Genomic DNA, 144,179 nt, shown 5'->3' on the forward strand with positions numbered 1-144,179 from the left:
GAGACAGGGAAGCATTCTCAAATAGGGCAGGATCCCGGAATCCGGGTAGTGTCGACAAGACTTACTTTGATATCTTTTTTAAACTATGAGGTGTTAAGACTGAGCAATCCGAAGAGGGTAATAACCATGACGAAAATTCTGATGAAGGAAAGTAGTGCCTCTTGATATAGTTTTCGAGATTACTCTAAGAGTGGCTAGCCTTAACATAACAAAATAGCACATTTGATCTAAGGGTGAATCAAAATGTAGTCGAGTCCCTTGAATAATCTACACCTTTGATATAGTCCTTGGGAGTCTATTCCTCATTCATATTTATTTTCTTTCAAGGTCAAAAAGTTGTCTGGCACTTAAAGGAAGGGGTGTATACCTTCCAAAATGAAAGATCCTGGTTTAGGTATCCTGTTCAGACAGGTTGAATATGTCAAGTTTCAAGCAGTGGGTGGTGGAAAGAACGAACCTCAAATAGTGGTCAATGAAAGGAGAAGCCTTTGAACTTAGCCATTATCCCATCTTTATTCTAAAGAAAGAACCTATGTAAATCCAAATTTCCCTTACCTACCCTAGTTTTGCTATCCTTAAGACTCTTGTCATGGAAGTACAATACACTAGGGGCATCTTTTATGACTTACGTCATAAAAGATCTCAAGCACACAAAGGCAATCAGTGCCAATGTTTATAACAAGTTGAAGTAAGAGAGATGCAGAGAGATGCGAGCACGTCTTGAGCCAAATCTCTGAACTCTTCAAGTGAGCCCTCTTTCTAAAAGAGTCAATTTCCAAAGAAAATTAATTTTCCCAGCAGTGTTTAGAATTTGCTCCCGCAACCTTCAAACCTCAGCATAATGCTTTTCACCTGTTAAGGAAGGGTCAATATCCAAATCCCTGCAAGTCACTTGAATCCGATCCTCAGCAAGGAACTCATGCTCCCATTTTTCTCGGCAAGAGACATTTAATCCCAGAAAAATCAATTCTCCAATCAATAAGTCCTCTGTGTAAGTCTTATACATTCTTGGCTCTTCGTGGTCTACCATTCAAGTATACCAAAGACCCTCGCTTCCCAGGTGGCTCTTCGTGATCTGCCTTTCAAGTTGTATCATGGACCCACTATCTATACTCATTCTATTCATCTCCATTGCTTGTCATTATCCTTATTCATTCTTGGCTCTTCATGGTCTACCAGTCAGGTACACCATGGACCCTTGCTTTATGAGTGGCTCTTTATGATATATCCTTTAATGTATATCATGGACCCACTATCGATGATCATTCCATTCATTTTCATTACTTATCTTTGTTCCTGTTGGGCTCTTCGTCACTTATTGCTGCGGACCCCAGATTTAATGCTTGGCTCTTCATGGTTTATTGTCGTGAACCCTCGATTCCTTTTCAGTTGGGCTGTTCGTGGCTAATTACCATGGACCTCAGATTTATTGCTAGGCTCTTCATGGTTTATTATCATGGACCCTCGATTTCTGTCTTCTTGGCTCTTTGTGGCATAATGCCACGGACCTTTGATTCCCTGTGTGGCCCTTCATGGTTATTACTATGGACCCTCGATTTCCAGTTTCTTTTCAACAAAAACAAAATCCAATCCTCATTGAAATTTGGAATTCAGTTTTGCAGTTTTCAAAATATAAGCAGAGTTTTTGGTTTACTTGTTTAAAGGGGCTAATGCCCGCAAGATTTCATCAAATTTCTTTGAGTTGTACCTTTGGTAAAAGTCATGTTTTCCTAATCATTTCTAGATATCCTATGTTTTAACTCTTTTTCCTCCTCTCTGACCTCTAGGAGATTATGTTAGGAGCGATCCGACTGTCGCTTCCAGAATAAAAACTCGATATATCATCATCCTATCCGGTATTGAACGTTTGAGTCTTCTCAAACATTCTTTACCCGTTTTTGTAATTCGGTATTGATAATTTGAGTCTTCTTAAATATTCTCTACCCGTCTTGTAATCCCGTACTGAAAATCTGAGTCTTCTCAAACATTCTCTACGCGTCTCGTGCTTCGGTAATGAAAATTTGATTCTTCTCAAATATTCTCTACCCGTCTTGTAATCCGGTATCAAAAATTTGAGTCTTCTCAAATATTCTTTACCCGTTTTGAAATCCGGTATCGAAAGTTTGAGTTTTCTCAAATATTCTTTACCCGTTTTGAATGATCTAGTTGTTGATTCCAGGATAAAAACTCGATATATCATCATCACATTCGGTATTGATAGTTTGAGTCTTCTCAAATATTCTCTACCCATCTTGTAGTCCAGTATTGATAGTTTGAGTCTTCTCAAACATTCTCTACCCGTCTTGTATTCCGGTATTGATAGTTTGAGTCTTCTCAAACATTCTCTACCCGTCTTGTATTCCGGTATTGATAGTTTGAGTCTTCTCAAACATTCTCTACCCGTCTTGTATTCCGGTACTGATAGTTTGAGTCTTCTCAAACATTCTCTACCCGTCTTGTATTCCGGTACTGATAGTTTGAGTCTTCTCAAACATTCTCTACCCGTCTTGTATTCCGGTACTGAAAATCTGAATCTTCTCAAATATTCTCTACCCGTCTTGTAATCCGGTACTGAAAATCTGAGTCTTCTCAAACATCCTCTACCCGTCTTGTATTCCGGTATTGATAGTTTGAGTCTTCTCAAACATTCTCTACCCGTCTTGTATTCCGGTATTGATAGTTTGAGTCTTCTCAAACATTTTCTACCCGTCTTGTATTCTGGTATTGATAGTTTGAGTCTTCTCAAATATTCTCTACCTGTCTTGTATTCCGGTATTGATAATTTGAGTCTTCTCAAATATTCTCTACCCGTCTTGGAATTCGGTACTGAAAATCTTAGTCTTCTCAGACATTCTCTACCCGTCTTGTGCTCCGGTATTGAAAATTTGAGTCTTCTCAAATATTCTCTACCCGTCTTGTAATCCAGTATCAAAAATTTGAGTCTTCTCAAATAGTCTTAACCCGTTTTAGCACCCGATAATTAACCGAGTGGTTCTTGGTTTAATTTATCAATCAAAATCTTCAATCTTCAATGCAAGCACCGAGTTAAGAGTCGGTGAGAGGTTATCTCCCCTTTGCTTTCAGTCTTTGAGTCTCGTAGTGGTACTTGTTGTTTTACCTTTGTGAATATCATTTTAGAATCAAAACCCAAAAAATTGTTTTGTTTTGACAATCGGGTTGGCCAAAATGTGTTGTCTGTTCAGCTTTGGCATTCATGCGTTACACACGCTCTGCCAAAGAGGGGCATCTGTAGACACCCCATTTTGATCAGACCCTAAAACTCTTAAAATCAAATAAAGTCCCGAAACCAAACAAGGTTCCGAAACCTGTCCTTGAAATTTCAAAAAAAAAAAATCATGTCCCGAGTGCCAAAAGAACCTAAAAACCCGAAAAATGCTAATTTTGCAAATCATTGTTGAAGCCTTCATGGAACCCGAGTGATCCTGGACCCCGTTGATATTCTCCGCTCGGTCGCCCTAGTTCCCTCCATTTGTGTGAAAATAGAAATATTACAAAATAGCCCGGTGGGTGCCAATATCATTTCCCTAGAGATCAAATGAAAGAGAAGGTCATATGCACCTTCCCTTTTCTTACTTAGCCCCCCTATAGTATAGTAAATACACCAAAGAGGAATGTCCAAGAAGAAAAAGGGGTAATCATGCCATTTCCTTCCTTTACTTTTCATTCTTTTTCTCTCTCTGGACCACTCCATCTTGCTTGGACTACTCTTGCGGGTGCAAATAAAAGGTCAAGACACATTAGGGGTGGTTGTCCAAGAAGGAGATGGGGAGACAAATATAACATTTAACCTTGGGTATGTTTTTCCTGGCTGCCCCCTCCTTGTGCAAAGAATCAGTTATATATACACTCGAATGGGCTGTCCAAGGGAGGTTTGGAGGGAGGCCGAATATAGCATTTCCCTTACATAAGAAGGGATCGGCTAGGGTTTTTGGGAGAGAGGGTTTTCTTCATTTGGTGGTCCCACCAGAGAGAGAGATGGAGGGCTAAGATCAACTTAGAAGAAAGACCTAAGTATAAAGCCTCCACCGAATTAGGGTTTGAGGGGGATTTCATTTTTCTAAAAGAGGGGGGGAGGAGGCAGAGAAGAGAGAACAGAGAGGAGGAGGTTGGGGGGCTGCAACTCGACCACCACCAACCCCATCTCCGGCCGGAGCTCCGATCGGCCTCCATCTCCACATCACCATCAACCCCATCCCCTCTCCTCCGACCACCATCCCCATCTCCATCTAACCAGCCATCATCCATGGCCTTCATCACCTCCCCCATTTCCCACCGAACCCCTTTTCAAGCTACCCTCACTATCTTCCTCTACCCCCTACCACCAAACCCATTCCACCAAACCCATGCCAATTTTCCCAAAACCCACTCCACCATAGACATCAAAATCCCATTTCCACCTTTGCTACACCTCTACAACCATCTCTAACCCATTTCCCTAACCCAAACCCATTACCTCCTGCCCAATTTCATCTTCTCCGGCCATCCCGCCGGAATCCGGCAACCCTTTCCCCTGCAAGTCAAACCTCCATCAGCCCTCACTACCACCATTACCTTTTTTATTTCCTCTTCAACCCAAACCCATTTCAGCCATAGCTTTCTCTCAAACTCCATCTCTACCACCTCTCCCATCTTCGGCCACTCCATCAACCATCACCAAACCCACTCCATTTTCTATATTTCACCATCTACATCACCAGTTTAACCCAAATCCAACACCAATTTCTCCACTATCACCTCCTAAACCTTACCTACCTCCATCCCAAAACCATTTTAAGCCTCCGTGGGCTCCAAAGTCACCTCCGATCTCCTATTCGTGGACGAGAATTGTAACAGATAGCTCGGGAGGAGCAATTCCAATCAGATTTGTCGCCCATATTCTCAGGTAATTCTCCTTTCTTTTGTCTAATTCAAATATGATTTGGTTCTTTGGGGCTGAGATAATGCATATCTATGGATCTTGTTCATGAAGAATTGGGAAATGGGGTTTCATCTTTGAATTTGGACCATGTTTAATTCGGCTCTTTGATTCAATTTCTGGTTGATTTTAGCTTTCATGTCGGGGACTAGAGAGTAAGGCATAGATATGGTTCAATTCCATACTTATGTATTACCTTGATTTTCTTTTTGGGTTCTAAGCTGAGTAGCAGGAGAGATATGGAGATAACCTCTTGTGACTGTGTTAATGTCATTCTCTAAGCAATTACTGTAGAGGAAGGTGGATGTAAACATTGATTCTCTTGTTTCTGTAGGTGGTTGTGTCTCCACAGTTAAGGAAAATTATAAGTCATCTTGTCATGTTGTGCAGGTTTCATAAAACCTGTATTCTGTTCTAAAGCGAATTTCTGTTTTGCACATTCGTGGCTTAGTAAATTAAATGTAAATGATTTTGAATAGGTAGTTCCATAAAAGAGATTCCATTTCGCTTCATTCTCTGAAATAGGACTTGACTCTAGAAATTGATATGCTTCGTTTCCCCGTTCAACTAGTTCAACTAGTGGCTATTCATTATGGAGTTTGCAAATTTTTACCGGCCTTTAAGTTAATAGGATTCAATCTGTCAAATGATGCTTATTGAATATGTTGAATTCATTCATTTAGAAATTCATTTATTGCCTGTCTCAAATGAATTCCATTGTGATTTTCACAGTATTGCCAAGTGAGCTTTGAGCACATCAAATGACTTTCATTGAAAACGTTGAGTCTATACTTTTGAGTGCTTGATTACGTCTGCCCATTCAATGCTCTGTGAGTCGATTCTCATATAGTTTCTGAGTGGTTGTGAACCTGTCAAATCATTTCGATTGGGATCTTAGGTTTGCAAAATTAAAAATGATATTTAATAGGTTGCCAATTCAATGTTGCGGTTATCTACATTATTTAGGGCTTGCTTCACTTTGTTTCGGGCTTGCAAGTTAGAACAAATTTGGAGTCCATTTTGCTCTACTTCGATCTATGAGCAGGAGAGATAAGAAAGGAATAATATGTTGTGGGATTTCGGGTTACAAGTCAATAACATGACTTAATCCGCTAAGGTGATAATAGCAAGTGCAAATTACTAAGCTAGAGGCCCCTTTTCCTTTCCTAAGTGAAGCGAGGTGTGAGATCTCTTTTCAAGCCCCCCATGCAATGTCTGCATTAAGGTCAAATTGACCACCTTGATTCTTTCTCGAGACTAACAAGAGTTTTCTCATACTTCTCCTTTTCTTTTCTTTGTCTCTCCCCCCGAGTTCTTTGTCGTTATTAAAATTTTGTTTCGGAGCCCTGGAGCTTCCTCTTGTTGTCAGGATAGTCATTGGAGTTCAGGGTAGTCATTAGCATTTGATCTTACCATCGTTTTTCGAGAACTTCCTCTCAGGCTCGGGCTAAGACGGAATGTTTCTTGAGCCATCCCCTTGCCCTTCCTATCATTTTTCCCATCTTAGGGTTTTCATAGGGTTTGAACGTTTCCTTTCTTTTCAGGATTCTTCTTTGCACGTTCCTCGGGATCCTTTTTGAGTTTCGGGATGCCATTGATTTTGGGAACACTTCCCTCAAGTTTAGACGTCAATGGAACATTTCTTGAGCCAATCTCTTCCCTTCCTGCCTTAGAGTTTTCGTAGGTTAAGGGATTCCCTCCTCTTAGAGTGTTTAACTAGTTAGGACCCTTTCCTTAGTGACTGATTGTTTAGTAATTCTTATTATAGGTTTGTTTATCTGTCCATTTTGTTTAGAAGTCTACCTTTAGGGTTAGAAGCTTTTTCATCTCTCGTCTATTCAGGTTTTTCCTTACAGGTTAGATATCGTCTCCTTTGGAGATTGATTGGGGCTCGTTAGTTTTGTTTTCGTCTCTTCGAGACTGCTCTTTACCTTGGAACTTTAGTTCCCTCATTTTGATTTCTTTCCCCTTAGGCTTTAGGGATCCCATTTTCCTCTGTAATACTCTACCGCGATATGGTGGGTATAGAGGCTCTTCTATTGGATTCCTTTATCTGAAAGGGTGTTAACACACTTTAGACGCCTAAAATGTAAAAAACACTTCAAAACATTAGAAATTGAAAACATCAAAAATATTTGAAAGATCAGAAAAATCCAAAATCATCTAAAGTGTTGAGTGTTTCTTTTAGAAGCGTAGTTAGGAAAGTTTATTTTCGAACTACGTTGGCTTGATCTTCTTTCACGAGGTACGTAGTGCAACTTGAGATTTTTATCCCAAGTCCAGCCAAACTTTTGTAAATAGTATTTTAAATCTTTTTTTAAATAAACAACTTTAAAATCTTGTTTTCAAAAAGCTCTTCCTCTAGAGTTAGGAGTTTTAGAGTTAGGAGTTTGTCCTTGATTTGTTGTATGCTTGTTGTGTGTTTGTTTTAGAGTTAGGAGCCTGTCCTAGCTAGGAGTGCCTCCGTCCGGTCAGTTGGCGATTCACATCGCCGACTGATGACTAGGTCTAGGATGCATTAGTGATCCCATTATTTTCTTAGGACACACAGCCTAGTTACACATAGGTTGTAGGAACCACCTGCATTACCGTAGGGCTAACCTGCATTTAGTTAGGGCATATAGAGTGTCCTAAACTTCACAATCCACTGGAATTTAAATAATCGCACAAGAAGCTTTAATAACTAGTCCGGTCTTTTAGGTCGTGTCTAGGATAGAGGTTTAGATGTCTTAGGCATCATAGCATAGAATAGGCGCGAAGAACTATGTTGCCTTGATTCTCGTGGAGGCGGGGATACGTAGGCTTCTTTGGATGAACATCAGATCATCTAAAGACTCGGGCTTAAGCATTAGAGTCTTAGGGTCTGTTGGTAGCACTTTAGGGCTTGTGTTTGCATATTAATGATGATTTTCGCATAGAATCATGATAACGTGTGTTCATTTCCTTGCTTACTTATGTGCTTAGCTATAACATTTACCTGCTTATGTGTTTTACCTACTTACTTAGTTGTAGCTCTTACCTGCTTAGCTGTAGTTCTCACATGTTTAGCGGAAGTTCTCACATGCTTAGCTGTAATTCTATATCTTTATTAGGTTACTAATTATTATCATTTACTATCATCTGCTGACGTTTGCTCATTGCGCAGGTTTACCTTCTTAGCTGTAGCGCTTTACTGCTTATTCTATCTGTCATTTATTGCTTTCTAGATGAGATGTGTTAGGATTTTATTTTATATTAGGCGCTATGTATTCGTCCTAATATAGACAAGCGCTATGTGTTCGCCATAGGTTTTCATTACTGTGTTTTCTATCTGTCATTTACTGCTTTCTAGATGGGATGTGTTAGAATTTTATATTAGGCGCTATGTATTCGCTCCAATGTAGATAGGCGCTATGTGTTCGCCATAGATTTTCATTACTGCATTTTCTATCTGTCATTTACTGCTTTCTAGATGGGATGTGTTAGGATTTTATATTCGGCGCTATGTATTCGCCCCAATGTAGATAGGCGTTATGTGTTCTCCGTAGGTTTTTATTTCATTATTCTTTTATTTGCATGGCATTTTGTTTATTCCTTATTTCATTCACTATTTCTTAATTCATTTCATGATTAATCGCTAATTTTAGATTTCCTTTCATGTACAGACTAATACCTTTAGCTGTAGCATGCATGTGTTTGCCTATTAGAATTTAGACACCTATTTAGGCAAGACACTCATAACCTAGCAATGCTTAGGTGGCACACTTCTTTTATTTATTTTGTATGCGCTTAATATCCCCAGGTCATGCATGTTTAAGTGGACATTTTCCTCGGGGATATTCGTTCCTATTTCACATGATTTTCACCCAAAACTCTTCAAAGTTAATAAATAAATGGCATAAGAAACCAAGTGTTCACACTCGGGCAAATTGGAGGTGCTCTTCGGACCTTCTCCATTCGTCAGCAGGCACGGACCTTTTGTATCTCTGGTTATCCATTGCAAGCAGAGCATTTGTTTTGGTTCCATGGCCTATCCATGGATGGCGACTTTGAGTTATTTCGGGTGCGTCTTGGTTTCGAGCCCTTGCTCCGGATCAAGAGGTATCTCTTTCTTTTTTATATCGCCACTCGTGCTATGCTATGAGGGTGGCACCGTTTCGAGATTTCCTTGGTAGAGCTCTCCTTCACGTTGTGGAGATCTCAGAGGATTGCAGGGGGATCTCGCATCCCTTGGCACCGGTCCTCTCATATCAGGGTCCACAGGTAGTGATATATATATTATGATCAGACGATCCTAAGAATCCATTTGGAATGGTTGAAATTCCGTATTGGCCTCTTTTCAACTTTAATTTGCTCACATGATAAAAGGTGTTAAGAAGTTGCAGAATTATCCATACAATGAAGACAAAGGAACCAATAAAGGAGCAAACATGTATCATTTAGCACTGTTCAGTTTAGATTTAGAGAATCAGTTTTCGCCCATCTAATGGACGGGTTGGATCATCCTATGGTATGGGCCATACCGTACATTTTAATAAAGTGAGGAGTGAGATCATCAAAATACGGTGAGGGCAGTATCAAAATATGTGATTCCATGCCATTATCAAAATATGCGATAAAAGGTGTTAAGAAGTTGCAGAATTATCCATACAATGAAGACAAAGGAACCAATAAAGGAGCAAACATGTATCATTTAGCACTGTTCAGTTTAGATTTAGAGAATCAGTTTCGCCCTATTCTAAAACACATTTCTTTAGTAAATGCGTTAATCTCTCTCTCTTTTTCTTCTATAGCACTGTTCAGTTTAGATTTATGCGTTAATCTAGCACTGTTCAGTTTAGATTACTGGACAAGTTGATCATTCCCGTGCTTAGCAAAAAAAAAAATGTAAGTTAAAAATCATTCAAAAAAGCATGTTTTCAATTTTTTTTAATATTTCTCAGCACCAAACGATCCTCTTTATGTTATCATTTAAATTTTAAATGGATAGCACGTGCATCGCACTTGCATTGTTACTAGTACAAGTTAAAAGTGCAAAGAACTGACTTTCTAAAAGAATTCTTGTTCGGACTGTAGCCTAAGCTTTAGGTACAATGAAGTTTGAAAAAAAATGAATACATCCCAAGGCTGGCTTGAGTAGGTGGTCATCCATGGGACGATGGTGGCACAATGAGATGTGCTTTCTCAAGCCCTATTGAGATTGCATACTGTAATAATGTCAAAGTGGAAATTGAGGGAAGCCCCGGCCTGGTACGACGTGGGCCCTATCTTACACGGCCCATTTACTACAGTAGTTGGTCGTGACAGACTGACAAGCAAGACCCAATGATCTTAGTCTATCTGGCCCGCGGCCCACGATGTGCTGGCACGGCACGACCCACGATTTCTTATATTTTTAGTTTGGAAAAATACAGTTACACTCCCTCAACTTTTTGACACATTCAACGATAATCCTGTAGTTTCAAACTCCTCAACGACACCCCTTACCTTTTCAATGTGTATAAGGTAGACTTCCTCAATTGACAGTCCGTCCACAAATTGAAGGGTTAGGATGATCTTATAGAGCTGATATTTTGGGCACACCCTATCAATGCCAGAGCCCATCAAATGAATGTTTTGGATCATCCAAACAATGTGAGTCCACTGTGCTTTGGTCGGCGGACTAGAGAAGGTTCTGTAGTCGACCGACTAGAGACAATATCATAATTAACATTGATAGTGTTTCAAAAGAGGGGGTCTACCTTGTACACATTGAAAAGTCAGGGGATGTCGTTGATGAGTTTGAAACTACAAGGTTATCATTGAATGAGTCGGAAAGTTGAGGGCTTATAACTGTATTTTTCCCTTTTAGTTTTTTACCGAAAATACCCTCAACAACTAGAAAACAGTTAGTTTATGGATATTTTTGTAAGTTAAATATTTTTTTACCCATATATCCCCTTCGACATCTAGAAAATGGCTAGTTTTGAGGGTATTTTCGTAAGTTGAACAATTTTTACCCAAATATCCTCAATATCTAAAGAACGACTATTTTGGGGTTTTCTACCCGAAAACTCTTCTTTCTTCTTCCTTTAAGCATGTTAAACATCTTAATAATTTATCTCGCTTTTGTCAAAAAAGAACTGTTGTTGTCCAAATCTTCCCTTCTTTAACTGTTTTAGCACAAAAATTACTTGTAAGGAGAGCAATATAAGGAAATTGAATTTTATTTCATTAAAATGTTCTTTACTGGATAATAAAGTGTGCTTTTTATTTTTAAAATCATTTTCGGTCCTATAAATACCCATTGCTCCATCTCTCAACACACAAGTCACTTTCCCTCTCTAATTCTCTCTATATACACTCTCTACATTCTACAATCTCTCACTTTCTTTACAACTATAAGGTTACTCTCTACAATCTCTTATTCTCTACAAGTTTAATCACCGATTAGCGATTAAGAAGAGGCTTCCAACTTGCTCAAAATTTTCAACTCACACAATTGCGTGAATTCATCATTGAGAGTAAGGCATTAAGTTGAGGTACATTGCACAAAGTTATTTAATACTAGTTCTTATTATTTAATTATTGTTGGGGTTCCACGCAAAAGCGATAGTCCCACATCCGGCATGTGAAATGGATGTGGATGGGTTATAAGGGAATGGGCACCCTCGCTCTAATAGCTAGCTTTTAGAGGCTAGTTCTACCCAGTTAAATTCCCTACAAATGGTATCAGAGCTAGGGCGTGGTAACTTCAGGGAAAATCTCGGTAACCCCGGTGTGTGTCCGAGGACGATGGAATTCCCTCGGAGAAGATCTCGTGGTTCCCACGTTACCGCCACGTGGAAGGGCGATATGGTCCACGTTGCTTCCGCGTGGGAGGGAAGATTGTTGGGGTTCCACACAAAAGCAATATTCCCACATCGGACATGTGAAATGGATGTGGATGGGTTATAAGGGAATGGGCACCCTCCTTCTAACTTAGGGGCGAGTTCTACCCAGTTACATTCCCTACAATTATGTAGGCTATTATTTTTCTAATTGAGATTAAGTTGAAGTACATTGCATGAAATTATTATTAAGAAGAGGTTTCCAACTTGCTCAATTATTTAGGCTATAATTTTTTTAAATTATTATCGGGGTATGCGGAAGACCAATATGTTTCTAGACCTCCATACTTCATTGGCACAAATTATGCCTATTGCCAAACCCACATGACCATCTATCTTCAATCGATGGATTATTCAATGTGGGAACTAATGGAATATCAGACCCATTAGGAATCTTCCTTCGTCATGAGGGTTGGTTTCTAAAATCTATTGCCTAAGAGACTTATAAAGGGTTATATTTCTTCTTGTAAAACTCAAGAATATAACATCACGTGAATGAGGGTTTTAGTCTCTTCCCTTTTTAAAAGAAAATATAGGGTTATTCTGTGTTTATGAATTTTGTTTGTGATTTTGGTGGTTAACTATGAGATTTGGTCATTATAGTTGTAAGGATTTTGGGTCCGAAACTGACTATTGGACTCAAATTTGCATTTAATTTCGAGTCCAATATTCGGTTTTGGACTCAAAATTAAAATTGATTTTCAAAATCCAAAACGAACCAGGCCTTAATAGAACCAAAAAATATCTATATGAAAAGGTGATTTTTTCTAAAAATAGGAAAATCTGAAATTCATTAAATTAAATCTGAATCTTTTCTTCTTTCATACATCTCATGCTGGTTGTGATGGATCTGAGATGTAGATAAATATTGATCCAAGAGAGCCTATACTAAACCACACAAAGTCCTTGTCTTAGACCAACTAGGAGTCAACACAAAAAGTGCTTTCATCATATAAAAAGGACATCTTGATACTGAGGGGCTGTACTAAAATTATGTCAAAGCCCCTCAAAAAAAAACTTAGAAAGTTTAGCAAGAAGAGCCGATCATCACAATCTAATTAACTAGTACCTGCCCAAGTTGATTTCTAGTATTGTTAGGTCTGGTAGGAACAAAATAAGGTGCCTACATCGTCAAGCTGTGGAGCTCGCATTAACCTATGGGACCATAGCTATTCTAATCAGTGTTTAAAAACTCGTTGACACGACAAGGATTTTTCTTGGCCGGTGTTTTGCCTTACGGAGTTAATAAAACTCATTTTGACTATCCCGAGTTATGACCGCATCAACCGTGTCAACCGCATTCTTGGCCACATCCACACTGAGTCGACAAGGATTTTTCTTGACCGTGTTCCGCGTCACATCCGTGTTTTTAAACGCCGATTCTAATTGAAAACTGCTGACAATAATAAAAACCAAGAAACTTGAAAATGAAAATAGGATATGGAGATCCTTCATTAAAGCCCAAAGGAAATGTCTTTTATGACTAGCATGTTTTCGTTAAGGAGATGACCACGTATGGCATGGACCCACTGTCATATGTACCGCAATGAGGTCCATGGATGGTCTTGGCCATCATAAATCAGGCATATTACCCTTATCCCAAATTCCCAACCTCATGTTGAAAATAATTCAAACGTGTTATCAATTCCTAGTTTTTCTTTAAATTCACTTTGGTGACTCAAGGAGAATTCAATTTAGAGCATTGCAGCATGGTGGATCAAATCACCAACATGTTTACAAAAGCACTTCCAAAAGAGAAGTTTTTCTAAGTTACATGACGTCCTTGACATGTTTACAAAAGCACTTCCGAGTTCAAAAGCAGAAGTTTTGGAAGTTACATGGGCCGGAGTGCTGAAAATAATTCAAATGTGTTAACCTTTATTAATTCCTAGTTTTTCTCTAATTTTATTTTAGGAGATTAGGTTAGCTTTTATCTTGGAAAGTTATTATTATGTTCCTATTTAGGGATTTCTCCTATCTCTCTTTGTCGTTAAACATTCTCTTTTATGTAAATAGGATATGTAAAACCTACCATTTTGCTCTTATTATTATTGCTTTCTAAATAAAGAGAATTTATTTCCTTCCTTCTTTTTCTTAAAAACCATCATTTCTTTTGTATTTTTTCTTAAGCCATTGTTTTAGCAATGTCCCAATTTTGCGAATGACCCATCAATTCAACGGTCCCAATTGCCAAGTACATATGCCATCTGTGTCTTGGATCATGCTTTGCTTTGGAATTTTAGAAAGCTTTATACAAGAGAGTGTACGTGCAGGGTTATTTTTGGAACAGGCTTATTTTTTGGAATAAGCAAGCAATAGCCGTTTCTAACTAAAGAAGGATGTTACCATTTCAATCAATGACATTCCATCTATGGGTCCCTTCTTTTGTTTATTAACACCCAAGAGCTTGTGCTGGGTATATTAATTTTTTCCAAAGAGTTGGGCTGAAAAGTGGGGAGAGAAAGCTCTTGCATTGCTTTGAAAAGGGTCGTCTCTTTCTACTTCAGCCTTTCCATTAAATATGTCATGGGCTTCCAAGCTGCAGGTCTCTCTTTCTCTCCAAGCTGCAGGTCTCTCTCTCTCTCTCTCTCAAACAGAACTAAACATATATTTGTCATAAACCATTCATCTTTACTCTTCAAGCAGGGATGTAGGTTGAGTCAAAGATTTGTTTTTGGTTTGTTTGAATTTTTTTTTATTTGGCTTAAGAGAGTAATAGAAACGATAGAGTTTTCTTTTGTACCCTAACAAGACATGTCTATTTAGGGGTAAATGATATGACTATGGCTAATTTTGAGGGATATTATAATAAATTGAAGGTCCCACAATTAGAAGTTGCATAGGATTGGTTCAAGTTATGGTCCACTCACTGAGTTTTCCAATGTTTAATTTGGTAAAGGGATTATGATATGACTATGGCTAATTTACTATCGAGTTGAGTCCACTCACTGAGTTTTGGTATTATGGTTATGGCATTACAGCTGGGAAGCAAGAAATTTTGGCCGAGACTTGTTATCCGAGCAACATTCAGATACATCAAGACCGAATGGGGTTGGGGCCAGGTCATGTCCCCATTTTCTTCGTTCAAATTATCAATCATGCACCTAAATCACTCACTATTTATGGTGTTCATATCAGCTGCCGGGCATTTGCTTCAGTGAAAATGATTGATCCAAAAATTTTCAGGCGACTCGGTCCGGGCGATTGTTTGTTGAAGAACGGGGATCCATTAAAATCTAATGAGGTTATTTCATTCTATTATGCAAATAGTAAACCTTATAACCTTGTTACTTCCCATGTTCGTTGTAAGCCTGGGAAGCTCACTTGATATCTCTTGCATGAGATTATTTTGTTTGGTATCGAAATTATGGTTTCCTGGTTCAATTTATGTAGAATTTTATCCGGCAATAAAGGACTTTTCAGCTATTATATATAATTTTTATAGAATAAAAGTTCCTCATTAATATATATATATATATATATATATATATATATATATATATATATATATATATCGTTCTTGTACCTAATGGAAATCTATCCAGATCCTACTAGCTGTTTGGATGTTACGAATTTTTTTTGGAATTTTTTATATGAGAAATCCCTTTACCAAATTAAACATTGGAAAACTCATTTTCCATGCAAGTTTTTTTTTGCAAAAATCAAACTTTTTCAAGAAAAGCTGTAAACTTACTAGACCCTTGAATTTATTTTCTATGGAATATTTTTTCATAGAAAATATTGTTATGTTTAGATGCTTTCCTTATTTATGTTATTGATATCTTATATTAGCTTTCCTTATTTCCTGTTTTCTATTCTGCTGATTTCTATTTTCATATTTTGCTTTCCCTAATTTCTATATAATGTAGATGACGTATGGCTTTTGAGGAAGGAATAATCAAATTAAGTGCAGTTTGCATCTTGGAGGTCGAGTTTCCTCGAATTAATTCATTGGAGGCCTGAGTTTCCTCGAATTAACTCCTTATTTTCCCTTTCCCCGTCATCTTCTTCCCTAATTTCTCTTCTGATAGAACGGTGTTCTATCAACTTGGTATCAGAGCACTTCCTGGTGGATGCCTCTGACGTGCCTTCAAAAGAACGAGCTCGGTATCAAAGATTTGAAGGCTTATTCCATGGTTGCCGAGAACAAGAGTGGTTCTTCATCAGACGAACAAGCCTTGGAAGCGAAGTTGAAAGCTGAAATCATAAAAGAACTCAATGCGGTTTATCAGGCACGATTCAACAACATTGAGACACAGTTACAAAAGATCACGGATCTTCTTCTCCAAATCCGTCCATCACCTGAGCCAACCATTACTCATGACAATTCGGGTGCAGGGCTTAGATCTGTCAACATACCGGATCGACGGGACGAGGATCGTGTTCGTCAGGAAGGTGGCTTCGGCGTTGAACGAGAGCAATATTGTCCCCATATGAAGATAGACTTCCCACGATGGGATGGTAGTGATCCAGAGCGATGAGTGACACGAGCGGAACGTTTTTTCCGATTCTATCAAACTCCCATCTACCAACGGGTTACCATCACCTCCATTAATTTAGAAGGTGATGCCATCCAATGGTTCAAGTGGTTTGAGGGGATCTATCTCGGATTGCCAAACTGGAGAAAGTTTGTAGATGGATTGTTAGTACGTTTTGGCCCCTCCCAGTATGAGAACGTTCACGGCGAGTTAGCAGAGATACGACAAAGTACGACAGTCTTAGAGTATCAAAGCCGTTTCGAACGACTCGTCAATCGTGCACAAGATTGGTTGGAACCTCAATTAGTGGGAACATTTATTGAAGGACTTCGCACGAAAATTCGGCTGGAAGTCAAGATGTATCGTCCTCGCACGATGACGGCAGCTATCTCTTATGCACGATTGCAGGAGGAAAGACTACATGAAGATAGTCGACGTTCGTGTGATGGCTTTACTAGCCGACCCCTTGATCTTCTTCGATAAGGTCCCATAAAATTCACGAGTCGTAATATGCATGTGAAGCGATTGACGGAAGAAGAACTCAAGGACTGAATGACTAAGGGGCTATGTTGGCACTGTGATGAGAAAATGGCATAAGGGTCATCGTTGAGAACAAAAACGGTTGTTGATGATCGAGCCAGCTAGTTATTCCGACGACGACGATGAGGATAATCAACCTTGAGGACAAGGTTGAAATTAAGGGCAGGAGAATGTTAGGAATAGATTTTCCTATTTAGATGCTTTCCTCATTTATGTTATTGCTATCTTATATTAGCTTTCCTTATTTCATGTTTTTTATTCTGTTGATTTCTATTTTCATATTTTGCTTTCCCAAATTTCTATATAATGTAGATGCCATATGGCTTTTGAGGAATGAATAATCAAATTAAGTGCAGTTTGCATCTTGGAGGTCGAATTTCCTCGAATTAACTCATTGGAGGCCTGAGTTTCCTCGAATTAACTCATTATTTTCTCTTTCCCCATCATCTTCTTCTCTAATTTCTCTTATGATGGAACGGTGTTCTATCAGAAACAATCTCTTTTGGATTAGAAGAATTTTTTAGGGAAAGTTTTGAAAGGAAAAATATTATCAAAATTTTCTAATTTATTTACATACTAAAAAAGATAGCTTGAACAGACCCTATTAATTTTTTTTACTTAGGGGGAAAAAGGAAGTTGTAAAAGACGTTTTCCAATGTTTTAATGACAATCTTTGGAAGCGATTATGTGTCACTCCAATGAATCTCATTAATTTGTTGAAAAAGAAGGAGAAATTTGAGAGACAGGCTTCCTTATTTTTGGAAGAATCCCGGAATATAGTGACTGCCGAACATGCCAAGGGTTATTTTTGCAATAAGCAAGAAATGTGGATTTCTAAATGAAGGATTTAGTTACTATTTCTATCAATAGCCTTCCTTATATGGGTCTCTTCCCTTATTTATTAAGACACACGAACTTGTGCTTGTTATTTTGTTTTTCGAAAGATTTGGGCTGAAAACTGTAGGAAGAAAGGCTCGGCTCCTTTTCTATCTCACCCTTAATCCATCACATATGTCTTCGGCCAGGCTTTTTGTCCTTTTCGCTGTTGTTCTCATGGGTTTCGAAGCTGCTGGTAAATCCCTCTCTCTCTCTCTTAGAATTTACTTATACATATGATATAAAATGGGAAATGATAGTATGATACCAAGCACAACCATTCTTTAATAATTGCACAAACGCAGCTTGTCTTTTTAATTGGTTTGTCAGAGCTTTTTGGGAACTGTAATAACCCTTGACGACTTCTTCAACATTGAATGACAACTTGGGTTAGTGCAATTATAAAAACATAGTTATTGAATGACAAGATGGGTTAGTGCAATTATAAAAACATAGTTTTGATCAAGGTTTTAAATTTCGACCGAAATCCGAAATTTCGGGTTTCGGTGGAGACCCTTGACGCTCCTCCGAAACCGAAATTTAAAACCTAGGTTGTGATTTCGTTTCCCTATAGAATTCTAGCTATATACAGAGATTTTATATGTTGTAAGCCCATGTAGTCTAAGATTTTTTCAAAATGTTGTACGGCTTAGGCCATATGATGATCCAAACCGTCAATTTGATAGCCCACAATGTAAATAGGGTGTGCCCCGCAAATCATTTCCAAAGGATGATCCCATCCCTCCGATCTATAAAGGTTTCCATAATATGTAGTTCCAATATAGATCCGAGGGCCACCCCTTGTAGCGTAAAATGAGTAGTCATAAATACACTAGAGGAGGGTGGCCGACGTAAGAAGAGGGAGAATATATCACTTCCCTTAAATATTAGTGGTGCATCTCATGCTGATTTTTGGGAATTCAGGTTGAGCTTTTACCTTAAAATTGGGTCATGTTCAAGTTGATTCCAATTCATTTTTTAGCAAAAGCTCAACCCCACCCGACAATAGTTGCACCTCTAAAAAATTTGTTTGAGTTATTTAACCGATAAATAAGAAGTCGATGGGATTGAGCCTCTAGCTCAATTAATCGAGGCTTTGTTCTTCAATCTGTAGGTTCGGAGTTTCAATTCCAGCTTACCTACCAATAAATAAATAAGTCAGAACTCGAGAATTTGAATATTGTAGTGTGTTTTCACTTTTCATATCGGGACGTGTTGTCGGCGAGTCAACTAGTTTTACCGTCGAGTTGAGTTGAGTAGACTCGCTAAGTTTTTGGTATTATAGTTCTAATTAACCAGATTAGTTAGCATGGCATTACAGCTGGGAACCAAGGAAGCTTGGCCGCAACTTGTCATCCGAGCAATATTCAGATACATCAAGACCAAGTAGGGCTCGCGTACAATCATGTCCCCATGTTCTTGGTTCAAATTCTTAATCATCCACCTAAACCGGTCACCATTTATGATGTTCATATCAACTGCGGGGAATTTGCTTCAATGACATTGATCGATCCAAATATTTTCAGGCGACTCCAACCGGGCGATTGTTTGTTGAAGAACGGGGAACCATTAAATCCTAACGAGGTTATTTCCTTCTATTATACAAATAGTAGACCTTATGAACTTGTTACTTCCCACGTTCGTTGTAAATAAGCATTCTTGTATATGATGAAAATCTATCCGGCAATAAAAGAACCTACTGGCTGTTTGGATGTAAGGATTTTTTTTTTTTTTCTGGAATTTTTTAATTTTATGAAAAATAAATTTTCCAATGTTTGGTAAACGCATTTTCCATGGGAGTATTTTCCAAAATAAATAGAAAAGTTGTAAACCATCTTAGACCCTGCAATTTTATTTTCCATGGAATATTATTTTCATAGAAAATATTATTTTCTATAATTTTTACTTAGAGAGACATTCAATATATGATGATCCATCGGAAATGTTTTTCTTGCAATATGCAAAAAAGACCTTAGATTATTTGAAATGGAATATTTAATCTTATTTATAAATGGGATCATAAGGTCTCCTTGGAATCCATTGACCACAACATTTCTAAAACTGTCATAGCCACAAGAAAACACCACATATTATGCATCATTAAAAAAGGAGAGTGATAAATCGACCCCCAAATATCTAAATCGACCCCCTTTGTCTCTGTCTTTCTCCTATCTCTCACTCTAGCCCAGAGGAGAGAGAAAAAGACATAGGGGGTCGATTTAAGATATTTGGGGGTCGATTTATCAGTACCCTTAAAAGAAGGGATTATCTAGGGCATTTTACGGAAAGCCATTTCACAGTAAGAACAGCCATCTAGATGAATTAAATGAATAAGACAATCTGCTAAAATGTGAGCATGTGTGATGTTCTCTCATGCAAATGTCGGCGGAGAAATGGCTTCCCGGGACCTAGCAAACCCCCTTTAGAAAATGTGCTTGTGTGACTAAGTTTTTATGAGGCCCAATACTTCAAATTGATAAGTTTTGGAGATTTGATTAATCTCAGTTGTCCTTCATTAACAATGATAGGTGCTTATATAAAACACTTACAGATAATCATGGTAAGATAAAGATAATAAGAAGATAATCCTAATCTAAACCAGTTTCCTTCTCTGTTCTAAGTTCTAACTACCTTTCTTCGCATCTAATACTTGTGATCCAATGTTCAGATCTGATAGATTTGATCTACTCTAACATGCCCCATCAAACGTATGTGGATTCGAAATCAACATGCGTTTGATACTACAATAAAACTCCTCAATTAAAATTCCCAATCTGATCAATGATACTAAATATTGATAAATTGCATGCTGAGGATGTCGCCTGATATAAGTTGTCGGTATTGCTAAAGAACGATGATTTATGCTTGTTGTCGGATGATTGAAGCTGATTGCCAAATATTATGCTGCTTGAGATATGAGCCTCAGTACGCTTAATATATGAAACTCTAGCCTCAATGGGCGAGTTTTCATGGACCAATTTTAGACATGAATCTTCAAGGATTGATCGGTATTAAATACTTATCTTTAAGGAGATGGATCACAATGAATCAAGTCTCAATGGGCAAACCATCACGGTTTTAGTTATCGATCCTTGTGGAATATAGAATTAGATGTCATGGGTCATCTTTTGATGTCAATCCTTATGGAATTTGAAGCTACTCTCCCAAGCATGCACCTCTAGGAATCGAGATTTCTCAACTGAGTAGAACTCATTTTCAGGTATGCTCCTCAAAGAGGTACTGCAATTGAAATAGTAGACAAAAATAAAATAAAAAATATGATTTGGAAGGAAGATAGACATAGAAAGCAGATGAAAAGTTGGTAGGAGAGCAACAATTGGAGATTGGTGGCAGCGACAAATATCAATGACATTGGAACGACGCTTGATGAAACTAGTGAGAACCAAAGTTTGATGTTGTTGTCTTTTACGAGTGTAATTATCAAATTCTGAGGGTGGGATTTTGCTTTTGGACAAAAGATGGGGGTGTATGGATCAAAGGAGTGGAGTGCCAAATGCATGAATATAAAATTAAAAAAATGAGAATAGATGGGAGGTGCCACTATCAATATTGGGGACAGGATATTTCTTTCAAGAGTTAAGGTGGATGTAACATTGTACTATTGGTTCTAAATAGTGGATATTTTGTGTTGCCTTATCCCTAGAGTAGCCCATTGTGGTGAACCAAGTATATTCTTGTCTTCTTGGGGTTGCTTGTGATTCCTTTTGTTGGTGGTTGTGGTTTGTTGGCAAATATTTTCTCCACCTTGTTGTGCAAGATATTGGGTATTTCTGTGTATTCGCCGGTGGTAGATTGGCAGGTGTTATTGGCGGTGGGCTTTTTGCCACAAAAATTGGATCATAGCTCAGGGTGTGGTAACCCCGGTTTCCCTCCGAGGGTGGAAATGCCCATCGGGGAAGATCTCAGAAACCCCGATGTAGTATCTTGTGGTTCCAGCTTTGCCACCGTGTGGAGGGGCGAGATTCTCCGTGTTACTTCCGCATGGAGGGGGAGATTGCCGGGGTTACCACACCCTGAGCTCTAATACCATTTGTAGGGAATTTAACCAGGTAGAACTCACCCCCTAAAAGCTAGATGTTAGAGGGATGATGCTCATTCCCCTATAACCCATCTCCATCCATTTCACTTATCGATGTGGGACTATTTGCTTTTACGTGAAAAATGGATTTACAAATCCAAATTAAAGAGAATTTGTGACTCAAGAAGAAATCAAGCTAGAGCATTTCAACATGGTGGATCAAATCGCCCACATGTTTAAAAAAAGCAATTCAAAAGGAGGAGTTTTTCAAGTTACATGGCGTCCTCGACATATTTACAAAGCACTTTGAATTAAAGGGAAGTACTGAAAATAATTCAAAAGTATTAAATTTTTATTACTTTCTAGTTTTCTCCTAGCTAGGAATTTTCCTTGGTTGTAAAAAAACGTTTTGCTCCTGTGCTTTATAAATAAAGTTCCTTCTTCCTCTATTTTGTTAAAAACACTTATTTCTTTTGTAAGTTTCCTTGGTTGTTGAATCATAAAGATGTCTTTAAGCCATTGATTTAGCAATGGCACAATCTTACGAGAGAGATCTCCGATTGGCATATTTGACATGGACCCATTGGGTGGCCTTGTGATGACCAATCAATTCGACGGTGCCAATTGCCGAGCACATATGCCATCTATGTCTTGGAAGCTATTTTTGTTCATTACAGATGAGATCATCGACTTACCATTTTATCTCAGTCCCAACAGGAAAAAGATACTTAAAATTATAGAGAGAAGAAGAGGAAGAAATAGAATTACGAAGAGATACTTAAAATTATAGAGAGAAGAAGAGGAAGAAATAGAATTACGAAGTCCCTAATATGTTAGCCTTCGCTTTGATTTGGAATTTTATAGAGAGAGGGAGTATCCATGCAGGGTTATTTTTGGAATAAGCAAGAATAGGAGTCTCTAAATGAAGAATTGAAGTATTTAGTTACTGTTTCTAATTTCTATCAATTGCCTTCCTTCTATAGGCCCCTTTATTTGTTAAGACACAAAAGCTTGTAGGTTTTAGTTACTATTTCTAATTTCTATCAATAGCCTTCGTTCTATATATAGGTCCCTTTATTTATTAAGACACAAGAGCTTGTGGTGGTTATTTTGTTTTCCAAAGAATTGGGCTGAGAAGTGGAGGAAAAAAGCTCTTGCATCTTTTGCAAAGGCTGAAAGGCTCGTCTCCTTTTCTAGCTCACCCTTGATCCATCAAATATGTCTTCGGCCTGGCTTTTCGTCCTTTTCTGTGCTCTTCTCATGGGCTTCCAAGCTGCTGGTAACTCTCTCTTACGTATACATATGATATAACCATTATTAAATAATTGCACAAATACAGCTTCTCTTTTCCTTTTTAATTGGTTTGTAAGAGTTTTTTGGGAACTGTAATAACCCTAGACGACTCTTTAAACGTTAAATGACAAGATAGGTTAGTGCAATTATAAAAAAAACATAATTGTGTTAATATTATTTCCCTATAAAAACGTAGTAACTCCGGATTTTGACTTTTTTTTTTTTTTGAGAAAACTTTATTTCCACCCTATTTTTAGTAACAACCCATCTTTTGTTTAATTAGAACCTTTTTTGTTGGTCAAAGTACAACTAGATCCAATGGAAAATTCTTGGGTTGCAACTCGGGTTGGGCGGGTCGGGTTTTCCAGAACCCTGCCCTACCCAAGAAATTGTCTCGGGTTGGGCCTAATTTTTCATGGGAAAACCTGAGTTTCATAAACTCGACCCCACCCAGATAGTTTTTCGGGTCAGGTCAGGTCGGGTTTTTATTGTTTAGAGTGGCTAATTTCGAAGTTTGTAGAAAACAACCAATCGTCATGCCAAAAATATCTAAATCTATGTCATCATGTGCTTAAATCAAAGACAGAAACTATTTTTACACATCACAAAGATGATCACCTCAAGAAACAATTCTATTAATATTTTTTTAAATAATTTGTCGTGTGATTAGAAAGATATTTAAGAAAGCTACAATACTCCTATAAGAGTCGGGTAGGGTTTCGGGTTTTTTTTCTTTCTGTAAACCCAACCCATGTTATTTTCGGGTCGATGCGGGTAGGGTAAAACCATACCCAAGTTGCAACCCTAGAGAATTCTAAATAAAGAGGGAGGAAAATGGAAAGTACAAAAATAAAGACTGGAAGACCAATGTTTTTGTTCCATTTTGAATTTGTCAAAAACCCAATTTTTTACATGGGACGCCCCCTTTTCTTCATTGTGCCAGTTGTATTTATGACTATACTTTTACACTACTAGGAGGTGGCCCAAGGAAGAAAGGGGGAGAATATATCACTTCCCTTCTTATGTTGTAATTAATAGAAAAATAAAATGTTTGAGTTATTTAACCACTAAATAAGAGGTCGATGGGATTGAACCTCCCCGCAATTGCCAATTTTTCTAGGCTTTGTTCTTCAACCAGGAGGTCGAAATTGCCTTCCGAAAAATAAATAAATAAGAGGTCAATAGTTAAACTTGTTTTACTGACTCACTGAGTTGACCCACTGAGTTGACTCGGTAAGTGTTCGTATTATGGTTCTAACCAAATTAGTTGGCATTGTATTGCAGCTGGGAAGAGTTTGAACTCAACTTGTCATCCCAGCAACATTGAGATACAACAAGGCAAAATAGGGACGGCCAAATTAGTTGGCATTGTATTGCAGCTGGGAAGAGTTTGAACTCAACTTGCCATCCGAGCAACATTGAGATACAACAAGGCAAAATAGGGACGGGGCACGATCACATCTCCATTTTCTCTGTTCAAGTTCTGAATTATGGATCTAAACCAGTGACCATTTATGATGTTCATATCGACTGCGGGGAATTTGCTTCAGTGACACTGATCAATCCAAAAAATTTCAGGCGACTCCGACCCGTCGATTGTTTGTTAAAGAACGGGGAACCATTAAAACCTGAAGAGGTTATTTCCTTCCGTTTATGCAAGTAGTAGACCTTATAACCTTGTTATTTCCCACTTTGCTTGTAAGCAAGCATGGGAAGCTCACTTGAATTTATGGGGGATATTATGAGATCTGATTTGCTTTGATTAGGTAGGTACTTAAGTATTAGTGGTAGATTAGGTAACTCTGTTAGATTAGGATTTGCCATTTCATTTCTTATCTAAATCTCTTATGTGCTCTACATAAGCACTTTATGTGATTGATGGAAATCATCCAAGAATTCAAGATTAGTGGAATTTTATTACTTTACATCTTTGGTCTCGAAATTGTGGTTTCCTTCAGAATTTTATCCAGCAAAGGGTTATTGTGTAAGAAATTTATAGAATGGTAGTTCCTCAATATAGCATTCTTGCATATGATGGAAATCTATCCAGAAATAAAAAGAACCTCCTGACCGTTTGGATGTAAGGATTTTTTATTTATTTTTTATAAATGATATCGTATTAAAAAGGTAGTGATAGATTGGCACCCCGTGTAGGATAATTCACACCCCTTAGTTTCGGTTTTAAAAGCTTAGAATAAGTACCTTCAACCTTAATAACCAATGGCTGCTTCGTCGTTTCACCACCTGCCACTGATTGTCTTTCTGTATTCAAGCCATGCCTGATTAAGGCCGGACACAAACTAGAAGGATCGTGAGGAGCTGAACATTACATGAAGCTTTTTCCAAGTTCCAGGACACTGTCGAGGGACACCCAATTGCAAGTGTCAAAACAAACACAATGCTCCTCACGCAAATGAAGCGGCGTATCAATTTTGCCATGATGTTTGCAGTACTTTTCTACATCCCTAATAGATGCTAGCTCATTCTACACCACTCAATCAAATTTTCATTGCTCATCCGATATTTTCACTCATTGTCAAGCAATCAAGTGCAGGTGACTAAACATTTGTTGTAGCTTGCACATACATATTTACAACAATTGATGAGTTTCATTTCCTAAATCAATTTCCTAGTATTCCGTAACAACAATCTTGAGACAAGTATACTGATTTTTATAAAGAGATATTTTGGATTATCCAATCATGTCTTCGACTCATGCCGGAAGACCTGAAAAGTTTGATGGATCGGATTTTATGAGATGGCAACAGAAACTCAGGTTTTTACTTACAACTCTAAACTTGAATGCTATCTGTATTTGTTAATAATGTAGAGGAAAATGAACATGCTAGATCTCGTGTTTCTAATAAATGGAAAAAGGATGAATACATATGTAGGGGAACACATTGTAAATGCTTTAAATAATAAATTGTATGATGAATCTGCAAAAGAACTTTGGGAAACCCAAGGGAAGAAATACCTAGTATAGGCTGCAGAATCTAAGAAACATGTCATAAGTAAATATTTCAGAGAGATCCGTAACGGATTAATTGAACGAAATTCAATTGATCGTGGTTGTCGTTATATGAGAACTCAAGGAATTTTATAGTGGTGATGAATTTCTCTTGCATTATATGTTTTGCGAAATGACTATGACTATCAAAGTTGTTTGCTTATGTTAAATTGCATACTTGATCCATCTGTTATAGGACGCTTCTCCACTCCATGAGCATTAGCTCATTCCTTAAATGTCATTTTTTCAGATTACGGGGAATAGATATAGATACGCGGAATGGGAAATGGGATGATGAGTGAGGATTTACTTAGTTTGGACATTATTAGATTTATTTATCTTATTCCAAGCATTGATAGAGACAAAAAAAAAAATTGTTAACGAATTTATTTATTGAGGACATGATACTTGTAAGGGAGCCCTTGCATAAGGAGGCGGAGAAGGAGAAGAATAAGGGCTCTTGATTGGATCCACATCATTTTTGGTAACCTTTCAAAAACAGATGAGAAAGTAAATTGGGTTGCACTTTAATGACGTGGATCCAATCAATAGCCCTTTTCTGTCTCTTTATGCAAGGGCGCCCTTGTATCTATCATTCCTCTTATTTATCATTGGTTGAACCTAGGGATGTAAATGGATATTCGGAAATTCGATTACCGTCCGCATCCGAATCCGTTTAAAGCGAATATTATTCGAATCCGTTTCAAGCGGATATTATCCGAATCTGTTTATGAGATATCCGGCTCTTAGCGGATGCGAATTTGGTAAATGGTATATCTGATCCGTTTAACATCTGAATCCGAGAAGTAAATCCTTTTTATTTATTATTAATAATATCATTAATATTTATTTTTAGTAATGACACACTATCTTTTGTTTCTATAAGAAAAGTAAATATTCTTTTTAGAAAAAATAAAATAAAAACAAAAATAGCCCAAACTCATTCCATCAAAATAACCCAAACCCATTCCATCATCCGGAATTTATTTATTGAGGACATGATACTTGCAAGGGAGGCGGAGAAGGAGAAGGGCTCTTGATTGGATCCACATCATTTTTGGTAACCTTTCAAAAAACAGATGAGAAAGTAAATTGGGTTGCACTTTAATGACGTGGATCCAATCAAGAGCCCTTTTATGTCTCTTTATGCAAGGGCGCCATTGTATCTATCATTCCTCTTATTTATCATTGGTTGAACCTTAAGAGAGAGTTCTTAATTTGGAATTTAGTGAAGGACTTACTCTTAATTAAATGGATCATGGATTTTAGTTGCTCCAAAAAGATTTTGAGTGGTTAAAGATAAATGAATATAAATTCCTCGACTTTCCCTTTTTTGTCCATGATCTAAAGCTCCATCCTCCATGTAAGAGAGGCATGGCTCTCGTCTTACCACCCCCTTATTCTTTCAAAGGAATGGCTTCAAGGGTTTTTAACTCAAGGCCTCGTACTCGCTATTTAAATCCCAAATCCCCGTATCCTGTTTGTAAAGCCTCATGGCAAGAGGTCTGCTTTTCTATCTGCTTCTTCTTCCTTACTTGAAGGGTTTTGTTCTCTCTCTCTCTCTCTCTCTCTCTCTCTCGATTTTGATTTCAATCTCGGACTCTTGTTGTAGCTTGCTGGGGTTCTAATATTCTCTGCGATTCCTTTCACTGCCGTGAAAGCCATTGCCAACAGTTCCATTGGAGAGGCCCTACAGAAGAGGTTACAGAGCACCAAGAAGGTTGCCATGGAGGATTCATCCAAGTTCAAGGCGTTGGCAGAAAGTGCTAGAGAAGAGAGGCAAGTTGAGGGTTTTTCAGTGTTGATTGTTTGATTTGAATTTTTTTTTTTCTTTTATATTTCTTGGGTCTTCTTTGTTTCTTGAATGGGGATTGGTTTAGGGATTCTGGGTTTTGGAAAATGTGGGAATTTACATTGCCTTTTGTTTACACACCCCATAATTCAAATTTTGAAATCAATTATTGCCTTTATGATCAGGCACCCATTTAGGCGTTTGGCATAATTCATTAGATTAAAAATATATTAGGATTTGTATACAGGAAACACAAGAACGCAAGAAGAGAAGAGGGTGTCTCCCTCAACTTTTATTTAAAATTAGATTAAAAACTCAATAATCATAACAAAGCCAGGCAGCCCTCCCACCGCCCGCCCCGCCCCCCCACAAAAAAAAAAAAAAAAAATTCCTAATTCGTGCATTCATTTATAATAGCAGCACTTAGATGCAAAAAGAACCATAATCCAACAATAACTTGTCTTGGAAAAGCAATATATTCAAAATAAAAAATGCCAGAGATAACTTTCATAGCTATTGTTTCGAACATCCTTCAATTGATTTCCAGATCAGTCAATTTACTATTAAACACCACGATTGATGGATTGGAGTTTCAATCGGTGGATTGCGTCTTCAACAAGGTAAAACATGTGTTTCTTCTTAAACCATTGATGGGTTTATTCTTAGCATGATTCAGAACCTCTATGTAATCATGTCCCACCTGATCTGCATCATTCTCTCTAGGTTGAGAGGAGAACTCGTCCTCAAGTTCAACTCTTATTCTTTCGTTGAATCTCCATGATATGGAGCTAGGTGCTTGACGTTGAACACATCAAGAGTAAGATTATGGCTTGGAAGGTTCAATTGGTTGGCATTGATGTTGATCTTTTCAAGTATTTCATAAGGATCAATCTTCCACGGACTGAGTTCACTACATTAAGCACTCAGGGAACAATCTTTATTGAGGATGACCCAAGCAAAATCTCCCACATCAAACACTACTTTCTGGCAATGTTTGTCCACATGATTTTTCACGTGAGAATCAATCTTATGAGGTTTAGCATCAACATTTTTGTATTACAATATACACGCTTCATGTTTGGTACCAGAGCAAGATCAAGGCAGATTTAGAATTAAATTCGAATGCCACCTCAGATGGATTGAATTTCCATAATCTGTCTGTAGACCTAATGAATGCAAATTTGGCTTTGAATAAAGCATTATTCTCGAATTCTTAGGATTGCTCCCAAGAAGGCTACAAAGAAAATGACCAAGGCTTCAATTCACAACATCCTTTTTCCCATCGATATGTGGATGACAAGTGCTACCAAATGAGAGTCTGGTGCAAAAAAGTTTTCAAAGACTTTGCCAAAAGTTGAAGTAATGGAACTTGACACATCGTTTAGGTGAACAATCTCATGGAAGTATAAAGAAGTGATATGTGATGCATCCATTGTCTTCTGAGAAGCTATAAGATGCCTCATCTTTGAAAATCGATCAACTACTAAAAATGCCGAATCTACCTCTTTGTGTTCTTGTATGACTCAAGACAAATTCTATACTCTTATCTGTCCATCGAGCTTCTGGCATAAATAACGACGTATAACTGGGATTATTTGTGATTCTCTCCGAGGTTGAGCACGCATGGCATCATTCAACAAATCAAAACACTTCCTTGTGAATAGATGGCCCAAATGATTCTGTGGCTATAAGTTGTATAGTCTTATCTCTCCCAAAGTGTCCTTCCCCATGCAGCTCTTGGATGAATTTGACCTGTAGAGTATTTTAACACAATTGATTTTCTTTAAATAGGAAACCATCTTGAATGAAGAAACCATTCCACTTTCCTTCATATGTTCTTAAAGTACAGATCATAAATATATAAATCACGACACATCTCAAACCCAAGTGCCTTGGTGTGTAAGATTTAGCAAAGATGGTCTCCATCGTAAAGCATTGGCTATGCGATTTTGAATGCTCAATTTGTGCTTCAATATGAAAATGAACTCTTGTAAATAAGCAGCCTACTTTGCATGTCTTGAGCTATGCTTTGCAGGCTATTACTAATATTCAAGGATTCATGATTGAAATATTAGACAAAGTCTCTTTCAATCAAATAGTGGCTCCAATGTCATAGAGTTTGCACCACGGAGCTAAACTTGTCATATGTGGAATAGTGTAATTTGGCACCGCTAAACTTCTCACTTTAATAAGCAATGAGCGACCTTTTTGATAGACTAATGCACCCAAACCAACATTAGAAGCATCAATGAGCGACCTTTGAATCATTTGGATCATGAACGTGCCACTACTTCAAAGGTCGTGAATTAGGGATCTTTTAGTGTTCTCCAGTTTTGACAAGATAAAAGGTTATGTTAAACTAAAGTATAAAAGATAAATAACGCCTCTCTCCAACAGCTTAAGCTTCTGGAGAAGTTGATAAGTTAACATGGTATCAGAGCCAAAGGTCTCGAGTTCAAACCTCCCGAGTAGCAAAAATCCACATGCGATGGTCGGCCCAAAGTGGGACCACATGTGCCACGTGTTTGCCAAGTGGGCCACACGTGCAGGGGAGTGTTAAAGTATAAAAGATAAATAACGCCTCTCTCCAACAGCTTAAGCTTCTGGAGAAGTTGGTAACTTAACAGGTTAGTCCCCTTCTGTTTAGGGCATGTTTGTCAACTGGTTTTTTGAGCTGTGTCTCGGCATTCTCAATTATCAGATGCATGATGAGCCTTAAAATCAGTAGGGTTGATTGATCATGATAATCCAAATACCAGACATTCTTTTTGTCTTTGCTTTTAGATGTGTCTCTACACAATCCTTCCTATGGTTTGCCTTGCTTTTGGTCCTACTTTGTTATAATACTTTTATTTATTCATTTCTTTGCCCAAATAAATAAATTACAAGCAAAGTTAAAGCATGAACACTTCCCCTCTCCTGCTTCCCTGCAACCGCACACCCACAATAAAAAACTACATCTCCAAGGAGAGGAGCGGCCAAGACAGTAAAGAATAAAAATTTTGTATTCGACCCCATATTTGCTAATATTGGTGATATTGTTTGCTTCCCTACACATGAGGCTTTCATGTGATTGGCTTTCAATTACCCTATTTCATAAATTTTTATCAAAATAAGAAAAAAGATTGGTGTATTGCCAAGTCAATTTCATTCCTGATAGTTATAACCAACGAACTATTTGAGAAAGCACCATAACTGTTCTGAATGCTAAACTCTGCTTTCTGCCACACCTACATGTACGAAACTGAAAGAGCAGAATGTGCATCTCTATAGTCTTAAAAATTAAATGACCATTTGGATATTATCTGAGTAACTTATTTTTTTTGTTACATTTGATGACATAACACTTAACTATTATTCAGTTTTTGGTATGGAAAGGAGCGCCCTCTCTGGCTTGGTCCTATCCCTTACGAGTATCCTGCGTACCTCACTGGAGAATTTCCTGGTGATTACGGCTTTGATGTCGCAGGCCTGAGCAAGGATCCTGTAGCCTTCCAGAAATATTTCAAGTACGTAAACTATGCTATTTTTTGTTCATCTTTAATTACCCACTAACACGTTGAACATATTACATCCTTCTCATCACCATCGAAAAGGCAGTTGGAACTGAACCTTATAACTGATATGGAGATAGGAACCAATTTGACCATCTCTACTGATCAGATCAACCTGAAATAATTATGCTTGTATGAAATTCATTGACAAAACAATTTCAAGATGCCCATAGACTTGCCAAACCCAACATTGAAGTTTTCAATATTCCAAGACGAAAATTCTAAGTTCTGTTACCTCCCTGCAGCTTTGAAATACTTCATGCTCGTTGGGCTATGCTTGCATCACTTGGTGTTCTTATTCCAGAATTGTTAGACCACTTTGGCATTGTGCACTTTGTCGAACCTGTGTGGTGGCGAGTTGGCTATGCAAAGCTTAAGGCAAGTATCTATGCGGCATGATAATTTATAAACCTGGGAAAATTTTCAATTAAACTTTAATATATTACTCAATAGTGGTTTCATTTACACCTATTTGTGTGATCTAATGATGCTTTAAGGACAGTGCATTCCAACTTGAAATCCTTCACTCATTATTTTCTTCCAAAAGTAAAATCACTTGGCATATTTCATCTGTTGGGGGGAGGCTATGGAAAGTAGTGGGTGGGTGGGAGACAAGTGTGAGTTCTAACTTGAAACCCTTTTTCCTCAAAGATTCCGTGGTGTGCCTTAGCCCTTTTTGATTTTTTTTCAATTCTCTTCTCTAATTTCTCCAATCCAGAGGGATTTGACTGACATCCTTAAAGTTTGTTGGTTGTCAATGTATAACCTTGAATAACTGGTTGGTTTCAGGTGTACTGTTTCTGATGAAGCATCTTCTATTGTCATTATTAAACGAAAATGACCCACTGATATAGTTTGTCAATTTCCAATGCTTGAAATGACGTCTTAGTCATGCTTTTCTTAATTACTATTTTCCAGCGTATCCACAACCTTCACGGCCCATCTATAGATTAATTTATGACATCATATTTGTAAATTTAACCAATATAAATGTTTATATTAGTTGCATAGGCTCTTATAGATGTCTAGCTACAAAATTTAACATATAATATAACGGAATATGTAATTATAATTGCATATCTCTTTCCCTCCCTCACCTTAAATGTTACCGTGCTGGTAGCACCCAATATCGAGTGCTAGGATATAATGTAAGCCGTGGTATGTTGAATGTTCTGTTATGGTGGAGAGCTTTCTAAAGAACCACCGAAGTTGGAGCCACAAAGACTCAGGTTTCAATCTCATTGTGTGAAAATTGCATGGACATGTTCAAAGTGTAACATTCCCAAAAAAAAAAAACATGTTCAAAGTGCACATGAAGTGTTTTGCCCCTTCTCTGTAAGGCGGTAGGTTCAGTTAATGCCTAAGGTAGAGCACATTGCTGATAATATTCCTTTGAAGGGTTAGTGATGGAAAACTAGGCCCAACTGCATTGCAAACTGCACTTTTCAGCATTTTGTTAGGTTAGGACTTTAATTTCACTCATGCACCAACTTCCATTTATTGTCTGCCATTGTGACAATCCAATGCATGGGTTCTGATTTCAGTGATTCAGAATAGATAATGTTCTGGATGGTTAATAGGTAATTGTTAAAAGTTCAAACTCATTGCTCGTGAAACTGTACATTGCTTGGAGATGCTTATACAATCACACAAGGCGACATGAATTGCCATAGAAAAGGGTTTCCCCCAGAGTCAGTACAAAAAACAGAACTAGGAAAGAGGAATCAGGAAGCCCATTCAATGATCATAGGGGAACTTCGTCCCCTAATACAAGATGCCTTTTAAACATCCACTCTCCGCCAACTCACCTACTATCTCATTAGTTGAGCTTGGTTTAATGATTGAACTAGGGGTTGATGGATCTCCACAGAACAAGAACTTCCAAGATGTAAACCGCTAGCCTCGATGAACCCAGTGATGAGGACATGTGAAATGCTGAGTTTTGTTCTAGATTTTATTGTTACGGCTTCTTCGTAAGATTTTTTAGCAGTTGCAACCCAAGTTCCATTTCAATATAGTTCTGACTATCCTTACTGTTTACTTTCATGAATTTATCAACTTTAGCTATCAATATTCACTGATATTGTTATATAAAATTAGTGTCATATTTGGTCACTTCTAATGAAGAATTGACTAAGATCTGCTGCTTGGTTAAACAATTGCAAGTGAAGAGTATTATTACTGACTGAGCAATTTTCTTTTCTAATCAGGGTGATACTCTCGACTACCTCGGCATTCCTGGGTTTCACATCGCCGGAAGCCAAGGAGTTATCGTCATAGCAATTTGCCAAGTTCTTCTAATGGTAAGAGTTCTATTTCACAGCTAGCCTCTCGTAAACCTTTTTTTTTCATAGTTTCCTTGAAGAGAATTCCTAATGTTCAACTTAAACTATCAAGCTTATACAACTTTCTTTAACACCCAAAAAAAAAAAAAAAAACCAAAACTTTTTTCCCAGGATTCGGCTCTTGTAAACTCAAATTATCAGTAGTATCATTCTAAGAAATCGTGAATCTGTTTCAATGAAGCCCTGTGAACTATGAACTGTTGGACAAATTATATGTTGTCCAATAGGGTCTGATATATGGCTTGATTGAATCCAGAAATTAGAAATGTAAATAAATCAGTACTTAGCTTTTGTAGAAAACGTTTATGTAAAACAGATCGAGAAGAAGAAGGCTGAGTCGTGCCACTGGTCACTCTCCTTAAAAATCGTATCCGCCCCCTACCGGTGCAACCGGGATCTGCGAACCGACGCTCCAAGATAAAACAGCCGAAATTGGCCCCAGTCCACGTGCACTCGCTGACTGGTCCACCCAGAATCACCAATAGAACTGTGCTCAGAAAGAACGGAACGAAGGAGGAAGAAGAAGAGAAAGCTTTGAGTGCAAAAGCGTCTGTGTATTTTTCTGTGTTAAAAAACAATCTGTCTCGTCCCCTTTTATAGACCTGAAAGTGTCTGTTGGGGAGAGCCACCATTAATACACACCATTAAAGGCCATTAAAGACAAAAACGTTTCTCTCTTAATTACCATTAAAAGACAAACGTTTCTCTTTTAATCACCATTAAAAGACAAAAACGTTTCTCTCTTAATCACCATTAAAAGACAAACGTTTCTCTTTTAATCACCATTAAAAGACAAAAACGTTTCTCTCTTAATTACCATTAAAAGACAAGAACGTTTCTCTTTTAATCACCATTAAAAGACAAAAACGTTATCTCTTAATTACCATTAAAAGACAAAAACGGTTTTGGTTTTGAAAACACACCACAAGCACACTCACCAAGGTCTTGGATTCAAGTCCCCACATATGCAAAAGTCTTTTGCTTTAAAACAAGAGAGGGAAACGTAATTTGAATCTTCCCTCTAAATATTATTAAAAATGCTAACAATCCTCCACAAGATTCAAAATACAGTTGAAAATTGAAAACGGAAGTATCTGAGCATATTAGAAAATAGAGTGGATTCATACCGGTGTCTTTTGGACTTCAACCGATATTTAGGATAAACAGATTACGTTACCGAGTACGGGTAGAGTTAGACTCTTCAACCTTTCCTCGTGGGTGTAACTGACTAACCTGTTATCCACACTCTACATTCGATTCCTTGGTGATTCATTCACAGTTTTGGAACATTTTGGCCTTGTTCCCCTCTTGGTTCTCATGAATGTTCTAGAGAATTACTCGTTAAATTCTCATAGGAAGCGGCCTTACCTCCACATTCACTTAGGTCAGTCATCAAGTATGCACTGCAAGTAACATACCACCCAATACAGGTTATGATCTGATTAAGAGTCTATAACTCATCATCTCTCATTTGCAGTGAACACTATCTTTCATCATTTTGCATCTAGGAGTAGGGGGTGATAGTGTTAACAAACCATCCGGTGACTTGTTAGTACCCATTGAACCAAATTCCAGGGATCTCCTTTCACATTGGTTGGGTGTCCATAATGATTCATGCCACGAGCTTTAACCCCATTCCTTGCGATGTCTCATAAACCACCTTGTTTATCTGTGGTTTTGTCAGAGGATCTGCCAGATTCCTCTCCGACCTTACAAAGTCGAGTGCTATTGTTCCCTCACTCAAGTATTGCTTTACCAAATTATGCCTCAGGCGTATATGCCTTCTTTTGCCATCATAGGTCTTACTTTTGGCCTTGGCTAAAGCAGCTTGACTATCACAGTGTAAAGACACTGAGGGAACCAGCCTTGGCCATAAAGGCACATCTGCCATAAAATTCCTGAGCCATTCGGTTTCAGCTCCTGCTAGGGCTAAGGCTATAAATTCCGCTTCCATAGTGGAACTTGTACTACAAGTTTGTTTAACCGATTTTCAAGAAATCGCACCACCACCAAGGGTGAATACATATCCACTGGTAGACACTGAATCTCTTGAATCAGAGATCCAATTCGCATCACTATAGCCTTCTAAGACAGCAGGATACCCTTTAAAATGCAGTCCAAAGTTTATTGTACCCTTTAGGTACCTTAACAACCTAGTCAAAGCCTGCCAGTGTTCATGTCCTGTTCTATGAGTGTGTTGACTAAGTTTTCCAACTGCTAGAGCAATGTCAGGTCTAGTACAGTTCATCAAATATGACACTGAACCTATAATCCTTGAGTATTCCTTTTGGGATACCATCTCTCCTTTGTTTTTCTTTAGGTGTACCTGACAATGTAAAGGTGTCTTTGCAGGTAAACTATCATATTGTCCAAATTTCCAACATCCTCTAAATCATATTTAGTTACCAATGCATTCCAAAGATCAGCAGCATGTTCAAATGAATAGTATACGTTATAAAGGTCATTTGACAAACCATTCAAGAGATGGTTCTTGCAGATATAATCAGCATTATTCCAGTTTTCAAAATCATCAGAATTTTCAGATGGTTTTGATTGTGTAAGAACAAAAGCAGCACCAATTTGTTGTAGAGCAAACAAGATCTGTTGTTTCCATCTTTTATAGTTCAATCCAGTAAGGCGTTCGATCTTGGAAAAATCTGGAATGGTGTTGAGAATTATGTTCACAACAGAGGTGCGAACAACCGTTGGATTGGAATTCTCAACAGAGATGGTATCAACAGAAGTTGGGTTCGGATTATCAGAAGCCATATGATCAGATTTGAAAAATACGATTCTTAAGATTGTTGGACAAATTATATGTTGTCCAGTAGGGTCTGATATATGGCTTGATTGAATCCAGAAATTAGAAATGTAAATAAATCAGTACTTAGCTTTTGTAGAAAACGTTTCTGTAAAACAGATCGAGAAAAAGAAGGCTGAGTCGTGCCACTGGTCACTCTCCTTAAGAATCGTATCCGCCCCCTACCGGTGCAACCGGGATCTGCGAACCGACGCTCCAAGATAAAACAGCCGAAATTGGCCCCAGTCCACGTGCACTCGCTGACTGGTCCACCCAGAATCACCAATAGAACTGTGCTCAGAAAGAACGGAACGAAGGAGGAAGAAGAACAGAAAGCTTTGAGTGCAAAAACGTCTGTGTATTTTTCTGTGTTAAAAAACAATCTGTCTCGTCCCCTTTTATAGACCTGAAAGTGTCTGTTGGGGAGAGCCACCATTAATACACACCATTAAAGGCCATTAAAGACAAAAACGTTTCTCTCTTAATCACCATTAAAAGACAAACGTTTCTCTCTTAATCACCATTAAAAGACAAAAACGTTTCTCTTTTAATCACCATTAAAAGACAAAAATGTTTCTCTCTTAATTACCATTAAAAGACAAGAACGTTTCTCTTTTAATCACCATTAAAAAATAAAAACGTTTCTCTCTTAATTACCATTAAAAGACAAAAACGTTTCTCTCTTAATTACCATTAAAAGACAAAAACGGTTTTGGTTTTAAAAACACACCACAAGCACACTCACCAAGGTCTTGGGTTCAAGTCCCCACATATGCAAAAGTCTTTTACTTTAAAACAAGAGAGGGAAACGTAATTTGAATCTTCCCTCTAAATATTATTAAAAATGCTAACATGAACTTTGTAAAACCTTTCCTCAACGTGGAATTTTAAGATACATAATTTTGTTTACAAAAAACAGGACAGAAAATCTAAGTTTCTTCAAATTTTTATGCCTGTAAAAGCCTTATTTCTGCATAGGTAAACTTCCTACACTCTCTACTTCATACATGTTACTTTAAGATACATATTCAAATTCATGAATCTGCCCAAAAATCAAAATTCTGCTAAATGATTGGTGTGCAAAATCCTTTAAGCAGCCAACATTAATATCCAGATGTCTTGAACCACCCAAATTTCTTCCATTAAAAACCTTCTAAAAGGCCCCTCTCATGGGATATGTGTAATAGGTTGGACCAGAGTATGCCAGATATTGTGGTATAGAAGCATTGGAGCCTCTTGGAATTTACCTACCAGGCGACATAAATTACCCCGGCGGTGTGCTTTTCGACCCATTGGGCCTCTCCAAAGACGCAGCGGCCTTCGAAGATCTCAAGGTAAAAGAGATTAAAAATGGCCGACTGGCTATGGTCGCTTGGTTAGGCTTCTACATTCAAGCAGCTATAACAGGTAAAGGTCCCATTCAAAACCTTGTTGAACACATTTCAGATCCTTTCCACAACAATCTACTGCACCATTTGAAATCAATGTAAAAATTCTGTACCCTTGCTGCACATCTTCACAAAAAGCCACAATGTTGTACGCCTAGTATTTTACTATGGTATGTGTTATTTTTAAGGAAGAAGTTAGAGCATGTTATTTAGCTACTGATAAAGGTATTACCATGTTTTAACAAGGGTATTTTGATTTTGATGATCGCACTACTCACTTAATTAAAAAAAGTAAGAAGAAGAAATTAAGGCACTCGGGAAAGGACTTTGTTTTAGACTCTCATTGATCTTTCGATCTCCTTCTATAAACAACATCGGATCTCTTCATCGTGCCAATTTAGAAACAAAAACCCTAACCCTAACCCTAATCCTAAATTCAAAATTAAAATTAATGGAAAGGAAAGAGCACTCAGAATGAGTAGGAGATGTTTCTTCCATTCATTTAATTATATCGGGTCTATTTCTTTTCATCATCATCATGCTCTCTCTCTCTCTCTCTCTCGCTCTCCATAAAAGAAAATTCAATAAAAAAAAAAAAAAAAAAAAACAAGAAGAAAATGAGAGATAATAAAGGAAAAAAGGAAAACAAAACCATCAGAAAGATCGGATCTGTATCAACCTCGACACTAGAAGGTGTCTCAGATGACCGTCGTGAGAATATAAAATCCACTTTCATCATACGGTTCCTTCTTCTACCTTTCTAATATTTGCACATAATAAAAGTAAAACCAGAAATGAGAGAGAGAAGATCAATGTGTGCGAGAGAGAATTTATAAGGGATGCTGAGGAATTTTTAGGGTTTGCTTTTGACATTTATGCCCCTTAATCACAAACAATGAACTACTCACGTTCCATCCTCTATTAACTCAATGATAATAAGAGGCTTTGCTCTGTTCACAGGAGGTTCAATCCCACCAATCAAAAACAACAAGTGATTATTAAGATTATTTTAAAAAATACTGGGGCCCACATTTCTTAGATGATCCAAACCATTCATTTGTTGTGCCCTAGCTGCGCCTCCAAGACTCCAAAAACATGATTCTAGCCGTTGAATCTTAAGAGGTTTTCGAATTAGCCGATTGATGGATCGTAAGGATAGGATCATTCTATAGAGTTGGACCCGAACATTTGAATGGTTTGGATCATGGAAAAAGTAGGACCATTTGTTTTAGATCTCGTGTAGCCAAAAAATAATGTCATTAACTCAGTTCTAACGTCTAATAATGTGTATTTTTACTGCACAATATCTGGTGGAGATCAAAAGCAAGGCCTCTCAAATGAACGGCTTGGATCAATCAAAGGGGAGAACCAGCGTCTACCTGTAGGGGTGAAACTCTGGGTCGATTTTTTGGAATTTGGGTTGAGCTTTTACCTTAAAATCGGGTCGGGTTGGGCTTGATTCCAGTTCATTTTTTTGGCAAAATCTCAACCCGACCCAAGTTCCACCCACACTTAGCGGGTGCACCACATTATATTAAATGAGGTTCTGCCCCATCGATGTCATTTGACGAATTTTTATTTGCTGTCTGACTGAAAGTTCGGTATGTTTCAAAAAGTACAGTGGGGCCCACTTCATAGGATGATCCAAACCACTCAATTATTGGACCACAATGTAAGTAGGCTGTACCACGTAGATGATCTTCATAGGATGATCCTAACCCTCGGATCTATAGAGCTTTCTATAATGTCAATCCCTCTACAGATCGGAGGGTTAGGATCATCCTATGGAATGATCAACATGGTATGGCAAAATTTCGTTGTAGCCCAACAAATGAGCAGAAGTGGGGCCACTATACTTTTTGAAACCAATAAAAAAGAATGAAAAAACACCTTGACTTCAGGCGCACACAGCATGTAAAATTTCCATTTTGACAATCATCACAGGATCAGCATCTTCCTATGGAATGATTTACATGGTACGGGCAACTTTCGTTGTGACCCAACAAATGAACGGTTTAGATCATCCTATGGAGTGGGCCCCCCGCTGTACTTAAAAAAACAAATCCCTCGAATTCAGGCGCACACAGCATGTAAAATTTCCCTTTTGACAATCATCCATACTCAATAACAAGAAGAAAAAAAATACATATTGCTGGATGGAAAAATCCATCCCATGGCAAGCTTGAGGAATGATAGATGCAAGGGCGCCCTTGCATCTATCATTCCTCTTCTTAATATTGACACATCAGACTAAATATGGGGAGTTAGAAAGCACCGAGACACGGTGTCTCTTTCGAGCAGCTCTCAATTCGATGGTAGGATTGTGCAATTGGCGTATTTTTGGGCAATTGGATATCCAAAATAGGGCCTACACAATATGTAGGGTCTCTATCAACCAAAACAATGGGGCCCACTATGTAATAATGAAGCCATGCCTCACCATATCACAATGAGGTCGCACCCTATTGAGTATTGAAAAGTTCAACCACTGCCATTGGACCTTGAGGTAAATGGCGAATGTGATGTTTCTATGCTGCACAACATTTAGTACTCTCATTTGCAAGAGTTTCAAAGATGCACAATGAATGTCCAAAGCTACAGAAAAAAGGATGGGTGAGGCAACTAAACCAAGTAATGCAAGTAAAACCCAAAGAAGTTCAAAGGTCACAAGAGATTCAGATAAATATAAAACCGAAAATTGGCTAGAATTAACATTGATGCGAGTATTTAACAAAGAAAGAGAAACTTACGATATGACTGGGGGAGAAGTGAGAGTAGGCTGGGCTGGCCCAACATAAAGGCAATATGTACATGTAATCTAGATTGATGGGGTTTTTTTTTTCATTTCAGATTACCTCATCGAGATTAGGTTCAGAATGGCAGACGCCATCCTGGAGGCCTGCACAACATATCAACATTTCATATTAATAACGAATCAAACTGCAAAGAGAGATGAACAATGGTCGCAGATGAGCGAAAGGATTAATGGGTATCAATGTCAATCCTTCTTTTTTTCGAAAATTGACATTTAGTATTCACAAAGTGTTACAGAGCAAGGGACAAGATGTGCCTAACCCGTCCCAGAACGGGATTTACATTGTAGGAAGCAGAAACAAGTAAGAATTTAGACTTTTGCTTTTACAGGGGACATGTGGATGACCATCGTTTCCATTATGGCACCCTCTTTCGCCCAAACGATCTGCCAGCTCATTAGCGGACCTCCTATGTTCTATTATACAATGAGGATTTAAGTTTTTGTGCTTTTGATGATTCCTAAAGGGGATAAAGTGGGGAAATATACTGAATTATGATATATTAAAATATCACAAAAAAATATATCAGAGCATGAAAAACTTACTACAGATTAAAAATAGGCCCCTGGCATAGTTGCTGTTGGCTCTGTAAGCACTCTGCTCCATTTTATGATTTTGGGTCTTGTAATGGCTTTGATTGGATCTCTGAAATTTCATGTGTGGTTTTGACTTTGATGCAAGCCTATACATTGCCTCAGAATGGTGCAAGCTTAGATGCCATCTGCTAGAGCATGGTACAGCCCCATCCTTTAGTGAAAATATACAAGGTATGAATCGCTACCACTACCACTCTGTTAACTCTGTTAAAAGCGACTGACAAGCTCTGTGGCGCTGTTCATGCTGGAGATGTTCAGACATTAGGGAACATTTTAATCACTTTAAGAACTAAACTTCGACCTCTCGACATCAATGATTTCCTTTCTGGCTGAAGAATTTCCCCTTTCTTTCATGGCTTCCTTTTCCAATTTTTTCTTTTCAGCCTCAGCTTGTTTTGAATTTTCCTCACGTGATTTCTTGAACATACTGACGAAGATTACCAAAATCGAAGTCACTGCAAAAGAATAACAAAGCAATAATGAAACAGAACTGCCAAGGACATCAACCATGGATGACATAACGTATCGTAAAATTGCATCAAAATCACTTTACAGTTCAGTGACATTTATAAAATTGGGAACTGAAAAAGCAATTCAAAGCATACATCTATAGAAGTTAGAAACTGAAAATGTTACATGAATTAGCAATTTTGCGCTTGAGCCCGTATATCAGTTGGAAGGTGTTTTGTGTCACAGCCGCGAGGTGTCAGGTTCAACTAACTAATTTTTCAAAGAAGAAAGAAAGCCTTAACCATGTGTGGTAACAAGGTAAGCCCGAAGGCGGTTCCCGTCCCTGTCAGGAGAGGTGTCGGGTTCAACTATCAGCCAGCATTTCTTGTTTATGCCAATACCAAACCTCACCAGTATGAACAACCAGGCAAGAGATTAGGGCTGGCTACCATGGATATTACTTAAATTCCTTTAATACCATATGAGATGCTTCCTAACTAGTATTAATCTCTGAAAGAGTATGCTTTACTCACTGTGGAGAAGCTTTGAGCCTTCAGCTGAATATTGCTTTAGAATCTTTAGAATTTATTGGGGACGAATTGCTTAACATAAAGTTTTTCGGTAACATGTGAACTGTCGTATTATTCTAGAGTAAGAGCCGCATGTTTCAAACTCAATTGACAAGATCATTAAAAAATTAAAAGGGTATGTGGGCAAAAGTTTTTTTCACGACATATAAATAAATTATATTGAAAACATCCCAAATAAAGTAGACATATCACATGGCACCAGAAATCAGAAGGAAGAAATCAAAGCATTAGCAAAGACAAAACATGAATCAATGCAGTAAAAGAAAATGATATCAGCGGCTCCCATATCTATAACATTTAAAAGAAATACACCAAAATAATGTGAAAAAACATTTAGGACCTTGCTCAAAGGGACAGCGAGCTGGATCCTCCCCAAAATATTGAGCCAGAGAATCTGCATTTCTCCCCTATAACACAATACATTCAAATTAGAAGTCAATAATAGAGCACCAAACCATAGCTTTCAACAAAAAAGACAATAGAGAAACTCACCACTTCAGAGTACAGGGATATGAGTGATCTCACTTCGGCCTCAGCAGTATCAAGGAAGCTTTTTAAAGTCTGAAAAGAAAAGTTTTCAAATATTCAAGGGCATGAAAACCATAAGATAGAGGGATGCATATGCAATAGGAGAATATTTTAGTCTACGAGCACAGAAGAAAAACAATAGCATAGCTTGAACGTAACCTACTAAATGTTCGATCGAAATAGTGATCTTCTAAGCACTGAATGTATCCACAAAGTGACAAAAGGTTTAAGTTAGAACTATGAAGAATAAACTACAGCCCCTAATTTACCTAACAAACACCATCTATTGCTAAAATGAAACCCGGTGAAGGGATTTCCGGTTCGTTTTCATCAAGTACGGAGATCGAATTAAAAATGAAGACGTCCGTAAAAAGGTGGGGGTGGCACCAATTGAGGAGAAGATGAGAGAGCACCGCTTAAGATGGTTTGGGCATATCCAACATAGGCCTTTGGATGCTCCAGTGAGAAGAAGTGACTCGTGCCAACTTGATGGAGTAAAAAGAGGTAGGGGCAGACCAAAAACAACTTGGGTAGAAACAGTGAGGAAAGACTTGGGGGCTAGGAATATAAGAAAGAACGTGACTTGGATAGGATAGAATGGAAGAAAATAAGAAAATGATCCATGTAGACAAACCCAACTAGTGTCAGGATTAGACTTAGTCAATTTGAGCCGGGTAGATACTTTTACCTTCTTCATGAAAATTTTCTAAAGGATTCATTAGCCAACCCCAACTAGTTTGGGACAAAGGCTTAGTTGAGTTGAGTTTCATCAAGTGAGGAGATGGGCTAATGGAAAGGTGGATTCGCCTTGCCTGCTCGGGAGTTACTAGACTGCGCATGGAGATCATTGATGAGCTCCCTCCCTATTCTTTTTTTTTCTTTTTTCTTTTTTCTTTTTTCCTTTTTCTCTTTTGTTTATCCTTTGTATCATCCCGACCACCTCAGTAGAGGTTTCTTTACTTTGATTTTAATAAAATTCTCACCATTTCCACACACCCCCCCTCCCCACAAAAAACAAATGAAACCTAATGAATAACCATATATATTTTTAATGGTAAATAACCATAGAATTTATAGCAAAGAAAATGATTTGAGGATGCCAATGGAGGACACCAGTGCTGGAACAGCCTCTGCCTGTGTGCCGTGCAATGCATATGGCCTGAACTAGAAGTAATATCTCTCAATAAAAATACACAGTACCGACAGAAAAAACTATATCGGCATGGACACATCAATAAAAATTCATTTCACTTATAGATACATAAGTAATAAACTAAATGTGTTATTTCTCCTAATGAAATGTCATGGAACCTCATCACCAAAAATATGTTAATATCATTATATAAAGTAACTATGAAAAATGCATAATACAAACGGGGGCTACGTCATATGCCATTATGCCATCTGTTAAACATAAAGGTAGAAATTGTTTCTCACCTTTCGGAAGCCCAGGGAGATAGCACCATCACTTTCTGAGGCAGTGAGCTCCTGCTCAACTTTTTCGAGACCCTTACTGACCGCTTGCATTTCTTCGGCTAGTGACTTCAGTTGGATCTACAAATTTTGGTTAAATGAATGGGCCAGTTATTGGAAATATCAAATAAGCAAGAATCAGAAGAATCCAACCATGTTATACCCTAAACAAGAATGCAAATGGGCCAGGCCAACATGCTGTGTGAGCCCAGCTTATTCTAGGGTTCTGATTTTCAGGCCTAGCATAGTCCCTTTTTATTTTATGACAGGGTATCCCCAACCCAATTTTTAGGGAGGGTAAGCCCGGGGGGATTTGAACTCCATGTCAATGGGGAGCATACCCATGACTTTAAGCCAAAGAGCCACACCCGTAGGGGTTAGCATAGTCCTATTACCAACAACTAGGAAAGAAATCAAAATCAGCAAGATATACCTTAGAGGCTGCTTCTAAATGAACCAGGTCCTTGTCAAAGTCAAGCAACTCGGGCATCTTCTCTACTAGGAGCTAATAATGACCAGAAAAGAAAAGAATGCATGGGCATCATGTAAGCACTCAAAATAAAAAATCAATAAAGATACATGCCTAAGAAAAAAAGGATGTGCATGCAAACAAACTAAAATATTTAAATAAAATGAATATAGAATTGCATACTAAAGAAAACCCAAATCAATACAAAGGATCACAAAATAACCGAGATGCCCTTGCAAGCCAGCTTAAAACACACATATATAAAAAGAATTTACAAGTCTGTATCACGATGACGAGCTCATATTGCCGATACTAGTGAATCAGATGATACAGATTATCATTGTCTAAAAATACAGTGATGCACAATGTTTTGACCATGTTTCTATTTATTTATTTTTAGTGTTTTTCAGCATTGGCATTATACTTCAATCATAAACTATCATTTGATAATTTGAAAGTTATTTATTAGATTTTTACCATGCCGACGAGCAAATTGGTTGCATGTCTGTTAAGTTTTTTCTGTTATTACTTGAACTACAAGTGTACAAGCAGTTGTTTTAACTGAATAAATATTCAAATAAACACTAATATAACCAATGTACTAAAATTCACAATCAAATTGCAAAATGTAATAGGGTTCAAATCATATTGAATCGTAAATTGAATGGCGAATCATAAAATCAACAAGATTTAGGCAAGTGATATATTCGCCCCCTTTTTAACTTAGGACAGGCCCCTCTAGTGCATTTATGACCATGGATTTAAATTTCGATTTCAGGTTCGGTTTCGGCCTAGACTGGAATCTGGTAAAAAAAGAATTAAATAATCATTTCGGTAATTTCAGCCAAAATTTCGTAAAAAATTTCGGATTTCGCAAGAAATTTAAAACTATGCTCATGGCTACACTTTTACACTAGAGGCCTAGAGGGGCTGACGGGTCTTTCATCCCCCTAACTGAAAACACTGAATCCTAAAATGATTTGTGAACAATAAGGCAACCTCACTAAGCATCCTTTCAGTTATAATTAACCTTGCATAAAGTAAAAATTTGATATGGCATTCCCAATTCCGTACAAAGTAATCACCATGTGAAAGTTGCTTCAACATTCTACCTTGCATAAATAATGCATTAAAGTCATTTTATTGTTTCGCGCACGAGTATCTGACAATTTAAGAAGGCTGTCCAGCTTAAATCCTATAGCTGATCCTGCAAGGTACATGAGAAACAGGTTATAATCCACTCTTAGCTTCTCAACATCATGGAAAAAATATCAACTTCCATGGACACTAAATTTGTACCTCGTGCTGTTCCCTGATTCAATGCATTTCCAAGAGTAAGAATAGTCTGCATTATCTGGCGCAGTTTTACAGAATCTTTTACCTAGAATAAAATACCAACGCATCATTCAAAAAATGAAACATTGATGCATTAAAAGTAGTTGACATAGGCAGATGCATCTTCATTAGCTTCAAGGTTTGAAATTCAGTTTCGGCTTCGGCATCAGCCGAAAATGAAATTTCGGTGGCAATTTCAGTGAAAATCTTATAACTTCGACCGAAATTTTTAAATTTCAGTTTCAGGTTTAAATTTCGGTCCCGGCCGAAATCAGAAATTTCGGACCGAAATTTAAAACGATCATTAGCTTAATGATGCCTGCTTTGAAGAGTACCTCCCTAGATGCTTCATTAATTGTATTTAAGTTGTATCGCAACTCCTCCACCTGCACAAATTTTGAGATTACATGGATAAAATGCTATGAAGAATAACAGATTCTGCCATGAAGTATGGATCACAGGCCGTCCACCTGCAGAACAGTACCTGAGTGGAAAAGGTAATTCTAAATGAGAACACTCGCAACTTTGATTCTATTCGAGGGACCTTCATCAGCTCCAGAAAAAACTGCCAGGTTTATCAACAAAAAGTTGGCATTAGCTGTTTAAATTTGTTGTAACATTTTTGAGACATCAGAACAAACCTGTTCACACCTCCCTAGCAGTTCCTTGTTCCCTGTATAATTCTGGAACACGTGGTAAATTCCAGTAAGCAAATAATGTCGAAAATTAAAAATGGTAGACAAGTTAATAAAAAATGATGCATGAAGAAAATGACTGAAGAATCGTATAAATACTTTCAGAACTACACCAAGAAGAAGATAGTTCCAAATGCATTGTAAAATAAGGCTTCCATGACTCCAACTGAAAGCAATAAATTAGAAAATCCCACGGAATAATAGTTAGGATGGCAAAACAGTGGGGTCAACAAATACTTGAACAGACCACACAATGTGCCAACACGAACAAAATGACTTTTGATAGCTGATACCAAATTATTAAACTAATAAGCAGTAGTATTTTCCAATTTACAAACAAATCAAGAACAGGCAAAACATACCCTTAAAATAGTAGGAAGAGAAAATATTATTTTATTTTCCTGATTCCATGTATATTTGTGCCAACTGCTATCAACAAGGTTATGGCTTTCATTGCCTGAGAAATCCAGGGCGCTACTAATTTGACTAAAAATACATACTCCTATTTACTTAGTTTTTGCTTGACCATTGGTCTAAAAAAAGGCAAAAAAAAAAAAACAATAGGAACAGCCAGCTAAAAAGGAAAGCAAGCAAAATGTATCACAGTTTGAAGGGGTCAAATGATATGACACCAGTGAGACACTAAACTAAGGAAGATTGCCCATAGGCAATAGTTAACTAGCAGATTTGCCTCTCCGATAATCACCACACGTGTGTATGACAAATCCAATACAAAGTTCCAATTCACCATAGAACATGGTTCTAAATTTCCACCAAAACCGACACGAAACAACCAAAATGTTTCCTTTTCCATCCCAACCGAAACTAAAATGATCGAAATTCATAAATCAAAATCGTAAGTGTAACAGTAGCATACAATATGAATATGTATTACATAATTATATTTATATATTTATATGAATTGCATCCGAAATGTGGTCCATGTATTACGTATAAATATTTATATGAATTACATGTGAAATTTGGTATGTACTAAATTATCAAACATGTGCGACAGTGCATGTCCCTAGGTGTTCAATGTTTTTAAACCATTATGGATGGTTGTCATGCTTATGTGATGGTTTCTAAGTGTGTCTTTATGCTTATTCTAGCATTTCTTGAAGTTTCATCTTTTAATTCTATCATCTACATTTTTTTTGTTTCCATACCTTCCCGTGGTTTTAAAGGATTTCCACAAAAATTTCTACCCAAAACTGAAATATTTCCGTAACCGAAGCGCTCTTCCTAAATTAAGAAAATCACCTTCAATAAATCATCACAAAGTGCATTGGGAAAAGAAAGTGATGAACCAATTCTCAATGTCACAATGCCAATGCCTCACTTGAAAACCCTAATATTACATGAGAAGTAGAGATTTCAATCAACCCCATATCTGAAAAAAAGTAAAGAATACACTTGCCCTAAGTTCCCAGGACTCCAACCCCAGAGTTGATTTATAGAGCCGGTAGAGGGATTTATATCTCCAAGAAAAGAGGTACCAAAATAGTCAAATTTAGCTCCAAGATAAAAATATATATATTAGAGAAGCATTCTTCTCTAAGGCTTAATGGAGGAGGTGGTGAAAGTAAACTACTAGTAATCCATCAAGAGAAGATAACTCACTAAAAATTGAACACTCACTCAAATAATCAAACAGACCTTCACAAACAGTGCAAGAAAGAGATAAAATGATAATAGATTTGAACACATGAAAGGAAAATTTATAATTATCCATGAACCCTCTGAAATGTACAACAAGATTTCATATTTAAAGTCCCAAAATACCTAAAATCCTAGTTTAGTCCTAACAATTGGTATAGTTCATAGAATACTTTCAGCCCTTAGATCATCCTAAAAAAAGACCTAGAGTCTACTTTAGAGCAGCCCAAAGTAAAAATAAGACATGAATTACATGTTGATTTCCTGAAAACACTAATCACATTTTCTCGACATAGGGCTAACCAAAAATTAAATAAAAATATCTCATAATATACATATAACTTATTATAACTATATTGGCCACTTTTTGTGACAAAAGGAGGTTTATAGGGCCTACAGGCCTACTAATGGATGTTAGCATGATGTTTCGAACACTTTCTAGACATTTCCGAAACTATTTGTGAAATGATTTATGCCACACCCATTGACCCATAAACAAATAAGCTGTCAATGCCATTGCATTAGGAGGACACCTTCAACAAAGTCAAGAAAATGTCCCCTTGTGGGCCTATCTAGCACATGCAAGATGCCCCTTAAAATCCTATTGTTTTTCCTATGTTTCCAACACAACATTTCTCTTGGACGGTATTCTCCAAAAAACCACCATATAATGAAGTTTTGAAATGAACAATCATTATGAAAAAAGTCAGCCACAACTAGGAAGAAAATGCTTTGAATTCCTCCATAAACCTTGAAGAACTAAGAGAAACTCTGCAAATTTACAAGTATCATCCAAACAGTTCAGCTAAAAGGAGATGGGTAAGGACCAAAGCAGAGGAACACCAATTTTTCACCCTGATGGGGTGAAAGCAAGCTTAGATTTTGCAGCATGAATGGTACCACTAAGAGTAAAGTCCAAAGACATTGTCACGGGCGCCTATGTAAACCAAGTTAGTCACCAATTCTTCAGTTTCAGGAACTCAACACAGCAATAATGTGAAAAAATAATAATAAATCGTGTCTGAGAAAGCAGCAAGAAAAACATGTTAACACTTAGACTCCAAGGCACCGTGTAGGTCAAAAACGTTAAAATTGGAACTTTAGGCAAAATTAAATGCTAGTTTATACCTTTAGCATCTCCATATCTTCTTTTGTAGGACAGAATTTGACAAGATTTTCAACTTGATCAATGTCTAGAACTGAGGTATCCAAGGCCAAAACTGCACTCTAGGAACCAATAACAATAAAATAAATCATGAACTGATCCTGTACAAAACAGCTTGGCAAACTCCAAACCAAAACTAAAGGAGGATCAATAATAGATGGAATTGCTAAACAACAAGAAATAGAGAACATAGGCCAGATAGCAGCCCCAACATATCAAATCTAAACATAAAGAAGTTGTTGATAAAAAATTGATGATAACCACTCCTTTGAAAATGATAAAGTAAAAAATGTATGTTCAGTACTTTCATCTTTTCCCTAGCTAATCCCAGTTGAATCTATCGATCCTTCAATTAAGATAAATCAGTAGTCTAATTAAGTAATTTGATGCAATAGGATATTGAACATCTAAAGTTTAATTCTAATCCTTGTCCAACCAGCTGGTTCCAATGGATTCGCAAGCTAGCTTGGCCGGCTAATAGCCCTAGGTAGACCCGGGAAAGGAGCGGTCCCAACTACCTTAAAACATACCATGATTGAGTCGCAAAAAAGGAAGGGCAGTAGGGCACACCAACAAGAGTGGAAGATTAATGATTTCAATTTCTAATTGAGAGTCAATCACTGCTCAAAAACACACTGAATCATAGTTTCAGAACTCCCCTACGTCATCGTGGACTCCCCTGAGTCGACTCCCTTTTACCTTGGCCACGTAGTTGTCCGAATCCATGTTTTGCCCTATAAAGTCAACCAAAACTCCTTTGACTCTCCCAAGTAATGACTGCATCAACCGAGTACTCAGCCGCGACAATCGAGTACTGGACCGCATCATGCCGAGTCAACAAAGATTTGCTTCAGCCGCGCTTTGACACGCATCCGCGTTTTGAAACACTGCCCTGAATCAATAATCAACTCGCCTAAGTCGATGAAGGTGGTGAAAAACCTAGAGAACTTTAATCTCTCAAAGCATGATCAAACACAATTTGCAACCAACAACAAGATGAGATGCAAGAAATACAAACACAAAACAACAACACAAGATTTACATGGTTTGGCAGTGTGCCTACGTTCACAGGAGAAGAGAGTTTCACTATTTCGATTAGGGTTACAAACTCTTTCTTCCTCTCAACCAAGAAACTCAACTCAACTCAACTAAGCCTTTTTTCCCAAACTAGTCGGGGTCGGCTAATGAATCCTCTCGACCAAGAAACACACAAGAAAAAATCCTTTCTATAACCCTAATGTGTGGCCAATATAATAATGTCACGGTGATGTAGGACCATGAAGGGAAATTTGAAGAAAGGGGAGAGAAATAGACGAAAGGGGATAGAATTAGAAGAATATGGGAAGAAGAGACGAAAATAACCTGAAGAATTTAGGGAGAAGTAGAAGAAAAAGAGAAGAATAGACGAGTTTATAGAGAGAAGAGAAGAAATCAGAAGAGGGAAGAAGAAAACCACAATTAGAGGGAGAAGAATCTTTATTCAATATCAATCCAAGTTACAAAATAAATTGTAAAGAGGCCTATATATAGGCAAATAAACAACCTAAAAGATAGAAACGTACTAAAATAAGAATTCCTAAAAATAACATGGAAAATAAAATCCTACAAACTAATAACATGGAAATAAAAATACTAGAAACTAAATAATGGGGAAATAAATCCTAATATCTGCATCATTCTCTCCCGGTTGAAAAAGAACTCGCCCTCGAGTTCTAGTCCACCTGGGTCAAAGATGTAAACAGTCTGCTCAAGTAATAGAACATGTAATCCGACGGAAGCAATCATCATGTCTAACGCTCGAAACAATCGAAAGAACCATCTGCAAGGTCGGCGGAAGAAGAGGAAATAAAGGGCCCATGTAGACTCATGCGAACAGAATCTGCGCTGGAGAAGTAAACTAGTTGGGAAGATCGCAACATACTCCTCCTGGATCGGTGGGATCGGCAGTACCAATCCATAACTAGCCTCAACAAGGTCATCATCTACGGGTATCACATCGGGCGCAATGGAATCAACAACAAAATCATCTGCTAGAATCGTATCCGATATAGTGATATCAGACAGGCAATCCTCCAGATCAATCTGCATAACAAGTACCTCTGTGTCAGCACAAATCTCGACAATCTGCTCAACTGGCTCAAAGATAGTGCAATATTCCGTAATATATTCTCGATCATCTGTCCCAAGTAATGACTCGTCAAGCAAGGCACTCGCCTCTGACTCATGGTGGTGCTCGGTTGACTCTGTCAATGGATCAACCTCATGCGGCTCTGCCAAAATATCTGTCTCAACTGTAGAAGTGGCAAAACCTCTCTAGATGCTCGGCAATCGGTGCAGCGGAAATCTCAGAAGCATCATGTCCAACGATGTCGATATCAGCAATCAACTGAGTCCCTAACTCTGGATCGTCAATCTCAGAGCCTGAAACTGAATCTGATGGAATCAAAGGCTCAACGTCGATGATCTCATCAATATTAGCATTATACTCCATAAGAATAGCAGCAACGTTAGGTGGGATGGATGAAGTAGTGAAGCGGCTCTACAAATATGACTCGCGCATGCGACGCTCGAAATATCGATTTTCAACTGCAATTTCAACGTCTCGTGCACGACGTGCTGCGGCTTGTTGTTCACAGCGAGCTGCTTCTTCTCGTAGAGCGGCATTTTCACGCATCAATCTTTGGTCATAAGCTGCTTGCTCATGTTTCAATCTCTGTTGATTTTGATAGTGGTATGTAAACTCATAACGAACATCCTCCCATTGACGAAATGGAGGCTTACAAAATTCACGACGCTCGTTAACGAAGAAATTCCATCTCGACTTGGCTTCGCGGCAAACTGTATCCGTAACTTTGTGAATTGTGATTTGATGATCATAACCACAGTACCTATGGTATGCATTAAGTATCTGGATCCAATCTAGACACGCATTCTCAACATCTCCTTAGGGATAGGTGCAGTCATCATAACCATAGAAATATGGAACCTGTGGTGCAGAAGAATATCGAAGATCATATCTATCAAAATATGGAGCAGCTAGAGGAGCCATAGGGATCGGCGTCAAAAACTGAAATCGACCGTTTGATTTGTGTGTCATGTCGAAAGGAACACAACGTCTATCGCGGATCTGAAATCGGATGAGTGAAAGCTAATGATCGGAAGTAGGGGTGCGATCAACGGCTGAGATGGCTCCTGAAACTATGCTGAAGACTACTGTCTGCTGCTGAAAATAGGCGAGATACGCTGTAAAAGTTGTCACGGACAACTTTTATGTTGAAGTCGAGGGCCAATTTCAAGCGGAAATGGCTCGAATGAAGAGAGAGAAAAGTAGAAAGAGAAAGTATGGAAGAGGGGAGAGAAAAAGAGTTTTTTCTGATGTTTTTTTTTTTTTGTGGGTGCCGAAAGGTAAAAGGAGTGGGGATAAATTAAAGCTAAATAATGTAAAAAAAGGGGCGCCTAAGGGGAAAAGATTAGGGTTAATTAGTCTTTCCTAATGGCAGGAGGGTGTCCAAGGGATTAAAGGGGTGGATATAAAGTAAGTGAACTTATTGTATTTTTATTTTTTTTCCACTCAATGACACGAACAGTACTTTGGTGGCATGAAAATAGGCAACATGCACTTAGCTTCCACAGGAAGGAATTGACTTCCTGTCTTTGATATGACACCGTACTATGCAAGTTACCTACTTTGAAATGACAAGTTATTGTGGGCTACAGATAAGGCAAGTCATTGTGGGCAACAAGGTGTCAAACAAAAGTAAGTGTGGGTGCCACCTGTCACTTGCCTCGTTTTTTTTTTGGTCTTTTTTTTTTTTTTGTTAACAACTTTATAAAAAGAAAGAGGGTCACGTGACTTACTTGAGATAACCCAGCCGTACTACTCAGCTTTTTGTATTTTTTTTTTGTTACCTACAACTGTAGGTTTACCATACAACTTAGCAGGTAACTTTCCTAGTTACCAAATCACTAGTAACTATGGTAAACGTGAAGTGCAAGTAACCCAACTTGCCTCTCTCAGTTGCCTAACCGCAGAAAACTCCAGGAAGGTTGAAGGTTGCCTTCTTCCTCACGAACACTGGCCGGAATAAAAGAATATGTGGCCGGTTACTTCAGGACGCTCGGCACTTCTAGCGGCTGCAACTCCTGTGTGAAGATAATGCATGCATTGAATTGATTTGAGGTTGAAGATGGAGTCAACCAGGTTTCCAACAACCGAGTTAACACGGGAATAATGGAAAAATCTGATTTGAGAGGACGGATTTCGGCTGAATTTTCTTGGGGTTTAGAGGATGAAACAAGGTGAAATAAAGGGCCATGGGACTCTTTGCTATTGGAATATAAAAGCGGGTTAGTGGACTAAGCAAGGTGGCTGGTTTTGGATGAAAGATGGATGCAAGTTACTGATTTTAGGGCAGAGGACAGAAGCTTGTATGTGAGAAAGATGGCTGCTAATCGTTGGTAAGGGAACTGTTTTGGGTGCAGGGAGATATGGGAATAGAGGCTGTTTTGGGTGTTGTTGCTTACAAGGGGTTTTGATGATATATTAGGATCGGTTGATGGGGTAAAATCAAAGGGAAGTTGGAGATTGGATTTGGGTTTTGGGTGTTGATGGGTTGGGAATGGTGGGTTTGGGCTTAAAACAGGGACTGGTTTTGGAATGATAATCGGTTGATTAAAAGGGCAGCAAGATGGGTACTTGGGTGGCTGAAAATTTCGAAGTTTCTAAGCAGATCTGTAAGGTATAGGATCGGTTACAGGAGAAGGGTCACGGAATTTAATTTTATTTTTTATTCAGGTTTGGTTCACTAATTTTTAGCCCGAAATTTCCAACGATTAGCGGCTTGATCTTTCGGAGTTGAAAACCAGAGATTGTTGAAATCGTCTTCAACCGCGAAGAACGCTTGGATCTTTAGCTCTGATTTGCTGAAATTCTTGGATCTTTCGCTTTGATACCAAATTGATGTAGGACCGTGAAGGGAAATTTGATGAAAGGCGAGAGAAATAGACAAAAGGGGATAGAATTAGAAGAATAGGGGAAGAAGAGACGAAAATAACCTGAAGAAGAGACGAATTTAGGGAGAAGTAGAAGAAGAAGAGAAGAACAGACGAATTTAGAGAGAGAGAAGAAATCAGAAGAGGGAAGAAGAAAACCATAATTAGAGGGAGAAGAATCTTTATTCAATATCAATCCAAGTTACAAAATAAATTGTAAAGAGGCCTATATATAGGCAAATAAACAACCTAAAAGATAGAAACCTACTAAAATAATAATTCCTAAAAATAACATGGAAAATAAAATCCTAGAAACTAATAACATGGAAATAAAAATACTAGAAACTAAAAAATGCGGAAATAAATCCTAATATCTGCATCACACGGCATCAAGAATTATCGAATACCCTTACAGCACAAACCAAAAATTAATTTTTTTTTTTACTTCTAACCCTGGCAGGGGCGCACTGCCCACTGCACCCCCAACAAGAGCTGACCGTGCAACTCGACCCGCATGTGCATCTTCCAAATTAGTCCGTCAGGGTAATGAATCACTGCCAAAATACAAGACATCTACACAACAAAGGTTTTAACATGGCCAAATTCTCTCCCGTGTCCAGGTTTTGCCCTACAAAGGCAATCAAATACTCTTTTGACTTACCGGACTTAATGACAAATTTACTATGTCATTCATTGACTTACTCAAATCAACCCTTTTTCCCTTGCAAGAGTTCTTGTCCAGGTACGCATTTTGAAATGCCAGTGTGAAAAATAGAATAGAAAGGCATAATTTTATCTAAAATACAGACTTATAAAGGGATGAGAAAAAGCATATCTAAACAAAAGACAATATGATTCATGCCTTACAAGAAACAAGGTTCAGTTTATAAAGGAATATGTTACAGTATAAAAGACAATATAACGCCATCTCCAACAGCTTAAGCTTTTAGAGTAATTGGTTGTTTCACATGGTATCAGAGCAAAGGTTCTGGGTTCAAAACTCCTTGATATTAAAAAATCTACATGTAACGGCCAACCCAAAAAGGGGGCCACGTGTGCCATGTGTAGGCCAACCCTAAAAAGAGGGGCCACACGTGAGGGGGAGTGTTAAGTATAAAAGATTAAATAACGCCATCTCCAACAGCTTAAGCTATTGGACTAATTGGTTGTTTCACAGAATCCAATTTCTTTACACTTGGAAAATATTTTTGAAGTTTAGAAAAGTGTGCTTGTTTTCTACTTTGTATTTTCATAAGATATTTTGTCATGATTCCAAAACTCATAGGAAGCAGAAATCCTTAGTTAGGAGTGCATTTTCTATCAGCCATGAATATATGTTTAACCTTCAATTCCCTGGCTCTGAGTTGTAAAAGCAAGCTACATTCAAGTAAAATCATTTAATAACTGCAGCCAAACCAGCATTCATCCACTAGATAATATAACCGATCCGAAATCATAAAAAAATACAGAGTTACAAACTAATTGTTCCTCCTCAAGTCTGCATTGTTTGCATGGTACATGTTTTCTATCAAAGGGAAAGATACATATTTGGAAAACAGCATATTCGATCGTAAAAATTACTAGGTTCTATTTGTAACATTCTGAATTTATGAGAAGAATGCGTGTTTCGATAATGGATCAAGATTCTAGTTAATGACATAGTTTTCAGTCCTCGGGAGTCTGGAGCAAGTTAACTCTCTAAACAACAGGGACCGCGCTCAGCTTGAGAAACTGTTAACAGCAAGCTCGGAATATCAAATATTATGCGAAGGATTAATAGCATATGGCATAAGAAGGTTTATGTTTCAGAAAGTAAACCGCTGAAACCAAAAAAATCACAAGTAATGATGTCAAGAATATTCGTAACTGTGGCGGGTAAAAAGCCACAAAGGAGACTGAATAAGATGGAACAAGGAAGCAACAAATTAATTCCACCGGACTATAATTTTTACTGAAGAATACTAATTAAGTACACCCAAAACCCAAGAACCTAGATGATGTTGGTTAAAATGTCAACTTTAGCAACAATAATGACATATCAACAGACAATGATATTATCAGTCAGCTAGATGTGAATCCTCTATTCCTCTTGTACAATGATTATGAAGGCAGTAATAACTAAAGATGCATATAAGTTAAAATTGAGGACGTGTTTCCAACATTACATCAAGAGCACGATGCACTAGTTATAGAGTCAGTAACAAATCAAGTAGTACATAACTTAGGAATGTGAATCATATTTTTCCATCAAGTGAACATTTTGAAGGACTTGAAAACATGAATTAAACTATGCCTAGCTAGAAGTATACAGGGTATTACAGTATGCATCAAAACAATGAACGCTCTTTCAACAATTCCATTTTGGTGCAGGCAAAAGGCATGTGGTAGAAAATAAGAAGAAGGTTTCATGCACTGGTGGTTACAGTAGTAGTGGTGGTGGCAGTAGTAGGTAGTAGGTAGCACCATGGCAGTGATGGTGGTAGCTATGGTTTCAAATATCGCTAAACATTGGCCAATATATCAATTTATATTGATATCGGCACCACTCAGATATACTGATATCTCGGGAATATATGTTGGGCGATATTTCAGTATTGGAGAGGGCCTAATATGACTGATATATCGGGACCTTCAAACCTTGGTGATAACATCACCAGTAGTATCTGGCTATACAACAAAGAGAAACAAATAACAACAATTTTGTTTTACAAACAGCTTTGCAGCATTAGACAGAAGAAATATACACTTACAATAATATCAGGGAGGGGCATTTTAATCTTTGTAAGCATGATTTCACAATTATTTGCTCTGCGCAAGTCGATCTGAAAGGTATAAAATAAAAGTATTAGGCTTCTGAAAGTAAAATTTAGATGTACACTAAATACATAAGAAACAAGTAGTTAAGCTCAAATGTCAAGCACAACCTGGGATGGACACTTCAGATAGTGGCATTTTAGAGAACATAATTGATGTAGGACAAGGTACGGGAAGGGTAAATAAATTCAAGAAAGTTCTGAAAAATGCAGATTGGGTCGGTACAAGATCAAGATAAAGGATTGGAATCAGTGTAATAATTTTTGGACACGGATTTAACTCTACCGCAACTACAGATAAAAATTGAACCTTTAGAAAGTTTGGATAGACAAGAATAGTTGTAACAGCCCAATTTAGAAAATAAACCCACTTTTCAGCAAAGATAATAAATGTGCAGATTTAACTAAACACAGGTACAAGGTTGAGAAAAAACTATTGTAGGTTCCTAGAAAGAACATTAACAAGACTAGAAGATGATGAAAAATGAACTGAAGATATGACCATACATAAACAAACCAATAATGGAATTCTTAACCTGCTGATGGAAAACAAAAGATAAAACCTTCTATGACAGAGAACCATGGTTTTAAATTTCGACTGAAATCCGAAATTTCAGACCGAAATTTCGGATTTCGGTGGGGAATGAAACCGAAACGTACTGAAATCAAAATTCACGAAATTTGGTGAAATTTCAAAAATTTGGGGAATTCCGTCGAAATTTATAATAAAATATTATTTTTTTATTCCCTTCAAGAATTTCGATCGAAATTACTCGGGCAAAATTTCGGTAATTTTGATCGAAATTTCATCCCAAAATATCCGGGATTTCGTGGTTAATACCAAATTTCGCCCGAAATTTCGGTTTCGGATAAGTCCGAAATTTTAGCCGAAACCGAAATTTAAAACCATGCAGAGAACAGAATATTAAAAAACACTAGATAATTCTTTCAAAAAATAACACTAGATAGTTGAACTAAGATAGATTTAAAAGGATAGATTTACCAAAAGAATCCACTTTTGATCCCCTAGGAATCCACCTATAGAATAACACACTGATATCAAAGGAATCCATCCTTGATCTCTAGGAATCCACCTAAAGGGTCTGCCCTTTGATCCAAATAATCCACCTTCGATTCACAATGAATCCACATGGTTGGACAAAAGCTCCAAACCTCTCAAATTTATTTCATAAGTTCGTAATCATATAAATACCATTCCAAAAACCCCATATATACAGCATATGCCATATACTTTACCTGTTATTACTTGCCCTATTATGATTCAAAACCTTCACCAAGTAAAGACTCATAGTTTTAGACACTTCCCAGTCATCAAGTAGTCCTAAATGAAACACACTATTTAAATAAAGGGACCGATATCTGTGCAACCGTGTCCATGTGTTGATAATTGGACGAGCTCACTTTGGTTTACAAGTTTGCATGTACTTGCCCTATAATGACTTCAAACCTTTCCCAAAGTAAAGACAATCTTAGACATTTTCCAACTCTAAAATAGTCTCAAGTAAATCTAACTATTTAAATAAAGAGGAATGATATCTGTGCGGCCGTGTTTTGATAATGGCACGAACTCGCCTTGGTTTACATGTTTTAACCAGCTGTCAAGGCTATTACAATTCCGAAAAAGCTCTCAGCAGCCAATCAAGAAGACAATGGGCCCCTCTAATGGCCGGGACCCCTTCAGATTTTTCTCATTGGTTGATGGCCCCCATCATTCTCCCCTTCTTGAAATTGCCCGACCCTATCAAGTATATATATTGATCTTTCAGTCTTCAACTAAGATTCTAGCAGCTTTATCCGTTCAACATTGATCAATCAAAAGCCATTTTGTCTAACACGTGTCATTCCTCTCGTAGAGATCCTACTCAAGGAAGCGCAGGAATCTCTACTCATAATGGGGAATCTCGATTCCCCGAAAAATCGATTCCGAAACGGGAATCTTCTCGATTCCTCGGTGTAGAGGGGAGAAGCCAATCAATCTTTATTCAATAATCATCAAAGTTTTTAATCTCAACTACATGAGGCCTATATATAGGCAATGGAACTAAAATTCCATGGAAAATAAAATAAACTCCCTAATTCTAAATAACATGGAATATAAAAGTAGTAAAAACTAAAAACATAAAATATAAATCCTAAAAACTAAATAACATGGAAATAAAAATCCTAATGGGCAAGTATGCCACTTATTGGCCTACTATCTGCATCATTCTCCCCTGCTTGACAAGAACTAGACCTCGAGTTCTAGTCCACCTCGATCAAATATGTAAATAAGCAACTCGAGCAATAGCAGTAGGAACACATCAAACTCTGTCATGTATAATGCACGTGATAACCGTGAGAAGGGTATGAAATGCCGATGAAATGAGAGTGAAGAAATCGCCCATGTAGAATCATAAATATGCGAACCTCTCCTAGGGCTGGCAACGGGGCGGGGCGGGGCGCGGGGGGGGGGGGGGATGTTGCATTCCCCGCCCCCGCCCCGCGGGGGGAATCTAATCCCCATCCCCGCCAGGGAAAAAATCCCTATACAATCTCCGCCCAATGAAATAAGAAATGTGAGAACTGCTTACATATAAAATATAAGACAAACTTAAATCATAAGCATATTTTTATGGAAAATGATATTTGCACAACCTCAGTTATCTTTTCTTCATTAATTTGTTGTGAAAGCCTTTGGGAAATGAAATGATCATTTGATAGATCTTCAAATTTTAAATAAGTTATTTTTTATAATGTAATGAATCGGGGCGGGGCCAAGGCCCTCCCCTTCCCCGCACCGGGGAATTTTTTACATCCCCATCCCCGCCTAGATCAGGGAATCCCCGCCCCGAACTGGGCGGGGCGGATCCCCGGTTTTCCCGATTAAATTGCCAGCCCTAATCTATCCTGACAAGTAATGAAGCTGAAAAAATGGCAACGTACTCCTCCTGGATCGGTGGGATCAGCATAACAACTATGGGCAATACCAATTCATGACCAGCCTCAATAAAGATATCACCTGCTGATATCAAAACCGGCTCAATGGAATCAACAACAGAGTCATCTGCTAGAATCGTATCTGGTATAGTGATAGCAGGCGGGCAAATTTCGACAATCTGCTCAATCTGCTCAAAGATAGGGCAATCCTCCGTAATATACTCTCGACCCTTCACGCTTTCCGCTTCCCACCTTTCTGCGAGCCTTCGCTTCCCGCTTCCCGCTCTGGCAACCTTGATCCTACTTCTACTTGAAGTTATTACGAACCAAAGCTGTGATACCAAGGTGATGCAGGAAAACTATGGGAAGGATGCTCAGATACCAACTGATGCAAGAAAACTTAAAGGGATGCTCTGATCCCAAACTGATGTAGGAAGGCTATATGAGTAAAATAATTCAAGAAACTATAGGGATTACTGAAATTATGGATCTTAAAGGAATTTCTTTAGAAACCAGCATAAGTTAGCCTAAAGGATGGATTGTTCGATGGACAATGTGCAATTTGGGCAACTGAAAGAGATCCAAGGCGGTGCTTGAAAGACCATTTTCAAAGGTTAAAATGCCATTTTCTCCATGAAAAAGACAAAAGTCTAGGCCTGATGGCTTCTGCATAGCTTTCTACCATGATTACAGGGAAAGGATTAAAAATATATCAGACATGTTGAAGGAATTTCATGAAGGGAGTAACTTGAGATATGCACTGGAATACATAATATTAACCACCAATAAAAACATGGCCAGTCTTTGAAGTTATACAAAAATGTTTTTTAAAATTAGAAGATCATGTGTCCAAAAGCTTCAAATTTAAATGTAAAAATGAATTAGATGTCGGTAGAAACTAGAAAGCATTAACCCAAAATATCCAAATCCAGGTCCTATTTAACACCGCTAGAGAATGACTATAAATCATAAGCATCAATGCTTGAACTTTTGATCTAAACGAGGCTTAGAGCCTATGACATAAGAGAGAGAAGTCGCTGCAAATGCAATTTATATAAAGATTATATTGTGTTAGCAACTTGAAAAGAGAAAAAAATGATCAGATTTCAATATTGGACTGGTGTGCAGTTATTGAAGATAAAGAACCTAATAAGGTCCAAAAGTGGTAAGTACATAATCAATGTCTGAATTAAAACATTTACTTCATTCTAGAAAGAAGTATCCCGAAACTCAGCCCCAAAGTGTTGTAAAAGTAGAAAATGAACAAGGCTGTGCCCACCTATAACAGCAAACCTCTACCATGTAAATAAATTTTGATATCCCAAACATTCCAGGCAATAGACAAAATTCTCAAGTAGCACTCAAGACCATGTGTTCAACTGAAAAAATGAAAAGTATCAACCTAGCTGAACGCATGGTTCAAAAAAATTTACCAAGCCAAAAAACATTGCATGTCCAAATCATATCCAACTAAAATAAAAATGTCCATTTGCAAGACCTCCAATATCCTTTTTGACAATTCAATATGAGAAACATGTCAAATACCAATTGCACTATCTCAGGCTTGTTGGCATTAGAACCCTTTCGAGTTCCACTTTTATTCACTCCACTCCCATCGGAAGCAACAGCAGCTGAGAATAAACTTTCAAGCTCCGATAAATCAATTTCAGGTGCCCTATCCAACAATTTCAGGGAAAAAGATAAATAATCAGTACCTCAATCAACCAAAACCATGCAACATGGAAATAGCTTAAAGAAACTTCTAAGTGATCAAATAGTTCAACAATAACCAAAAAAATAGAAAAAGGAACATAGAAATATCTTATGTTTTAAAGGCGAACGGATGTTATGCGTGCATACTTTGACTGGTTTTCTTGTTTTTGAGAATCAGCCCATAGACTTCCTTGCATTGCTCGGGTAACTTTCACCCAATGTAACGGCTTCAAAGAAGCTTTTTTAGGTGCGAAAGCAGATGTAGCTCCACGACCTCTTCCAAGACTGAGACCAGCTGACCCTGATGAGGGTTTTCCTCTTCCCATAGAAGGTGGGGGTGGTGTTGGTGCTCCAAAAACTTTTGTCCCAGGAGGTGGAGGAGGACCTGGTTGGCTACCACGACTTCCCAAGGGTGGCGGTGGAGGTGCAACACCGGGAGGTTTTGGTGTCATCTGAGGTGGGTGCAGTGAAATTGAGCCTTTTCGAGTAGCATCCGAGGGGAGGGGTGGAGCGATTGGGGGTACACCACGACCAGAGCCTGAAGGGGGTGGAGGTGGCGGAGGAGGACATGGCGTGGTAGGTGTTGTTCCAGGATGACCTGAACGCATAGGGGGTGGAGGTGGATGTGGAGGGCCTTTACAAGACGTAATAGGGAGTGGTGGTGGTGGTGGTGGTGGTGGACCATTGCCAAAGGTAATAAGAGGTGGAGGGGGTGGAGGGCCTCTACCGGAGGTAGTAGGGGGAGGTGGAGGGGGTGGAGGGCCTCTACCAGAGGTAGTAGGGGGAGGTGGAGGGGGTGATGGTGGTGGGCCTATACCAGAAGCAGTAGGGGGAGGTGGCGGGGGTGGCGGGGGGCCTCTACCAGAAGCAGTAGGGGGAGAGGGAGGGGGAGGAGGAGGAGGAGGTCCTCTACCAGAAGCAGTAGGGGGAAGTGGACGGGGTGGTGGCGGGCCTCTACCAGAAGCAGTAGCGGGAAGTGGAGGGGGTGGTGGGGGGCCTCTACCAGAAGCAGTAGGGGGGGGCGGAGGGGGTGGGGGGGGGCCTCTACCAGAGGTAGCAGGGGGAGGTGGAAAGGGTGGTGGAGGGCCTCTTCCGAAAGTACTGGATGGAGGTGGAGGTGGAGGTGGAGGTGGAGGCGGTGGTGGTGGTGGTGGTAATACCCTACTTGTAGTGTGGGGAGGCGGCGATGGGGTTGGAGGGACTCTACTATAAGCAATTGTGGGACGAGGCGGTGGTGGAATACCACCAGAAATTGTAGGGGGAGGGGGAGGGGGAGGGGGAGGTGGCGGAGGGCACGTGGTTGATGTAGTAGAGAACAGAGGAAGTGGTGGTGGCGGAGGAGGAGGTGGAGGTGAAGTTCCTTTGCTTGATGCTGGGGGTGTCGGAGGTGGAGGTGGGGGTGGCACCAGTGGAGCTGTCCTTTTGCTTGAAGGAAGAGGCGTCGGAGGAGGGGGAGGTGGGGGAGGAACATTAGTAGCATGAGGAACAACAGTAGAAGGTGAAAGTTCTGAACCCATTTCTTGAAATGGAGAAGGAAAGGTATGAGTCTCAGGTTGAAGATTCACAACACCCATTAACCCAGGATCTTGAGCTGCAGGATAATCAAGGAGCAAAAGTTAGGATGATAAAATAAAGGAACATCAAGGAATTTCAGAAAGTTGCATGGAAAATTTTGTACCATGTGGAACCTTGTCAAATTCCAAAGAAGAGAAATCATTGGCAGTTTTAGACTCATCTTTTTCTTCTTCAGAGTCCATAGGTGATGTCCGTTCACTAACTTTACTCTGCAACCTTGACAACTCTTTAGCGTCGCTCAAAATTAGTTTTTCTATTTTTTCTTGTAAAGCATTTGCTGAAATTTGTTTGAGTAACCACAGAGCAGCATCACCACCACTATCAACCAATTCAACACCACTAAAAAGCTCTTTAACCCTAGAAAAAGCTTCAATTGGCAGTCCACCTTTTTCCTCGCCATTCAAAGTTGCAGTTGGCGCTCTCGGAGTAGATATGCTCTCGACTTCACCAAATAGAACCTGAATTGATATAAGTTAAAATTAGAACATGTAATTGAGCTTGCATAACCTTTATCTAGACAACTCCACCTGAACTTTAGAAAATGGTCACCTCTGCACGAAATGCTTTAGGATATCGCTTCTTTGAATCCCAAAGAATGTCCAAATCCTCACGGTTTAGCATCAAGATGTTGGACCGAATGAAAGCAGTATTGAACATTATGCGAAACATCATAACTTCCCTTTCTTGATCCAAATCTAAGTGGAGGCACTCCAATACAACATCTCCTTGAACCAAGCACTGGATATCAATTTTTATCACATCGCAATCCACCTGCAACAATTATAGTCTATTAGTCTATTAATCTAGATATAGGGAATCAGGAAAAATTGATGTCTTTATTTTTTTGAAATGAAAAATGATGTCTTTATTTACAGAGAAAACCTTATACCTGACGATAGTGTCGTAGGGATTTTTTCTTCTTAGGCATGGAGAACAGCATCTGTGTCGAAAGACCATCCTTGCTATGGAGATTTCGACCAAAAATACGAATTATTGGTCTGCATCCACTATGGGAATCAAAGCTAGGAACAGCTCGTAGAATGAGACAATCCAAAGAAAGAGCTCGCTCTGTGGGTGGCCATTCAGGAGATATATTTCTCCGAGCTATATATTGTAGGTATCGGAGTTGAGATGGGAATGGGTTTAAAGGTGATAAAAGTTGTAAAAAACCTTTAGGAGCCTCCCGATGGACAATATCGAGAGTCCGTTGCTCACCGCTGTACAATTTTCTGAAAATCAGAAAGCTGGCCAAAAGAAATGCTAAGAGTGGCCAACCTCCCCTCTCACAGTGGAGCAGAATAATATTCTGATGATTATTTAGAGAAAGCCAACTCTCACTTACACGGAGGAAATGCTGAATGAGAGACAAAGGAAGGAGTGGACAACCTTCATACTGACGGGGATAATCCACAATGGTGACATCGTATTCACAAAGGATTTCCGCAAATTGGCTTTTTTTCTCTCCATCTCTAAAGTTGAATGCAAGAAAGTTAGAATCTGCATATTCTTCGTGTAGCTCGGTTACAATTTCATGCAAATAAATATGGTACATTCCCTCTGGTAAGACCTCAGTTGAAAAGCAAGAATCAAAAACTGCAGAGAGCAACCAAATATGTGACCATCAGTATGTTAATATGATTTAGGCCCTGTTTGTTTAAGATTATGCCAACCGATTGTGAGTCCAAATTCCAAAACAATTATTGGAGTCAAATTTATGTTGAATTTAGAGTTCAATAAGTGGTTTTGGCTCACAATCGGTTGGCATAATCTCAAACAAACAGGGCCTTAGCCTTTGGCATCCTGTATTTAAGAGATCAAGACACTTACCATATACTCTGTCAATGAATTCTAGCAAGCCATCAGGAGGTCTTCTATAAAAGAATCTACTGAAGAGGGACATTTGCAAAATAATTCGACCACCCTCTCAGATGCAATATACTACCTTTTACATGTACAAAGCTAATAATTCAAATAACTCAGAATAACGTAAGTGTGAATCACAATAATTCATTGCCAATATGAATCCCTGCATGAAGAGTACTGGATGTCAGACACAAATCTTCACTGCTACAGTATTAATACAATGCTGCATTTCAAACAACACAAAGTAAACAAGACTTTAATTATTTGCAAATTGTTTAGTGACCGATGTTTATGAATCTTCAAGGCATCAAAATTATGTTACTCAAAAGAAATGATCATACTAAGCCAATAGTTGATACTGTCAATAGTCAATGCCCACAGAGATAGGCCATGCTCATCAAAGTTTGGAGCAACTTTTGACTACACAAATAGTGGGTGGCATGGTCTAAAATTGGGGAAATAGAATTGAATAGCCCGAGATCTTAATATTGAAGTGGGCAGGTTAACAAAATGAATATACAAAAACAGAAAAATAATAAACAGTTCAGTATGCACACGAAAGTCAAGTTTTAAGAAAATGGACTTTTTAACATGCACAAGAACATCAACTTTTAAGAAAATGAACTTTTCAAAAGATTTTGCATACTTAGAAATAATGAACGCCAGTGAGCTTTTTCGTATTTTAAGACAAATCATTTGAAAAAGAATAGCCCAAAAGATAAGAAGTTATTTTCTAGGTCTCATCTAGCAAAAAATATTGGGTCCTATTACTTCCTATTAGTTATTTATTTCTTTGATTTTTTCTTTCCAATGGTCCAGATCATCATGCATTTAGATTTGGAACTGGATACCCACAAGATTCAGAATTGGATTTCTCACATTTGCAGTTGAGAATTGGAACTGGATCAGATCCTTAGATTTCCAAAGCAGCTACAACAGTGGGAAAAAAATCTGATTTCCATATCTGTTCTGCAAGACAATATTTGGCAATCAATATTTGCGGCAATTCCCTCCCTCCCAATCCGATTTTCAAATCTGTTCTGCAAGACAATATTTTGAAGTCAATATTTGTGGCCCCTCCCTCCCTCCCTCCCTCGTACAACATGAGCATGAGGGTGATTGATGTATTTTGTATCCAAAACTCAAATACAAAAGCCCGAGGTATCCAAACGTGGCCTAGCAGAAAATTAAATCAACTTTTCATTACTTATATATGATTCCAACAACCCCCCCCCCCTCCCACCCCGACATTGTATTAACAAAGAAACAAAAGGCAAGCATAACTCATGAATCAACTGCAATGCCTTCAAACAACTGTACATTTCTAAAACGTAGCTGAAATCCTTTTTAAATAAGTTTTCATTGCAAAAAAAACCACCTAATGCGCCTCTCCTAGCTGTCAGCTGAGAACGCAAAACTAGTACAGTGGCAGGATTATGTTTTCGATCAGTTGGGAGGTCGTAAAAATTCATTCTGAATATGACCACAGATATCATAAAATAAGCAAAAAATTGGTAACTTCATTCAAGCTCCAATTGCCAATTCATACAAGTCATCAAAAAAAACTGCAGGTAACAATGTAAGACACTTGAAACGCGGAATAAATGAATTATTTCAAATGCTACAAGAAGTTTCCCTCCATATTTTATAAAACAGTCAACTTTTTTCCTCAATTTATAATAAATCTTTCCTACAATATGATAATCTCTATACATAACAATTTATCCAAAAAAGCAATACCAATGAAAACCCAGACACCCAAGAACCTCGGCAATATTTCAGATTGCCCAATTCATGTCAAAGGGAAATAAGGAAACCCAAAATTTGATGCCCTAATTACAGATGAACTTAGATTACATTTTTCAAACTGCAAAATATTCCACAAATATAAAATCAAGTTAGAGAGAGAAAGAAGAAAAATCAAAAGGAAATGGCACCTCAATACATCTGAAGGGGAATTTCAATGTGCGAGCTGCTAAAATCCCTCCCGTATTTCTTTGATTTTTGAGTGAATGCAGGGCAGAGCTGAAGAAAAGCCATACCTAGGGTTTTTCAGAGAGAGAGAGAGTAATTTAATTTGGGATTCCAATTCAATTCAATTCAAAGCGGAGCAAAAGTCAGGCGAATTTTCACGTGATAAAAACTATAGATCTGAAGCGGGCCTCACATGACATTAGTTTGATCTGAACCATTCAGTTAGTAGACCCTTGATGAAGATGACACGTCTAGAAAAGCGCACTTGTTAGTAACCATTTGATCATATGAGCAACAATCCATATTCAAGTTGTATGATCAAATGGTTAGAAATGCTTTTGCCACTTTATATCATCTATAAATCTAAGGCCTTTGGCGTGGAGGATCTGACCACGGTGACATATGGCCATAAGGGTGGGACAAGGGTGTGTTTGGATTGCGGGAATCGGGCCAACATCCTATTTTGAATATCTGGAAATGGCATCCTATTCTGATTCTGCTCGATTATGATATTGGGTTCTAAAAATAAACACAACAAGGGTGACCGTGAAATGATATCGGTGTGGAATTAAAGGAGAAAAACATTCCCATATCTATTTCTCGCCTCTAGAGGTAGTATATTGATTCCGTCCTTGTTGTAATGAGATTTTTACTAGATTTTTTTTTGAATTCAATGCTTTATTTTAAGGGGAAAGTGTTCCTGAGCTAGAGCTCAGAAACAGGTGGACCCACATTGTTGGGGGATCCAAAGAATTCATTTGGAAGCCCCTATAGTGGATAGAGTGTCCACAAAAATTTAGCTCTATTAGATCATCCTAACCCTTCCATTTAATTTTAAAAAAATGCCATTTTCTTGAAATTTCGGCCGAAATTTGGTATTTCGCCAAATATCAAATTTCGGGAAATTCCGGTTTCGGTCCCCACTGAAATGTGAAATTTCGGATTTCGGTCGAAATTTAAAACCATGCCCACAACTACAATTTCGGTTATCGGGTTCAGTTTCGGTTTCCAAAGAAAAAAATACAGTTACACCAAAAACCGAATTTTGGTTAAAATATCGCTTTACATTTTTTGTTTTGGTTTTCATATGTCCACGCGCCCCCCCGTTTAACTTTTTTCCTTTTTGTTTTTAGGTTTTTAATCTTTCGATTTTTTCATTCCCCAAAACCCAAAAGGGCTAAAAACAGCAAAAGCTAGGGTTTTTTTTTTTTCCTGTACTCCTCTCTAGTCTATACTCATCCGCCACCTCTCCAACTCCGGCGAGTGGCAACCCCATCTCCGACCACCCAACCTTCTACCACCACTCAGATCCCCATCTCGACATCTCCTTCATCGCCATTTTCATTCCTCCATCTCTCCCAAAACAGTTGAAATACAAACCCCTTTTTCATATGAAATCTGAGATTTGGTTGTGTTAATAGATGAAGAAGAGGAAGGAGCTCGGATCTCAGCAAATCCAACCCAAATCTGCAAAAGGAGGTAACACTAACATCCCTTTTTTTCTTCTTTCATTTTTTTTCCATCCAAGTATTAGTCTCTTTTGCTCTTTCTATTTCTTTTCTCTAGAATATGATGTTCGTTGCATTTTCTTGGGCTTCACATGTAACTTTTGTTCTGATATCCACCAAAACCCCCCTTCTTCTCTACCATCAGGTTCATTTTCATTTTCATTTTCAGAGAATTCGGTTTTCGGTTCGGTTGCGCACACAATCGTTTTCAGTTCTATACTTTGAATAACCGATATATTTTCGGTTTCCTCATTTCTGTTATTTCGGTTCGGTTTAAACTGAATGTGCACCCCTACCTGTTTCTCCACAAATCTCCAACAAATGGAAGGGTTAGGATGATCTAATGGAGCTAAATTTTTGTGGACACTCTATCTATGATAGGGGCTTCCAAATGAATGCTTTGGATCCCCCAACAATGTGGGTCTACACCTGTTTCTTAGCTCTAGCTCAGGAACACTTTCCCCTTAAAATAAAGCATTTAATTCAAAAAATTCTAGTAAAAATCTCATTACAACCGGGACGGAATCAATATAATACCTCTAAAGGCGAGAAATAGATATGGGAATGTTTTTCTCCTTTAATTCCACACCGATATCATTTCACGGTCACCCTTGTTGTGTTTATTTTTAGAACCCAATATCAGAATCAAGCAGAATCATAATAGGATGCCATTTCCAGATAATCAAAATATGGCGTCGGCCCGATTCCCGCAATCCAAGCACACCCTTGTCCCACGCATATGGCCATATGTCACCGTGATCAGATCCTCCACGCCAAAGGCCTTGACTTATAGATGATATAAAGTGGCAAAAGCATTTCTAACCATTTGATCATACCACTTGAATATGGATTGTTGCTCACATGATCAAATGATTTACTAACAAGTGCGATTTTCTAGACTTGTCATCTTCATCAAGGGTCTACTAACTGAATGATTCAGATCAAACTAATGTCATGTGGGGCCCGCTTCAAATCTATAGTTTTTACCACGTGAAAATTCACCTGACTTTTGCTCCGCTTTGAATTGAATTGGAATCCCAAATTAAATTACTCTCTCTCTCTCTCTCTCTCTGAAAAACCCTAGGTAAGGCTTTTCTTCAGCTCTGCCCTGCATTCACTCAAAAATCAAAGAAATACGGGAGGGATTTTAGCAGCTCGCACAATGAAGTTCTCCCTTTCAGATGTATCGAGGTGCCATTTCCTTTTTTATTTTTCTTCTAACTCTCTCTAACTTGATTTTATATTTGTGGAATATTTTGTAGTTTGAAAAACGTAATCTAAGTTCTTCTGTAATTAGGGCATCAAATTTTGGGATTCCTTATTTCCCTTTGACATGAATTGGGCAATCTGAAATATTGCCGAGGTTCTTGGGTGTCTGGGTTTTCATTGGTATTGCTTTTTTGGATAAATTGTTATGTATAGAGATTATCATATTGTGGGAAAGATTTATTATAAATTGAGGAAAAAAGTTGACTTTTATAAAAAATAGAGGGAAACTTCTTGTAGCATTAGAAATACCTGAATTCATTTATTCCGCGTTCCAAGTGTCTTACATTGTTACCTGCAGTTTTTTTTTTGATGACTTGTATGAATTGGCAATTGGAGCTTGAATGAAGTTACCAATTTTTTTGCTTATTTTATGATATCTGTGGTCATATTTAGAATGAATTTTTACGACCTCCCAACAGATCAAAAACATAATCCTGCCACTGTACTAGTTTTGCGTTCTCAGCTGACAGCTAAGAGAGGCGCATTAGGTGGTGTTTTTTTTGCAATGAAAACTTATTTAAAAATGATTTCAGCTACGTTTTAGAAGTGTACACTTGTTTGAAGGCATTGCAGTTGATTCATGAGTTATGCTTGCCTTTTGTTTCTTTGTTAATACAATGTCGGGGGGGAATGGGCGTTGCACATTCAGTTTAAACCGAACCGAAATAACCGAAATGAGGAAACCGAAAATATATCGGTTATTCAAAGTATAGAACTGAAACCGATTGTGTGCGCAACCGAACCAAAAACTGAATTCTCTGAAAATGAAAATGAACCTGATGGTAGAGAACAAGGGGTTTTGGTGGATATCAGAACAAAAGTTGCATGTGAAGCCCAAGAAAATGCAACGAACATCATATTCCAGAGAAAAGAAATAGATACCTGGATGGAAAGAAAATGAAAGAAGAAAAAAAGTGATGTTAGTGTTACCTCCTTTTGCAGATTTGGGTTGGATTTGCTGAGATCCGAGCTCCCTCCACTTCTTCAGCTATTTACACAACCAAATCTCAGATTTCATATGAAAAAGGGGTTTGTATTTCAACTCTTTTGGGAGAGATGGAGGAATGAAAATGGCGATGAAGGAGATGTCGAGATGGGGATCTTAGTGGTGGTAGAAGGTTGGGTGGTCTGAGATGGGGTCGCCACTCGCCGGAGTTGGAGAGGTGGTGGATGAGTATAGACTAGAGAGGAGTACAGGATAAAAAAAAACCCTAGCTTTTGCTGTTTCGGGGAATGAAATAATCGAAAGATTAAAAACCTAAAAACGAAAAGGAAGGGTTACACATTCAGTTTAAACCGAACCGAAATAACCGAAATGAGGAAACCAAAAATATATCGGTTATTCAAAGTATAGAACTGAAACCGATTGTGTGCGCAACCGAACCGAAAACCGAATTCTCTGAAAATGAAAATGAACCTGATGGTAGAGAAGAAGGGGGTTTTGGTGGATATCAGAACAAAAGTTGCATGTGAAGCCCAAGAAAATGCAACGAACATCATATTCCAGAGAAAAGAAATAGATACCTGGATGGAAAGAAAATGAAAGAAGAAAAAAAGTGATGTTAGTGTTACCTCATTTTGCAGATTTGGGTTGGATTTGCTGAAATCCGAGCTCCCTCCTGTTCTTCATCTATTAACACGACCAAATCTCAGACTTCATATGAAAAAGGGGTTTGTATTTCAACTGTTTTGGGAGAGATGGAGGAATGAAAATGGCGATGAAGGAGATGTCGAGATGGGGATCTGAGTGGTGGTAGAAGGTTGGGTGGTCGGAGATGGGGTCGCCACTCGCCGGAGTTGGAGAGGTGGCGGATGAGTATAGACTAGAGAGGAGTACAGGATAAAAAAAAAACCTAGCTTTTGCTGTTTCGGGGAATGAAAAAATCGAAAGATTAAAAACCTAAAAACGAAAAGGAAAAATGTTACACAGGGGTGGGTGTGGGCGCGTGGACATATCAAAACCAAAACCAAAAATGTAAAGCGATATTTTAACCAAAATTCGGTTTTCAGTGTAACTGTATTTTTTTCTTTGGAAACCGAAACTGAACCCGATAACCGAAATTGTCATTGTGGGCATGGTTTTAAATTTCGACCAAAATCCGAAATTTCACATTTCAGTGGGGACCGAAAACGAAATTTCCCGAAATTTGATATTTGGCGAAATACCAAATTTCGGCCGAAATTTCAAGAAAATGGCATTTTTTAAAAAAATAAATAAATGTTACATATTTTCGACCGAAATTTCAGTCCCAAATTTCGGATTTCAGTGGGGTCCAAAATAGGTACCGAAACCGAAATTTAAAACCTTGGTTGTGGGAAACCGAAATCGAATCGATAGGAACCAATCCGAATTGACCGACCGAATTCAGTTCAGTCGGTAAATTCGGTTTTAACCGATTAATGCTCACCCCTAGAAACATGGCCTTTTAAATGAAGTTGATTTAAATAGGGCCTCAAATAAATGCTTTGGATCCCCCAAAAACATGGGCCCACATGAGTTTCTAACGCTAGAGCTTAGATAAGCTATCTGAGCTCTAGCTCAGAAACACTACTCTTATTTTAATTTTTTTCATTCTATTTAGATGGGAATCAAAATAAGATACCAGTTCCGATCACTGATTCCAGCAATCCAAATGTAGCCTATCCTAAATAAGCATATGTTGCCCCTTCTTCTACAGTATATGTAGTGCTGCAACAGCGGGTTAGGTCGGGTTTTTCAAAACCCTAGCCCAACCATGGATCCCATTATCTCGGCCCTGACCCGTCCTGACCCTGAGTTAGGGCCGGAAAACCTCAACCCATTACCCACCCTACAGGGTATTGTGCTGGCCCTGGCCCGCCCTGATTGGGCTGGGCTGGGTCGACCCTAATTGACCCTAGTGCAAATACCTGTTAAGAGTGCCAAAAATAAAGCTACCACTTATCATATGGAACAAAATGATCAATAAACAGAGAAAGGGAACAAAATAAGGCAATATGAATTCAACAACATGCGGGCAACAGAGACAATTAATAATAATAATCTAAAGAAACATCAATCCAAGATAATATAAAATATTAGCAAAAGAAACATGCATAGATGGTTCAGTTCTATAATAGAAAACTCAGGGTCGGGCCGGGTCAGGGTACCCGACGCATTAACCCAAAACCCGCCCGCACTGAGTCAGGGTATAAAAAAAACGAACCCTGACCCGCCCTCAGGGTTAGAAAATCCAGCCCTGACTCTGTTTGGGCTCAGGGCAGGTGTGGACCCCGATCCGAGAGAGACGATGTGATGAGGGGACGGGCCCCCACACCATCCTCTAGATCTCCACATGTGAAGGAGAGCTCTACCAAGGAACTCTCGAAACAAGATGCCACTCTCACAGCATAGCATGAGTGGCGATACAAAACGAATAAGATACATCCTGATCATGAGCCAATGCTCGAAACCGAGATGTATCTAAAAATAACTCAGAGTCGCCATCCATGGACAAGCCATGGAACCAAAACAAATGCTCTGTTTGCAATGGATAACCAGAGATACATGAGGTCCGTGCCTGGTGACGAATGGAGAAGGTCTAAAGAGCACCCCCAATTCGCCCGAGTGCGAACACTTGGTCTCTTATGCCATTTTCATTAACTCCAAAGAAGTTTGGGTAAAAATCATGTGAAATGGGAACAAAATATCCCCGGGAAGACGTCTACCTAACATGCATGACCAGGGGATAAAATAATAAGCACACAAAATAAAATAAAAGATGTGACACCTAATGACAGCTAGGTTATGAGTGACATACCTAACTGGTGTCTAAGTTCTGGTGGGCAAACACATGCATGGTACAGCTTAAGGTATAAGGTCTGCACATAAAAGTAAGAAAACATAGTGAAATACACAACATAACAAAACAACAAATCCTAAGACTCTAAACAATTTAGCCTGAGTCCTCGGATGGTCTGATATTCATCCAAAGAAGCCTACGTATCCCCGCCTCCACGAGAATCAAGGCAACGTAGTTCTTCGCGCCTATTCTAAACTAGGATGCCTAAGACACCTAAACCTCTATCTTAGACTCGATCTAAAAGACCGGACTAGTTATTAAAGCTTCTTGAACGATTATTTAAATTCCAGTGAATTGTAGATTTTAGGACACCCTATATGCCCTAACTAAATGCAGGTTAGCCCTAAGCTAATGCAGGTGGTTCCTACAACCTATGTGTAACTAGGCTGTGCGTCCTAAGGAAAACGATGGGATCACTAAAGCATCTTAGACCTAGTCATCAGTCGGCGATGGGAATCGCCATCTGACCGGACGGAGGCGCTCCTATAACTCTAGGACAAACCCCTAACTCTAAAACAAGCACAAACAAGCACACAACAAATCAAAGACAAACTCCTAACTCTAAAACTCTCTATCTAGGACAGACTCCTAACGCTAGAGGAAGATCTTGTTGAAAACAAGGTTTTGAAGAAAAAGGGGTAAAACATTTATTTACAAAGTTTGGCTGGACCTGGGATAAGAATCCCAAGCTGCACTACGTACCTCGTAAAAGAGGATCAAGCCAACGTAGTTCGAAACGAACTCTCAAACTACGCTTCTAAAAGAAACACTCAGCACTTCAGATTTTTTTAAGGTTTTTTATGTTTTCAAATATTTTTGATATTTTTAAAAGTTTTCAAATGTTTTTGAGTTTTAAATTTCTAATGTTTTTGGATTTTAAAGCTTTTCCAATGCTCTAAACCTTAAAACGCTTTCAATCTTAAAGGGAACACGCAAGTAACACCATAAACTAGGGCAAAGCCCTAAATCCAAAGGGGAAACCCCGAATAAGCAACTAACGCCTCAAAGAGACGATCCACAACAAGAAACTGGCGTCTCAAAGAGACAAACCACAACAAGAAAGATAGTGCCCCAAGAACAGAGAAAACAATCTAAGATCCTAAGCAAGGAAGGCTCTATATGACTGAGTTAGTCTCTAATGGAAAAACTCCTAACTAATAACACTAGGGAGGGGGAACAAATGAGTCAGAGACTCTCCAATAACACTACCGAGTCAAAGACTCACTCTAAAAGAGGAGGCCGCTCTAACATGAGGCTAGGTAAGCCTCCTAAAGGGGAAACTCTCTACATGAGACAAGGCTTGTCTCCGAGACACAAATGATGTAAAAAGGAATAAGAGACCCTGCGCATATTTGGCAAAGGTAAAACACCCAGCCGGGCCGGACAGCTACCTAGCCCTAGGGTGCAACAAATGTGCAACCCAATACCCATAAGGGTAGGGGTATGCTGCCAAGCCGAGTAGGGTGTTCTCCCAAAACCAAACGACGTACAAAGATGAGGTTTAGCAAGAGAATGAGACTGGGCAAGTCTCCTATATACAAAGGAGGGGTATGCTACTTGGACTGAGCAAGTCCCCTAAGAATGGGCTTGGGCTAGCGCCTTCATCGCCCTCGCAAAGAGAGGGGATTCTAGTATCTAAAGAAATTTAACAGAAATCTATAAGACTGTGTTAGTCTATCAAAGAGAGAAGAAAAGGCTACCAGATAATCGCAAGTTCCATTCTACTCTTATAAAAATAAATCAAATGCTAAGCAAACAAGAATTTTCAATAATAATAAAAAAATACACAATTTATAGCAATCATAAAATGGTAAACAACATTTATTAGTCCAGACCAGCCGCTGGATAGCCTAATAAAGTAAAAGAAAACAATATCAAACACTTCTATGCCCAACCACAAACCCCAATACGGGGACTCCAATGAAATCAGATGATGCCAAAGTAATCATCTGATATCAAATACACATGATAATATTTTTATATCCCGCCTTCAAATCAGACAGTACTCATGTCGATAATATCGAATAGAGTAGTCATCTGATCTCCTTCTTCCTATTAAACAATTTATTTAAATGAAAAGGAATGAGTATAATAAGCTTTCAAGATATTCTCACCTGAACAGTCCATTCATCTTCAGAACCTAACTCAATACTTAACATAAAAGAAGAAGCTTAAATTTTCAACAAATTATACAAATGCATGCAACGATATTTCTGATTTTTATAAATTTTGGTGTATAACAGGGGGGCATCAACTTGTGCAGGTTCAAGTGCAAAAAACGGTGAGTCATAAAACACAAAGACGGGCTCCAAGTAACCTTATCATTGCCCAGAGAAGGGTTCTTTTTAAAAAAAAAACAAAAGGTTAAAAGAAATCCAAAAGGTTGGGTAGGACTACTAAACAAAAGAGGGGAGCGCTACTTGGATTGAGCGAGTCCCCTAAAGATGGGCTTAGGCTAACGCCTTCATCGCCCATGACGGCCTTTCTCCTTTCAAAGTATATATTTTATGAAGGAGAGATACCCTAGCGGCGCAAACCTAAAAGGTGACAAATAAGCAACCTGAACGAGGTCCACCAAACAAGGAGACTAATATGCTGCGAACAAGAGCGAAATGCGGCATCGGGGAATAAAATGCAAGGTGGCATTAGAAACCGAAATATTGAAATCATGATATTGGAGCAAATATCTACAAAGGAGAACTAGAAAGACATAAACGGGCCATGAACACTCAGGGCAAGTGAGCTTTGGCTTCACAGCAATGATACGAGTAATCCCCAAAGCTAAATACATGTGATAGTCAACACCCCTTTGTCTTTCAATATTAACATAACCATGAGTAAAGATACTAAAAAGAATCATCAACCTGCTGTCACTTTTACCAACCAATAATCACACAAAATGAGCTTAAATTTGCATTTGAGATTAAAGGAATAAGACAGAATATCTTCAACCTTCCAAATACCCCGAGCTTTCAGTCACTTAACAATAGAATAAAATAAATAAATAAAATTGACAAATTTTCAAGAAAAGAATAAACAAAAATGGCTGCAGGGTAGTCTATACAGAGAAATCAAAACGTGGTTGGAAAATTTGAACAAGAGCAATTAAATCAACTACTATTATGCATTAGGATGAAGAAAAAAATTAATAAAAGCTCCGTAAACTTTAACGAAGCATTCTCCTAGAAAAAAATGAGGTGAAAAGAGGAACAGTGAATCAGAATCAGTATACTTCAAACATACATATCACAAACACATTGCATTAGTAGGATGAAATGTTTGAAGAATTTAAAACAAAGAAAACTGCATAGATAGGAAGATAAATAGCTACTTGCCTGAGCTACTACCAAGGCTTTCAGTTATAGACACACTCAGAGCTCAAAAGACAAATGAAAACGCTGATGCCTCAGCCCTTGCCAGATTCTTTTCTAGAGTTGAAAAGGGGCCGAGGGTTTGATTGACAAGGGTTGGAGTGGATTTAATCAAATGAAGAAGATGGGGTTCGGATATGGTGCAGGGATACCCCGATTTCCGTGACTGTTGCCGAAAAGGGGAGTCGAGAACCTCAGATTTGAAGATAGTGGCTGAGGGTTTGTGGGTTTTGGGTTTGAAATTGCAGAGATGATGGTTGTAATAGAGGGTTTGGGTCGGATTCAAGGTGGAGGAGGTTCGGCCGGAATCAATGGTGGCCGGGAAGAAGAAGATGGCGAAATGGGTTTGGATCTTGGGTTTTAGAGAAGGAAAAGATAAATGGAGAAGAATAAGAAGAAGAATGGTGGTTTTGCTTGGTGCTAAACGGCGATGATGGTGGATGGAGGCCGATCGGAGCTCCGGCCGAGGATGTGGTTCGCCGGAAGGAGGTGGCTCGGCCGAAACAGAAACTGGAAGGAGAAGAGTACGAAGAAGATGAAGTGGGTTTGGGTTTTGGGAGTGGGAAAGGGGGTGGTGGCTGTCCGGTGGGTGAGGGAGGTGGCCGATTCTCTCCCACCTCTCTGCTATCTCTCCCTCTCTCTGCAGATCGATCTCCCTTAACCCTAATCCGATTGGGTTTTTAACCCACGAGAAAAATATTTTCGACCCCTTTTCCCCCATGACAGCCCCCCCTCTCTATATACTCATGGCTACTCTTTTCTACACTATTAGGGGGTGCTTCGGGTAGGAAATGGGCATAAAATTATTTTCTCTCTACATACTCCTAACAAGAAATAAAAAATTCCAAGAATGCCCTCTCGTATACAGGAAGTGACGTATTTAACCCCTCCCCATTCTGAACTTGCACTACGACACTGTCTTAGCTCGTTCGCTATGCAAACGGGCTCGGATCATGACGAAATTTCACAGGGACCCTGGTGGGACCCTAAGCCAGCCTAGGGTGCAATTCGGGGGTTACAATTTAATGATTTGATGGGATTGGGCTCAAACAGGGAGGGATTTGGGTACGGTCAAAATGGGGTGTCTACAGCAGGTCAGGGCTGACAGGGCCAAACTTGCACCCCTAAGTATATGAGTATCCTATCCATTGGGGCTGTTATCGAAATGAATGGAAGATAGCAAGCCTATCAAAGATAAAATAAAGTCCCGCTTGCTATCTCACAAAGAACAGTCCAATTTTAGGGGTGCAGCTAGGGTTGGGTTGGATCAGGTTGAACCCCGCCCCAACCCAACCCAACCCGAGATAGTGTTCCATCAACCCTAACCCAATGCAACCCCAGCCTCGGGTTGAGGATGGTCAACCCTAACCCAACTCATCTCTAAATTTCTCAACACTAGCCGAGGCCATCTAAGCCAAAATCGGGTCAGGCTGAGTCGGGTTGGTTTGGATTCCCTTTGGGCAAAATAGAAAAATACAATAACCCAAAGAAAATCAAGAAAAAATTAGAAGACATAGCAGGTTCGGGTCAGGTTGGGTTGCCAAAGCCTCAACCCTAACCCAACCCGAAATTAAACCGGGTTGGCTTTTCCCAACACAACCCAATGAAATGCCAACCCAACCCGAGCCAAAATCGGGTTCGGGTTGAGCCTGACCCAAGTTGCACCCCTAAGCCCAAAGAGCAGTAGAAGTTACACAACAATATAAACCTAGGGAAATGATATTCTCATCAGCTTTGCCAGCATTTCCACCCCTTTTAATTACTGGGAGAAGGGGTGAAAATATTAATTCCCCTGAACCTTTTGTCATTGTCATATTGCTCAAATTTGCTTGGTGTCTTGTGTGAGAGGTCTTCACTAGCAACTCCTCACAAGTTCACAATATTCGTTATATGGTGCATGCTAAGCCGTTCATTTTTTGGATGCCATCTTAGATAAGCTATACCCAAAAATTGAAGTTTGGATGATTGATATCCTAAATCCTTTGGTTTTTGGAGATTTTTTGGCCCCACGTCACTGTAATAAAACTATTCAAATCAAATGTTTTAAGATCATCCAACTGCCCTAATTTGTAGATCACAACCTATCTACGTAAGGCCTTAAAATGAATGGTTTAGATCATCTATTCATATGGGGCCCCCGCTGTCCTTTTTTGGACAGCAACCTCCAATATAGTTGTCAGTGTGGTTATCTGTCTAAATTATGGTAATACCCTAAAAAATAAAGTGGTTGCTAAATAGAAACCTTAGATGTCATCAAACTCAATATTGACAGTTGCTCTCTTAGCAACTTAGGCAAGGCAGGTATTCAGGGTCCTTTTGAGAATTCTCTGGTTATTATCATCTATTCCCATGAGGGTTCATGCTCTTCATTGGAATTTAAACATTTTCACAAGCCAAATGGAGGGATGCTTGGATGTAGAAAGTGAATCTTATAATATGGTGTGGAGGGCCAAATGGAAGATCAACGGTCCATGGAGAATTGCTAATCATAATGTTGACAACAAATAATTAATCTTGAATGGTGTTGTTTCTTTCTATTTGATTCCTATTAGCGCCCATGATTTGGCTGATAGCTTAGCTAAATTGGGAGCTTCTAGAGACTTTTTATATGGGGAATCTTTACCTTCCTGAAATGCACTTGTAATATTTTTTTTCTCTTCATTATGTTATCTCTCTTCAAAGGCTTAGTTGAGTTGAGTTGAGTTGAGTTGAGTTGAGTGGAGTATGTATCTCTTTTCAAAATCTATAATTGCACGATTGCGATTGCGATTGCGATTGCGATTGCGATTGCGTAGGGGATAAAAAAGAATCAAATTATACCTATTTTGGAATTGGGTGTACATCCAGATGGGGCCCAATATTTTCCTCCTACTTGTTTCAGGTCCATATATACAGAGAGGAAATGTTTAGTTCCGAGCATGGTTTGAAATTTCGACCGGTCAACACCAACACCGAAATGACCGAAAACCGAAATATCCGAAACGTACAAAATTTCACATAAAATATTAATTTTTTATTCCTTTACAAAATTTCAGCCCGAAATTTCAAACCATGGTTCCGAGTCTTGTCAGAAGTTATCCTCATGCATGCACAAACTTATGCTGGCCTCATTCCAAAAAATCACAGCTGTGCAATAAAGACAGTCAACCATACTTGGTTTTGCATATAAAAACTCAGATATCTTATAGGAAAACAGGTGGATGATGCAAACCCAATAATTAAGGTAGACATGTGATCATGTGAAATTGAGATTGATTGCTTTCTCATGTATGAAAAGATTATTCTTCCCTTTTTTTTCTTAAAAATGGCTACATACTCCAACTTTGGTATAAGTGGCAATTTTAAGATGGCTGTTCTAGACAATCCTAAAACAAAGCGTGTCTTTGTTTCTTAACCCTGCTATAAATTAAATTTTCTTTGCTAGGGCCCATCACAGAAGGTATTTCGCGGACTGTCTGTTGCATGAGAGAACATCCACAAAAGCTCACTTTTCAACAGATTATATCGTATTCATTTAATTCATCTGAGGTGGCTGCCAAAGAGGCTGTAATGTGCGCCTCATTAGCAAATAAGTTTAACTTCAAACAATCTTGGTTGCAAACAAGGACTAACTTGGAGGCTTCCAAAGAGGCCTAAGCCAAGAGTTCACCACCCAAATGATAATTACTTAGAGGGATTTGCTAGGTGATTTAGCAAAAAGCCATTTCATGATTGGCTACTGTAAATTTTTTCCCTATAATATTAGCTTACCCAATGGTGAGGGAGGCTAGAAGAGGGATAGATACAAGAGAGACCGAGTTAGGAGAGGGTAATAAAAGCCTGAAAAACAAGGAAATACAATACTCCACCAAAATGTGATCGACTTTTCATTGTTTTTTAACCCCTTTTCACTCTCTACTCATATGTGCCCTCTCAAGTCTCTCCTTCCCCCACTACTCATATGTGCCCTCTCAAGTCTCTCCTTCCCCCACTGGCACCCCTCTCCTACCCCCTGGAGAAACTAATTTATCATGATTAAAATATCATTGTTGCCGGACAGGGCCTGAATGATTGAATTTTCAACCCAATTTGTTTATTTTCTCTAAAAAAAAAAGAATCGTATTTTATAGATAGGCAAACAAAAGAGTTAGAAATGATGAAGGGGATGGGCTACTTATTAATATTGAATTTTTAAGTTGGAATGGACCAACCTACGATCTTATCCACAAAACAGCCATACAACCTATGTTAGTACCTTTACACATCTCTTTCACCTCCTCCTAACGTCTCTATCTTGGGGGCGCCCTTTCATACCCTTTTTTTTGCAAAGGCGCCCCCTCCAGTTTAGCATTCCTCTAATAACATATAGGTTTCTTCAATAAATTTGTTATATAAGGCATTTATAGTTACATAGGCTATTGCTATTGGCACTACGGCGCATTGATAATGGGACGGACTCGCATTGTCATTTGTTTTTTAGTTGGATGATGAGAGCTTATTAAAATGTCTTTTATTATTTAACAACTGTCAAGAGGCTATTACAATTCTCAAAAATCTCTCAACAGCCAATTAAAAATGAAATGACAAGGCGAGTTTGTCCCAATTTGGAAACATGGTATTGCCAATATCATTAGCCTATGGAAATTTATGTTTATACTTAACTCAACTCAACTCAACTCAACTAAGCCTTTGTCCCAAACGAAATTTATGTTTATATGGTATGTTTAATAGTAAGTAAATTTTTAGTAAAAAATACACTTCGACCCCCTGTGGTTTCATTGGGTTTTTTTAACTGGACGGAGCTGACGGCGTGAGGGAAAAGACCAAAATACCCTCATCTTCCCCAACTGAAAATTAGGGTTTTCATACTTGAAAACTAAAAATTGGGGTATGATTCAAACCCCTGTTGATTTATCAACATAAACCCTCCATTTAGGAGTTTTATTTGTCTTCATTCACATCGTTATAATGATTTGCAAAAAAACCCTAATGTTTTAGGGCTTTCTTTTTTATTTTTATTAAAGTTTTTTTTCTTGAAATGTGGGTTTGATGCAGCCATGAGGTGGGGTTCGATTGTATGTGGTGGAGGTGACAGCGGTGGCTGTGGACCCCGATCCGAGAGAGGTGCGGGGACGAGCCCCCACGAGCAGTCTCAGGATCATCCACGTGAATGGAGAGCTCTACCAAGGAACTCTCGAAAGAAATGTGCCTCTCACAGCATGAGTGGCGATACAAAGAGAGATACCTCTCGATTCAGGGACTCGCCCAGATTCAAGGCGTACCTTAAACAAAGAAGAGTCGCCATCTAAGGAAGTGGGCTAAGGATCCCATACTATGCTCTGTTGCAACGGATAACCAGAGATATAAAATAAGGTTCGTGCCTGGTTACGAATTTGGAAGGTCCGAAGAGCACCTCGTCCGCCCAAGTGCAAGCACCTGGTCTCTTATGCCATTTTCTTTTTGAAAAGGTTTTGAATAATTTTTTTATTTTTTTGGAAGGTTTGAAATGTTAATTTTTAAAGGTTTGGCTGGACTTGGGATGTGAATCCCAAGCTGCACTACGTACCATGTTGAAAGGGATCAAGCCAACGTAGTTCGAAAATGATTTTCCTAACTACTCCTAATGACTCAAGATTTTTGAGATTTTTAAATTTTGAAATGTTTTTGAATTTTCAAATGTTTTTGTTGTTTTTGACACAAGAGGACATAATCCTATCATCATAAGGGGAGGACAAACTCCTGATATCCCGCAAAGGTTGTACAACATCCTATGCTTTGCGGGGGAAAAGAACAGAAACACGACTCTGCAAGGGTTGGACAGTATCCTATACTTAGCAAGAGTGGATAAAAATATGTTATTTCTCGTTTCATTTGGAAACTAATTTTCAGACTAAGGAAGATAGACAACCTTAGAAACAGAAAATCTGTATTTTCCTGAACTGTCTATGTAAAATGCAAGTCCAAGCAATTGCTATTGTTCATTCATATGGGGATTCTTTCAAAATTATCATAAAATAAAAGCAAAATCAACCTCATCTGTTCAAGTAGAATTAATGAATATATGAACCAAAGCTAAGATAACATTAACTAAAATTCTCCTCGAGATCAAACTCTAACCCTAAATCTGCTTCACCTTGTTCCCCCAAACAATCAAATCCTTGGGAAAATGTAGAAATAGTTTTTTCCATTTCTAGGATAAAAAAAGAGGCTGCGAGTTCTGCTCTGTTAAAATAAAAATAAAAAATATATGGATCTAAAGAACAAAAAGCAGAGAAATAAAGTCTGGTGAGATGTTGAAGAAATCTGAATTTTCTGCTCAGTTAAAATAATTTCCTTCAGATGAATATATTTGGGAAATGTTATCAGCACAACTGTATTTTGGTGATCACACTCCTCACTTTATTGAAAGTACGGTATGGCCCGCACCATAGGATGATCCAAACCGTCCATTAGATGGGCGACAGCCTAAATAGGTTGTGTCCCAAAAATTAAAATATTTCTGTAGGTTGAGCCTAACCCTAACATTAAGATCGGAGGGGTTAGGATCAACCTATGGAAATGATTTTTGGGACACAACCTATTTAGGCTGTGGTCCATCTAATGGATGGTTTGGATCATCCTATGGTGCGGGCCATACCGTACTTTCAATAAAGTGAGGAGTGTGATCATCAAAATACAGTAGTGCTGATAACATTTCCGTATTTCTTTCACCTAATTAAGGAAAGGCAAAGAGAAAATGACATCTCACCTTCAATGCCAGAAAAGTTGGGGGGAAAACAATCGGGAATTAAATTCCTCAATGAATCCAAACTTGAATTTTTAAGTTGGATTGGACCAAACCTACGATCTTATCCACAAAACAGCCATACAACCTATGTTAGTACCTTTATACATCTCTTTCACTTCCTCCTAACGTCTCTATCTTGGGGGCGCCCTTTCATACCCTTCTTTTTGCAAAGGCGCCCCCCAGTTTTGCATTCCTCTAATAATATATAGGTTTCTCCAGTAAATTTGTTATATAAGGCATTTATAGTTACATAGGCTGCTGCTATTGGCACTACCGTGCATTGATAATGGGACGAACTCGCATGGTTATTTGTTTTTTTAGTTGGATGATGAGAGCTTCTTAAAATGTCTTTTATTATTTAACAACTGTCAAAAGGCTATTACAATTCTCAACAGCCAATTAAAAATGAAATGAGAAGGCAAGTTTGTCCCAATTTGGAAACATGGTATTGCCAATATCAATAGCCTATGGAAATTTATGTTTGTACTCAACTCATCTCAACTAAGCCTTTGTCCCAAACGAAATTTGTGTTTATATGGTATATTGAATAGTGAGTAAATTTTTGGGAAAAATCCACTTAGACCCCCTGTGGTTCAAGGTGGCAAATGGGCTGGGCCGTGCGGCACGGCACGAAACTTTTCGGCCCGATGTGGCCTGTGGGCCAAGCACGGCATGGCACGGAAAAGTTTAAGGTTAGGCACGGCACGGCCCACGGCGCGCGGCCCGTATCGTGCCGCGGGCCTAAACCCATAGCCCGGCACGGCCCGTTTGCCACCTTGACCTGTGGTTTCATTGGGTCTTTTTAACTGGACGTATGTGACGGTGTGGGGGAAAAGACCAAAATACCCTCGTCTTCCCTAACTGAAAATTAGGGGTTTCATACTTGAAAACTAAAAATTGGGGTTTGATTCAAACCCTTGTTGATTTATCAACATAAACCCTCCATTCAGGAGTTTTATTTGTCTTCATTCACATCATTACAATGATTTGTACAAAAACCCTAATGTTTTAGGGTTTTCTTTTTGGTTTTTATCAAAGTTTTTTTCTTGAAATGTGGGTTTGATGCAGCCATGGGGTGGAGTTCGATTGTCTGTGGTGGACGTGACTGCGGTGGCCGGAGGGGAGGCGGCGGCAGTGGGAAATGGCGTATCCCTAATCCTCTGCAAATGAGGGTATTTTTGTCTTCAAAATATTAACCATGGTTAGTTTTAGTCTTTCCGTCAGGTTAAACTGACGGACACTTGACGGAGGGGGTACTTGTCACGTTTTGAAACCATAGGGGGTCCAAGTGTATTTTTCCCTAAATTTTTATGATATTTAATTGCTCATGAATATTTGAACAATGATATGATACTTGGGACCAAAAGAGGAACCGAACAAATAGCCTAAGTGGCCGCTCTTAACCATGGTTTTAAATTTCGACCAAAATCCGAAATTTCGGTAATTTTGGAAATTTCAAGAAAATGACATTTAAAAAAAAAAAAATGTTACAAAATTTTGGCCAAATTTTCTGAATTTCGGTCTGAAATTCTGAAAATTCAGTCCCAAATTTTGAAGCTTAATACCAAATTTTGGACCGAAATTTCGGATTTCGATGAGGTTCGAAATAGGTACCGAAACCGAAATTTAAAACCTTGCTCTTAACCATGGTTTGAAATTTTGGTTTCGGCATATATTTCGGACCTAGCCGAAACCGAAATTTCAGCCAAAATCCCAAAACTCGGTAAAGACGCAAGCAATGTTGGTTTTTTGGGCCGAAATTACCAACATTTCGATAATTTCAGCTGAAATTTTGTAAAGGAATAAAAAATTAGTATTTTTTGTGAAATTTCGACCGAAAATTGGTATGCTTTTGTAATTTCAGATTTCAGTCGATTCGGTTTCGGTGTTGACCGAAATTTAAAACCATGCTCTTAACTCAATAGCAATCGTTCCTTTAGTTTTTGAATTTTCTTCATGAAAATGGCAAAACTACCCGTTGCAAGCCATGTCGTGGGTGGGGATTTGTTAGGTTACACTCTCGGTCTCCATAGCACCCGTCTTTATAATTTTAAAATAACCCAGGAAACTTGGTGAATAGATTACGGAGACATGAAGGCTCTCATTCCTTTCGGATTTTGAGTCCAATAATTAGTTTTGGATACCAAAACCATTTCTCAAAATCCACAACGGACCTCAACAATAAGGAAATCTCAAGTCTAATAATCACTATTGGACTCAAAATCGATTCCCAAATCCAATATGAACATGCCTAGAAATGACAAACTATAGTAGGTGCATAGTTTATCGTAAATGATCCCATCATTAAATATAGTATGCTTGGTCTGATATTTGTGTTTTACTTTCCATAACTCTTCCTCAGCCATGCTTGGGTAGAATTAGACAAATTCCTTTTCTTAGGAACACATACAAGATTCGTGACCAATATCAAATAGAACAAGGTGAACAAAATATTCCTCTCATCTATCTATTTATTTAGTTATTTACTTGAGCAATTATGATATGGAAGTTGAGCCAAGGCAACTTTTTGGATTTATTATTTTCTTTTTGAAAACAAAAAACGCAATTCATTAGTGTGCTGTTTAATACTCCATTTAAAACTTTTAACGTGATAAAACATGTTAAATACATTTTTGGCCAACTTTCCAACTTTACCACACTATATTTTGCAAATGACAAAATTTTAAGAGAAATGATGGAATGAAGGGTGCCCCCGGCAAAAATCAGCTTCAAGGGCGCCCCTATTGGTTAATATCTGCAAAGTGTGGCGCCGAAAAAAAGTGGATGGCGCCTAAAAAAGTGGAAACCGTATTGACTTTGCATAAATTAACCAATAAGGGCGCCCTTGTAGCTGATTTTTGCAAGGGCGCCCTTCAGTCTAACCTTAAAAAAAAGTGAAGCCTCTGACTTTATTATTCGTTCGAATATACTTGAGAGAAATGGTGTATTTAATTCTGGATATTGCTGTCGACCCGTATCACCGACGTTCTTTGGGGTGAAACGTTCTGATATCAACGATTCAACGTGCCCTTAAAAAAATACCAATAATAAATTTCCACCCCCGACAGGATAATTCACATCCCTTTAAACTCTGCCACACTTTTTCACGCTACAGGGTGCGAATTTAAAAAAAAATTGTCCAACGTGTCGTTATCTATTGTAAGTTTGTAACAAGTAACAAGTAGCTTTCGCTCACGAAACGGATTCCGCATGCGACGTTACGTCTCGCACAAGGGAGAACGTGGGACCCACAAACGATCTCATTTATGTCGGTTCTACGTGGGTCCCACACTAACCCAGATAAACCTCGTGAAAGGAGCGGGTCCTACGGAGGGAACTTGCGAAAGCCGTGGAATAAATGACAAAAAAAAAGGGTGGGGGTTTGTCTTTTGTGGTGGGATGTATTACTGGAGCCAATATAAAAACGCGCGAGTGTCCATAGCAGTTTTTCATTATATTTTACTATGATCAGATTCATTTACTAATTTTAACCATTTTACCTGGATTAGAAGGTTAAAAAAAACACGGAAAGAGGAATGAAACTACCAAAAAAAACCGTCCGAGTGAGAAATCGATTGACAGCTGTGTTGTTTTCACGCCTGTTTTCATATTCTCTCTCCTCAAACAGAAAATAGAGACAGGTTTTGAAAGGTGTTTTGTATTTTCTCGTCTATTTTCTTCTTCTATCTCTTCAAATCTTTTTCAGTTTTGTGAGAAATAGGAGAAGAGATAGATCGAGATTAGCTGATTTTTATCTCCCGATCTAATTTCTGGCTCGATTTCTGTCGGAATTTTCTTTTCTCGGGAACGATTGACGATCTCAGAACCTGTAAGTTTCTCTGATCTGGAAAGATCTTGTTTGTTTTTTTATTTTTTTATTTATTTTTGTTCTATTTTGCAAGATCTTGAACCGTTAGATCGTGCGATCGGGGAGAAAACGAATTTCCTCTTATTTTTCGGCTATTTTCTTTTGATTTGATCCGTTTCAGTCCAATGACGGTTGAGAAGAGCGATTGTAATGGAGTTCCTGAGTGTTCTAAGGTCGAATTTGAGGGAAACAGCGGTTCGAATTTGAGTCCTTGCGAAGATCTTGAGAATGCAGGTGATTGCAATGTTGTTGAGTGCGAAAACGTAGAGGAGATCGAGGGAGAGGCAAAAGATGATACTGATGGTTCTTACGAGTTTGTTAATGGAGAATCGGATGATGCTGGAGAAAGAGATCTTGATGCTGTGTGTGTTATAGATCCGGTGGAAGCTGTTAAAACGGAGTGTGATGTGGAGGGAAATGTTGTGTTCGATCCGAATGTTATTTCTCAGAGTGAGGAGAAAGAGGTGGAAAGTGATGAATTGAGTGAGAAAAAGGGAGATGATGGCGAAATTTGTGTAGGAAACAGTTGTAGTGTTAATGAGAGTGATTTGTTATGTTCAAACCCTGAGATTCATGAACAAGAAAACCCTAATATAGATGGAATGAAGGTGAATGATGTGGTTGGTGACCAAAAAGAATTGGATTTAGCTGTGCAGCCTGAAGAAAATCAGGAATGCGAAACTGTGGCTTTGGAGGGTGTTAAATCCGATTTGAATCTGATTGAGAATGGAAAGGAGGATGTTGGATCTGAATTGGATCAGCTTGAGAATGGGAAAGAGACGGAGACATCGAACGTGTTTGATGAGATTACAGTGGAGGGATCTGCAAGCCCAGATCTGGAGTTGGAACCTGCTAATTCCGCGATGGAGGATACAGAGTTAGAAGTTGAAGTTAGACATGAGCCTATTGAGAGCAGGGAACTAGAAAGTGAAGAAATAAATTGCTCTCTTGAGAGCAAAAAGTTAGAAACTGAAGTTAAAACCACCTCTGTTGAAATTGGCGAATTAGAGGATGAAGCTAGAAATGACTCTGTTAATGGTGGTGAAACAGAAAGTAAATTGGTTGAAAACTGTGAGTCAGAAATAGAAGGTAGAAATGATCCTGTTGGAAGCAAACAAATAATGCCTAGTTGTCCTGTTGAAGATATCAAGCCAGAAATAGAGGTTATCAATGACTCTGTCGATACTGGGGAAAGCATGCCAACTTGCCCCGTTGAAGATATGCAACCTGAAACTGAAGTTGCAAATGGTTCTGCTGAAAATGGGGATGCGGCACCTATTTGTTCTGATGTTCTTATGGAATTAGAACCCACAGATATAAATGGTTCTGATGAAACTGGTCAACGCTTGCCTATTTGTCCCGATACTAATATGATATTTAAAGATGAAGTTAGAAGTGATTATATAGAAAGTGGTGAAAGCTTGACTACTGGAGTCAATGATGGCCCTGCTGAAGGTGGCGAAAGTATGTCAACTTGCAATGTTGAGGATTTGAAATCAGAAACCAAAGTTAGCAATGGCTCCATCAAAATCAGCGCAGACCCTGTTAGTGACACGGAATCGAAATCTGAAGTTGGAACTGACACGGTTGAAGTTGTCGAAAGTATGCCTACCTGTCCCATTGTTGATGCCGAGTTAGAAGCTGGAGCTATAATAAATGACTTAGTTGAAATTGCCAAGGTCACGGGTACGGGTCATGTTGATGTTGCAGAATTAGATCCTGTGGTTGAAAATTGCTGTGTTGGAAGCGAAAGCACACCAGATTCTGTTGCCAATGTGGTTGATCTTGAATGTGAAGATCAGCCTACATACATGGATGACGTCAACAAAAATCTGCATGAGGACGTTGCAAGTGTCAAAGGGGTTTCCTCAGATGGGATCCTGCCATCTTCCGAAAAGGATTCTAGTGCTGCTGCTGCTGTGGATGCACAGAATGCAGATGCAGAGATGGGCAAACGCCTGCCTAATTTTCTGATTAGAATCCCGAGATATAGTGACGATAAAATTAGAGAACAGATCAAACTTGCTCAGTTACAAGTTGATGAAAAGACTCAAAGTAGGGACTCTATAAGAGTGGCAGTGCAACTGAAAAAGGTAAATGCTCTTTGCAGAATGTAAAAATGCGCTTTCAACAATATGTTCTTTTTTTAATTTTGTTTTTGTTTTTGTTTTTAGGCCACTTGTAATGAATATCGGGAGAAATTAGAAGCCGCAAAGTTGGAAGAAAGAGCTGCACGAGATGCATTTAATGTCAAACGTCAGGAAATAGATTCTGTCCAGGCATTGATAAACAAGATGAAGAATGCCACTTCCATTGAAGAGATAGATGAAAGAGTGAGAACCTGTACATGTGCTTTATAGTAATACAGACAGGGATTTTATCTTCTCCTTTGATTTGTTTTCCGTTCTATATGTTGTCAAACTATATCCACTGTTGTTGACTTTATAGCTTGGTAACAGATACAGAACATGGAACATAAGATAGGGCATGAAACCATGCCTTTGAAAGAAGAAAAACAATTAATACGTGAGATCAAGCAACTGAAGCATGCCCGCGAGCAGCTCTGTGCTAATATGGGTACACAGACGGAAATTCAGGAGGCATTTGACCAAAGAGACAGCATTGAAGAGCGTTTTAAGGTATTGCTACTTATACCTACTGTCATCATCTGATGGTTTATTACAGTTTGAGATGCTAATGTGATATTTTATCCGATAGTTTAGTATGGTTCTGAGATGCTGATGTGGCATTTGATATCCACAGCTTTTGAAGAAGGAAATGGACTCCCTCAGAAATGAGGTTTTGCGAACCGAAAGTATTACTAAAGCTGCTAAGAAGAAATACTACGAGGAATTAGACATTGTAAGAGAATTGCAAGCTCAGTATAACTCTGCAGATGACTGTCGTCAGGAAGCGTATGCACAGTTACAGAGTCTCAAGAAACAATTGTATGAGAAGGTATGTTCTATTATTCTATTCTGTACATTCTTAAAGTTTATCTGGTTTTATCTGAAATTGATATTTGTAAGCTTGCTTTAAGTTACGCGTCATCATTATTGCTTCCCTGGATATCCCTAATGAATAATGTGAATTCCTTGATCTTGTGCTTTTATTTGTTAGATCTGTGCTATCATAATTTTGTTCATTGCAAATTTTTTGGAATAATTTGGTTGTAACTTCAAGAAAAAACTAGAGTTTTACCATTCTTCATGAATTGTGTGTTTGGGATCTAGAAATGGGTGCCATTACTTTTGTGACAGTTTTGCCTTTTGTGTTGAGGATCTGAAAAGTTGCATTGCATTACAAATTGCAATCGCTAATAGCTGTTACCCCGATTTGTTTGTAACCATCACCACGATTTTGTCATTTTCTGCATAATAATCCAAAATGACAAGAACACTCATGATCATTAGTATCCCTTAACCACTTATTATTTCCCTCTCTTTGAACCTTAATCGCCACTGTCCCTATCATCTCTTTCATCCCCCATACATAAAATCGTCAAAGAACCTCATCGATGACAGCTTTCACATTTGCTCGGACCAATCACATGAAACAACAGAGCTTTGGGCACCAACATTGTAGAATTCGAGCCTGAGGGTAGAAGGGTAACCGGGAAATATAATGACATGGTGTTGTCATGGAGGAAGACGTGGGATTAATGGAATTTATAATCCTCTCTTAATCTCCTCTTTCTATTTAAACATTGAAATGTCATATGAATCCCCTGCTTGTGAATTAGTGTACCGCTGTCTCATGGATTTCACATATCCGAATAATATACCTCCGCTATGAACATTAATTATTTCATGGCTAAGGCATCTACATTTCTCTTAAAAGCTCATCATCAATGAACCACCAGCTCAACCTCCCTTAGATTTACAGTTTGGCCCTTTTGGTGAAAATTGCTATGCAGGTTTGGAGAGGAGCCCTTATCGAGGAAGTCTATTATTGGGAAATATGTGGAGGAGGGATGGGTGGTGGGAGTGTAGGATCTATGTGAGAAGTACCCGATCGGGAGCATGGAGGTGGGTGTGTCATGTTAGGAATGAGTTTTTGCCTGGGGTTAGGTTCATGTTATGGATTGACCTGTGGTTGGGAGATTGTGTGTTGTGCCATGTTTTTTCCAATCTTCTTGGTTGAATCAGAATTATGGATCATGAAGTCATGTCTCAAAATGTTTTGTTCGGGTGGGGGGAAGGGTAGTTTTTAGAGTCTGAGTCCAATATTTTTTTCCTTTGGCTTCTACAGTTCTACGTATTTAAGAGGATGCCTTTTCTTCTCTACAAGATGAAGACAGCCGTGTTTTGGCATCTCTAAGTCCCTAGTGTTTTTTTTTTGGCGCAATCTTTGTTCTCTTTCCTTATGAGAGTGGGAGAGAATGATGGCCTCTTGATGGGGGACCATGGATTAACATCACCTCTTACGGAGGATGCGGGCCCTTGTTACACGAATTCCAATGCTTTAAGATTCCTTGTGACACTTCTAGATATCTTTTTTCTATTTTTTACTACCACAACTTTACAATTACCACATGTTTTCCATTTTATCCATCCTAAGAGTGAGTTTTTATATAGAAATAAACTATCATATTTACTTGACCTATTTAAATTTTCAATATAAATTTGAGAATTGATTAAAATAATTTGGCGAATTCTCGAATCTTTCTTTTTGAGGTTTGCCAAATCCGACACTTGATATCATGTTGGATACACTCGTATCCGTACTGATGAAATATTGATGTGGGGCGCATTCCATTCCCTATAGAATCCAATGCTTCTTTTGCGCTGCCCTCATATCAAGATCAACACTTTGGATGTGTTAAAAGTTTTGAGTCTCGTGGATGACTATGTGTTGTGCAAACAGAACAATGAGTCAGCTAATCATATTTTTGTGCATCTTGACTTGTTTGGTGAGTTTGGAAATTGGTTGTAAGATGGTTTGGGGTTCAATGGACTTTCCCCTTTTCTTTGAAGGACCCTTTTTAGAGTCGGTAGAGGCCTCATCTTACAGACAGGGGTTCATCTCTTTGGTCGTGTTTCCTTGCACAGTTGTTTGGGATCTATCGAAAGAGAGAGACAACGGGCACTGCAAACTTGATCTTGATATACTCTTTTCCTCTGTCCAATCTGATGGTCTTGATCTTCAGGTATAGACAATTCTGCACCAGAGCTTGAATCAAGAACAACATGAGACAAAGGCTCGAGAGACGGCAATCAAGCCTGTAATCAAGTGGGGCCCACAGGGACCACCCACTTCATTTAAGAAATGTTGAGAGAGCTTGGATCAAGAACAACATGAGACAAAGGCTTGAGATATGGCAATCAAGCCTGTAATCATGTGGTGCCCACAGGGACCACCCACTTTATTTTAAGAAATGTCGAGAGGAGTTAAGGTGCACCATGAATTTTGGCAAGACAAGGCTACGATTTGTTTGTCTTCAGTCAAACAATCTTCCATTACTTGTTGCCTTTCAGTAGTAAGTCGATTCCACTTGGGCCTGCATTAGAGCAGTTACATATATATATATATATATATATATGGTAAAAGTGTAGTTATATTATTTCAGTTAGTTTTAATTATTCAAGTGGAGAAGTTGCTGGAGATAAGTCATGCAGTCAAAGTAGGAGAGTTGTTATTGTTTATTTTGTTTAGGACTGTTGCTAGGATGTTTTTTTTTTTTTTTGAATGGCAGATAAAGTTTTATTTGATATATTTTTTTTGAGTGGTAAAGATCTTTGTTTGATCTTTAAGTAGTCACCTTATCATCGAAGGAGATTCAACAAATGTGCTAGAATGGGCAAGAAAAAATCGAAGATGATGTGGAGATTAGCTAATATCACGATCACGACGAAAATTCTTGATATTTGTATGAAGCTCAATATGTATTTTTTGAATGGTATGAAGATTAAAATTCCCCCTCACTTATGTATTTATATGAAGAAGGGAAAATATACAAAGACATGAATGCCCTTAGGCAACATAAACACACAATACACTTCTAACACTCCACCTCAAGGTGGAATGTAAATATTGAGCATTCCAAGCTTGTTACAAATATCACTGAGTCTAGCCTTGCTGAGGGGCTTAGTGGCAGCATCAACAAGTTGCCGACTGAGTGAAATTAGTGTATATCACTCTCTGCTGGATCCTGTGGCGTATGAAATGGCAGTCCACCTCTACGTGCTTCGTACGCTCATGAAAGACTAGATTGGTAGCTATGTGAATCGTTGCCTTGTTGTCACGGTATAACTGAGCTGGTGATGATGATGGAAATCCAATATCAAACAAAAGTGAACGTAGCCAGATAAGCTCACTGCTAGTATGTGACATGGCTCGATATTCAGCTTCAACACTAGACTTGGCTACATCATTTTGCTTCTTGCTTCGTCAGGACACTAAGTTACCTCCCACAAAGGTACAATTGCCAGTCGTGGAGTGTCTATCTGCTGGAGAGCCTGCCCAGTTAGGATCACAGTATCCCTCTATCCTAAGATGGCATGTCCTTTGAAAGTAGCCCTTTCACTGGGGCGCTTTTCAAATATCGAAGAATCTAACTTACAGCTGCCAGTGGGTTGTACGAGGAACACTCATGAATTGGCTAACAATCCCCACTGCATAAGAAATATCTGGACGGTAACTGTAAGGTATATGAGCTTCCCAAGAAGCCTTCGGTATCTACCAGAGACTTTTAGCAAGTCACCCTCTTCTGGGTGGAGCTTTGTATTTGGGTCCATGGGAGTAGTGGCTGGTTTCATACCCAGTGACCTCGTCTCATCTAAAAGATCCAACACATACTTCCTCTGTGAGAGGGAGAGGCTAGTACCTGAGTAAGCTACCTCAATCCCCAAAAAGTATTTAAGGCGACCAAGGTCTTTTCTGGATAATTCTTTCTGCAGAAAAATCTTCAACTGTTGAATGCCAACTATGTCACTCCCTGTGATAATAATGTCATCCACATACACTATAAGGAGGACATGACCAACATCTGACTGATGACTTAAAATTGAAGGGGAATGATATTTCCTCCCCCTTTGACGGATAAAATCCTCCCCCCCCCCCTCCTTAACGATTTTCGTGAGAATGTTCACTACTTGAGGATAAATTCACCCCCTTTTAACTTTTTTCCTCACCTTTGAAAGATAACATATAATGTTAAAGGGAAGGGGGGGGGGTTTTATTCGTCAAAGGGGGGAAAATATCGTTCCCCAAAATTTAATGATCAACTCACACTGTCTCATGCCATATCTCATGAGAGCCTCACCGAACTTTCCAAACCAGACTTGAGGGGATTGTTTGAGATCATACAATGATTTGCAAAGCCTACATACTGAGGAGGACATCTCCCCCTGAGCAACATAACCAGGAGGTTTCTCCATGTACACCTTCCTTAGCCAAATCTCCATGGAGGAAGGCATTTTTGACGTCTAACTGATACAACGGCCAGCCATGGTTGACTGCAAGAGAATTAAGAACAAAGAACACGTACTGAGGAAATCTTGGCAACATGAGAGAAGGTTTCAGCATGGTCAATCCCGTAGGTCTAAGTGTACCCTTTGGCAACCAAGCACGCATTAAGGCGCTTAACCGTCCCATCTGGAAAATATTTGATGGCATAGATCCATCTACAGCCAACATGATGAGCATCAGGAGGAGGAATGACTATATCCCAAGTATGATTGGCCTGAAGAGCGGCCATCTTACTGTCCATAGCAGCACGCCACCTTGGGTGAGCTAGAGCCTCCTGCACAGACATGTAAAGAAATAGAAGACAAATAGGTGACAAAACTACGAAACGACGCTGTAAGATGATCATAAGAAACATAAGAGGAAATAGGATGAGCAGTAGAGTGTGAACAAGTGCGTGAGGCTATAGGAGCATCTATATGTGCCTTAGAAGAAGGAGAAGAAGGTACCTGAGAGGTAGAATCCGGTATCTATGGCAGAAGAGAAGACGCCTCGAGAGGAGGTGGAGTAGGATCTGCACGTCGACGCCGCTTATAGACCCTCGTAGTGGAAAGTGGAGGAGGAATCGACGAAACCTGTGAAGGAGGGGGATTCAATACAGGTGGAGGTACAAATACCTCTAAAGGGGGAAGAGATGGTGGAACCGGATCGGGAAGAACCGGAAGAGGAAGAGGTAGACGGGAGGTAGAGATAGCTAGCCCATGCTCAGTAGGAGGAGAAAAGAAGGAAAGAGACTAAAAAAAGGTAACATCTGCAGAGACAAAGAGTCGACGAAGTCTAGGGCTGTAACACTTGTAACCCTTCTTCTGGGTTCGAGAGTAGCCCAGAAAAACACAACTCGCAGCCCTGGGGTCTAACTTATCCAAACCCCCGGGACCAGGTTGTGAACAAAGCAGACACAACCAAATACTCGTGGAGTAAGGGGAAAGAGGTCCCCTGGGGATGTAAAATAGAGAAGGGAGAATGGCCATCTAAGACTGAAGATGGTAGACGGTTGGCTAAGAAAAAAGCAGTAAGAATAGCATCACTTTAATACAATTTGGGAACATGCATATGAAAGAGCATCGTGCGAGCCATATCTAGTAAATACCGCAACTTCTTATGTTGGGAGGTGTAGGCACATGAGGACTGATGAAGGATGCCATGAGAGGCTAAGAAATCTTGAAAAACATGAGAGGTGTACTCCTGAGCATTATCGGTGCGTAAACATTAGAGAGGAAAGGAGTATTGAGTTATAATTTTAGCACAGAAAGTGCGAAAAGCAGTAAAGACTTCAGATCAATCTTTAAATAAAAATAACCATGTCATTTGAGAAAAAGCCTTCCACAAAAAGCAATAAAGTCGCTATATCCAACAAGCGACGTGGTCCTCGAGGGACCCCATATATCCGAATGAACTAACTCAAAAGGTCTCGAGACCCGACTAACAACCCGAGGGGGGAAGGACACACGATAGTATTTCCCGAGTTCACATGACTCACACTGAAAATACTGAAGTGGAGATGAGACAACAGAAGTCTCCTAGAGTTGCTGGAGAGAAGGATGACCAAGGCGACAATGCCACTGTTAGGCGTCGATCGAACTATGCAAAATGGTGGGTGGCTGTGTGCACTGAAGATGATAGAAACTGTCCGCGTCACATCCCGAGCAATCGTCCTCCCAGTCGAGAGATCTTGGAACAGACAGTAAGAAAGAAAAATTGAGACGGAGCAATTAAGGGCTTTGGTAATCCGACTAACAGAAAGCAAATTAAAAGGAGACTTTGGAACACAAAGAACAGAGGATAAAGTAAAGTCCTTATTGGGGGGGGGGGGAGGGTAAGAGTACCAACACCAGAGATGAGAGCCATGGTCCCATCAACAAGAGTAATTGACTGTGATAGAGAGTAAAAAGGACGAAAGGAACTAAGTGATGAAGAGTTACCAGTCAGATAGTTGAGCGCCCCAGAATCAGTAATCCAGGCACTGAACCGAGTAAGAAGAGTAGCAGATGAGCAACTTGGATGCTCAAAACTAGCAGTGGGTGGGCGGCTGCTAAGACGAAGGTGCTGGAGCTCCTCATAGTTTGCCTTGGAGATGGTGGGAGTATCAGTCAGGGTGGTAGATGGGACACTGACAAGGATGGAGGGAGACAACGTCGCATCGATAGGATCAACAACAGTAAGGTGTGTTGAGCGGGAGAGACGAAGGTCGGGATGAAGTTTATAACAAATATCAACATGATGGTCCTCCCGTTGACAATGATTACAGTAAGAGTGGCCTCGTCCACCAGAATCTCTACCACCACCAAAATCTCGGCCACTTCCACCATGGCCGTTGCGTCCTCTACCACAGCCAACCTGGCTGCCACCACGGCTAGAGCGGAAACCTCCATCATACGCAACAAGTGCAGATCCCTCGATAGGAAGAGTAGTGGAAGAGCCACCTGATGCGCACTATTGGGCTCGTGAATAAATCTTAGTAAGAGAGGGAAGAGAACATGATCCAATCAACTGCTGTCGAAAAGGCAAAAAATCCAACCCAAGGAGTGGAGGTAATGAATAGCCCGAAGTTGGTCCCGCTGACGAGCGAGGACCGTGAGATCAAAGGTGAGAGGCATAAAGGCGTCGGCTGCTAGCAAAGAGAGTCAAAGCGGCCGTAGTGGGTGCACAAAGAGTCATCCCCACGCTCAAGTCGAATCCACTCTGAATAGGTAGCAAACATACGGGTGAGGTTATCAACCCCAGAGTAAAGAAGAGCAATATGCTTCCAAATAGCCTTGGTAGATGTCAGGCTCATCATTGGTCGTGCCACAGAAGAAACCATGCTCTGCCTTAGGAGGATGCAAATCATGTAATTTACTTGTCACCATTTGTCATAGGATAGATCTGAAGAGGAAGGAGGATCATGCTCAATAAGGGGCACTCTCGACCCTTGGCAAGAAGATATGTCTTAACGGCGTGGCGCCAGCCGAGATAATTAGAGCCATCTAATTTCTCAGAGGTCATCTAAGAAAAAGACTGCTCCAGAGAGGGAGAATAAGTGGAAGGAGTGTAGCTAGATGAAGGAGCCTAACAGGAGGATCCGTAAGGACATGAGGATCCATGATAACAGAAATAAAGAGAGAGAGACGCGCAACCACAATGGCAAACACAAAGAGAATAAGATAGAAGACTAGAAGTTATGAACTGAACGCCAGTGAGGAACCGCAACTCCGAGGAAGAAGAAGGGTATGAAGAGTCATAGAAATGAAGGCCAACCAGAGGCCAAAAGGCTAGAGCGCTGAACGCCAAGAAGAAAGAACCCGGAGCCGCGGGAAGAGGTAAATGAGTGTCAATGATGATTTAAATCATAAGGGAGCTGAGGAAAAAGGAAGAAGATGAAGAAAAAGAGGTCTAGGGAATAGAGGAGATCAAAGGAGAAGTTAAGACAAGTCGCCGGAGAGAGAAAAGAGGGTTAGAGGAGAGGTATAGAGTCGAGGGTGGGGGGGTTGTTACGGGAAGGAGAACAGGGGTCGGGCGAGGGTCTGGGGGCATCCGAGGAAGGGATACGGGGTCGGGGAGGGGTTTATGGGGTTTTCCTGCGAGGATGCAGGAGTTGGGGAGAGGGATGGGGGTTTGCCGAGAGGGAGGCAAGGGTTTTCCGAGAGAGAGGAGAGGGTTTGGGGTTTTCCGGCAAGAATACGAAGGTTGGAGAGGGGTGTTTGAGTTTTCCGAGAGGGAGGCGAAAGGTTTGGGTTTGCCAAGAGGGGTTTTGGGGTGTCCGAGAGGGAGGCAAGGGTTTGGGTGTTCTGGGAAGGGCCGCGGGAAGTGGGAAAGGGTAGTGCGGGAGGAGGTGAGGACGGGGGGAGACTAGGGCAGCGGTTAGTTGGAGGAGAAGGGAGAAGAAGATAGAGAGGAAGGAAGGTGGGGAGAGGAAGGAAGGTGGGGCTTCCAACAATGGTCCCTAAGACTCCGATACCATGTTGAGAAGAGTAGAGAGTCTGACGTGATATTTTGGGCTAAGGTAATTGGGGAGGAGCCTCTCCAATTGTGGGTTAAGGTAATTGAGAGTAAATATGGAGTCGATCCAGGTCACTGGAAATCAAGGGATTTATTCAGAAAACTAGGGATGACAATCTGGCGTGATATTTTGTGCTTGAAACACCGAAATAACCAGGGTATTCGGTTCAGAGTTTATTCTGGAGACATAATTAGTTTTTGGAATGATATTTGGTGCTTTTACTCTACCTTTAAGAATATGTTTCCATGTTTGTTTGTAGTAGCTTCTCAGAAGGACGCTATGGTTAGAGATTGCTTTGAAAGGAGGAAGACCGGGTTATTTGGAGGCCTTCTTTTAGAAGAAACTTTTTTGATAGAGAGCTTCCTATTGTCTAGATCTTTTGAGATGCTTGAAGAATGTTATATCAGCCATGTAGGGGAGGACAAGTGGGTGTGGATCTGGGATTCTTCTGGGGTATTTTCTGTCAAATCTTTTTACAGCTCGTTGCTACCTAGCCCCTTGTCTCCAATCGAAGCAATATTGTGGAAAATCCAAGTGACGCCTTCGGTGTGCACCTTTAGTTGGGCAGCAGTTAAAGGTTGGATTCAGATGATAGACTTTCTCAGGCAACGAGAGATGTTGATAGTTGATCATTCCGCACTATGTATAGCTGCATGGGAATCAGTAGATCACATATCCATCCATTGTAGAGTAACCAGGGAAGTATGGAGCAATATTCTCCAAAGGTTTGGGATTTCCCGGGTGTTCCCTTCCTCTGTTAAAGAGGTGATAGCAGGGTGGTCGTTGGTGTCTTGGAGGCGGAAATGGAAGATTTTATGGGATGTGTGTCTTCTTGCCATGATGTGGGTCCTGTGGAGAGAAAGGAATGCCAGGTGTTCGATGGAGTTTCTAGGTCATCATCTTTCCTCTTTATTAAAGTTATAGCTTTGACCATTGCTAGGATAAAATGCCTCATCATCTTTCCTTGTTTTCGCTTTGTCTCTTCCTTTGACCTTTGGGAGGGTTGGAAGGAGATTTGTTTCAGTGTTGAGAGGCTGGATCTGATTGTTCAGGAATGGAAGCCTCTAGCTGAGAGTATGTTGAAATTGAATTTCGATGGTTCTAGTATGGTAACCCAGGTCTACCAGGTATAGGAGGTGTTCTTAGAAATTCAGAGAGGGGGGCGGGGGTTGTGGGCGTTTTCAGGGCCCATTGGGATTGCGGATGCTAGTGAAGTGGAGGTTCGAGCTAAGCACCAGAGGATAAAAAGCTTGGCAAGGGAGGACTTAAATAGGGTTTTGGTAGAGTGTGATTCTAGTAATACTATTCGGTGGCTTAGTGGTTCTCTTGTTCCCCCTTGGAGATTCACATCCTTATTTGACGAGATTCAGTATAAAATAGAAGGCTCGTTGATCATTTTCTTGCATGTTCGAACATCAGCTAATAGCATTGCAGATCGTTTGGCTAGGGAATGAGTAGACAAGCAAGGCTTGGTGCTGTTTGATTTCTTGCCCATGTGATTTCTTTTTCTCTTTGTATTTTCAGTTATTTTCTCTGTTCATATTTATGTCTCTTGTACTTTTGGTGACTCGCTTGGTCATCTTTTTGGAATGAAATTTGCCACCATTCAAAAAGAAAAAAAGAGTACGGATGAGAGAAAGAGTGAGTAAGAAATAGCTCCCCCTCACTTATGTATTTATATGAAGAAGGAAAAAGATACAAAGACAGGAATGCCCTTAGGCAACATACACACAATACACTTCTAACAAGAAATTAGGATCATTGGGTTTAGGGCATCTTTTTTAATTGTTAACAGTTACTTTACTGCAAGATTTCAGCATAAATTACAGTTTACAACAGTAAACAACTAGAAAAGAACTCAAGGGTACAAGCTGTACCAAATACACTCACTAAAAACCTATTACACTCACATAATATCCCCGATACCCGACTCTTAGCGCTTCAACCCATCAAAATATATGCCACAGATTTGTCGATGACTAAATCTTCCCCGTATCTACCAAATGCTACCTGAAACATGGTTCATTCTGGTATGCAGTACGGGAACGGGTACGGGGGTAAGCTGGTTAGCCTCGTATGAGGTACAATAGTAGTATACCATACATATTTACTGAAAACGAAAGCTCCAATTCCAAACCAAATTATATAACATTTGAAGATCTCAAAATAGTAACACTAAATCAAGTATCTGCATATATTGCATACTCAATCCTAAAAGGAAATTAAAAAAAAAAGAGAGAGAAAAAAGAAGCGGTTAGACAATCCATAAGGTAGTTAGATTCTAAGGAAGATGGATCATAGGTTTCTGGAGGAAGCAAGTTAGCGGAAAATACGTTGAAGATCTCTACTATGTTTCAGTATTTATGGCCATCTTAGGCTTAAAGCTTAAATGGAAATTGTGGAGCATTTGTTTGGAAGTTGATTCCCCAAGGTTTGAGAGACTTTAGGGTCATTCGCTAAGGGTGTAATCCTTCCCTGGAAATTGAGCTTGCCCTCAGAGGGTTGGAAAGATAGTTCTCACAGGTGTATCTGGATCGGGGAAAGGTTTTTGGGAGAATGGTAGTAACATTTGCGATCATCAAGGATCAAGGTTCCACCAATAGATAGCAAAAGTATCTACCTATTGTTTGTATTCATATGGGCTACAATCCGACCAATCTTGGCTTGAGAGACTATGTCTTTCGCTTAGAATGGATTTTTGTCTGAATATTGTTGCTTTTCTACTCTATGTGCTGAAGGTGTGGTCATGATAGACATGTTGAATTTTGGTGTTTGTTTAGTAACGGTGTTAATAGGATTAATTGGAGGTTAGTTGTAAAATGACTGCTGGAAGAGCTTGGTACAGAAAAGCGTCTTTGGGGCCTCAAGTAAATATTTCGTCACTGACATGATGAAGGAAGACTTGTCCTAGTTTTATTTTTGCTTTTCTTGTAACTTCCTGGTCAGGTATGCCTGGACCAGGCTTTTGATATTTTGTAATACAGGATGGTACTCCTGGTCCCCAATGTAATTTCAATATCAATGAAAATATGTCAACTTTAAAAAAAAAAATTCTAAAAGAAAATAAATAGAAAACAACTACCCAATTCTGAAAAATATAAAACATAATAAATGATCAAACTAATAAGCTAGTGGGCGGCTGTCTTTATGGTCAGCAAAGAGGTGTCACTTGTGTGGCCCCTCTCATTGTTCATGCTAACACCAATGCCTTGAGCCTTAGTTCTTACTCCTAGGCTGAGTCTGGTTAGGTGTCGGTGATGAATCCATGCGGTGATGATTATTAATTCTTTTATGTGCTGATGGTGTGGTTATGACTATATTGCTCAGTTGTATACATACATACATTTATACATACGAGTAAGAGGCCCGTGCGTTGGTGCAACGGTAAGGTTGCTCCATTGTGACCTGGTAGTCACGGGTTCGAGTCACGGAAACAGCCTCTCTGCAAAGCAGGGGTAAGGCTGCGTACATCTAGCCTTCCCCAAACCGTGCAATGGCGGAAGCCTCGTGCACTGGGCTGCCCTTTTTTAGTAAGAGGCCTGTGCGATGCACGGAAGTGGTTCTATATGTTGGGGGATATACATATTTGTGTGTATATGTATGTATGATGTATAAATTTTTACTGTAGGTTTGATGCGTACTTCATTTTTGTTTTTTGGGATGGGTACTGTTGAGGTACGCTGTTAGAATTGTTCATTCAATAGGTCCCTGACTTTATTGTATAAAAACATTGCGACTAGCAGTTTTTTGTGACCAATACCTAGACTAACATCACCACAGGTTTGTATTTGCTATCCAATGGTTAATTGAATTACCGAGAGCCTGTTGTTTCTTTAGATTTTTTAGCAATAAACTGCATTTAGTTGCGAACTCACTGTTGATAGTAACTTTTTTTTTTCTCTCCTATGATGAATATTGAATCTCACGATGAAATAAAACAGGCCCTTTAACCACTTAAGCATTTGTTATTTTTTCTAAAAAAAGACTACTTAAGCATTTGTACTTGCAGAATAAATATTTTCGAATGTACAAGGAAGATGAGAAGGCAGCTGCGTCTTATGCATCAGCGGGAGATAAAGATTCTCTACAATCTCTATGCAGTAATCAGGTAAAAACCATTCTATTTCTTTCCTTTACATGATCAATCTGATATTGTTGACCCATTACTTATACACATCTGGTTTAGGTGGAGAAAATTATGGAACTATGGAACAAAAATGATGAATTTCGGAATGAGTATATTAAACACAACGTGTTTAGCACGGTTAGGAGACTGAAGACATTAGATGGAAGGTCACTGGGACCCGATGAGGAGCCACCTATGCTACGTAACCCTGCCATGGAGAAAATTGATAGTGCTCGTTTGACTTCAGCCAAGATAAATGCTGCATTGTCTTCATCTTCGGACACAATGAAAGAAAAAAGTATCGCTGAACCACCTCAGAAGGTTGATTTAAAGCCGACTGTTGATACGGCACAGAAAAATCCATCGGCTAAATCTAAAAAGACTCCCAAGCCTTCTGGAGAAACTGGCTCAGCAACAGTTTCGAGTAGGGTAGAGACGGAAGAGGAGATAGAAAAAGAGACTAAGCGAAGAGAGGAGGAAGAGGAGTTGGTAAGGAAGGAAAAGGAGTTGGCAAGGAAGGAAGAGGAGTTGAGAAAGCAAGAAGCCGAAATCAAGTTGAAAGAACAGCGGAGGTTGGAGGAGAAGTCCAAAGCCAAGGAGGCTGAGGAGAGGAAGAGACGCAATGCAGAGAAGGCCAAAACCAGGGCCGAGTTAAGAGCACAGAGGGAAGCTGAGCTCAAAGAAAAGGTAACACCACTCAGCTTTTACTGCATAAAGACTAACAATAGAAATACTCATGGAATTACACCATTGACTTATTAAGAAAAATTCACTTAATACTTGGGAATCCTGTCATATATTTATTTTCTGTGTTTGCTTGGTCAATCAAGTTGTGATATGAAATTTGTTCAGGAAAGGGAGAAGAGGGCAAGGAAGAAGGAGAAGAAGACAATGGCAACTGATATAACCAATGGTGAGAATGATACAGAATCTGCTCCAGTCTCAGACAACAAAACTTCTGAAACTGTTCGGGAAACCGAAGTCAAAGAGAGGCCATCGATAAAAATGGGTAAGACTGTGAAATCAGTGGCAGTGGCAAAACAGACTAAGACAAAGACTCTCCCATTGTCTCTTCGCAACAGGGGCAAGAGGAAGATGCAACCATGGATGTGGGCCCTTCTTATCACTGTGCTCGTTCTCGCCTTGTTTTTGGTAAGTAATGGTGCCTTTTCTTTAACACCAGTGTTACCAAAATTTGGCTTTTAAGCATATGCTCAGTGCTATAGAGAGATTGGATGGGGTGTGATTTTAGATAGATGCCAGCCTTTCTTTTATGCAACTAGGCGGACTTCCTTTTCTTTTCATTTGGGTCGGTTTTTTTTTCTATATATTTATTTTTCACACATAGATCGGGGTTTAATGGTTTCTGTTTTTCTTTCTTTACTTTCATTTGGGGGCTTGCATAGATCAGTTTCTATACCTTGCTTTGGATTAAAAAAACTAATCTCATATAGTTCTTTAATTCGAAATTATAATAAGATGATTTCACAGTGTTTGGATAAGCTCTCTCTCCCTCTCCCTCTCTCATACTTCTGTTTTATTTTTATTTTTATGGAGCATGTCAATGATATTATTTGTAGCGCATTGTGTTCTTTATAAGTAAATTTGCTGATATGGGGTTTGCTAGGCAATTTTGCGCTCAGCCATTTCGCAACTCGTTGTTGTGGGAGAGAACAGCCACATAAGCTCATTTTTTAGCAGATTTTGTCTTATTAATTTAATTCATCTGAGGCGGGAACGGCTTTCCGTGACTTTTTCTTTGGAATAAAATCATTTTTAGGAAAAGACAACTAAAAGAGGTGGGAATGCTTAGAAAGGGGTTAGAAATTGTACAAGAAGCTCGTACTATGAGATGGTGCATCTGTTCAAACATTTTTAATCATTTAGCCATGCCATTGAATATGGAACATTGCTCATTTATTTTTTACCTATTCATTTGCCAGCTATTAATAGCTATTGACAAATTTACATCTATAAGATATTTAATAGTTCTAAATATTTTTATTAATGAAGTACTTAAGGAAACTTTACATTTATATGGTTTTAAATAACTTCATGAGCCGCTCATGTTTTCCCATTGTACTTAGTGCTTGTTTGGCGTACCGTTTAAAACACCGCTTGGCGTTTGAAACACCGTTTTGGGGCCAAACGGCCGTTTGGGAGTGTTTGGGTGCGCAGCCACCATTTAAAACACTGTTTTGATCCCTCAAAACGGCGTTTTGCAAACGGAGGGGGAGAGGTCCGTTTGCAAAACGCCGTTTTGAACGGAGTTTTTGGGCTGTGAGTTTTTACGTGTTTGCCCTCACTAAAACCCATTTTTATGTATATGCGTGCGATTTTATGCGTTACGTCAAATACCAAAAAAGTGGGGGTGTTAATATCATTCTTGAGGACACAAATTTGTTAAATTGTTAATATTTAATTCAAAACAAGGGGTTGCTGATATTATTATATAATCTCTTAATTTTAATTTTTTAAAGACAAAAGAATTAAAAGAAATCCTAGTTTCTTACTTTCTTCATCTACTTTGCAAAGTTGCAAACCTTCTCACGCCTCACTGCGTCAGCGCCTCTACTCGTCCGTCAAATCCGGCCATTAAGAAGAAGAAGGAGAAGAACCCCAAATGTATAGCCATTTTTTTTGGGCAATGATGTTTAATTTTAATAGTGTTTGAATGAGATCCTAATGACCTTTTAATATTGGGCTTAGTAAGAAAGTAGTTGAGTTACATTGAGGTCAACCAAACAATGCCCTTTTTGGTCATTTTACCACTAAAACTCCGTTTTGGGGCATTTGCAACCAAACACACAATACCTCTGTTTGCCGTTTAAAACGTCGTTTCGATCTGGCCAACCAAACATGTCGTTTTACAAAACGGCGTTTTAAACGCTATTTCAAACGGTATGCCAAACACACCCTTAGTATGGATTATATCACTCGTTTTGATCGCACATTTCTTTGATTGAATATTATTAACTTGCTGGCAATTGTATTATCATTTTACAACTAATTATAGGAATTTTTTTTAAAGCGGAGCCTCATTTTCATAAAGGAAATTAAACAATCCTGTACAGCATGGACCCACTGCACGTTTAGAAAGATCGGGTCCATGCATATTATTGGAGACAAGATTGGCTGATAGCCCTTGATCCTGCACTCATAGGATGATTCTAAACCTTTGATCAAGCATGATGAAAAAGACTTCTTAAAGATTTTCTTAAGCTGTTGATTATTTTATGACCCAATCTCCCGAAAAAACCATTAACTCTGATCAGTTCTCTGATTCCACCTCCTCCATTGCCCAAAAATCAGTATAACCATCTTAATCCTCCTTATGAGTTCACAATGGCTGAATTTGAGCCCTCTGTTACCTCGTTAAGACTGAAGTTATTGGAGCTATCAAAAACACCAAATGGGATTGAGCCTCTAGCTCAATGGTCATGGCTTTGTTCTTCAACCTAGAGGTCAAAGGTTCGATCCCAGCTTACCTACCAAAAAATAAAAATAAAACAACAACTTCAAATGTTCAAGGGGCCTTTTTGGTCTGTTCTTATGGAGGGGAAGGAAGCAAGGCTCCTATTGCAAAAGTTTAAAGGAGCGTTAAGCCTCTTATAATGGTTGCCTCTACTAGGACAGTTGAAGCAAAAAGATTGAGTAGATGCTCAGAAGGAGAAGATTTAGCCTTGCTAGTAGATTCACTCATTGCAAAGAAGAGGAGGAAACTCTCCTCCACCTAATGTTACATAGTTCTTTCTCACAAAAAGAATGAAAAACTGTATTATGATGCTTTGGTGTGAACTGGGTTCTTCCTAACTCGATAGAAAAAGTTATATTTGATTGGGGGTGGAGACCTTTTGGAGGAGCCCGAAATTTTTTCTCTTTTGTCATGGTTTGACAAAATTTGAAGGAAAGATACAGACAAGAGTCAAGATTTGGGTAGAACAATTACGATGTCATGATCTGGCAAAAATAGCAAAAATATGACTCGCATCATGAGAAATTCTTAGAACTATTATATGAGACAAAGGAGCTAAATCAATTGTCAAACCTAAGTGGGAGCCCCTCTTCGCATCATGGTCAGATCAAACTTAGCTTTGATGGGAGTTCAATTGGTGCGCCGGGTCATGGTGGGGTTGGGGAGTATTTGTGATTCTAATAGTCAAAATTTGAAGGTGTTTTTCAGACCAACCGGTAAATGCAATTTCATGGGTGAGAAGATGTGACCATAGAAGCTAGCGGGATTATTATGGCCATTCAATGTCTATGAATCTCAATGATCAAGATCTTTAATCATCGCCGATTCATTCCCAATTTAAGTTTACACATGTAACCATGTGGCTTAGATTTGGGCAAATTTCTCAGAGCTAAGTAGAGTGGCTCGACGCAATTATTTTCTTCATTTCACATTCTCCAAAGAATAGAAGATGAGTAGCGTTGAAGACCGTGGCCTTATAGAAACTAAGTATATGGTACTAGTCAGTAGGGCTGCAACTCGGGTCGGGTTTTAAAGAACCCAACCCTACCCGAGAAATATCTCGGGTCGGGTAGGGTCGGGTTTTTTTCTGGAAAACCCACGATTCCCAAACCCGGCCCTACCCATGATAAATCTCGGGTCGGGTCGGGTTGGGTTTTTTTACGTTGACGCAATTTTTTAAGGAAAACTCTTGTTTGGCAAGGCAACTCAGCTCATACAAGTAGAAAAGCTCAACCATGACAAACTCTTCAGTGCAGTAACTAATAACTAGTCCAAATAGAATAAATTGATGCATTATCAAGTGAAAATGATTATACTCATATGAGATAAACAACAAACTATTTAGTACATTAACTATTTAGTTGAAACTTGAACCCCTAGTGCTAAAGGGGGGAAACGAACAGAAGATGGAAAGAGCCCCTGCGGTCGCGTGCGTGAGTTTTACTTTTAAGTTTTTACTTTTAAAGTAACAAAGTTTTAGAAAAAAAAAATACATACTATAACTTAAGTAACTCGGGTCGGGTCGGGCCCCGTCAAACCCGGCTCGACCCGAGATTTATGCGGGCTTTTGGATCGTAGACCCGGCTCGACCCGAAACCCAAGAAACATGAACCCAACCCAAGCTATTTTCGGGTCGGGTCGATGCGGGTCGGGTAAAACCCGACCCAAGTTGCAGCCCTACTAGTCAGTGATATACATTGAAATATATGCATAGAAAGGAGGCAGAAGTAGGACCCAATGAATATCATTTAGGAGGGAGACTAAAAGGCTTTCCTCATTATAATCAGCAAGGGCATATGAGTAGAATCTTATCTTGGCTTGACCTCTATTTCATGGGAAATCGCTAGTGTTAATTGTGAGAACTAAAAAAAACATGCCACATGTGTAATATTGTGGCCAACACAATGGGACCCATACTGCATCATTGGGACCCAAGAACCATCCACAGGTGCTCTCATCCTTTTCCCAACTTTACCATCTTGCAAGAAGTTATAATGGGGATCTTAATCTCTACCCTTTCATTTTGTAACCACAAGGTGTTCATTTGATGGCTAAAATTACTCATGTTCCACAGTGCAAGTTAGAAAAAACTTATCAAGGGTGAGTGTGCAAAGACCCTTTGTGCTGTTTATTTAAGTGGGTGTGAGTATTGAAAAGTAATAGTAAAGAAAAAGCACGCCCAAAGAAATGATTATCATTTCTTACCTTAAGAGTCAACTTGTTTGATAATGGCTTAGGTAGGATGCCTTATAAGGCTTGTAGAAAGAGGGATATATCATGACTATACCTTGACCTAAACATCATCATATTTCCTTTTGAACAAAGAAGAACATCATGCTGGATCATTATTTTGTGGCCATCATTATCATCTTGCATGAATTATGAAACAAAGAACAATGTAGTCTATGTGGTTTTGATCTTTTATAGCCCTTGTTTAACCCATATAAGACATTCAAATATTCAAGGAGAAAAAGAGAATGTTCAGGCATGTTTAGCAACCAAGCAAAATTATTCCATGGAATATTGATGGGCCCAACTGTAAATGAGGTGTTGAGAAGAAGGATGGGGTGAGACTTGGGAGAACACGACTGGGGAGAGCATGAGATTTCCCTGAAAACATTGAAAAAAAAGTACCCTACTTCAAATAGGTTTTTTCCCCCCCTGTTTTTCATGCTCCCCTCACTCCTACCCTCTCACAATTGACCACACTTATATATTCCATGGAATATTTTTTAGTCTTCATAATTTAATCTAGTGGCTAGGCCAAGGTCTCTTTGGATTCATGTAATATTAGAAGGATAGAAATATGGATTCTCATTTCTTCACTTTCCCTTTTCTTTTTATTTGAGAGTGAAGAAATGAGAAATATGGAAAACAACCAAATAATGAATGCTAGCAAATGGAAAATGTGTATTTTTTTTGGGTGCATTTGGATTACCTGAACTTGGTGTTGGAATTAGTATCTTATTCTGATTTTGCCCGATTCCGACATTTGATTCTGAACAATGAGCAGCCCCAGATGTTGGTTTTCTGCTTCTGTCTTTAGGAATGAAATTCTTATTGGAAATTTTCTCAATTTAAATTTTTTTCATTCCATTTACCGGGGAATCAGAATAGGATTCTGATTCGGAAATCCAGGTTTTGAAGTAAAATATGAGTATTTAAAGGTAATGATTAAAATAGAGTTAATGCCTTCCATATAGGCTTTTAATGTCAATGAGCAAGTTTGGTGCCATCCAAAGTGCATCTAAAGTGGCCAGAAACTTGTCTAACGCTTCATAATGAATTGATCTTTGTGTGGTTAGATTAAGCCCAATTAACCCTTGAGGCCTTGATAAACATTCAACTCTGTGCGACTTTAGCTGATAATGCTAGTTAGCAAATGGAAGGCTCTTTGGATGGCGACACCATTACAGAGGGTAGCAAGCTATCGCTGTCTTATTGTCTTCCTCTCCGTGTCCTTATCAACCCGGCCATCAATTGGTAGAGAACACAACATACGCTTCAACATCATCATCGACATGGATCAGAGCGTCGATGGATCCATGTCACCAGAAGAAACATTTGCTACTATTTGATATTGTCACATGATAACACAATCTTTGGCTCTTTAACTTAGCGTTAAGATGTGTCATTAATTGAACATGTGCTCGCGCATATACTTATATGGTTGTGCATGAACACACGCGCGCGCACACACACCGTGGAAATGAACCCCTCTTCAAAATGTTGACCCTTTCTAGACCCTTTCTAGACCTACCCTTTCAAAATGTCCGTCATCGACCAGAAACACAGTGGGCTCACGTTGTTTGGGTGACCGATAGTTTGCACTATCATATTTTGATACTGTATGGGACATTAATTTTGATACTGTATATATTTTAATATTTCTTATATATGTATGTATGCATATGTATATAGGAAAGTTTTTCTAGTCGGCCGACCAAAAAACACAGTGGTCCCACATTATTTGGATAATCCAAAACATTCATTTGATAGGCCTTAGCATAGATAGGGTGTGCCCAAAAAGCAGCTGCATAGGATCATCCTAACCCTTTGATATGTGGAAGTTAAAAATGGACAGATTTGTGGAGTTTATAAGCGTCCATTTTAACCTCCATAAATCGAAGGGTTAGGATGATCCAATGGAGATGATTTTTTAGGCACATCCTATCTATGTCAGGGCCCATCAAATGAATGCTTTGGATCATCAAAACAACGTGGGATCATTGTGTTTTTAACCTCCACTGTCCATTTTTAACCTTCACAAATCAAAGGGCTAGAATGATTCTATGGAGCTGATTTTTTGTGCACACTCTATCTATGCCGGGGCCCATCAAATGAATGCTTTGGATCATCCAAACAACATAGGCCCACTGTATTTTTGGTCGGCGGACAAGAGAAGCTTCTCTAGTCGGCCGACTAGAAAAACTTTCCTCGTATATATATGGTATATATAAGAAACTGATATTCGCATTAATATGTTTTGATAATCGAGCCATCTCAGCTTGTTTTGGATTGTTTAATCAGCCGTCAAAGGCTATTACAATTCCCAAAAAGCTCTCAATGGCCAATTAAAAAAATAAAAATACAAGGTGAGCTCGTTGCCTATTAACAAAACATAGTAGTGCGAATATCAATAGCTTATATGGATATATAGGGTAATGATATTCCCACTACCGTATTTTGATAACAAGACAGAGCTCACATTGTCTTTTATCATTTATCCAGCTGTCCAAGGATATTACAATTATAAAAAAGCTCGCAACTGCCCATTAAAAGGTAATTTAAGTTTGGCTCCTTATCAAAACATGGTAGTGCAAACCATGGCACGACTCACTTGTTTTACACTTTTCTGATTGGATGTACAGAGACACTCATTTGTGTTGGAAAGATTTTCAATAATTTTAGGCTACCGATATTTGCAGTCTCATATTTTTATAATTGCACTAACTTACCTTGCCTTTTGCTATTTAAAAAGCTTCAAAGGTTATTACAATTCCCAAAAAAGCTCTAGCAAGCCAATTAAAAAAGAAAAGACAAGGTGAGCTAGTGCAATGGATTAGAGATTAGTGACCAATCACGGAAAAGAAAATTACCAGATATTCAGAAGCTTCAAAAGTACAAATGGAGATGGTATTGGCACTACTTAATAAAACCAAGGGCATGTTTGGCAGTCATGAAAAAAATATTCCATAAAATAGTAGTGGGGCCAGCTGTGAGAGAGAAGGGCTGTGAGGGAGAAACTTGAGAGGGTGACAGTTAGGCAAACATGAAATAGGGTATTTTTCCTACTTTTTCAGGGTTTTGTCATGCTCTCTTCCTGCCCTCTCCAGTCTCCACTTGTGCCCTCTCAATTCTCGACCCCATCCTTCTTCTCAATTCCTATTTCACAATTGGGCCCACCAATATTCCATGGAATAATTTTTCATGGTTACCAAACATGCCCTAAATGATGTTTAGGGTTTAGCCTCAGCATAATTGGTCAAGGCCTTGTTCTCTAACCTTAAGGATGGAGGTTTAATTCCGGCTTAATGAACAAAAAATAAAATAAAATGACGGTGATTGAGTGAACCGAACTATCGATTCTAAGTGAACCAAAGATAGCTACTCAAGGTCGTATTTGCTTCGGATTTTGAGAATCGATTCCAAACCAATTCTACATTACAAAATATGTGTTTTTGTTAGGTACAAAAAATGACAGTGACTGAGTGAACCAAACTATCGGTTCTAAGTGAACCAAAGAAAGATACCCTAAGGTCGTATTTGGTTTGGATTTAGATAACGAAAAACAAAGGACTCAAATGATCCTAAAATTCTGGAGGCCTATCAGCAAACCCATGGCGAAGCAATAGATTTCAAGCTCATCCAGGTTAACTTTATGCTATCAGTCATGAATAAATTCTGATGCGGATTATCTCTGGATCCCAAAGGAGCCAGATACACCTCTTTTTTCATATAGCTATAGTTAGCATGGAAATGCCAATCTCTATAGGTAGTGAGTAAACTTGATACCCTTAATGTTCTAAGAGGACTATCATCTTCTGACTCAACTTCATAATTCTCTGGCTAGGATAGGGCACACACTAGATGGGGAAAAACAAAGGACTCAAATGATCCTAAAATTCTAGAGACCTATGAGCAAACCCATGGTGAAGCAATAGATTTCAAGCTTGAGGTCATGCTATCCTTCATGAATAATTCTGATGCGGATTATTTTTGGATCCCAAAGGAGCCAGATACGCCCCTTTTCCATATGGCTATAGTTAGCATGGAAATGCCAATTTGGGCAGACTGTGAGTAAACTTGATGCCCCTAATGTTCTAAGAGGTCTATCATCTTCTGACTCAACTTTCTAATTCTCTGGCTCTTCCTCGACTTTTGGTGGTTTGTTCTCAATGGTTTATCCTCAGTTTCTAGTGGTTTTTCCTCACTGGGCTGGGGGCGATTCTCTTCTGACCAAGCTTCCTATGTCTGAGGCTTTCCCTCATCTTCTGATAGTTTGTTCTCAAAGTGGTTGTGGCCATCTTCCTAGGACTGAGAGTGAGCTGAACCTTCATCTAGTATGATCTCCATTTCAACTTCTTCTTGAAGATTATCACGATCATCTTGGGAATCTGTCCCGGACTGATCATTATTATCTTCCTCTGAGACATCCCTTGTAGGTTTTTTAAGGATGGAGAAACTGTTTTTCAGAGTGATGTTGGCAGAGGAGCTGTTTTGGAGGGTCTTTGTTTCAGTCCCTGTGGTGTGAATCTTTGCATTCTTTTACTTTTTACAGAAGCTTTGAGGCTTTTGCAATAGGTCTCCATTCCTGGAGAATGGTTGATGTCCTCTTTTTTTTTTTTGTACTGCACAATCGGTTTGGAATCGATTCTACAACTACCAACAAATGCTTGCTGTAGTTCCGACCACCTTGGTCAGACTTTTTATCTCCATTTATTAATAAAAGATTTACCATTCTCAAAAAAAAAAAAAAAACAAATGAATAATTCTGTGAAGAATCGGTTTTGGCTTGAAAATTGATTCTCAAAATCCAAAACAAACATTGCCTAACGAACTGTGGTCGTATGGAAGTTGTGAACTGTGAACTGAAAACCAATGCAAACGAACCAATGAACAAATTAACATAAGGAAGAACCCATGAGTAAAACAAATTGACTACCAAGCCAAACAGCCACTTTCATTTTATCATTTTTAAAAAAATAGCATGAAAAGACCCAAGTTCTCGGACATATTAGGAAAGATCCATTGATATATAGACTGTCAAGGGGCCGTTTGGATACGCGGATTTTAGAATCCAGATTTTTAGTTTGGAAACAGTGTAAAGTGTAAAGGGGGGTCATGATCAGGCTGCCAGGACAAGGATAGAGCCATTGATAAACAAACAAGAACTTGTCTGCACTAAAATTCATCAAGTCTTCAAATATGATGTCGATGTATGTAGAGGGGGGAAAATTGATGTTTCAAGACTGCCAATAAGTTTGATATCAATTTCAGGGAAGAAAATATCTAAGATACTGTTTCAAGACTGCCAATAAGTTTGATATCAATTTCAGGGAAGAAAATATCTAAGATACTTTCCTTAAAATAATTGAGCAGTACAATTTATGGGTAGCATTAACATAAGTTAGATTCCAAGCCGGGGTCCCTTAGAAAAATCCACAAAAAATCCACAAAGAAGACAAAGAAAATATTCGATGAGGGCGCCCCTACAATAGACTAATAAATGGAGACATAAAGAAAATGAGAAACAAAAGAGATGTGGAAATGCACTCACTTAGGTAAAAAAACAAACAAAAAACAAATGATATGTAATTTTTAAGACATTTCTCAAAAAATTCAATTGTTGATATTGGCACAAAGCAGAGCACACTAGAGGACATATGTGACTATCCAGTTCCAGCAAGCGAACTTCATCACAGTTGTTAACTACACTTGGGTCATAAAAGTTTATACTCAAAGAGTATAGTTCTACATTTCATGGTTGTTTCAGACTGACTGTGCAACTAAGAAATCACCTTTCACTCTTTAGTGAAGGGCCGAGATCAATTTTCAGACCTTCACAAAAGAATGAACGGCTAATCTCTGGCTGACGACATAGTTAGTCTCAAGCAATGGAGGCAAAATTCTCCCCCTACTTTTCTAATGCCTCATTCTTTTTTTTTGGGGAGGGGATTTGCTAGGGACCATTGCAACGGTAAGGTTGCTCCATTGTGATCTGGTAGTGACGGGTTCGAGTCACGAAACAACCTCTCTGCAAAGCAGGGGTAAGGCTCCGTACATCTAGCCCTTGCTAGACCATGCAATGACGGGAGCCTCGTGCACTTGGCTGCCCTCTCTTTAGGGACCATTGCAGAAGGCATTTTGTGAAACAGCTGTTGCATGATAGTGAAGCCACATCAGGTGAATTAAATGAATAAGGGCAAACTCTTTTGAAAAGTGAGCATATGTGGCTGCACTCTCTTGCAACAGCCGTTCCACAAAATGCCTTTAGCAAATCCCTTTTTTTTTTAATGGCATCCTAATGCCTCTATTGAAAAAAGAAGGGTTATTTACTGTTACGTGTCAGAGAGTTGCATTATTGACATAAAAATGTCACTTGTTGAGAAAAAGCGAATAAATGCTGATTTATAAAAAATTAAAATTTTAGCACCAAAATGCCCCTCAGTACATTTCCCTTCTTCTTTTTACAGTTTTACTTTTACCCTGCTTTTAACTTAGTCGAAGTGCTTATCCTTCGGCGAAACCTACTCTTTTCTCCGGCAATATGTAAGAAGGTAAGCCTGAAATCTCATTCTCCTTCTCTCTCTATATTTCTATTTTTTTTTCAAAACTCCATCTAACATCATCTCTCTCTCTCTCTCTCTCATATTTTTTTAGGGTATTCAAAGGTTTTTTTTGCTTGAAATGCACAAAATTGGACCCATCAGCCTTCTGCCTCGTCAAATCTTTCTCAAAAAGGGTTTCGAGATCTCCCCCTCTTCTTTTCAACGCAAAAACAGGTACTCGAATCCAAAACAGGATATTCGAAGCCAAAATTTACTTGGTCGAAGCCAAAAATCACTTGGTCGAAGTGAAAAATGTGTTTCCTGTAACATTCGCCGTTGTGTTTTTCGCTTCGACTAAATTTTTTAGGGTTTCGAATAACTGGTTTTTTTGCTTCGACTAACATGTTTTTTGCTGCGACTAAAACTTTTGAATTCCAGTAACATTTGGAACTTTTTTCGTCTTTAACTAATATATTTTAGCTTCGACTATCACGTTTTGGGCTTCGACAAACTTCTTTTTTCGCTTTGACTAACACGTTTTGGCTTCGACTAAATTTTTTTTTATCTTCGTTTTATTTTTTTTGGCTTCAACGAACTTTTTTTTTGCTTCAAGTAACTTTTTCTGGCTTTGAGTAATTTGTTTTTTGGCTTAAGGAAATTTTTTTTTGGCTTTGACTATCATTTTTCTTTTGCTTCGACTATCATTTTTGGCTTCGAGTAACTTTTTTTTGGCCTCAACTAGTATTTTTTGGGCTTCAACTATCATTTTTGCCTTCAAATAACTTACATTTTGCTTCGAGTACCTTGCTTATTATTTTGGCTTCGACTATCACTTTGTGGGTTTGAGCTATCGATTTTGGATTCGAGTTATATATTTTTAGCTTTAAGTAACCTATTTTTTGGCTATAAAATAACCCGTGCGAGTACCATTTTGGCTTCCACTATCCTTTTGCCTAGTGAGAGCTCTTTGGGCAACTGAGAGAGGCAAAAATATGTCCAATAACAAATCATAGTTATAGGATTACAAAATAGAAAAGGAGAAATACTTACAAAGATAATGAGATTTTGGATATTCGGAGGAAAAATAAAATGAGAAAGGGGCGTCTCTAGAGAACTCCTTCTACCCTCTCAAGACAAATGGGCATATGCCGGAGAAATGAAGATGTTTTGCCGGAAAAGAAGGCTTCTATCGCTGGAAAATGAGCTGTTTCATACAAAAAGGGTCGGAGTAAAACCTAGAAATGAAAATGTAAAACTTAAAAGTAAAAGCAAAAAAGTGTAAAAATAAAGAAGAGAAAGATAAAGTAAGGTTAGGGGTATTTTCGTCCTAAAAAATTTTTTTTTTAATAAAATAGCATTTCTTAGAATTTTTTCAAAAGTCAACATTTTCTCGTCATTTTTTCAAATGTCCAACAGTAAATAACCCAAAAAAGAACTCAAAATTCAGACAATGATGCCATTTTTCCTCCTAGAAGCATTCCTCTGACAGATGACTAGGGCAGTGATAAAACTCACCCCTGAAAGAAGAATACATCCCCTTTCTGGTCTTTAAAACTTAAACGATTTCTGTTAACAAGGGGGTGTATGCTTCTTTGAAGGGGGTGAATTTATCACTGCGCCCAACCCAAAAAAATAAAAAAAAAACCTAGACAAGACACTTACTGTGTAAGGATGCCAGATGCATTAGGATATGGTGTATTTGTCATTTCATAAAAAAACACAAGGATTTTCTTGTCATGAAAAAAATGGTTATCCTCTTCTATTTGTTTTTTTCTTAGAACTTCTCAATATTTAACGGCCTCCTGGATTGAGGGGAAGTTGGGTTTGTGGTTAGTTGTTCCAAAGGGCCTCGAAAAAGCTTCACACTTTTAGGCCTGGGGACAACACAAATAGGGTCATCAACAATCTCCCCCTGTTTTCCTTATTTAAATCCCAACTCTCTCTCTCTCTCTCTCTGGAAATGGCTGGCTACAATCAATGTTTGTGGCTTTGTATTCTTGTTGCAGAAATCAGTTACTGTTTCTCTTCTCAGGTGAATTTCTGCTTCACTAGATTAGTGATATCTGAATGTTTCTGGGTTGGGTTATTTGAATCTATCTATAGTTTTCACTCTGTTCTTTTTTGCCATTTTTTTGGCCTCTGGTGTTAGCAGGTATATATAGTTTACATGGGGAAAAAAACCAGTGATAACCCAGATGAGATTTTGAGTCAAAATCACCAAATGCTTACTACTGTTCATGAAGGAAGGTCAGATATGATTAACTGAATTGGCGGAGATTTTTTTAGGAAATGGGTTTTCTTTTTCATGGTTTACTTATTTATTTACTTGAACTCTGTTTTCAACAGTATTGAAAAAGCTCTGGAGTCCCATGTTTATACTTACCGACATGGTTTTAGAGGATTTGCAGCCAAGTTGACAGAAGAGAAAGCCTTAGCAATGGCTAGTAAGTTGCTTATTATCTTTTTTTTTTCCGAGTCTAAATGTTTATTATTTTATTTTTGTTCCCAAAATTTGGAAATTCAATTCGCAGAGATGCCTGGTGTGGTTTCGGTATTTCCGAATTGGAAAAGGAGGTTACATACTACTCATTCATGGGATTTCATGGGTCTTATGAACGACGAAGCAATGGAAATTCCGGGATTCTCTACCAAGAACCAAGTTAATGTTATCATTGGTTTCATTGATACAGGTTGGATAGCTATCTTGAAGGCCTTTTATTATGAAATTTTATAAATGTATAGTGGTTCTATGTTATTCATGTTTAATTTCGGTATGAAGAGGAGTTTCTGCTTCTTGGTTGAATGGTTTTAGCAGTTGTAGAGATATTTGAATGATAGTTTCTATTCTACTAAATTTGTTTGATTGGAGCTCAGGTTTTTAACTCATTTATACATTGAGTCCATCTGTGTGTTTCAATACTTGGTCCTTTGAATTTTATGGAGGGAATATCATTTATTTTTTCTTTTCTAAATCTGTTTTTATATAAATAGTTTTAGTAGTCACAGAGATGCTTATGGTCGACAAATATGACATTATTTTTCTTTTTAATTTACTTTATTTGTTTGTAGCAGGATTGTTGCTCAATACATGTATATTACCAGAATTTCTGGATTTATAAATAGTTAAATACTCACAATCCTCTCCCATCTATGTGATTCCTATGTAATTCCTATATGTAGGGGATCTCTATTCATTTGAATGGTTTTTTGCGGTTGCAGAGATCTTTCGATAGCTAAGGATGATGAGAACTCCTACTTTATATAGCAAACCCCTCTGATTCATATATGCAAGTGAGCTGGTTTTCTTTACTGATTCAGTACTTACATGGTTCTTTGGTTGACGCCCATCTATAGTGCCGTGTACATATTTGTGTGTATATCTAACTGATTTCTGTTTTTTCTTGAAGCCCTTAGAATCTGCAGAGTTTTTTATTGTTTAATATGACAATATTTCATACTATCAAAATGGTCTGATTCTGACAGAGCTCTTTGTTCATTTATATGCATGACTAGGTTTTATGGTTTCCTGATTAGTTCATTGCTAATGCCCTTTTCGTTTTAGATTGGGCCAACCGATTGTGAGTCTCAAACAGATTATTGGATTTAAAATTAAATGTAATTTTGAATCCAATGATTGGTTTTTGGCTCACAATCGGTTGGCATAATCTTAAACAAACAGGGCCTTACCTAGTTACATGACACTCCTATTAACAACCATGTCTCTCATCAAATGCAATTTCTACACAATGTCCAAACTCTCTTGTGGAAAAATCAGATGTATGGTTTCACATGCTTAGTGAGAATAAATGCAAAATCTGATATTCACTCTTCCATCTTATAGAGCTGAGGCTTTCCTCCCTGAGCTTCTCCCTATCATTTTGACTGTAACAGGACATATTTTACTCATTTGTGATCATTTTCTTCTATTAATGAACTGGTAGGGGTCGAGCCCAGCTAACCTACGAGAAGAAAGAAGTATTTCTGTTGCTTTTATAATATTCATATATTTGAAGTATTCCTTTTAATCTATTAAATTGATGGTAGGACTGCTCTTTGATGGATTTATACATATGACCAGGCTTTCTGGTTTCCTGAATGGTTCGACTCTTAAATACCTATTTTACTAATTTAGAATATTTTCTGATAGTTCAGTTAGAAACTCTTAAATCGAATTTTAGTTCTACTTGAAATTTTTAACTGATTTGAGAACCATTTATTCAGGAATATGGCCAGAATCCTCTAGTTTCAGCGATCTACATATGCCTCCAGTCCCTTCTAGATGGAAAGGAGAATGTCAAACAGGAGAGGCATTCAATGTTTCATCTTGCAACAGGTTTGATTAAGTAAATTTACAGCTCTAGATTCTAGATACATACCATAGAGATTTCTAAGCATGGTAATTTCCTCTTCCTTGTTTACTTTACACAGGAAAGTGATAGGAGCAAGGTATTATATGAACGGCTATGACGCTGAAGAATTAAACAGTGAATTCATGACCAATTCAGATAAGGTGGTGAAATTTACATCCCCAAGGGACAGCTCTGGCCATGGTAGCCACACAGCTTCAACAGCCGCTGGTAGATATGTAAATAACATGAATTTTAACGGGTTGGCAGCCGGAGGAGCAAGAGGTGGAGCACCCATGGCTAGGATTGCAGTCTACAAGACTTGTTGGGACTCGGGTTGTTATGATGCAGATTTATTAGCTGCCTTTGATGATGCAATTAAAGATGGTGTCGATATATTGTCTCTTTCGTTAGGCCCCGACTTCCCTCAGGGAGATTATTTAAATGACGCAATCTCGGTGGGTTCATTCCATGCTGCTAGCCATGGAATTCTTGTTGTTTCGTCTGTTGGAAATGCTGGTGACCAAGGCTCTGCCACTAATCTCGCACCATGGATGATGACAGTCGCTGCTACCTCGACAGATAGAGATTTCACATCTGATATCATACTTGGGAATGCCACTAACTTCACGGTGAATTAATTGGTTTCTATTACTCAAATGATTTGCCCATAGTTGTCAAACTCTTATGAGTCGTACGAGTCAACTCCTGAGTCAAGTCGAGTCGAGTCGAGTCGCTGGGCTTTTAAGGCGAGTCGCATGGGTGACTCGCCTATGTTGAAGACTCTTACGAGTCAACTCGAAAAAATAAGACTCTTACGAGTCGAGTTGAGTCATTGGCGTGGGCTTTATTGTTTTGATGGTTGTAAACTTGGAAGTTAGAACTTAGAACTTAATTATTTTTGTGCATTCGAGTTACAAGCATATAGTTATTTATCTTTTTGGCTTAGTGCTTTATCTATGTACTATTGAGTTATATTTTTTTACATGCTTCATCTTTTGATCTATAATTATAGATTTTTCCAATTAAATTTATGTTATTGTCAAAAACTCTTACGAGTCACGAGTCATAAAATTAAGAAATAGAGTCACGAGATGAGTCACAGGTTGACAACTATGGATTTGCCAATGCCCTGCATGGATTTGTGAAATTTCACGATTCTGAATGTTTTCTACCTTAAAATAGGGTGAAAGCCTCACTCTCTTCAAGATGAATTCTTCTGTAAGGATCATTGATGCTTCCGTCGCCCACGCTGGATATTTCACACCTTACCAATCCAGGTGAGCAGGGTAGTTAGTTTACACTTACGATTCTATGACTATTGACAGGTAAGATAGAATTATAATCCTGATCTTGGTTATTGATTTTGCTTTTTGCAGCTACTGCTTAGAGAGCTCCTTGAACAGTGCCAAGGTTAGAGGCAAGGTTTTGGTTTGCCGCCATGCCGAGAGTTCTTCAGAGTCTAAGCTAGAAAAGAGCAAAATAGTGAAAGAAGCTGGTGGAGTTGGGATGATTCTGATAGATGAACAAGATGACCATGTTGCTATTCCTTTCGTAATTCCTGCGACTATCGTTGGAAAGGAGATTGGTGACAGAATTCTATCCTATATTAACCACACGAGGTTTGGGTCTGTCTCTCTAACTGTACATTTGAACGCTACTTTCCTAATGTGTGTGCGTGCTAACTTATAACTGTTTTCAGGAAACCACGGTCACTTATCTATCCTGCGAAGACTGTACTAGGATCTCAACCAGCCCCTCATGTAACAGCATTCTCTTCTAAGGGTCCCAATGCATTGACACCAGAGATTTTGAAGGTATGTTAGGTCTCACACAGGTCTAGAAGAGCTTTTGGTGTTAGTATGTAAAAATTGAGAAATAGTTGAAATCAAAAGGTATTGAATTTTGATTTGAATGGCTTTTGTGATAAATCTGTTTTTGTAGCCTGATGTTGCGGCACCAGGACTGAATATATTAGCAGCTTGGTCTCCGGCAGTAAGGAAAGTGAACTTCAACATTCTATCTGGAACTTCCATGGCTTGTCCGCACGTAACAGGAATAGCAGCCTTGATAAAAGCTGTATACCCATCCTGGTCTCCTTCGGCAATCAAGTCGGCAATCATGACAACAGGTACAATCTCCTAGTTTTACAATATGCAGAGTCTAATTTTATGTCATGGTCTAAAAACATGAAACTTGACTTGGATTCTGTGAGGGTTCAAAGTGTAGGCGAGTGGGAACTCAGTCCAGTATAAATTGAAAATTTTGAGTCCATCAAGTTTTATTTAACAGCATGATTTTTTAAGTTTATGAAAACTCAATCAAGTTTTTAATATACTATCCATAACCAAACCTTCTTCTCAAGCAACTAGTTTGGGACAAAGGCATTGTTGAGTTGAGTTGAGTTGAGTATGAAAACTCAATCAAGTTTTTAATATACTATCCATAACCAAACCTTCTTCTCAAGAAACTGAGAATGCAAACGAAAAATGCAGCGACCACATTGGATAAGAACGGGAACGCCATCAAAGCAGACCCGGAAGGAAGATTGGGAAATCCATTTGATTATGGCTCTGGATTCATAAGGCCCACAAGAGTCCTAAATCCTGGTCTTATATATGATGCCGAACCCACAGATTACAAAGATTTTCTCTGCTCAATTGGCTATGATGAGAAGTCCTTACGTCTAGTTACAGGTGATGACAGTGTATGTAATCAATCTTCCCATACAGCTTTGGGCCTCAATTATCCGTCGATCACATTACCTGATCTTAAACATAACTACCTGGTTACTCGAACTGTGACCAATGTGGGGAAACCCAGAAGTATTTACAGAGCAGTGATATCTCCTCCTAAAGGAATCATTGTAACCGTGGCTCCGAAACTTTTAATTTTCAACAACTATGGTCAGAAGATTAGCTTCACAGTTAATTTCAGAGTGGTTGCTCCGTCGAAGGGATATGTATTCGGATCATTCTCATGGAAGAACAGGAGATTACAGGTAACCAGTCCTTTGGTAGTTCGAGTCGCATCCTCCAGGTCGGGATTGTCGAGATAAATGAGCCTGTAACTGAAGAACAGTGTGTACAAGCTTGGAAAGCAATTGCAGCTCAGCAAGATACTAATGACAAACTCCCATGAAGTTGAATTTTACTGTTACATACTTGCATTCTGCTTGGGGAAAGGAGGTAAAGAAATCACTGGTGGTGGTTGAGAAAAGTTCATGAAAGATTAAAGCATGGATTAATTATTGTCCAACCAACCAAAAGGGAGCTGTGATTTGAACTCAAATGCTATTGTTCTATTGGTGGTTCTTTATCTTTCTTTTCTAGGAATTCAAAAATATCACATAGAACATGTATAAATCTTAATTCCTCATGGAATAGCATTCACTTTCTCTGTGAACAAAATTGAGAATCTTTTGTAGTATTTTTCCATTTGAACAAATTTGGGATATAACTTTTTTCATTGCTCAAAAAACTCACTGGGTCAATCATTGACTCGTCGAGTTTATAAAAACTCGCTCGAGTCAATAAAAACCTTCCTGGGTCAGTCCTGGTTGAACTCATTTTTGCATTTGGGTGAGTTTTCAAGTTCTGGCATGAGGTTTTGGGCATTCTTTCTTTTATGGTTTGCACTAAATGAAAAGTTGCTTTTCAGAAAGAACATGGAAAAAGCAGTATTATGTTGTGCAGCATGAGCTTATGAAGCCTCCATATGAATTAATAACCAAAGCCATGTTGTTAAGTATCAAAGAGAGATAAAATATTGGAAGATTTGGTCTGAAGGTTTAGTTAAGATTGATTATTTTATATGAGAAACTGACTGATGTGATCTAAGTACGAAACACTCTCTAAGCTGAAGTAACTATGGAAAAAACAAAGACCCAGAAACGAGAAGACAAGAAAAAGTCATAACTCATACGCAACGAAGACAAAAGGCTGCAACCCACTTAGTTTAGGCTCAATATAATTTCTCAATATTTAATAGATTCAAACTTCCAAATCATCCATTTGGTTTGCGAAATATGCTTAGAGTTTTTTCTATTGGGGGTGAAGCTGCTCTTTTAACAAAAAAAGCAGAACGAAACAAAAAAAAAAAGAAATAGTCTCTCTCTAGCTCCTCTTTGTCTTGTTTTACATTTTTTTTGTAGGGAAATGATATCAAACTACCGCATTTTGATGATGGCACTCCTCATTTTATTAAAAGTACGGTATGGCCCGCACCATAGGATGATCCAAACCTTCCATTTGCCTAAATAAGTTGTGCCCTCAAAATCATTTCCATAGGTTGATCCTAACCCTCCGATCTATAGAGGGTTAGGATCAACCCTCTAATATTCAGTCCCTCTATAGATCGGAGGGTTAGGATCAACTTTGGAAATGATTTTTTGGGCACAACCTATTTAGGCTGTGGCCCATCTAATGGACGGTTTGGATCATCCTATGGTGCTGGCCATAAGTTTTTTTTTTTAATAAAGTGAGGAATGTGATCATCAAAATATGGTAGTGGTGATATCATTTCCCTTTTCTTACTGGAAAAGCTCAACCCGAATTCCCAAGAATTGACCAACACCCGCAACGTGAACGATGGAAAAGCCTATCTGATGATAAAATAAAGCCCGGTTTGCTATCCTAATGGGCTATGGAGAACATTCCCTTTTGGGAGTTGTGTAAATTTACAAGAGTCTCTAACGACAAATTAGAATAGGGCAAAGTAGTGGTAAGAGTGTCATTCTAAAAAATTGGGTAATGCATATACTATAAGGGCATGTTTGGTAACCATGCAAAAAAAATGTTGCCGTGGAATATTTGTGAGGCAAGTTGCGAGCCAACCCGAACCCGACCCGAGTCCAGACGAAGTTCAACCCGACCCGACCCGAGGAACCCTTTTTGCCAACCCGAACCGGACCCAACACGAGTTCAACCCGGGATTTTAAGCTTAATTTTTTTTTTTTTTATTAAAAATGTCGGGTTGACTCGGGTCGGGTTGCCCAAACCCTCAACCCGAACCCAAATCCGACCTGATCTCAACCCGAACTCAACCCAACCCGACTTTTTTCCGGGTTGAACCCGTCGGGTTCGGGTTGAGCCCGCCCAAGTTGCACCCCTAGTTGTGAGAGATGAGAAAGGTACGGAGTCTTAAGAATTAAGAGGCCAGGGCTGAGGGGGTATGAAAAGCTCAATTTTAAGGAGGGTATTTTTTCGAGTTTCCCTCATGCTCTCTCCACTCTTACCTTCTCAAGTGTCTCCCTCTAGCTCGGTCTCTGCACATCTCCTACAATTGAGCCCGCAAATATTCCATGGAATATTTTTTTCTTATGGTTGTCAAACAGGCCCTAAGTGTCTCTTTGGATACCTCAAAAAACTCATTATTACATCTTTTACTCGGCGCAAAATGGTTGCAAATCAGGTAGTTCAGTGATGATTTTTCTTAACGCCAACTTTACCCAGACTTAAAAAGAAGAAGCATATTTTTTTTACATTGCCTATGCCTTTCTTTACCCATTTCCAAGTGTTAATTTAATTTAATTTTTCATCTTGTGTTTATGAACCGCACATGCCTTGTTACTAGTTGTAAAGCAAAAGAGAATGAGATAATTGGAGATCATTGAATCTTTAAAAAAAAAAAATTGGAGCTGATTGAAAAGTGGTCTCCACCTACACCATTTCTCAATGCTAAATGCATGCACACATATAAAAAGTGGTGTGTGTGCCCCACCCTGATAAAGGTTTGGGTAAAGATGGTAGCCCCACTCGTCAAAACATGTGTAAAAATGGTAGGCTCACCATAAAAAAAAACATGATGGTGAGCCATACCCTATGCATGGGGTTGGGTGTAGGGTGTAGGTGGTTGGCCCACCACATCCAAACATAAGGTGTAAAATGGTGGGCCCCATCCCATCTTCGCATAAGGTATAAAATAGCAGCCCTACTATGTGCATTGGTTTGGATGGAGATGGTGATATGTGTGCCTCCTTTTTTTTTTTTTTTTTTAATGGACTCGTAGTTTTAAAATTAGAAGTACTTTTTTGAATTAAACTAAGGGAGGTGATATGTGTGCCTCCTTTTTTTTTTTTTACTAGGAACAGACAGCCAGCTGCAGTACTTCACATGGGAAGGATTCAAAGGACCTGATTGCCACGTACACTGCACATTTATCATTTCCATTAAATCAAGGACAGTGATAAATCGACCCCATATATCTTAAATCGACCCCGAGAGAGAGAGAGAGAGAGAGAGAGAATAGGAAAATTTTATTTTTTAAAGTAATTATTTTATTTTATTATTAAAAACTCTTCTAGAAATAGGAAAAATCTACATTTTTAGGAAATTTTTTTTATCATATATGCACATTAGCTTCTAATTATATATATATATGAGTTATCCTTGCTCGATCTACCGATTAATGATATTTTTTTCATATAAATGACTAATTATTTTTTATTAGAAAATATTTTAAATTTCTATCAATATATTATATTCTTACATTACAATGTACTTTAGTTATGAAATTAATGACCAGGGTGGTTTTTTCTTATATTTTATATTATTGAAATATACTTATAAGTTATTATATACATTTTAGAAAGGAAAATGAATTTTCAATCCAGAGACACCTTCGCTTTTTCTCTGAAAAGAAGGGAAAATGGATTTTCAAAATTTGAACTGAACTTGATTTGATGACTTGAAATGAACTTGAATTTGGAAATTAGAAATGAACTTGAATTGGTGAGTTAAAATGAAATCGACATGCATGTCCAGAATGATTTAAAATGGCCGCTAATTTTATTGCAAGGAAAAAGGGACCGATATAATAAAGTTCTATGATTTTATAGAATTCTCATGAAACTATACAAGACTAAAACCGACATGTTTCTATTTCTGTGACAATCGACATGCATGTCCAAACTGACATTCAGAACTTAGGTTATAGACCAATTACTAATGCGAGATACAAGTGGCTGTACACTTGAAAAAATTATGTCATCATTCTAATAACCCTAAGCTTCAAGGTAAAGGCTATGTAATGGACTGGATCGGATCAGAATGGAAAATCAAATCATCTCATGTGTGATTTGTATCTGACCTTATAAATAGTAGGGCCCAACCACCACATCGGTAATCTGGATCTTCCAACTTATACCCACCCTAGTGCAGTATGGAAATGGTCAATTGATCCACGGATTTGAGACAAGAAGCCTCAGGGTGAAGCCACATATTTTTAGTTCAAATAAACCCTTTAACACAACACATGGCAATTTTTGTAGTATAATAGGTAACAAACAAAACACATAAAAAACAGAGGATATAACATGAGATTTAACAAATGGGCTCTCTCATAATTAAATCTCAAAGCTCAAAACAGAACATGCAACTTTACAACCTGTATTGCTATGTAGGCCATTTTCTCCCACAAGGAAAAGGAGACATAGAAGTAAAACAAAAGGGCAATTAGTTATGAGAATGAAGATAGAACCCAATAGCAAAAAAGACTCTACTCAACATTAAAAGGTCTCTCACTGGGGCTGAAGTTCCGAAGGATCGATGAGACCTTCCAAGACGACAAGCTTATCCAAGAGTGCAAACTTCTCATCTTCTAGAGTGTTAACCTCAGTTTCAACCTCTCTCAGCTCGCTCCCCAATAAAAAGCTCTCTTCCTCCAACAGTAAATACTTTCGTCTTAGGGCCCGATACTCGCTATCTGATCTTGAGGAATCTGGGAAGTAGTCCGAATTTGAGCTCACCGACTGTAGGAAAGATGGGGACGGTTCAGTCTCCATGCTTCTTTTCAGGAGTTTGTGTGTCTTGAATGAGGGATGGATCCTTTTCATCTCTCCTTGCAGCTGCAATACAGGATCAATCTGAGCCACGGATTTCTTTTTTCGTGGACTAGGGTTGGAGACTTTCTTGCGTATCAGCATTTGAGGCTCTTGCATTCGAAACCGGTGCAGAGACCTACACACAAACACGGTACATTTTCAGAGAATCCACTACCAGGTTGAAAAAAATGAAGCAATGTTGGCATCAATAGTATGTTAAAACATTTTATGGAATAATTTATCTGAAATTAATGAAAATGTTGATTAGCCCTCTTTACTAGTGAAGAAAAACTTAAAAAAAAAAAAAAAAAAAAACCGTTCAATAACCAATGAAGAATCAACCAGTCAAAAAGTATCCAAGTAACAAGAAAAAAGATAATACAGAGCTTCGGATTGTCACTAATTAGATTAGTTTGAAAATTTGTTGATGAACCCACAAACCATCAATCAAGCATAAAAAGTAGCTACAGAAAGAGACAAATCCAAACACATGCACAAACAAGATCGCCACATTAGACAGTTTGTTTTCCATATCTTAGGATACTGTCCCATCATATGAGTGGAAAATTTGGTGAGTAAACCCAAATCAATCAATAAAAAATTAGGCAAGGAAAATTTCAAAAAAAAAAAATGTAACGCAAACTAATGGCAGTACTGAAGGCTCTTGCATTTCAAACAGGTGCCAAATAACATAATGCATTTTCAGGTTATCCAGAATCAGGTTGAAAAGAAATGCATAAATTTTGCAAAGTAAAAACATAGCATCCATGATTATGCTGCTTCGGTAAATTAGATCACATCAAAATTTACACTACAGCTAAGTAGAAAATCAAATAATCCATGACAAGAAAAGCACCCAAACTGAAAATCCAGAAAACTTGGTATGCATATAAACAAAGAGGAGATGGAGGGGGATAGCTAGCCTTCTAGGGTGCAACATAGACATATTCCCATCATTTTACCTGGTTTTACCTTTGGTGGGAGGCAGTCCAAGGCAGAAGCTGTGGGACCTAATTGTAGAAAGGGTGGAAAAAAGGTTGGACATGTGGAAGAGAAATTTGGCATCCTTAGGGGGTGGAATAACCCCCATCAATGGCCCGTCGTTCCGCTAACGGGGTGGCCGACGGGCTTGCTAGGGAAGGAGTTGAGAAGGAAATTTGGAGCTTTTTGATTTCTCCTTTTGTGTTTTCGCTGTTGTTTGGCCTCTTTTTTTCAAAAAAAAAAGATAACAGTTTATTTAATTCCTGGAAGGAAATTACACGAAGAAGGGACAAGATGTCCCTGTGTAATGCAGTGAATTACAAGAGATTCGCTCCCGGAGCATTAAATACAACATTCGGAATCGATAATCCCACTCCCTCCTTCGCTAAACGATCGGCCAAAGTGTTAGCTGTACGCCTTCGATGCGTTATCAACGGACGTATGATACCCATGAGATCTCGTATCTCATCAATCTCGTTTGCAAGCCGCCAAGGTCCAGGACCTTCATTCCTCGCCCATGCAATGACGTTGGTTGAATCACCTTCCACGATTAAGGGCGCCAAATTATGATTACTAAACCAACGAAGGCCGAATAATAATGCTCTAGCTTCCGCCTCGTTCGCATCACATACACCCGCTGGTCCAGAAAATGTCATAATGGTGGTTCCAATAAAGTCGCGAATTGCTCCCCCAAACCCCGCAGGTCCTGGATTTCCCATCGAGCTTCCATCAAAATTGAGTTTTAGAGTGCCCTCCGGCGGTGGTAACCAAATCGGCTTGATGGCCTTTACACCTTGCTTTTCCGTCATGACTGTGAATCCATTCCGCAATATATGTGATATTGAATATGGTACGCCCCCTTTACTGCTTGCGCATGTGAGGATTGCGATAATAATGGAGAGGCATAAAAATCTAGGAGCCTTGCTCCGATCATTGAAAATTCTGTTGTTACGTTCTATCCATAAAAACCATGTTATTGCCAACGGAATAGCGTTCCACATCTTCTGCCCCAAGCAGCCATGAAAAGCTCCCGTCCAGTTCATGAGCAACTTTGAAATGTTATTTGGGAGCACCCAACACATTCCGAAGAATCTGAGAATCCCATCCATACCTCGTAGGGGTAAGGGTATAACAACAACAGATGGTCAATTGATTCATTGCTATTACAACATAGAGCACATCTGCTTGCCAACTGAACACTCCTCCTTTGAAGCCTTTCACAAGTATTAATACATCCGTATGCAACCAACCAAGCAAAAGCCGCTATCTTCGGGGGTATATAGGGTAGCCATAAGCGTTTCCATTTGCTGTCCCGTCCATCTCCCATTGTTAATTTCAGGAAAAAACTTTTTACAGTAAAACCCCCTTCAGAATCAGGTGTCCATATCCACTTGTCCGATAAAGTAGGGGATAGATAGGTGTTAGTTAAAAGATTGAGGAGAGATGTGAAAGATTCGATCTCCTCATCCTTTAAATTCCGCTGAAACCTAATATCCCAAAAAGAAACCCCTCCGTCTTTACCACGGATAACATAATCCGAAATTGTTGCTTCCCTTTTTAGAAACACTCTGAATATATCCAGAAAAGCTACAGATAGAGGAGAGTCTCCTATCCATAGATCAATCCAAAATCGGGTTTCATTGCCCTTGCCCGGTCTAAATCTTATAAATGGTTTGAAAAGCTCCCGTGTAGAGTGAATAGAACGCCACACACCGGAACCAGTCCTGTTTGACGGTGTTCCACATTCCCAATCCCCCTAACCCTACCCATAATTCCTTGCGATAGTATTATGCCATAAAGCATCCTTCTCAACCCCGAACCTCCATAGCCATTTCCCCAATAGAGCTTTGTTGCGCAAGCGAATTCTTCCAATACCAAGCCCACCACAATTCTTTGGTTTGCAAACTGTTCGCCAAGATAATAAATGTTTGAGCTTCTTCGATTCGCCCTCTCTCCCTTCCCATAAAAAATCTCTTTGAATCTTTTCAATGCGGTTAGCCACTTTGGCCGGTATTTTAAATAGACTTAAATACACCGGCATGTTGGCAAGGGCGGCTTTAATTAGAGTAATTCGACCCTCGAGAGATAAGAACTTCTTTTTCCATGTGGCTAATTTTCTTTCAATTCTTTCAAAGACTACATCCCACAGTCCGATTTTAGGAATGCTAAAATCCAGCGGTAACTCAAGATAAGTGATAGGAAATTGACTCACCCCGCAACCAAGGATGCGAGCATGAGTCCCAATGGACTCCTCCTCCAAATTGATGCCCGCTATTGTACTTTTAAAGAAATTAATTTTAAGTCCAGATGCCATTTCGAACCAGCGAAACAACCTCTTTAAATTTGCCGCGTAAGATACCCCATCCTTGATTAAGACTAAGGTGTCATCCGCAAACTGCAGGTGATTTATGGGCGAATCATTCTTGCTAGCCGTCAAGCCCCTGAGAAGACCCTTGCTTTCCGCCAAAGATAACAGTTTGCTGAGAGCTTCCACGACAACAATGAATAGATAGGGTGATAAGGGGTCACCTTGTCGGAGACCTCGAGTACTATTGAAGAACCCATGAGGGGATCCGTTTATAAGTATTGAAAAAGAGGCAGTAGAAACACAAGACCACATCCATTTTCTCCAACATGAAATCCAACATTCCCCAGTCAACATGATCATAAGCTTTCTCAAGATCCACTCTTGCAATGATACCACTCTCCCCATTCCTCTTCATAGAGTCAAGAACTTCATTAGCAATAAGCACCCCATCAAGTATTTGCCTTTTGTTCACAAAAGCCCCTTGAAACTTGGATATCACTATATCCATAACCTTACAAAATCTCATAGCCAAAGTCTTCGCCAAGAGTTTATAGAGACTGTGGACTAAACTGATCGGCTGAAAGTCTTTAAGTTCAATTGCACCCTCCCGCTTAGGAATAAGCGTAATGAAAGTGGTATTTATTCCTTTATTAAGGATTCCATTTTCGTGAAATTCATTGAAGAAGCGACATACCTCCTCTTTTATCAAATCCCAGTAGCGAATATAAAACGCCATTGGAAAGCCATCCGGTCCAGGTGCCTTATCCTTTTTTTAAAGCGTGCAATGCAGCCTCAATTTCTTCCACCGAAAATATCCTTTCCAGTCAGCACTGCCTTTCTTCATCGATTCTGTTGAAAGACAGACCCCCCAAACGAGGCCTCCACACATATGCCGAGGTATATAATCTCTTATAGTAATCAAGGATATAGATTTTTATACGATCCTTGTCTTCCACTAGCCCACCATTTATCAGTAAACAATTGATCATATTAGTCTGCCTCCTTGAATTTGCCAATTTATGAAAAAATTTTGTATTCTTGTCCCCTGCATCAAGCCATAAGGCGCGGGATTTCAGCCGCCATTTAATTTCCTCCCTACGAATCAATTCTTCGTATTCCAGCATTAAGTTGACCCTCAACTGACAATCGGCCTCCCCCAGTGGATTCGATTCTTCTTTTCTTTTTAGATCCTCCAGACCAGATAACACTTCTTCCTTGCGAGAATGTTTCAATCGGTGTTCCGCAGTTGCCCAAGCTTTGATCTTGCCTTTGACTTCCTTTAGTTTTTGACAGAGAACAAAACCCGCCCAGCCTTCAATCTGAGCCAATAACCACCAATCATTCAGTCATTTTTAATTGACCATCTCAGTCCTTTTGTTTGGCCTCTTTTCTTTCTTTGTAATTGACCATCTCAGTCCTTTTTAATGAAATCAGCTGCCATTCAAAAAAAAAGGGAAGAAAAAATAACCCTCGTCAAAGCTTTCCTCGCCAATATTCCAATATACCAATTGTTGATTTTTAAATGTCCAATGAACCTGATTAAAAGAATAGAACGGATTCAAAGAAGATTCCTAGGGGAGAACGGATGCAAAGTGGAAAATGCACATTTGTAAGGTAGAAGGAGGTCTATAAGCCAATAAAGGCAGGTGGTCTGGACAAAAGGAGATTGAAAGAGATGAACAAAGCTCTATTGTGAAAATGGTTATGCAGATAAGGAGAAGAAAGTCATCACCTGTGGGTAAGGGTCATTGTAGAGAAATATGGAGAAATGTTGGAGAAGTGGGAATCAAATGAAAAATTCAAACATCGGGGTGTGACTGTGTAGAGAGACATCTTAAACCAAAGATTCAAATTCAATGAAGGAATCCGATTTATACTCGGAAGATAGAATTAGATTCTGGCCGAATAAGCGGTGTGGGGAAGTTTCCCTAAATGAAAGGTTTCCTGATCTATATGAAGTGGTGGAGAAGGACGTATGGGTTGAGGAGTGCCTGGAGCAAGGGGAAAATTGCATCTCCTGGAATTTGAACTTTAGAAGAAACTTCTTCGACAGGGAGCTAGAGAGAATAGCACAATTACTGGAGGTATTGGAAGTGAAATACATTAAAAGATCTTAAGCAGATAAGAGAGTTTGGATCTGGTGTACTTGTGGGAATTTCAGTGTCAAATAATTCTATCAACAGCTTTCACCTTACACATCTCTGCAGGCAGCAAAATTGTGGAGCATCTCGGCACCCCAGGGTTAGTGCATTCCTTTGGACGACAGTTCTAGACAAAATCCTGACAGTGAATCACTTGCAAAAACACCAAATGTTGATTCGGGACCGTTGCACACTATGTGTTGTGGCGGGAGAGATGGTGGACCACTTGCACTGTAAGACGGCTCGGCATGTTTGGAGCAGAATCCTTAAAAGGTTTGGCATATCTTGGCTATTCCCAGCTCAATTGGCTAATCTCTTGGATAATTAGTCCTTTGCTCCGTCGAGGAACAGAGGAAAATTAATATGGAATGTTACCTTGCTGGCTACGACCCGGGTCCTGTGGAAAGAGATAAATGCAAGAGTATTTAAAGGTGTGGCCAAAAGCCTTCAATTAATTTTTACCAAGGTTATTGATTTGACCATATCTTGAGTCATGACCCTCCCCAACTTTAGATTTGCTTCAGCTTATGACCTATGACAGGGTTGGAGGGAGGTTTGCTCAGGTGGCGACCGTATAGTGCAAGCCGATCAAAGGTGGGCCCCTCCTCAACGGGGTTTCTTTAAGCTAAATTTTGATGGATCTAGCTTGGGAAACCACCCCCCCCCCCACCCCCCCGCGGTCCCGCAGGTGTTGGTGGCCTCCTAAGAGATGAGGATGAAACGAAATGGGCCTCCTCAGGTCCATTAGGGATTGCAAACTCAAACGAAGCGGAGATTAGGGCGGCACTACAGAGCATAAGGCTGATTGAACCCTCCATCATGGCCAAGGTGATAGTGGAGGGAGACTCCATCAAATGTAATTAGATGGTTGAAGGTAAGTAGATCGCATCCATGGAGGTTTCCTGCTGGATTGACGTTCAGAAATATCTTTCCAACACGTGAAAAGATCAGCAAACATGGAGGCTGATAGATTGGCCAGAGAAGGAGTTGCAAGAATGGAGTTAGAGTTTTTTGATTTTTTTTATTTTGATTTTTTTGAATGGTGAGAAAAACTATATTGATAAGAGATGAGAGCACAACCGAGGTCGATACAAGAGGAAACCAAATACAGAAATGATGGAAAATAAGGACAAATAACAAAGACTATTAATGGGGGAGGAAATCGAAAATATTTAGAGACTCATAGCCCGCCACCACTCGAGCTAATCTATCTGCATTTGCATTGGTCGATCTCTGCACATGATGAAAACAAACATGATAATCTGATACTCGATCCTGGATCTCATTAACCATTGAATCAAACCTCCAAGGACGAGGATGGCTCCCATCTAGCCATACGATTACATTGAGGAAATCTCCCTATACTCTCAATCTTCTTAGATCCCTCTCATCAACTAATCTGATGCCCTGTAAGACTGATCTCATCTTCGCTTCATTGGAATCAGCAATCCCAGTGGAGCAAAAAAAAAAGCCCATCTTGTTGTACCCCAGTAGTCTCCCAACACTCCTATGCGTGCAGGACCTGGATTGCCTAGACTCGATCCATCAAAGTTGAACTTCACCGACCCTTGCTATGGTGAGGACCATTGCGGCTCAGGAAATTCCCCGATCTCTCCTGAGTTACAAATCTCTTTCGAGCATCTCCATAAGTCAGAACTGGATATGAACCAGAAACTAGGCAAAATCTTAACCAAGCAATGGTTTTAAATTTTGGCCGTCACACCGAAATTTCGGACCTCGGTCCAGATCAACACCGAAAGTACCAATTTCGGTGTCAGACTAGATTTCGGAATCGGTTTCGGCCGAATTCTTCTTCGAATAATAGGCGACTCATAGATGGTGTTTTTCCTCAGAAACTTGATACACGATCCAATTACCTAGTGTTGCTCCATATTTACCTTCCATAATCTTCACCCATTAATGGTGGTTGTCCTCTCCGAACCTCCAGAGTCACTTCCCTAAGAGAGCTTCGTTCACCTCTTTGATCCTTCTAATTCCTAGCCCCCTGCCTTAATTGACTTGGATACCTCCTTCCAACAAACCAGGTGGATTTTTTGCTTTTCATCTGAGCCCCTCCCCCAGTGGAATCTTTTTTGCGATATGGTCTTTTATTTTGATTACGCTCATGGGGCATTTGAACACTGATAGCTGATATATTGGGATGTTAGCCAAAACTGCCTTAATCAGAGTGATTCCACCCAGTGGAACCAAATTTCGCTTCCATGTGTCCAATCTCTTCTCCACCCTCTCCACTGTCCAGTCCCATTGTTTCTTCTTGGGTCTTCCTTCTCCCAATGGAAGGCCAAGATATAATGTTGGAAACTGATCTACGCTGCGTCCTAAGAGTCTAACCAGCCTTTCCACCTCTTCAGAGCGGATGTGAGTTTCAAGAACCCTTGATTTGTGAAAGTTTGACCTTTGATCTGGCACCATCTCATAGCCTATTAGAATCACCTTACGCTTGATTACCTTGTCTACTTCTGGTGAACTAAACACTAGTGTATCATCTGCGAACTAAAGATGGACACCTCCATTCTAGCATTTCCAATTCTGAAACCTTCTATCAAACCCAAAGCTCTCCCTTTATCAATAGTTCTCTCAATGTCTCTGCCACGATTACAAATAAGAATGGGGATAGGGGATCTCCCTGCATTAACCCTCTAGAGGATTTGAAAAAGTCTCTTAAAAGTAGTTATATTTATTAAATACAATTTCGCAGCCTGGTGTACCCTTTAGATATCTCAAGATACGACAAAATAACATTTCAATGGTCAATACTAAAGCCTACAGCCTGCTTAAACTTACAACATCAATTGAAAATGCAACATTAGGACAAGTCAAGTAATAGTTAAATATACAAGTCTTCCAAAAGACAAATAGTAAAGCCGGCGTAAACTGAAGACATTTATTGAAAATGCAATATTAGGACCAGTAATAGTCCAATATATAAGCCTGCCAAAAAGACGATGATATCTACCAAGGTCATCTAATATATCTCCATGATCCTTCAATAATTTGAAGTGAGGATCCATGGCAGTACCAATAGGCTGAGCCCCTAATTAACTTGTTTCTGACAACAAATTAGTAACATATTCCAAATGATAGTATGATACCTACCATTCGAAGAAATAAAAAAAAGGATAGTATAATACCAAGCTTCGACTCGGCTACTTCAATCCCAGGTACCTCAATTATCCCAACTCCTTGGTATAAACATGTGCTTACAAGTATTTCTCCAAAGCATCAATACATTGTGGGCTCAAGTAATCGATAGTAAGTACGGATCCGCTGCTGGGCATTGGGAGTCGGAAGATCAACTTAGACACTCTGGGGTACTGTGTGGAGACTGGAGAGACATCTTGCGTTTTAAACATCAATTTCTTATTGGTACGAGGTTCAGAGTTGGGGCTGGTGATCGCATTAGATTATGGTTCGACAAATGGTGTTCACACCTGCCTTTGAAAAATCCATTCCCTGACTTGTTTGTGGTGGCATCGTCCAAGGAAACATTGGTAAGAGATCCATATGAGCAGAGAGATGACCGGGCGGTATGGTTGCATATATTTAGAAGGAATTTCTTGATAGATAACTGCAGCCGGTGGCCAGATTATGAGACTATAGGAAGCTGCTACCTAAAGTAGGACGGTGAGACAAAAGGGTATGGATTTAAAATTCTTCTAGGGAGTTCTCCATCAAATCCTTCTATCACCATCTTATGTCTTGCCCTGCACCTTCCACAGTAGCTAGAGTTTGTGCATTCCAAGCTACCCCTAGGGTAGGCATATTCGGTTGGGTTACTCTTCTAGACCGGATTCAAATGGTGGATTTCCTTTGCGAGAGGAAGATGTTAATTATTGATCATTGCCCTCTTTGCATTGAGGCTGGGGAGTTCGTGGACAATTTACTAATATATTGTAAGATGGCTCGAGAGATTTGGAGCAGCATCTTGGGGAGATTTGATATGTCTTAGGTTTTCACTAAAAAGCCCGTTCCGCATCTTGGGGAGATTTGATATGTCTTAGGTTTTCACTAAAAAGCCCGTTCCTTTGGAAGGATGGCAGTGGGTCCCTTGGAAGCAGAAAGCAAAAATTCTATCGAATGTTTCCTTCCTGGCTACTATTTGGGTGCTTTGGAAAGAAAGAAACGGTAGGGTGTTTAAAAGATTGCCTTAGTCAATACTTGGGTTGAGTCTATCCCAAGTTTTCATTTTGTCTTCGCATTTGACTTGTGGAACGGATGGAGGGAGGTTTGTAATAGTTCAGAGTCGAGACCCTTTATTTTGCAGCATTGAGGCCCCCGTCCCAGGTTTCCTTAAGCATTGCGGATTCCATTACGAGCAAGGATTCTTCTAAAAGAATATCCTAACAATTCCATTTTCTCTTTTCACTTGCTAGATTCAATCTCAACTCAACTCAACTAAGCCTTTGTCCCAAACTAATTGGGGTCGGCTAATGAACCTTTTTAGAAAATTTTCATGAAGAAGGTGAAAGGATCTACCCAACTCAAATTGACTAAGTCTAATCCTAACACTAGTTGGGTTCGTCTACATGGATCATTTTCTTCCATTCTCTCCTATCCAATGTCATGTTCTCCGTTATGTTCCTAGCCCTCAAGTCTTTCCTCACTGTTTCTACCCAAGTTGTTTTCGGTCTGCCCCTACCTCTTTTTACTCCATCAACTTATCACGAGTCACTTCTTCTCACTGGAGCATACAAATGCCTAGGCTGGATATGCCCAAACCATCCAAAGGCCTACTTTCTAGATTCAATGAGATCAAAAAATTTTGACCATCCAAAATCAATGTGAACTCAACCAGATAATAGAATTTCAAACCAATGAATCCCAACAGAATGATCTTCTTTCACAACATATTAAAATAAGCCATAATGTCTAACCACACTAATAACAAAAAATGCATATAAATTATATAAAAAGCCCTTGGTATCACCTTTTAGTATTAGATGCACCACTTGCCTACCATCTGTGTTGGATAGCCATACATTCGGACGCGTATCGGAATCCAACACAGATTCGAGGAGTCGGATTCGGCAAACCCCAAAAAGTAGGATTCGTGGATTCGGTAATTTTTATTAAATAAAAAAAAATTCAAAGTTTGTACACACACATATATAAGGGCGGCACAGTGCACGAGGCTTCCGCCATTGCGGGGTCTAGGGAGGGCTAGATGTACGCAGCCTTACCCCTTCTCCCTACACACAGATATATATATATATATATATATATATATATATATATATATATATATATATATATATATATGAGCAATGATAGATACAAGGAAGCCCTTGCATAAAGAGCCGTAAAAGGGCTCTTCATTGGATCCACGTCATTTTCAGTTACATTTTAAAATCGGTTGAAAAAATAAAATCAGTTACATTTGATGACATTGATCCAATCAAGAGCCCTTTTTTGGCTCTTTATGCAAGGGCTCCTTTGTCACTCTCTCTCTCTCTCTCTCTCTCTCTCTCTATATATATATATATATATATATATATATATATATATATATATATATTCATGAAAATTATGAGAGTGGAGGGTTGAGGCATTAGGATTTTTATTAAAAGTGTCAAAGAAGAAGGGAGAAGGGGATTGATGTTCGAGGGTGGAGGGACAAGGCGTTAGGGTTTTTCTTAGGAGTGTCAAAGAAGAAGGGAGAAAGGGGTCGATGTTCGAGGGTGGAGGGACAAGGCGTTAAGGTTTTTATTAAAAGAGGATGTGTTGTGCTTTTATTTTAAAAAAATAGATGAGAAGTTAGCGTGTTTAAAGTTGAAATATATGGGCTTCGCATTTTAAAAGATACAATGATGTGTTGCGCTTGTTCGAAAAGACAAGATTCGTGCGGGACACAGCTACAATACGAGTCCAGGTGTGTGTAGTATGCAAATCCATGTCTGATCACGCATCAAAACATGTCGACACGGATTCGGAATGGGGGGCAAAGAATCCATGCAACACAGCCCACAGTCGATCCCTTGTCTACTTGCATGTGATTTGAATTTATAAAATCACACCAATAATTTATAAAAGGAATTGAGATTGCTTATTCTCTTTAGTCAATTAAATTGTTTCATTCGTAAAAGACCACAATAATCTCTCACATATCTATCAGTCTCATTTAAATCTTTCTACACCTTTTATGGCAAGTTTCTTATCATTGGATTACGTCCCACTTTCTCAAAAATTCGTATTATCTTCAAAACTCATAACAATTCTGATAATTAAAACCTAAATTATAAACGAATGGATTAGAAGAAACCCTAATAAAACAATCATCTCTCCAATTCAAAATCTCGAATTACTCAACCAAGACACCCAAATCTTAAACTGAATTAACACATAAGAATGCCCCTTCTCTCTATCACAAATTTCAATATCATTCAAAATCTCAATCCTGCAGTATAAACCCTAAAACCCCAGATTATGGAAAAAACATACCAGATCACAGAACCACGAGAGAAGAAAATCTAAATCTTTTATAAACGAAAAAAAAGAAGAAGAAGAAAACCCTAGTTTGAAACTTTTGTAGAGTCTGAGAAATACCTGTAAGAGTAATCTCTCTCAAAAACTTTGATGGGAACGAGCGCAGGCGCGCAATGGTTTTGGTCAAACCGGATTAGTTAAAGGAGATTTTATATGGTGTAAGCCCTTATATTCCCGTATTTTTGTTAATAGTACTGTACGGACCAAACTACGAGATGATCCAAACCGTCCGATCTATAATCATGTGATGGAATTCTATAGATCGGACGGTTTGGATCACATGGACGGTTTGGATCATCCTATAGTGCGGTCTGTACTGCCGTACAGTACAGTACAATAGTACTCTAGGGACCACACTATAGGATACAAGCTCGTATAGTTTATACGAGGATACATGAAAGTATGAAACTTTAGATAAAAAGCCTTTATAATCAGTCCAACCCGTAGGACTTCAGCTTGATCAAGACCGTTCATCTTGTATCCCATCTTGATATTTGCACCCCTTTTTAGTTTTCTACTTAATCTCATTGGGTAAAATCACCAAAAAAATCTGACCCCATGCCACTAGGGGTGGCAATGGTTCGGTTTGACCCCAAACCGAACCGTGAATCAGTTTGACCCCCAAACTGAAATTTGAATCGGTTAGGCTTAACTAAACCAAATCGAAACCGAATTTTTGGTTCGGTTTCGGCCAATTTCGCCACCCCTTACTCATATTCATCAGAAATCAGCGGCAATGGTTCAATTTGAGCCCCAAACCGAACCGAACCAAAATTTGAATCGGTTTGGTACCAAATTTTCGATTTGGTTCGGCCAATTTTGGCACCCCTACATGCCACCAGAATATTGACCATTGTCTCAAGCCATCCATCGGTGGGACCAAGAAATCAGAACAAACTTTCGACAAAGGTGGGGGGCCACCAAGCAAAAAGTTAGATTGCAGGTCCCACCACGGCTTGGCCCGTACGAATGCACGATATCAAATTACAGGCATGACCAATTCCAGGGTACTTTGGTAATTTCACTCGTAATTCTATAAAAGATAAAGGGATAATTACATTTACACCCCCTCTAGTTTCTGACACGTCTACTTCCACCCCTATAGTTTAAAACGTGACAAATACACCCCTGTAGTTTCAATTTGTTTAAGGTAGGCCCCCTCAGCTGAAGGTTCGTCCATAGATTGAAGGGTTAGGATGATCCGATGGAGCTGATTTTTTGGACACACCCTATCTATGTCAGGACCCATCAAATGAACGCTTTGGATCATCCAAATAATGTGAGCCCATACCCGAATCCAAAAGTGTTTAGATTCGAGTATGGGCCCACATTATTTGGATGATCCAAAGCGTTCATTTGATGGGTCCTGACATAGATAAGGTGTGCCCAAAAAATCAGCTCCATCGGATCATCCTAACCCTTCAATCTATGTACGAACCTTCAGCTGAGGGGGCAAACCTTAAACAAATTGAAACTAGCATTCGGATTAAGCCGTTCTAGGCGTCGGCGACTATGGTGGAGAAGATCGAGCAATGATGTGCGGAGAGGTTTTTGCAGAATAGTGTGAAGGGGAGAGAGGTCATGGAGAGGATCTGTAAGTATCTCGAAGTTGAATCTCGTGGGATCTTGAATTAGGGTTTTGAATAGAGCGGGTTTTTGGGTTTTTGTTGTTTCTTTTTCTGTGTGTTTTGTTAATTAGGGTTTAATTCGGAGGTTTATAGGAGGAAATGAATTAAATGGAAGGGATTAAAGAAGGTTTACGTGGTCATAAGATGGTTTAGAATGAAACAAAAGCTCATGAGGTGATTTTCCATTTAAAATATGGGTGAGAAGTCGGTTTATAAGATAGGCAGCAGTGAGAATGCACTCACCCCAAAATGAAATGGGCAAGTGAGCTTGAAAACGTAGAGAACAGGCCACTTCGAGGAGGTGCCTGTGTTTACGTTCGGGGTGTGCCGACGCATGTACGCTGATGTATGATGCCATGCTGGGAAAAAGATTGCATGCAATGAGACAAGAATTCAGTTCCATTGTCAGTATAGGTTTGTTGGACTTTGCATTGAAATCGGGTCTTAACCATAGCAAAAAAGGAAGCCAAAGTATGGTAAGTTTTAAATTTATGATGCATCAAATAAATCCATACACACCGAGAGTAATCATCAACTATGGTTAAAAAATAATGAACACCGGAATTTGAGGGAGTAGGGTACCCGATGGCGGAGCTAGGATTTATACATAAGGGGGGGGGGGGGGGGGGGGGGCATTGAGTCGGGCCTACTAAGGAGTTTGGCCCAACTCAACACAGGCAATTTCCCCCTTATGCTACTAGTAATGTCATAAAGTTAGACAATAAATTGGTCGTACGATGACGTGAGGGGTGACCAAGTCGCTGGTGCCAGAGTTCAGAAGAGGAATCTCGCTTGGTAGGGAAAGCCTTCGGATTATTTTTAAGGGAAGGAGAAAAGTAGTAAAGCCCATCGTGCATCTCGCCCGCTCCAATCAGCTTCTTCGTTGACAGGTCCTGGAGGACACAAAAAGAAGAAGAAAAAATGATAGCACAATTTAATGATTTAGTTAGTTTGCTGACAGATAATAAATTGAAGTGAAAGGATGGTACATGAAAAACATGTTGTAGGGTAATATCTGGACCTAAGGTTGATGAGCATTGATGGGTGATAGGAAGAAGATCTCCAATTGGGTAGTGTGACTGGGAATGAGAAACGGTAACAACATGGGAGATATTAGACAAGGAAGAGGTAGGTCATATGGTCAGAGGCTCGACTATCAATTATCCATGAGGTAGAATGAACATTGCAAGCAAAGGAAGAAGCATTAGCATAAGGAGAAGAACAAGTGGTAGTGCCTATTAAATTGGCGGCTGTGGTGGAAGCGTTACTCTCAAGCCATGAAAGGTATTGTTGATATTGCTCTGCGGTAATAAATGGTAGTGGAGGAGCTCCAATGGGTGCTCTAGGAGTTGTGCTTGAAGAGGAGGCATCAATAGCATAATTTGCAAGAGAGGGACCCAACTAAAGAGAACCTGACTGGTTTGATCTTCGACCTCGTCCAGTGCGACGAGGACGTGGTTTGTATCCCAGCAGATATCCGTTCAGAGGCCAGGAAGTCGCACTAGTGTGATCGGGAACATTGCAGTGATCACGGAATGGCCGGTTGCATCCTCGTCCAATAGTTCCACAAGAAGTTCGATTTGGTTGTGGTCGAGGAGCAGTTACAGTAGAGTTGGATGGTCAGCCAGCTGCCATTGTTGCTATGTCTTGAGTTGGTGAAATGACGTGGAGGTCTTTTTGTTGTTCCTCTTGTAATAACAAGTAATATGCTCTGTTAACATCGAGTAAGGGATCCATAGTGAATATTTGAGAGCGGAACACAGCAATGCTCTATGAAAGCCCCATTAAAAATTGATATACTCTTTCTTATTGTTGGGCATTGTTGAGGGCATGTTGAGCACCACATATACAATCAACGACAGAGTTATATGACGAGAGCCCTGTTAGAGAAATAATTATGTATCTGTTGGAAAGAAAAAGCAGTAACCAGTTTGCTTCAAGGCGCGAAATCGCTTTCCTTAAGACAGATTTCGCCCCCACTAGAAGTGTGCAAAGGGGATCCGCGAACTGCCTCCAAGATACAATGAAGCCAGTAGGAATGTCCTACTAATTTGACGACGCTATGCACAAGCGGAGTCAAATCCGAAATGCCCTTAGAATCTTACAAGCCTGAGAGAATCAGTCTAATTTCTGTTACTGCAGTATAACAGTAATTAGATAAACAATAAGAAAATAGTTTAGTAAAACGAATTTTGGTGGGAGCAAGAAAGAGAGTATAATGCACTAGAAGTCTTAAGAATTTATCCAGAAATGGGTAAATTCGATTGTACTTTGAAATGGTTGGGTTCTGCAACTTTTATAGAGCCTCTGGTGTCTTTTCAGTGTGAAAAGCACCCCTGTATAGAGTCTTTCCAGATCGGTTTGAATTCTGGCCGTTAGATCGCGCCCATACGCGATTCAACGAACCAGATCAATCCTAGAGAGTCTGTTGGGATATTTAAATTCCCGTCCTCCCATCTAACCGTTAGATGATCCATCTATGGTACAGA

General features: G+C 39.0%; 4 protein-coding genes and 1 non-coding gene across 10 annotated transcripts; 3 read left to right on the forward strand and 2 right to left on the reverse strand.

Annotated features, from left to right (window-relative positions):
- The first annotated feature begins 27,314 nt into the window (after positions 1-27,314).
- On the forward strand, positions 27,315-38,164 carry LOC143850795 (Chlorophyll A-B binding family protein). The gene is made up of 6 exons (XM_077360052.1): positions 27,315-27,523; positions 27,633-27,799; positions 31,175-31,321; positions 31,612-31,744; positions 33,577-33,669; positions 37,699-38,164. Exons 1-6 carry the CDS (start codon positions 27,395-27,397, stop codon positions 37,999-38,001), a joined length of 972 nt encoding a protein of 323 aa, XP_077216167.1. The 5' UTR covers positions 27,315-27,394; the 3' UTR covers positions 38,002-38,164.
- A 384-nt stretch (positions 38,165-38,548) lies between these two features.
- LOC143870192 (small nucleolar RNA Z161/Z228) lies at positions 38,549-38,645 on the reverse strand. The gene has a single exon (XR_013244983.1). It is a non-coding gene; the product is annotated as a small nucleolar RNA Z161/Z228 (small nucleolar RNA).
- A 1,908-nt stretch (positions 38,646-40,553) lies between these two features.
- AFH14 (Formin Homology 14) lies at positions 40,554-78,167 on the reverse strand. 5 transcript variants are annotated; one of them, XR_013236069.1, is made up of 21 exons: positions 77,473-78,167; positions 65,530-65,728; positions 64,592-65,295; positions 64,252-64,473; positions 63,806-64,160; positions 63,515-63,718; positions 62,275-63,472; positions 61,960-62,089; positions 57,415-57,486; positions 49,636-49,734; positions 46,795-46,836; positions 46,638-46,718; positions 46,489-46,539; positions 46,118-46,199; positions 45,931-46,025; positions 44,783-44,854; positions 44,314-44,430; positions 42,841-42,909; positions 42,689-42,755; positions 41,258-41,763; positions 40,554-40,798 (listed from the first exon to the last, which is right to left on the reverse strand). XR_013236069.1 is itself a non-coding variant. In XM_077360068.1 (19 exons), the coding sequence occupies exons 2-19, from the start codon at positions 65,600-65,602 to the stop codon at positions 41,591-41,593; spliced, it is 3,948 nt and encodes a 1,315-aa protein (XP_077216183.1). In that variant the 5' UTR covers positions 65,603-65,728; positions 77,473-78,167; the 3' UTR covers positions 40,851-41,590. The 5 variants fall into 5 exon arrangements, 1 of the variants encoding a protein (XP_077216183.1); XR_013236067.1 differs by having other exon boundaries at positions 41,261-41,763; positions 62,275-63,718; XR_013236060.1 differs by having other exon boundaries at positions 62,275-63,718.
- Positions 78,168-87,907: 9,740 nt separating this feature from the next.
- On the forward strand, positions 87,908-105,216 carry LOC143850820 (uncharacterized). Of its 2 annotated transcripts, none has more exons than XM_077360092.1 (8): positions 87,908-88,103; positions 88,177-90,235; positions 90,317-90,475; positions 90,602-90,781; positions 90,906-91,100; positions 103,598-103,696; positions 103,775-104,401; positions 104,567-105,216. In XM_077360092.1, the coding sequence occupies exons 2-8, from the start codon at positions 88,268-88,270 to the stop codon at positions 104,918-104,920; spliced, it is 3,582 nt and encodes a 1,193-aa protein (XP_077216207.1). In that variant the 5' UTR covers positions 87,908-88,103; positions 88,177-88,267; the 3' UTR covers positions 104,921-105,216. The 2 variants fall into 2 exon arrangements, with proteins under 2 accessions (XP_077216207.1, XP_077216201.1); XM_077360086.1 differs by having other exon boundaries at positions 88,264-90,235.
- Positions 105,217-117,421: 12,205 nt separating this feature from the next.
- On the forward strand, positions 117,422-123,774 carry LOC143850837 (subtilisin-like serine-protease S). Its single transcript, XM_077360105.1, has 11 exons — positions 117,422-117,992; positions 118,113-118,207; positions 118,307-118,404; positions 118,492-118,650; positions 120,182-120,293; positions 120,389-120,938; positions 121,492-121,586; positions 121,686-121,928; positions 122,009-122,123; positions 122,251-122,437; positions 122,802-123,774. The coding sequence occupies exons 1-11, from the start codon at positions 117,921-117,923 to the stop codon at positions 123,362-123,364; spliced, it is 2,289 nt and encodes a 762-aa protein (XP_077216220.1). The 5' UTR covers positions 117,422-117,920; the 3' UTR covers positions 123,365-123,774.
- Positions 123,775-144,179: the final 20,405 nt, after the last annotated feature.

The sequence above is a fragment of the Tasmannia lanceolata genome, unplaced genomic scaffold (assembly GCF_043159265.1).
Source record: "Tasmannia lanceolata isolate RefF3 unplaced genomic scaffold, GAP_Taslan_0.1 ptg000003l, whole genome shotgun sequence".
NCBI classification, from domain to species: Eukaryota; Viridiplantae; Streptophyta; class Magnoliopsida; order Canellales; family Winteraceae; genus Tasmannia; species Tasmannia lanceolata.

Excerpts from the sequence above, each read along its gene's own strand:
- LOC143850795 (XM_077360052.1), top strand. The coding sequence starts at position 27,395 with ATGGCTCTCGTCTTACCACCCCCTTATTCTTTCAAAGGAATGGCTTCA. Across the intron at positions 27,524-27,632 it reads GTAAAGCCTCATGGCAAGAG|CTTGCTGGGGTTCTAATATT; the intron begins GTCTGCTTTTCT and ends CTCTTGTTGTAG. Across the intron at positions 31,322-31,611 it reads GCCTTCCAGAAATATTTCAA|CTTTGAAATACTTCATGCTC; the intron begins GTACGTAAACTA and ends ACCTCCCTGCAG.
- LOC143850820 (XM_077360092.1), top strand. The coding sequence starts at position 88,268 with ATGACGGTTGAGAAGAGCGATTGTAATGGAGTTCCTGAGTGTTCTAAG. Across the intron at positions 91,101-103,597 it reads AGAAACAATTGTATGAGAAG|AATAAATATTTTCGAATGTA; the intron begins GTATGTTCTATT and ends TTGTACTTGCAG. Across the intron at positions 103,697-103,774 it reads AATCTCTATGCAGTAATCAG|GTGGAGAAAATTATGGAACT; the intron begins GTAAAAACCATT and ends CATCTGGTTTAG.
- AFH14 (XM_077360068.1), bottom strand. The coding sequence starts at position 65,602 with ATGTCCCTCTTCAGTAGATTCTTTTATAGAAGACCTCCTGATGGCTTG. Across the intron at positions 49,735-57,414 it reads TGCCCCTCCCTGATATTATT|AGTGCAGTTTTGGCCTTGGA; the intron begins GTAAGTGTATAT and ends ATTGGTTCCTAG. Across the intron at positions 44,431-44,782 it reads ATTTAGAAGCAGCCTCTAAG|ATCCAACTGAAGTCACTAGC; the intron begins GTATATCTTGCT and ends CAAAATTTGTAG.
- LOC143850837 (XM_077360105.1), top strand. The coding sequence starts at position 117,921 with ATGGCTGGCTACAATCAATGTTTGTGGCTTTGTATTCTTGTTGCAGAA. Across the intron at positions 117,993-118,112 it reads GTTACTGTTTCTCTTCTCAG|GTATATATAGTTTACATGGG; the intron begins GTGAATTTCTGC and ends TGGTGTTAGCAG. Across the intron at positions 121,929-122,008 it reads TCCTATATTAACCACACGAG|GAAACCACGGTCACTTATCT; the intron begins GTTTGGGTCTGT and ends AACTGTTTTCAG.